Raw genomic sequence first — 144,179 nt, 5'->3', positions numbered from 1 at the left:
ATTAAATAACATTATTATAGTATCCAATATTTTCAAATTAGTAATAAAACTACGAGTTTAGTTTTATATACAAAATTACTTATGTGCACTTTTATAAATTGGGGTCTACAAAGCTATTTATCATACTTGATTCTAAAGGATGTTTTTCCATGCACGCGTACAAGGAGTAACAACAGTCAACTTTACTTATCTTCAAGCAAAGATTCATAGACATGTAAACTCTAAGGTAATCGCCGATTCAAGTTCACGTTTGATCATTCAGTTATCACAAAAGATATCAGCGCCATATTATTTATTTGTCAAACCTATGGTTAGTATACATCAAATTGTGTAAAAATATTTCCCATAGGGAAAATAAGGACTAAGTTTGTATAGACAAAAGGTCGCCCATTCGTCCACTTTTCTAATTTTTTAAATTTCGAAAAAGTCATCCCTTCTTAGTGAATACGTAAGTGCAGAGAGATACCTGCTGCTTTTTATATCCATAGTAGTTATTAGGGATTTGCATTTAGAGCCAAGTAAAGAACCGGGACTTAAAAATTAAAATCCCGCCATTTTTGGTATTTTCGGGACTAACATTTACAGTACAATATTTTTCTGTTTTCTGTTGCTTACCATGAAATATCACGCTGATTAAAGTAATATATTTTATCAATCTAATGTTGATGCTAATACTTTTTTTTATTAAATTAAAACAATGCAGACAAAATAAAACAGCGTAATTTGAAACTTTAAGGGCATAAGTGTTTCTACGATAATTTTATATGAATAATTAGTTATTTGCATACTAAATACGACCAAAAAATAAAAAGAATTTTGTAATTAATAAAATCCTTATTTTATTTCGAACACGGTATATAAAGGTCTTGTATGATAATGGCATTACAAAATTAATTCAAATATTACTGTGACATGTATTAACTAATTATAAGATAAACTGTACGTCAAATGGCGGTAAATTAAAACTTTTTTGAACACATGTCAAGCAACCGTAGTTTTTTTTTAATTCAGAGAAAAACTAGAGTCGAGAGCCGATTTCCGTATCATTCGATACAAACTAACATGCGAGATTTGTCAAAATTGTACGCAAATGACATTTAACTTAGAATAAGTCGTCGTCTCGACGAGGTCAACTCGAATTGCTTTTTTTTTCAGATATATTCGAAATTTGAATGACATTACCAAATCGATTTTGATGTAATAATAAGGCATTAAGAGTCCTTATTCCTACAGACGAGCGTATTTTGTAAAATGCTTCCTTTTTCATTCAAGATTACGACGTAACTATTAGTATTTATTCAAAAACTGGTAACGTACTTAAATAATCGTTTCCTAAACTAGCGGCTCCAACAGCTCAAATTTTCATTTTCTCTTTTAAACCTCTTTTTTAATGAGTTTTTTTGGGAGTCTTTTCCAAATTTTGCAGTGAGATGTGGCGTTTCGGTTCTCAATTTTGCTGTAAACAAGAATCATTTGGTACATGAATGACTACAATTTGATTCAACATATCTCGTACGAGGGGCTGGAATGTTTAACAATCAAAGATTCATTTGAAAAAACTGATAAAATACCTTCCGAGTTTTCTTCATTTTTTTGGCGAAAACAGGGTTATATTATATTTTTTTTCCGCAAATTGTACGCATATTTTGCTTTAAAAATAATATTATAGCAAACTGTAACTTTATGTTAACCTATAAAAAAAGAATCATAACTATGGGACCTACATTGCCGTAAATTTGTATTTTTTTAAAACACGTATAAATCACGCAGCAGAGACGCCCCGCTCTCAGTCCGCGCGGAGCGCGCTTAGAGGACGGACCTGTGCTCGATTGTCAGGCATTCGTTGCGATCGTAATCAGCTACGGAGTTCCGAGAAGTGCTATATACTGCGATTAGAAAATCTTAATAAAAGTTCATTTTTTACACTATGCTTAACAGACTCTCGCTTATTGATGGATTTTCAGTGGTCCTTTTTTTTATACTACGTCGGTGGCAAACAAGCTTACGGCCCGCCTGATGGTAAACAGTATCCGTAGCCTATGTACGCCTGCAACTCCAGAGGAGTTACATGCGCGTTGCCGACTCTAACCCCCTCCCGCCCCTCGTTGAGCTCTGGCAACCTTACTCACCGGCAGGAACACAACACTATGAGTAGGGTCTAGTGTTATTTGGCTGCGATTTTCTGAAAAACGCATTTTTACTTGAAATTACGTTAGGGTTTGCATTTGCATTATTATTTTTGACCCGGATGAAGTCCAAGTTCTCATGATGGAGTCAGGAGTTGGTCACCAGAACTCCTAATCTACTCATTATAATCCCATCGTGTTTGGGCTCAAAAGATTTGCCCTGACGAACACCATCGATCTAGATGAGGTCCAGGGTCTCATGATGGAGTCAGGAGTTGGTCACCAGGACTCTTAATCTACTTATCATAACGCCATCGTGTTTGGCCTCAATAGATTTGCCCTGACGAGCACCATCAATCTAGATGAGGTCCAGGGTCTCATGATGGAGTCAGGAGTTGGTCACCAGAACTCCTAAACTACTCATCATAACCTCATCGTGTTTGGGCTCAATAGATTTGCCCTGACGAGCATTATCAATCTAGATAAAGTCCAGGGTCTCATGATGGAGTCAGGAGTTGGTCACTAGAACTCCTAATCTACTCATTATAATTCCAACGTGTTTGGGCTCATGAGATTTGCCCTGACGAGCACCATAGATCTAGATGAGGCCCAGGGTCTCATGATGGAGTCAGGAGTAGGTCACTAGAACTCCTAATCTACTCATTATAATTCCATCGTGTTTGGGCTCAAAAGATTTGCCCTGACGAGTACCATCGATCTAGATGAAGTCCAGGGTCTCATGATGGAGTCAGGAGTTGGTCACTAGAACTCCTAATCTACTCATTATAATTCCATCGTGTTTTGGCTCAAAAGATTTGCCCTGACGAGCACCATAGATCTAGATGAGGCCCAGGGTCTCATGATGGAGTCAGGAGTTGGTCACCAGAACTCCTAATCTACTCATCATAACTCCATCGTGTTTGGGCTCAATAGATTTGCCCTGACGAACACCATCGACCTAGATGAGGTCCAGGGTCTCATGATGGAGTCAGGAGTTGGTCACCAGAACTCCTAATCTACTGATCATAACTCCATCGTGTTTGGGCTCAATAGATTTGCCCTGATGAACACCATCGATCTAGATGAGGTCCAGGGTCTCATGATGAAGTCTGGAGTTGGTCACCAGAACTCCTAAACTACTCATCATAACCTCATCGTGTTTGGGCTCAATAGATTTGCCCTGACGAGCATCATCAATCTAGATAAAGTCCAGGGTCTCATGATGGAGTCAGGAGTTGGTCACTAGAACTCCTAATCTACTCATTATAATTCCAACGTGTTTGGGCTCATGAGATTCGCCATGACGAGCACCATCGACCTAGATGAGGTCCAGGGTCTCATGATGGAGTCAGGAGTTGGTCACCAGAACTCCTAATCTACTCATCATAACTCCATCGTGTTTGGGCTCAATAGAGTTGCCCTGACGAGCACCATCAATCTAGATGAAGTCCAGGGTCTCATGATGGAGTCAGGAGTTGGTCACCAGAACTCGTAATCTATTTATCATAACTCCATCGTGTTTGGGCTCAATAGATTTACCCTGACAAGCACCATCACTGGTACTCGTCAGGGCAAATCTTTTGAGCCCAAACACGATGGAATTATAATGAGTAGATTAGGAGTTCTAGTGACCAACTCCTGACTCCATCATGAGACCCTGAACATCATCTAGATTGATGGTGCTCGTGAGGGCAAATCTATTGAGCCCAAACACGATGGAGTTATGATGAGTAGATTAGGAATTATGGTGACCAACTCCTGACTCCATCATGAGACCCTGGACTTCATCTAGATCGATGGTACTCGTCAGGGCAAATCTTTTGAGCCCAAACACGATGGAATTATAATGAGTAGATTAGGAGTTCTAGTGACCTACTCCTGACTCCATCATGAGACCCTGGACTTCATCTAGATTGATGGTGCTCATCAGGGTAAATCTATTGAGCCCAAACTCGATGGAGTTATGATGAGTAGATTAGGAGTTCTGGGGAGTTCTGGTGACCAACTCCTGACTCCGTCATGAGACCCTGGACCTCATCTAGATCGATGGTGTTCGTCAGGGCAAATCTTTTGAGCCCAAGCACGATGGAATTATAATGAGTAGATTAGGAGTTCTGGTGACCAACTCCTGACTCCATCATAAGAACCTGGATGGACTTCATTCGGGTCATAAATAATAATACAAACCCTAACGTGATTTCAAATAACACTGAAACTCTATAGCACTAATGTGCGCAAACGATTGGCATCTTGACTAGGCAGCATGGGTGCGTAGCCACCATGCCAATCGATACGACAACGAAACACTATCTGTCTCTCTCTCGTACTAATATGCACAAACGATTGGCATCTTGGCTGGGCAGCATGGGTGCGTAGCCAACATGCCAAACGTTTACGATACGACAAGGAAACACTATCTGTCTCTCTATCGCACTTATATGCGCAATCGATTGGCTTCTTGGCTAGGTATCATGGGTGCGTAGCCAACATGCCAATCGTTTACGATACGACAACGAAACACTACTGTCTCTCTATCGCACTAATATACGCAAACGATTGGTATTTTGGCTAGGCACCAAGCAAGTGTGTGGCCAACATGCCAATCGTTTACGATACGACAACGAAACACTATCTGTCTCTCTATCGCACTAATATACTTTATTTATACCTGCAGTCATTTACTAACTTCTTCATTTTCCATTGGTGTGAAAGAGACAGAATAAAGAGCAAGGGTTATAGTACACTCTGTAGTCTGTACACTTAGTAGTAGTGTACATAAAAAAAACTACTGTGCATATAAAATAAAATAAAGAGTGCCCATATGATATCATATAACACTAAAATTAATGTTGCTTGAAATTATATTGAAAACTATCAAGATTATTCTAGTCTGCATTGAAACGCGCGTCGCGTTGCCGGCGCTCGCGTACCGAGCGCCAACGCCATCTATCGAGCGTTATTTCGTGAAATCGGAGAACGCTCCAAGGATTAAGGGCTCTTAACAACATTTTCACAGATAAGAAATTTGTTACCTACAACAAAACATTTTATCTTATCTTAATTATTTACAGATTTTGAAAGCATCAGAAAGTTTATGATATGTGTGTAGATAAAGATAGTAAAGAAAACAATATTTATACATAAATAGTGTCTCTCATTTGACGATAGTACGTAATTGATGCTGAGCATGTTCCCGTAGCGAGTCAAAATGTTTTTGCAAAAAGGGGAGCAGACTATTCAAGTGGAAACCCACCAAGTTTTTAGGTCCTTTGTGGAGTTTCAGGAATGTGACTTTAGTATAAATATAATTTGGTAATGATACTCCTTCGGTCAATAGACATAGTCTGTATTGATAGAAAAGCTCCTTTGAAAATGATGTTAGAGCATAATGTCACTAATCTAATGGATGTCTCTCTAATATGAGATATTTAATATTTAGGTTTTCGTCATCCCTATCATCATAGACAAAATATGATTCGAGCTTGTAATCACTATGTTTAGTAATAATATTAAGAAATCAGTACTGTTGGACCCATTTTAATGAACATTTTAAACTACAATAATTGCTACAATACTTTCTCAATTCTTTAGACTGTTTTATAGCAGCAAAATTAACAAACCTATTTCTACTGCATTATTTCAATAAGTCTATTATGAGTATAACCTAAAATAGAGATCAGACATTTTTATTTTTGAATAAAGAAGAAACAGTAATTCTCTGCCTGCCTCGAAGTCACGACTCTGGGGTATTAGCCCGCCGCTCTACCAGGTGGGCTACCGACTTATCCGTCTGCAGCAAGTATTTTCACCACATCTTTCATACACGCCTTTGGGTTCCGTGTACTAAGATATACTGTGACATATAGTTATTTGAAATATCAAACATTGTCTGTTGTCTTTCACATGGACGTAGCTAATATTTTGCTGTTAAGTGTATATCAGAGGACACCTTCTGCATACAAACGTACCTAGTTCCTATTTTTCTCTCTGAATATGAAATAAATAAATAATATGGGACAATCTTACATAAATCAACCTAGCGCCACCGTAAGCTCAATAAGGCTTTTGTTATGGGTACTAGACTAAGACATATAGATATTGATTAATACTTAAATACAAACTAGATAACTTATGAACAAATATATATGACGAACACACAAAGCAAGGCCCTTACCAGGATTTGAACCGAGGACCTCCTGCTGTAGGCAGGGTCACTACCGACTAGGCTAGGAGATCTTGCGTTTTTTTTGCACAATCTGATGTGCCCCTCCTTTATATTTTTTTTTAATTATTGGGGCAGTGAATTAGGACTGTTAAGAGCTTTTGAAAATTTTGAGCTTTGTATTTTGCTCCTATATCTTATAATAGTTTCAGCGACATCAAACTGTGTAATAATAATTATTTTCCATAATGTCAATACCCAGATAGGAAAATGGGGACTATGTGTGTATGGATAAGCCGTTCTCCATGATCCTCTTAAATAATATGCTTCATTTTTTTGAGCCCTATTGTGTAGGCTCTTGCCAGACTTCTACGAAAATATATTTATTAAGTTCGTAAAGTAAACAAATGTACCTACCTCGTAAGAGGGAAGTACTCGTTCATGCAAAAAGAGATAATGATGTTCTACTTCTAAATATTTTCCATTCTCCATAACTTTTTAGTATGTTATTGATACAATGACAAACGAGGTTTATAGGTTTTCCTTTTTTTTAATTTATTTAGTTTTTTTTAATTAGTTTAAAAGATTTTTTTGAAGCGAAATATATAAACCTAGAATATATTATGTTGAAGCGATCGACATCCATACTCGGACTCCAATACAACTTAAATATGCATGTGTTGTGATATACCTATAAACTATTTTTTTTTTATATTATTGTTTTATATGTAGTATAAATTCTAATTGTAATTTGAATGTTGTGACGTGTAAATTTATTATTTTATAAATAAATAAACTGAACTGAACTAAACTGAAAAAAAAAATAGAAAATGTACCGTTATTTCGTTAGGATCGCAAAGCTATTCTTCCCTCTAAAGTGCCTACCTGTAATAATCTGTATTTAAATACTTAGTCCTGGACAGCAATAATTAAGAGCTGGCCTGCTACAGTTATACAAGAACTTTGAATCATTCTGCTCCAAGAAAACCACACACAAACAACAACGTAATAAGTATATATACTTAAATGTTAGTTAGGTCACACCTAATCTCCCAGTAGGTAGGTATTTCTTTCAAAACATCTGTTAGATCACACAGACAAATTTTGATTAAAAGCGGTAGGATTGAATATTGCATCGGTATGGCGGAATATGTGGGCAGTCGATGTGAGACAGGAATAGATCATGAGGTGAATCGCACTGAAGGCCGATTCTGATATACCACTTTGTTACCATTTTATTATGTTTTGATACGACGATCTTGACGACCTTGACGATCGCATCCGGTGATTGGTCCACGCGACCGCCCGTCACAGGATCTGCCCACGACTGTTCTTTCTGCCATTTCATTCATTTCCTACATGTCATCCCAGACAGATCTAACGTGTATACTACCTACTGTACTCGTACTAGACTGTATGCCGTCGCGTCTATCGGTATAGCTTTATTAGGACATTTTGTCTATGGACTGTATTTCAGTTTACATTTCATACCACATTCAAATATCAGCAAAACTCAAATAGGAACAGAAAAGCAAAATCGTGCACAAGCATTTTGAATGCGTTGAATTAATACCAAGGTACGCGCCAGCATAGTTACATGACTGGAGTGCCCCCTTGATAATATATTTATATTTATTTTTCTAAACTAAGTATCAGCTTACATAATATCTATATTATGTTCCAAATTTTGTTAAAATATATCGTTTAGTTTCCAAGTAACATGGCTGTGTCGTTTGTCCGTTTGGAAATGCCGATATTATAAGGGTTCCGTTTTTACCACTTTGGCTACGGAACCCTAAAAATGAAATGTACATGTGTATACTTATAGATAGACACGCAGCACCCAGTGATTCCATAAAATGTTCCTCTGATACCATACTTCATAGACAAAAACAGTTAAGCTTTAATTATTCTTCAAAAGCTCTCATTCAGCGGTGTGATACACGACTGATTGTGGCATAAAGCGACGCGACCATGCGAGTACGTTGCTTGGAGACGCCCGCTTCCAGCAGGAGCGGGAGCGGACGGGTGTGGACATGTGCCGAGTATACGATTACATGCACAAATGACCAGTTTTACTCCAATAATATTAATAAGCATCGACGTTAAAACATCGATATCCAACAGAAAATGCTTCTTTGTATGACAGAAATGTGTTTTAAATATCGTTTTTCGAGAGTTCATTAATCGTTAATTTTACATTGTAAAGTGTAATATTATATCATGGGGGTCAGGAGCTATATCAAAGCTCGCGCTCGCTGCCACCTATGCTACGGGCCTCGCTACAATCCGCCTCGCTCTCGCTACGCTGCCCATAACTGCTATTGTCCGCCGCTTCTTATTTCTCTCCTTTTCACGCTCCACGATAATGGGAATTTCTGAAATTGCAACAATACACATACGGACCCACTGCAATAGCTTGCGGAAATTTTGCTCTTATTCTTCCTCTCTGTAAGTAGGGACAGTCTATTTCCGAGGCGTATGAAGTTTATTTTAGTCTTTTTGATGTCCACATAAGTACTGTGTGGATATTGAAAATAATAAATTTGATAGTAAATCATGTTAGATGTTGGTTACATGTGAAATGGGATTGGGATTAAGGCTGCTTACTACATTTAGAGTTATAGTCTTAAATTGGAGTGATATGTGTGGATATTTCTGTGTATGTATTATGTAGGTACGGCAGAAATAAGTTTATGGAAGTATGTTAAGTATTTTTTTCTACTCCCGTACTTTTATTTATCATATAAAGGGTCGTCGTGCACACATCTTTAAACCCCTACCTTAGAGTTGTCAAGTCTTTAGTCTATTCCCCAAAAAATTGTGCATACACGCAGTATCTTTTCGGCTCTTTTCGATACTTCGTGTACCACTACCACTTAAAAATATTGCATGAAATACAATGTTGCCAACCTTAATTTAAATGTCATCTCTGACAAATAAGTGAACCATAGACATGTTTTTTTTTATTTCCTTCATACATTTTCCCGCCCGTACCCCCCATTCTTTGCTACTTCTTGAATGTGGTTATTGTGGTTGTCGAATAAAAACTTAAGTTTTGTGTTAATAAACAGTGTGTCTTTCAAGTTAAAATAGATTAAGACGAAAACTTAGTGTCTACGCCTGAAGAAATATCAGTGATGGCCCAAGAAGTCACTAAAAATTTGCTGCCTTCAAAATCGTGACATCTATACGAAAAATGAAATGATGACATGTAAAATTGTTGTTAAATTTACAATTTTATTTCAAAGTGCTTGGTCGTAGTAAAAGTATTGTATGCAACGTTGTTTAACTGAGTCAAAAAATAACCGTGGCGTCTTTCTTAACTACTCACGCCACTCGCCTTTTTTGACCTCTCTTAAACAACGGTTGCATAAAATAGTTAGATTGTTAAGTTTTGTGGTTATTGGCTGTGAATCAAATACTGTAATCAGCAGAATAGTAGAGTTTGGTCTCTACTGTGCCAAAATGTATTTCGTAGAATCACAAAAGGTAGATATGTACATAGACAGACGGCGGTCTCTTAACGAAAGAGTATTTTCAGGTGTCAGGTGTGATGTTTATGTAAAATAAAAATATAAACTCCCCAAGAGCATGTCAGAGCACATTCCCGTTACAATAGGTGCTTAATTGTAGATGTATGGACAGTCAAGGTCTAAAATACTCATATGAATAACGCACGCACGTCTACTTAGGGCCAATTAATGCGACGAATTTAGCAGCGATACACAGAACATTGCAACTATTGCAATAGGCCACTTGACCTTTGTTAAAAACCTCATAACGAATTTCACTCTTATATCGACATGAAGTTAGCTTCGATTTCTAAGTCGTCAATACTTGCCTTTCTAGAGTTCAAAGTTTAAAAAAAAAAACTAATTTTGAATTAAAAATATGTAGCCGTCATGCACTTTCAATACCCGAAATCTATAAATACTGGTTTCTTAAGTCAAAAACTACGGAAAATAATCAGTTCTTGTGCCAAATTTGATATAAGTAGCTGAATTTCGCTAAAATTTAACTAAATTATACTGTTATTTTTCTCCCTTATATCGCTTTATAAATAGATAACATGCATTTTGATTTGCCCTGCTCTATTTATGTATATTGATGGCGTCCCAAAGTATGATGTTTGGTTACCTAAATAATGGGGTCGTAATTAAAGTATCGTAATTCAACATTTACTTTAGGCCGCCTGTATGGGCAGCTGCTTGCTCGGTCGTAGCGGTTCGGAAGCGGAAACTTGCGCACCTGGCCCCCGTGACCTACAGCCTGCAGCCTTAAAAGTGTAAGCCTGCTTTCATATTATAGTCAGCATTTGACCGGCTTCAGAAAGCTTTGCCACTTTTACTTTGACTTCTTAGGCGTAATTTATTATGAAAATTTTATCTATGCACGCAATTAGGGTCAACCAATTCACCTGAAGCTCAAAATAATTCATACAAGTTCGTAAGATATTTTCGTTCTATTACGATACGTAATGTTGAAGTGGTTCATATTTTAGCGATTCCCTGGGTTCTCTTTGGCATCTTAATCCCACAAATTGGTGTTTACACAATATTTTACGAAAGAACTGCCTTCTAAAGTTCCAACCCAATGGGGGTACTTAATATTAACTTATTATTAACTCATTGGGGATTATTTACCAGGTAAGTTGCAGACCGAGGCGATTCAAAATATTATAAAATCCGTGAAAGTAAATTTGAAGTAAAACTTTCATATACTTATTTTTTAAATGTAGAAATATGTTGAACAATGGCCAGTTACTTACGTAATTTTAGAGATTGCGATGTCTCCATTTAAATTGCATGTCAATAACAGGCAGTCATTTATCTACCAGTACACTCACAAGCAAAAAAGCCTCACTATACAGAGTGATTCTGTCATGTTGTCTCTGTGGCGCCAACCCCGAATACGCAAAAAATGTGCTATCTCATACATTTAGGTGAATCATGACAATGTTTTCTATGAATCAACAATTCTTTTCCGTGTTTTTGGGGTTGGCTCCACATTAAGAAATGCTCAGTATGACCTACCTACATACCTCTGAGTATGGTCAGACAACAAAATCACAGTGTGCTATAATCATACTACACCTATAAAATATCGTTTTGGGGAAGTGGACTAAATAACGCATTGTACACGAATATGAAACACGAGCATCGGTTCCGAAGAGATGCGATGAATTTTTAAAATCAAATTTCGTTTATTTATACACTCAATATACTGAGGATTGGTACACTTGACGCAAATTTAACAGTAGAATTACCACAATATCAAGACTTAATAAGAAAATTCAATATACAATGAATTTCTATCAGAGGGCATATTATTACATGATTTGCCACATTCATATTTCTATCCCAATGCTTCGTTTGATTAACCTGTTGGTTGAATCAATTTTGAATATAGCCATGTTATAAACGCAAACATTTCAGAGTAGTTAATAAACTGCTTAAGTAATCGCAAATATTTCTCGTGGCTACGTATAAAATGGAAAACTAGGTACATATTCTATTCATGAGTACGTACGTGTTCTCTACGTGTTTTAATAGAAAAACTTTGTCTAGCTTCATTGCGGAGCTAGAACTGCAGAGGAAATGGTGTTGTAGGTTAGATATTTTCTGTAAACATATATAAAATAAAATAAATACGTCTTCATGATGCCTGGGCCCCATTTTATAAAATTACAAGTTACCAGTTTACAGGCGTTTACTGGCAACACTTGCTCCGTTTTTTACAATTTGCCGTTTATAAAAGTACTGTGTTACAATTTTACACAAGTGCCTGTAGCTCAACCATAGACGAAAATATGGGAGTTTAATAGTTTTAAACTCATAATCGAACAGGTGTTTTGTAAAAATATTGTAAATTACAAGTGTAGGTTGGTAAACTTTCAACAAAAACTGAGATTGATGTTAAGTCCTGTAACATGTTTGATATTGGTTTTATTGATGATTCGTATTATTTTATCTACTAGGAAACGGAAAAGGATTGGTGCCGATATTTGTCGTTAATTTATTAGCATTCGTCTCTTTATTTAAGTATAGTGCATTCAGATTATAGTTCGGGCGGCGACCGTATAATCTACTACGTTATCTGATACAAGGATAAGCCCCATGGCAACAATTCATGAAAGTAATGCTAAGTTTGGAAAAATAGTAAAAAAAAATAGAACTGGCCAAAAGCATGAAAAAAAGTACCACTTCCGGTTACAAAAAAAAAGTGAAATTTACGTCAGTTGATACAAAGATGAGACTGGTGGCAATAGATAGGAATTTATATATAGCTTCAGAAACCACTCGTCTGTCAGTTCCGAAATGGCCGTAAGTGCGACTGCCGAGCACTTAAAAGTACGAAAAAAAGGAAATTTACGTCATTTGATACAATTCCAATTCTTTAAATGCCCGGCACACACACATTTTGAAAGACACACATAAACACATATACACAGTATTTTAAAAGAATTCAAAATTCAGTGTCTATAACAAGACAGACGTTTTTTTTTTTAATAGTAATGTCCTTCACACCTGTTGATGTCACTTGTAATCGAGATTGACCGTGGTTCTTTGCAACTGTAATTATCTGTGTGTATTTATAAAACACCTGTTATAGCCGTTCACAGTGCATTACAGGTGCCTGTAGCCTTTACTCTTGTAACCTGTAACTTTATAAAACCGGGCCCTGGTGTCGAACGCAACCGAGTGTATCGCCATTCGCAGTTTTATATACTTAGTTCCGATATTGGTTAATAATTTAGCTAGACGATAACATTAATTTCGACAGCACAAGACTCATTTGTTATATAATACTCGTAATATTAATTTATTTACTTACGATGTCTTTGGTGTCATTATATTTTATAAAGGTTATATATAAATTGTTAACTATCTAAATACAAATATATACCATGTAAAGGGTATCGGAATTCAGCACGGGGGTTGCGCGTCGTCTGTACGAATAACTTCAAAAAGCGACTTTCAGTAGAACTTCTCGTCCTTGCACGTCGACTTTCCATTTTTATTTCAAATTGAATGTACTCACTCTGAAAATATACATATTTATCATGATAACATTAATAAAATAACTTTACGAGGAACAAGGTAGGTAAATAGAAGATAAATATAATTGAAAGCGACAGCTTTCGTAAATCTTAAAAAATTACATTACATAAACTTTTATGTTTGAGTAATGATCCATAAAGTATCCCTCAATAGTTAACTACGTTATGCTCAGAAATAACTTTTAAAATTGCTGCTGACCTAAAAATAGTAGTGAGATAGTATCAGTGAGCTAAAATAGTAACATCACTATTATTTTTATTACATTTAGTATAATCTGTATAAAACAGAATCCAGTGCTAATTAAAATAATGTTAAATATTTAAGTAGGTGCGTAGATATATTTTATTACCCCTCATAAACATTAATCATGCACAAATGAATATTTTCAAATTAGTGTCAAAATGTCCATAATGAAACTAAAAACCGGCCAAGTGCGAGTTGAACTCGCGTTACAAGGGTTCCGTACATCACGATTTGTCTCTCTCTGCATCTCTGCAAACTGTAAACCTCACGATGGACTGCATATTATAACTAAAAACCCAGTGCCCAGGACTTTACGTCGGCCTTCGCCCGCCTCTTTGAGCAAGAATGAGGACGCCGTAAGCGCCTGACACTGGTCTGCGCGCAGCACGTCTCATACGTCAGGCTTATCAGTCGAAGGGTCAAGGGCGCTTCAAGCGCTGCAGGCGAGGGCGCCCCAGGACAGGAGCGCTCGCAGCAGGCTTAGTTCAACTTTGTAGCATGTAGGCACCGCGACCGAGAAGTAGTTGTATATACGCCAGCGGCCCGTGGTTGGAAGACAATTTCATAATTAAAACATACTACGTATACCTCCATAACTGTAACAAAAACCATAATACTTATTTTGATTTACCAAGATCGGATTACGCGCGTAGGTATAGTATAGGAACCCGACTACGACGATTGCGGATTCGAATTCGAATGTAAATTTGAATTTTCTGTACTATTGTAATAAATAACTATAAGTTTTTCTATATTTTCATGTTTTTATTCGTTTTGCCTTAAGTTTAATATCCCTTTGTATATAGAAAAAGATCTTTCTACATCCACTGATGTGAGTGGAGTGAAATTGTACATTAAAATGCTGTCCACGTCTGTTGCTTCAGAAAGTTTTTAGGCATATTCCCTAAACAAAATCGAAGTCTTTAACAGATTGATTGCCTATCTTAATAGGTTTGATATATCATTTGACTTACCTTTTTAGTATTATATGGATATACAATATATTTATATTATCTAAGGAAGCTTGTTTTAATACTAGATGAAACTTTTTTTCTCACTTTAGCGGAAAGCTGTGCAAAATAGATTAATCCCATTCCGTAGGCTTTGATTGCGACGCGACGTAAAGTTTGTAGCAGAAAGGCAGCCAAAATAATATAATGTATAAGTTTATAATTATTAATTACACATGGGCAGTTACCATTAAAAGATAAGGTATGTCTATATTATGCAAAAAATGAAAACAGCTAACCCCCGCCGATCTCTGCTGATGAGTGATGACAGTGTCAAACATATAAAATGCCAGAAACTAACACATTAGACGTGCAACCTTAACCTTCCTGTTTAAATTCCCATTTAAATTCATATGGAGAAATACAGAAGTTTAAAAAAAAACTTGTTTTTTTCGGCTTTATTTGTTTTTTTTTAAAGTTTTGTAACTGAAATTTGCATTGTTATTTTCGAAAGAAACTTGAAAAAAACGAGCCATTTGGAAATTTTTCCATATTTATCCGGATTTTTTCAACGCTCCACGCTGGCCCAATGCGAGTTGGGGACTTCACTTACACCTTCGACTTTGTTCGTGGATGTATGCAGGTTTCCTCACGATGTTTTCCTTCACCGAAAAGCTAGTGGTAATATCTTCACTACCTTAAATAAAACACGTAAAATGAAATAGCTATTTACGATAGAAGTGCGAAAAATAGGACTTACCTATTCGCACATGTATCGTACAACGTTTTACAGTACATATAATAAATAAATAAGTATTTTAGGACATTATTACACAAATTGTCTAAGTCCCACAGTAAACTCAATAAGGTTTGTGTTGAGGGCACATATGACCCTTTAACTTTTCGACGTAGTTACATAATGTGCTAATTTACGCACTAGTGCGGAAAAGTAGCATCATATGTACTGTAAAGTACTTTTTCACCACACCAACTGGTAAAGGCCCTCTTGATTGTTCAAAATCTAATGAGAAAGTTGCATTATATCCACATGTCTTGTTGGGCTATCAATCTCAATGGAGGTCTGTTGCTTCAGGAGTCCCTCAGGGCTCTCACTTGGGTCCTTTGCTCTTTACTCTTTATGTGAATGATATAACTAATCACATCCAGAACTTTAAATTATTACTTTACACAGACGATACAAATAGTTTTAGGATAGTTAAAAATATCAGCGATTGTGAAAAGTTATAAGATGATTTAAACAACCTAGTCAGCTACTGTGAAATAAATAATTTGTTTCTTAACTTAGATAAATGCAATGTTATCACCTTTTCAAAAAAGAAAAATGCAATTAATTATTCTTACAACTTATCGGGTAAAACTTTAAATAGAGTAACCGAAATTACAGATCTTGGTGTGATTATGGATAGCAATTTTATCCCACACATTGATAAAATGCTGCCAAAATCATATAAACAGTTAGGATTCATAATGCGTGTTGGGAAACCATTTAAAAGCCGCTTGACATATAAAATTCTCTACAACAATTTTGTGCGTAGTCACCTTGAATTTTCTTGCTCAGTGTGGAAACCTTTTTACTAAGTACACATCGACAGAATTGAGCGACTTCAAAAAATATTTATTAAATCACTGTCCTTCAGGACTGGACTAGCTTATACTGCTGACTATACCGATACCTGTAAACGTTTAAATATTCAAACTCTTAGTGACCGTTGAGATTCCACTGATTCCGTTTTGCTTTTTAAGATTTTCCATTCACAATTAGAAGCCCCTATTCTTTTACATAAAATCTGTTTTAGAGTTCCGCGAAGACGTGAGCGCTGCTGTCGTAAAATAAACTATTTTTTTATTCCATTCAGCAGGACTGGTTACGGTGGGAATGTATTTATCAAACGCGCATGTAAACTTTTTAATGAGAATCAACTTAATGATTAAGACATTTCTAACTGTTCACTAACACAACTTAAGATTGCATTTAAATATTGATTATAACTGGAATTTGTTATTTGCTTAAATTTAATGTACTACGACATATATGGAACGTATTTTCTACAGACGTATCAAACTATCAAATCACTGATTTACATATTTCAAGTTTTTATATTTGTTATCATAAAATACAGATTTAAGTCTTTTTGTTTTTTGTAATAGCCACGGACCGGTTTATATTTTATTTCTACATATATTTTTTGTCTATAAGGTTTGATCAAAAATTGTGTATGACTTTTTGTTTCTAACTAAATAGAAAAAAAATGTGGGGCAAAGTAATAAGTTTTTTTTTTGTTATACTACGTCGGTGGCAAACAAGCATACGGCCCGCCTGATGGCAAGCAGTCTCCGCGGCCTATGTGCAAATTTTGAGTTGTTTCCTTACGTTAGCAGGTAGAATTGACTTTTAAATGATGATTTTGAATGATGCATATTTTATTACGTTCATTTGGATTTGATTTGGTTTGATTTTGTTGGTATTGCATTGTTAGTATTTTCCTCGCCTTAGTGTGGTGAACAATTTTATGTTTCACTCGAAGACAAAGTTTGTTTAACCCTCGTGCCTTGAAACCCTTGTAAGGCTCAAGATTCCACTTCTCGAATCACTCGCTACGCTCGTGGTTCAATTTTGGAATCTTTCGCATGCTCGGGTATGAATATTGGCACGAGCGGTTAAACAACAACTTTGCCCCTTTGTAAAACAAATAACCATTTCTCGAGCAGTATAAACAAACGCAATTCGATAGATTAGTGCACTTTTTGAGATTAATTGTTTAAGTTTTTATAATTTTAGGAGTATCCCCAATTCCTAGTGGAATTCATCATCAGATCAGGAGCAAATTCATATGGGACTGATGGGAGGTAACTGGACAAACAAAAAAAAAATTTAAATCGGAATCTGCTCACAACTTTCATCCTGCCACGAATTACTAATGACCCTGACGTACTATTCTTGTATTTTAAAGACTCTGTCCACTTCCACTACATTTCCCCACAATATCAACCCACAACCAAGGACAGATGATACGTAGTATCCATGCTAAGCGGCCAATACTGATTTAACGGACACAGTGTCTCTTAGCCTTTTGCGTGCAAATACAAAATGACCTAGTTTGTTGCAGATTTTGTCAATGTGGGCGTTCCAGTTTAGGTCATTGTCAACTGTGATATTATTATTAATTATTATGATTCATATTTAATTTTATACTATTTGCGTTATATGATGAAAATTATATTAGTTTAGTTTCAATTATGTTTATATGAAGATCATTGTTATAAATTAAATTAGTTATGGCTTGTAATGAATTATTTATGTCCCATTTTACTACAAGAGTTGTATTGTCGGCGTACATTATCATTTCTTGTGTTTTCGCTTCTCTTCAGTTGACTGTACAAAGTATCGATTAAAAGGTTTGAAGCTGTTGTAGGTAAGGCACTAATATCATCTTTGTTTTTGATTTGAAACCCCCAACATGAATATTTGTATATTTATTTTGTGGTATGGAGTTAAGTTCCGTTTTATTCGAAAAGAAAGGAAAGTCCTTATCACAGTTGGCGGAGGCGCGCATTATAGTCGTATTGTTAGCGCATCGGTGAGCGGGATGATTCGAGAGAACAATATTTTCATTTTAACGGGAGATTCCGTTTGGGATTTCTTCCAGTTGCAGACAAACGGGAAATTCGGCGCCTGCAAGCGGTCGGCCGCGTCGATTCGATTTGCTCTAACGCAATAGTCACACATTCAGCTCCCGGTGGACCGTGTAAGTGCTCCATTCACTACGTAGACCATTATTAATACATCCCCTCCCCACTCGTCCTCTCAAGGCCCTCATTGTGTTCCGTTGCGAGTTAATCCGCCGGCCAGCAAAGATCGCCGATCGAATGCGACCGACCCAGCTTTGTGAAACGTAATAGGGTCCTACGGTTAAATGCTGCGTGTAATTTTTGGTTTGCGATTGTAATTATCTATTGAATCGCTCTGCTTCGAGGGAAGAGTTCAATTATCGCGCGACGCTCCGTCGATCTGATTGATTGGTTGCGGCCCTGCTTGTATCCGTCAATTTGATAGACACAACACACGTACCAAAGCTAAATTACTGAGACGCTACGAATTTCGATAGCAATTATTAGCTTTACTTATGGATATTGGATTTACTAATGGTACTTAATAGCAGGTCTATAGTCACACTAGTTTGTAAATGTGGGTACACTTGTATGTGCGTAAAAGCCAGTGAACGCATCAGCGAATACCACAAGTCGGATACACACCTCTGTGATGGCCGAGGGGGAAGAGTAGGTACGCGAGCCAGGAATCGATCGCGGACACAGCAGGCCGTCGCGACGGACGAGTGGACGTCCCAGAGGACTCGCCGAACAAAGCTCGGGAAAGCAATTTAACCAATTTAATGTCATTCTCATCCATTGACGGCCTACCGTTCTTAATATAATAATAAGTATACGTTGTTGTAGCCCTCGCGAAAACATCATACTTATTTAGACTGCAGTAGACATAACCTACCATAGTAGTTACCTTTGAGCACGCCGCTTATTACTTTGCGCTTTTCTTAGAAAATGATTTAAATAGCCGTCAAATAGTCATAACCGACTCGACGACATACTAATAATGCTATAAACTGTCTCTATGGCCTAAAGAAGACTTTTATCGACGAACTCGAAATACCTACGGTTATTTAAAGTAGTATCTTTATGTTCATGAAAAAGTCGTTAAATATTCTTTCGTCGTAAGAACTTGGGGACGTACGGTCTTAGTCACAAGTTTATTTACTGAGTTACCTGTCTGCGACCGTTTAGTTTGTCCTGTTTGTCGGTGTTTAGGCGGGCACAATAAATTATATTACTGCGTACATGGATGTTCCTACTCGTACCTACATTCACGTTTTACATAAAATTGGCACAACTTAAATCAGTAGAGTATGATCAGGTGTGAGTATATTAAGACTTGTATTGGGTGATGGTATGGAAGTAGAAACTATGCATGTTTCGTTAACGTTAAAAGAGTGCTTCCTATTATGACAGAACGCTGTGGCTAAATCAAATGTTAATGTAAATACCTGTAAGAAATTATTTATTTAAAAGGTAGGTAATAAGAATTGAAGCCATTTGGTTTCCTGTTGCTAGTTTATAAAGTTCTGATGAAGAACATTCTAAAGACCACTTGAAATATGTGTATTTATAGACACAAGTGCTTTTCGTGAGGTTACATCAAAAGATGCTTTGGTTTTAGTCTATAAAACTTTATCTAAACAATGAAACATATTACAATGAAAGGCTAGTAACGTGAACGTTAGCATGGATTAAAAAACTTACAAATAGTGCAGGCGTGCAATTTTCCATCGATTTTGATTGCTCGAGACGCCGCGAATTTTGCTCTCATGTCAAAGAACTCTAAAACCTTTAAGAAGGTACTTTAATTTACATCTACAGCATATAACATCCAACTATATATTAAATAAAATTACAATGTCTCTTTCCTACTATGCGTTACTAAATAACCACTACCAAACATCGAGACCAAACGGATCATCATAATCCTCGAACGCCATGCCACTTTCATTATTCACATTGACCAATCCCTAAAAGGTCAGCATGAGAAAAAGGTTATTTGATCTTTAACCCTAAATAATATAGACCCTAAAATGTTAAACCTGAATAATATATGGTAAGGTGCAAGATTTATTATACGTGGAACTGAGCCACTAGGTATGTATGTATATATGTAGATATACTAAACTATTTTTGACGACCAGTTTGGCCTAGTGGGTAGTGACCCTGCCTACGAAGCCGATGGTCCCGGGTTCAAATCCTAGTAAGGGCATTTATTCGTGTGATGAGCATGGATATTTGTTCCTGAGTCATGGGTGTTTTCTATGTATTTAAGTATTTATATATTATATATATCGTTGTCTAAGTACCCTCAACACAAGCCTTATTTATTTATTTATTTATATATTTATTTATTTATTTATTTATTAGAATGCAGACATAATACGCAGTGATTCTTTAAAACGCCAAAGTCAGTTAGTTGACGTGTGTAAACCGCAGGCATTTGTCTAATCGACACTACGCGAGGGTTGGCCGCCATCTTGGATCGTGGGGTCACATTAAATAGACATATGGTTTGTGCAGGCACATTGTGTACCACACATTATGTTGTCGCCCCTAATTATAGGTCCGCAGATATGCACAGATTAGAGGGAGGCAGGTAATTAGCGTAATGTGCGCCGCGGATTTAAATTGCCCCAATTTCGCAACTTATTCCTTTCTATAAATCACGCCCACCCTATTCCTGTTACTAAATTGTCTGGTGTCCCGACATTCGTCACTGCTATTTAAAATACCATAACAAAGGCCGGCGTCAGTTTACAACTAATGAATTGCTGTAACTTTTCTTCCAATGGCGGAGAAACGGGAAGAAGTGTCACATTAATCTAAATTTAAACTTATGATAATGTGCGAGCAGAAACGGAACGACTGTTATTAAAACGCAAGCGTAGTAAATAGCAAAAGTAGACTAGCACGGGGCATTTCATAAATCTAAATTGTCACTCGGCTTCGGCGACAGCTGTCTGGATTCTATGATATCTAAGAAAGTATTCGCAACACAGCATCGAGACGCAATATCCTTCAGACCTACTCAAAAGGAAGGAAAATCGCTAGAAAGCGTTGTCGTTAAATTATCGGAGCTCATCGAAAGCTGAGGCAGACGCAGCGTCAGCGGACCAGAGAGTTTAGCATATCGTCGGGCCCGCCAAATCCACGCGGCGTAATATAGCCGTTAGCCAGGGGGTTGTGTTAAAGCCATTATCGAACCGTAATACTATTTTTAAAAATGGCTATGCTAAAACTGAACGCCTCACAAGAAAGCTGTTCGCGAACAGTCGCTTAATAGGATTGGATGAAGATGGCGGAGTAATAAAGCGTGTTCAGTAATGTATTTATAGAAGATGTGCCGGCATCGCCTCGCTCGCTGCACGGATCGCCTTCAATTTACTGTTCGAGATTACGATTAGCTCCTCGATAGGGCTCTGACTTTGTATTAAACTTGCCGCTATGTTAGCCGGCTGCTCTCGGCTCGCGACACCCGCTTATGCAGGCAACTACACCTGAGCGAGAGCGACTCCACGCCCGATAATTTTCTAACCTCCGTAAGAAACGTAATTAAATCTCATTTATTTATGGTAGCGTATTAATCACCTGGCAATACTCGTACATCGTTGTAATTTAATTTCAAACTAATAGTCGTTAAATGTCGTTTCAGAAACTTGGATTTCACAAACAACCCTTGTCACCCCTGAATGTATTTTTCACGTAAAATCATGTGGACAACGTACAATTTCCTATGCTGATGCTTGCTTCTAATTATCCAAAAAAGATGATTTCTGCGCTCCCCGGCACGCATATCCATACCTATCGCTCACGCTTATGCTCCGGGAGAGTAAGAGAACAACACGAACTCCTTAATTTGTTTATCTATTATGCGCAGCGCATAATTTAATGTTTCTTTTTAGGTTTCCGTACCCAAAACGAGACCCTATTACTCCGCTGTCCGTCTGTCTGTCTGTCTATTTGTCTGTCTGTCAGAAGGCTGTATCTCATGAACCGTGATAGCTAGACAGTCGATATGAAATACTAAAGAGTACGGAACCCTCAGTGGGCGAGTCCGACCGTGTATTTTATCTCGGACACTTTTACATCTCTAAATAATTTTAGTGTTTTTTGCTTAATTTAACATTAAAAGACTGTATACTTTTCTAATAAAGTATCTAATATTTTCATTACTTCCATATTTGTAATTGTATTTTGTTATTTTTGGTTATTATTATACTTGTAAAATATGACATGTAAATGTGCCCCCGTGGCCTATTTGCTGAATAAATGTTTGTTTTTTGATGGTAAACTTCTTAGATAAGGGGGGAATGGTTTATTTTTCATATTTTACTTTAAAAATATTTTTCAAAAAAAAAATCTTTTAGAATGTTCAATTTGACCTCAAATGATATTCCCACTTGACTTAGTAACCAGGCTTTGAAATTTTGCCCTCGCTTCATATTGGGCATTTCCATAGGTAGTTAATAAAAAATAACACTTTCAATGTGTATGGGTTAGCGTTGCTCATAACTATTCCAAATTTCAAACCGATAGCTCAAGTAGTTCTCGAGATATTTGGCAAAATATGACAGACAGACGGACGGACAGAGTCGCACCATAAGAGTTCCTTTAGTACCTTTTTGGTACGGAACCCTAAGAAAGCATATGTTTTGTAGATTTTTTTTACCACTTTGTCGAAATTACCGTAATGGTATGCAAAATATCCATGTCAAATTACATCATTCCAGTAAGGTGCTAATGGTCTCTGAGTCAAACTGCGAACAGACAGACAGTCACGGTGAAACTATAACTTCGGGTCCCTAGCTAGTCCCTATTCTAATATATACTCATATACTTTAAACACAATACTGAATTTCACCTAAGATTTTATTGAGTATAATGATATATGAGGTGGTTTGAATATACGTAGAGGGACCTAATACTTAACAATAAAAAATCGCATCTCATAACATCAAGAATTAAAATTTGAGCCCTCCAGCTTCGTAGACAGGATCAATGCTAAGCCTGTTGTGAACACACCATAAATAGATAAGTAGGTAGGTATACCTTTTGCTACAAAGCTGCACTTCCGTTCTGGATTATTTTATTCTTGGGAATTAATCTTTTTTAAACCTCCCGCTCCCGAGTCGCCGTCCATTCTTTAAAAAGGAGTCTAGTTTGGCTCACCATCTGCCGGCGGCGAGGTCTGCAACTCTGCAATGTTGCTAGCTGCGCCGGCTCTACTCATACGATTTAAATATTATTAATACCATTGTGAGGATCTCTCAGTTGGTACTTATTGAGTTGGGGTAAAATTTTTTTTTTTTTTTGAAAATGCTTAGTATTTTTTCAGTATCTCTCGTCACGTCATAGCCTTTTTAAAAGATATCCGGGTATATCGCAACGTCAAAGCCTAACAAACAGTCGTGGCGACCAGTTCTTGAGACTCCATGTATTGTGTGCTATCATTTCGTATACACAGTATTTGTTTAAAAAATAATAAGAGATGATAAGATGCGCTAAAGTGTTTTATTATTTAAAATCTTTTATCAATTATACAGCAATTCAATAGCAGAAGGAAACGAAAAATAATAAATTTAAGGGTAAATTTAAGAAGAAAGAAGTTAGATTTTAAAAGATTTAAATATGAAATTCGAAAGTAATTTCTAACTCCACATAAAGCAGCTTTCAGTAAAAATATATAGTTAAAAAACTATCCATTACTTTATATATTTTTCATTGTCATGATTAGCATTGAAATATCCCTCACAATAGTAAAAAATATATTTGGAATCAACCCTCCTAATAACAATAAACGTACAAGTAAAACAATAGTAGTTTATGTGACTGCTACATAATAAAAGGCATTAAAATACACGAGTGTTTTAATTCCTAATTATGTATAGTGACGTACACTATTTTATCTACACACATATTATAAAATTTCTATGATATATTCACTAACCCAAATTACAACCAACGTTGAGGCATCGTTGCTCTCTTGGCGAAACTCGCGGATATGTGGTGGCGTCACCGAAATATTTTTATCGCTCATTTTACACGAAACTTTTACTATAGTTACTTTGAAAGCCACAAAATATATTAATTTTATACTTAAAACTAATTAAAAAATAAACTGTACGTCAAATGGCAGTAAATGAATACTTTTTTAAGCATGTCACGCATTCGTAGTTTTTGGTTATTAGCATGTATTAAATTTGTTGTAACAAAACAGTTTATCGTAATGTTAGCCATTATTCACGGATTTTGAAGGCATAATAGAGGGTTTATGATATGTGTGTAGTTAAAGTATTAAACCTATTACATTACGCTTATTTATCGTCGAATATGTTCTGCTAAGGCTTTTAAATCACTGTAAAACATGACCGGCGTCCATAAAACACCAGCACTCAGCATCGAACGCGAAACTATCAGTAACCCGAACATCCCTATCAGTACTCCATTAGATTTGCGGATCAGCCAGTATCATTGCTTTGATACCAAAATAAACGAATAATGGACGGCGGGATCAATACAAAGTAATCGCAAGCGGATCCAATAAGCCCGGTCAAAATAGCGGGGGGTCGCAACTCGCAACGACAGAGCACCGAGCCTGCCAGTGCCAGCCGAACATGGGGAAACAATATGGCGGCATGCAAATAGCTCGGCCATTATCGCACCTGGGCAGTGCCGTGCGGGCCCTGACGAGTAAACAAGATTACGGGAATTGAATGGCTAATTAAGGGAAAAGAAGCGGCCCAGCCAGCCCGCTGACTTATCGCACCTCGTCTCTGCCATATTTCACGACGCTTACCTCTCCTTTATTGTTCGGCCGCCTCTTGTTTAGTTAAAGAGGCTTGTTGGCTTATCTCGTGGAGCCTAGGTAGTCTGCATTAAGTGCCGTCACAGCCAGCTGAGATTTACTAACGTCGCTGCAGATTCCAACTGCTAAATAATTATAGAACCACGACGTTTAAAGACAGACAAGTACTACGTACTTGTATAATGTTATCAGTTCAGGGTGCTAAGCCAACGTGCCAATCGTTAACGCTCCGTAGCGTAGTTCTCTCTCTCTCTCTATCACTCTTCCGTATTAGTGCGGCAGTGACAGGTGCGCTTGGTTCGCTACAGGGCGTTTAGAGGAAAGAGGACGGTCGATTCTCCATACAAACGTAGTCCCCATTTTCCTCTTTGGACATTGTCATTTTGGAAAATATTTATACATAATTAAATGTAAATTTACCGTAGCTATGTTCTACGTTTGACTTTTTTAGATTTTTGTACATATTATTATAATAATAAGAAAACAGATTTCATACAAAATTTTAAATGCTTATAACTCCTATAATAATTAAAAATTGGAAAAAAATCAAACGTAGGGGCATAGCTGTGGTTGATATACAACAAATTATGTCAAAATATTTTTAATAATGTTAATATCCAGAGAGAAAAATGAGGACTACGTTTGTATGAAAAGGTGATTTCGCGCGGGTCCTCCATTTTCGTCTTAATGATTGGCGCGTTGGCTACGCTACGCACCCGGCTACTGCTCTTGAACAATTCGCTTGTATTTTTCAGCTGGCATTCTGCCATTTATTTATTTTTTAAACTTTAGTGGACAACGGCAACATATTTCCGTCATAGATATCGAAAGATACGGACCCACTAAAAATCTAATACGTTTTTTTTTTCTTTTTACCCTGTGTTTATGTCATGACTCATACTTATTTATTATCTCGATAAATTAAAAATTAACGTTATCGTATGAGTCTTAAATAATAGATAGTGTTTAATTAGAGAACTTTTTTTTTTTTTTTTTTTTTTTTTTTTTTCACACCTCACGTGACTGCTTCACCATACAAACGTAGTCCCCATTTTCCTTAATTATTATAAGAATTTTTAAAATTTTGTAAGGTATTTGTTTTTCGCTCCTAACCATTATTCTGTAATAATGCAAAAAACGTTAAAGGCCGAACGAAGGGGCTATGATTCATAACATATACAATAAATTGTGTAATAATACATTACGATACAAGTGCGAAAAATAAAAAAAACCGCAACAAGTAGCGGTAAATTAAAACACGACCGAAAGGAGTGTTTTTAAATCGACAAGAGTTGCGAATTACCTGTTCGTACATGTATCGTACAACGTTTTACAGTACATAAAATTTAAAATTTCCCTTTAAATTTTCGACATAATGTGCTAATTATCGCACTAGTGCGGTTTTTTTATAATAGTACATTACGATACAAGTGCGAAAAATAGGAAATTCGAAACGAGTGGCGATAAATTAAAACACGACCGAAGGGAGTGTTTTAAATCGACACGAGTTGCGAATTACCTATTCGCACATGTATCGTACAACGTTTTACAGTACATATGGCCCTTTACATGTTCGACACAGTAACGTAATATGCTATTTTTAGCACTAGTGCGGTAAAGAAACACCATATGTACTGTAAATTATTATTTTAATACAATATAACAAAAATAATAACTTTAAAAAATATTTTTAATAACGTTAATATCAGGGAGGAAATTAAGGGCCGTGTTTGTATGGTATAGCAGTTGTCTATATCATCTTAAGCTCATCGAAAGTCAGGTTTACGCGCCAGACGCGTCGACAACCGAGTTACGCCTTATAAACCGCCGCATAAACTGCCCATTGATAGGACTCTGCCTACATCACAAGATGGCACTTAATCATTACACAATTAATTAATTAGTGACATTTATAGATAATAAAGTGAACATATTTACGAGTTGACTTCGTTTATTTTATGTTATCTGGTTAATTATGCCCGACAGCGTGCTCCGTGGTATCGCCGCTTCGGGTCGGCTTCATGAGCTTCCAATTATTTTATGATTCTAATTTTAATGTTAATTCAGCACCCGCGTGATCCAGGGAATAAAATAACGTTCTCGTAATCGTTACGATATAAATGCATCACTATAAAGTTTTGTAATTTTATTCGTAGAGAGCATTTATTTAAAGTTCTACTTTAGTATTCTAAAAATAAACTATATTCCTCATACTTATGTTAAATATATACAGGTTCTGACTTAGTATTGTTTTAAATTGATGTTGCAGCTTTTTTAAATTAATGTCTTTCCTGTCATAATGTTGTTTAGGAGGCGGGTGTAGAGCCGAAGCCAACTCGTAGAGGACCTTATGACTCTTTAATAAAATGTAAGGGGCTATTATTAATAGGATCTTAATTATTTCCTACACTTGGTGGTGGTGGTTTGACTCTAATGGTCTTTCCATTGGAGCATTAGAGTTAAAGACTATCACATCATACATAACCATATAATAGAATAGACAGAACAATTACATAAGTAGGATAAGTTAAGGGGAAGGTGCCCGCGGAAAAGGAGCGCGAGAGTAGTGCTGCTGTGCATCGTAACCGACGCAGACGGCGGGGAAGCAGACGGGCACGTTCAGCCGCCCAAATAAACCCCTAGTAGAACCAGCGGGCCGTAATATACGGCGCTGTACGCTTGGAAGAAGGTCAAGCGTCTCTGACTCTCCTTTCTATAGGCGTGGGTACTCTGGCGTAAGATAGGCGAGGGCAGCTGGAATGGGTGACGGTAGAATCTCAGGCATCCCATGGCTTCTTTAAAACGGCAAGAAGGGTGACGCTGGAGTGGCATTTAGTGTGTATCTTTTACTCCTCTCCTCCTCTCAATAGGAGGTTAGAACTGCGACCCTTATAGAACCGAACAGTACCATGCATATGTGTTAGGTTAGTTTAGATCAAGTTATTTAAATAGGTACATATAAGTTTTTAGATATATCGGAATAGTAAGTTTTTAGAGTAATTAGAGTTATAACTAACTTTACGAAATTTTAAATCATTTACGAAATAAACCTTCCCAATGTCCATCCATATGTCTATAAATATATTGTTGTCTTATGATTATGAAGATGCGTCTGATGGTCAGAAAACAACATAAACCAACCAAGTCCTTCGGAACCATGTCGCGTTGTCGGAGAGTTCAATTTCATGTCTGATAATGATTTAGAGTCGCCCCGGACGTTAAACGTAATTTAATTACGCTCGGGCCTGTCGCGGGCCCACACAGAACCTAGTTAACACAAGATTAATGTATTACACCGATTATTACTTAGTACTTTTTATGCAATTAAGTTTAATCTATTTCCAATGTTTGCGTAAGCAAGGGATACATTAATAAAATGTAATTTAAATCAGGAGCTCGTCTTGTTGAAACTATATTTATAAGTACATTGATATAATAAAACTCTCTTTAATACGTACAGCGTATACACCTTGGGCTCGAATAACCCAACAGATTTTAAAAGTGTATTCTTGACCGCATTTAAAGACTAAATATCATACAAAGTTTTCTGAAATCTGTCTCGTTTTAGAGATTATAACGATTTTTGTGAGATTTTTTTTAATTTATTAACTCAGTGAAAAACGCCTTTTTGGCTGCGACGTTGATGTGACGACCACGATGTGACTTGGGTTAACCTACTAATAGACATTAATATTTTAAAAGAAGCACGCAAAATGTATCTGTAAATTAAAAAAACTTTACTTATTCGTTCTTATGTTTTTGTTTTTCGCTAGAATGTAAAAATAAATAATTCCGAGCGAAGAAAACACACACAAATTTTATTTACCAAATTAGTATAACATTTTTTGTACCTCGGGAATGCATGGTAAAAATTTGTCGGGTTACTTGAACCCCCGGTGTATAAATGTTTAATTTGTTGACGTTTTGACAGCGTCTAACAAGAAGTTAAGGATATTATTGTTTGAAAAATTCATTCAATATCTAATTTAACGAATAATAAATTAATATAACTATTTAACCAATATTTTATGACACTCTTAATAGAAAATGTAGAAACGCCTTTATAGAAACAAACGGTTTATGGCACCCAAGTAAACATCTGATTCTGGAATTAACTTGTCATTCCCATAGACACGCCAGTATACAATTTAATAAGTCCCGACTCCCGTCTAATGAAATTTTATACTAATCACGACGTTCGTGTAATTTCAATCATTCTTGGCGCGAAATCCCTCATTAATTTGTGTAAACTTAAAAGCTTTTAGTGACCTGCGATCCCGAAAAGCCAAACACTTTGTCTAGTGGAAGCCAGAAAGTTCCATAATTTCTTTGCCGAGATAAGAGGCGAAAGTTCAGCAGGAGCAGAGATTTATGACATCACCGTCGCTCCTTTCACTAAATAATAAAAGGCCCGCTGTAAAACGCGGCGGGGGCATAAAAGTTTTACGTCCATACAACCCGTTTGTGTACGCAAACGGAGCATGTAGGGCGCAGCGTGCTAGGACAGTCTCCATGAAGAGTAATCAGAGTCGACACAATAGTCAGCTGGCTCATAAATCGTACGCCAACGCTCATTTCGCTGCCTGGCCCACGGCGCCGCGTAATGCGAGATTTGTTAAACTTTCATTACTAAATATTAATTTCCCTCATCTCACCAACTTTATTTTCCTTTATTAATCCTGAAAGCACGCTCGGCTGTCCAAGTGTACATCAATCATGCATCTTTTATTTAGAAAGTATTTACGATGCATGGGAAAAAGGCAAGGAAAACTAGAGGTGTTCGATTTTACTTACCTTTTTTTATACTACGTCGGTGGCAAACAAGCATACGGCCCGCCTGATGGTAAGCAGTATCCGTAGCCTATGTACGCCTCCAACTGACATTCGCTGTGCTGTGCCCTACCACACAAAGCAAGATGACATTCACAATGGCCATACCTCTCTTTTGGACGTAGTTTAAGAATGTACCCGGGTCCGGGTACCTACATGCTAGTTCGTGACATAGACAGTTGTGTAAATCGATTTTCCATCAAAAGCCATCATATCTTATAAACAACAAACACAAACGACAAATTCAAACATTGTAGAACTACATAATTTTTATTTATCACGAAACCCCTTAACAATTAAAAAGGGGTGGAAAAATTCAACGACTGTAACGACTTTTTAGCGGCTGTTATTCATAAACCATACTAAATTCCTGTATGGCCTTTTTGATTCATCAGAATGACAGATAGTTTTATGACCAGAATATATCCACTTCTATGTTTAATTAAAATCCATAAAATTGTAGATAAGGTGTGTTACGAGTTGATTAGGCGACATTTTTCAAATTCTCTTCATAATCTTCATGACGCAAGCATCGCATAGTTGTTAGCATTGCATTTTTTTCATAAATTGTTAAGTTACGAATTTGTAAAAAAAATATCGAAAAAGCAGGTCACAATAAAATTTTAATTTCACCCACAGTACATAGTATAATAGTCATAAAAGTAGATTTATAAAGTAGTATTATGAGCCCTTAGAAAAGATTTAAAATATTAAAACTAGATGGCGCCATTCAAAAAGAATATGCCCAAAATGATTTTATCGGCCCGATTCGAACTTCAAGATACGTCAAATATTAGGTCTACATACGATATGGATCGGATATGGCAGTGCCAAAAGTGACGTTTCTGTTTGAATAAAAAACAGAAAGAAAAAGTTGGATTTCACGTTCAGAAGTCATAAAATCAGTAGGTGAAGGGTTTTATAAGTATAACCCCTAGCCGCCATTGCAATTTTGATTTAGCTAAAATGTAAAAATAGTAAAAATGCACACGAGGAAAGCGGGGTAGTATGGAGTTGGTTTGTCTCAATTATTTACTAGTCTCTGGTTACACGTAAGTCTACAATTCGTTTCATCCACGATCACGATCCTCAAATCTAACCTTTAATAACATGACAATACAAGTCAAGGCACGTGTCTTCGTGAATGACACGATCTACACGGGGCTCACGAGGAACCCGACAGATTTTAACCACGTACTTCTGAGGCCAAAAGAAAGAAAAAATGTTATATGAGTTTCACTAAATTTCGCCAAAAAAAAATTATTATTATTTTCAAATTTTAAACGTATTTGTACATAAAAAGTTAATGTTATGTTGAAACTGGCACTGAATTTTTTTTTTACGATTTTTTTTTTTAAAACTAGTTCTTGCAAAGGTTACATGTCACTTTTTGACTACGCCCCATAATGGCATCATCGCGATCAAAAAGGCGTTTTGCGCTAAGTTACGATAAGAAGATGTTTTTAGGGTTCCGTAGCCAAATGGCAAAAACGGAACCCTTATAGATTCGTCATGTCCGTCTGTCTGTCCGATTATGTCACCGCCACTTTTTTCCGAAACTATAAGAGCTATACTGTTCAAACTTGGTAAGTAGATGTATTCTATGAACCGCATTAGGATTTTTGACACAAAAATAGAAAAAAAACAATAAATTTTGGGGGCTCCCCATACTTAGAACTGAAACTCAAAAAATCTTTTTTCATCAAACCCATACGTGTGGGGTATCTATGGATAGGTCTTTAAAAATGATATTGGGGTTTCTAATATCATTTTTTTCTAAACTGAATAGTTTGCGCGAGAGACACTTCCAAAGTGGTAAAATGTCCCCCCCCCCCCCCCCCCCTCCGTAACATCTAAAATAACAGAATGCAAACTTCCACTGAAAATTGGTTTGAATGAGATCTAGTAAGTATTTTTTTTAATACGTCAAAAATTTAAAAAAAAATTTTTTTTTCGTCAAACCCATACGTGTGGAGTATCTATGGATAGGTCTTCCAAAATTATATTTAGGTTTCTAATATCATTTTTTTCTAAGCTGAATAGTTTGCGCGAGAGACGCTTCCAAAATGAAAAAAATTGTATCCCCCCCCCCCTCTGTAACTTCTAAAATAACAGAATGAAAAATCTAAAAAAAATATATGATGTACATTACCCTGCAAACTTCCACCGAAAATTGGTTTGAACGAGATCTAGTGAGTACTTTTTTTTAATACGTCATAAAATTTTAAAAATAAATTTTTCATCAAACCCATACGTGTGGGGTATCTATGGATAGGTCTTCCAAAATGATATTGGGGTTTCTAATATCATTTTTTTCTAAACTGAATAGTTTGCGCGAGAGACACTTCCAAAGTGGTAAAATGTCCCCCCCCCCCCCCCCCCTCCGTAACATCTAAAATAACAGAATGCAAACTTCCACTGAAAATTGGTTTGAATGAGATCTAGTAAGTATTTTTTTTAATACGTCAAAAATTTAAAAAAAAATTTAAATATATGATGTACATTACCCTGCAAACTTCCACCGAAAATTGGTTTGAACGAGATCTAGTGAGTACTTTTTTTTAATACGTCATAAAATTTTAAAAATAAATTTTTCATCAAACCCATACGTGTGGGGTATCTATGGATAGGTCTTCCAAAATGATATTTAGGTTTCTAATATCATTTTTTTCTAAGCTGAATAGTTTGCGCGAGAGACGCTTCCAAATTGAAAAAATTTGTGTCCCCCCCCCCTGTAACTGCTAAAATAACAGAATGAAAAATCTAAAAAGAATATATGATATACATTACCCTGCAAACTTCCACCGAAAATTGGTTTGAACGAGATCTAGTGAGTAGTTTTTTTTAATACGTCATAAAATTTAAAAAAAAAAATTTCATCAAACCCATACGTGTGGGGTATCTATGGATAGGTCTTCAAAAATGATATGTAGGTTTCTAATATCATTTTTTTCTAAACAGAATAGTTTGCGCGAGAGACACTTCCAAAGTGGTTAAATGTGTGTCCAAAGTGGTAAAATGTTGAACAAGATCTAGCAAGTAGATTTTTTTTAATACGTCTTAAATGGTACGGAACCCTTCATGCGCGAGTCCGACTCGCACTTGGCCGCTTTTTTACATTGGTATTAACTCTGAAACTAGGCGAAATGCATAAAAGTTTATATGACATTTTAGTCTCTAAATGTGATCAGTAATACACTGTCTCTGTAAAATCTTTTGGGGTCCTCGTGAGCACCGTGTATATTCACAATTTGTTTAACAAAAAAGCATCAGCAAAATATCAAATTACAAAAGCAAAACAATCTGTCGAATTCTTTGTACTCACAAAGCTTTATTTTGATATTATCTGTTTGACATCGGATGATTTTTATATTCAAACAACTCCCGATAAAGCTACTGAAGTTAAGATCACTTATCTATCGGTTTTACATTGTAAGTTTTTGTGTGAGTCATATAATCAGATACGAGGAAACGCACAACATGCATTTCAGTGAAAAACAATTCAGTTTGAAATATATTAAAAACTGTCTTAAGTGGAACAAAACATTAGAAAACGAGCCGTTCGTAATGAATAAAAATGGCAAAAAAAAACCTGTTGATCAAAAAACTAATTTTACCCATTACAAGAAAAAAAAAAACTCGCCAAGAGCATGTCGGGCCATGCTCAGAGTAGGGTTCCGTAGTTACTCTTCCGTCACAATAAGTTAAACTGGAGCTTAAAGTATGGTAGATTGTTAACCAAGGGATGAACTGTGGGTGTACGTCTTTTTACTATGAAGGGGAAACTTTTTGCGATAACTCAAAAACAGCTAAAGTGATCATATTCACTATAGTTTTAGTTTATTGTCTTTCTTAAGTTCTACTTCTAAGATTTTTTTCATATTTTTTGGACCTATGGTTCAAAAGTTAGAGGGCCGGGGACACATTTTTTTTTTCTTTCGGAGCATTTATCTCCGAATATATTCACTTTAACAAGAAATGTTTGTTGAAGACCCCTATTAGTTTTGAAAGACCAACCAACCATATCCCACACTGTAGGGTTGAAGCAAAAAAAAATGTTTTTCCCCACTTTACGTGTAGGGGAGGTACCCTAAAAAAAATTAAATTTTTAGATTTTATTGTACGACTTTGTCGGCTTTATTGATTTATATATCCATGCCAAATTTCAGCTTTCTAGCACTAACGACCACGGAGCAAAGGCTCGGACAGACAGACAGACAGACGGACATGGCGAAACTATAAGGGTTCCTAGTTGACTACGGAACCCTAAAAAGCGAGCTTTTTCAAGAATAGGGCGTAAGTACTCCCATCTTAAGAACCGGCAACGCATGTAACCTTTCTGGTGTTGCAGGTGTCCATGGGCGACGGCAATTGCTTACCACGAGGCGATTTGTCTGATCGGTTGCCTCAAAAAATACGTTAGGCATTTTTTCTTCGAACAATATTTTTCTGCACTTTTGCTTTCAGAACAATGCATCAGGATACATTTATTTTATTTGGTCAATATGGGCAATTGTTCGATCCAATGCGCATATAATATGGCCCTACGTAAATTATTAATTTAAAAAAAAATCACGTTACGTATTTGATCGAATTTTTGTCATAGATACCATCGTCCACACTGTTAACTGCCCATCGGTGGACCTTACTACAAAAGACATAAGGTCCACCGATGGACAGTTAAGAGTGTAGCTCTTTGCACAATTAGTATGAAACAAAGTGAAAAATATCCGTACCTTTATCAATATTATGGAGACTTTACGATGAGAACAGTAGCAATGAACATAATAAAAGATGCATTCCTTATCCTGTAGTTGTGATCGTTCCGTATAGGTCATTGTCCATTTACGTATGTAATAGGAAAAAAAAAATATGGTTATTAAAGCGAAATCTTCGGATATGGAGCCCAAATAGTTAAGGAAAGTCTTGGAAGATATTTCTTGTTTAGCTATCCTTCAGACTTAGCTAGTTAAAATGCATACTATAGGTATCTGATGAAAAAACTTTATTTGTCTTATAATAAGAAGTGTTTCCATTGCCACTTAGTCTTTTTGTGCTACGTTGTTTTAGTTATATTATAAACTAAATTAGTAGTTTGGGTTTATGATGCCTGATAACAAGCATAACTTTTATACATGGTACATAATTATAATGAATCATAATATATATTTAATAAAATAAATTAATTGATATGACGAATATATCGTACTAAATCGTAGCAATTAATTTTACGTTGACCTTCATAAAGATGACATTAGGATTAATAATTACCAAGTTCAGTTTTGTGTACGACCGCCATCCCTTCTGTGGCATTATCTAGCGATCGGAGGCGCGGCTGATCGCCGGGACCGCGGCGACCGCGCGGTGACAAACAACATTCGTGCCCGACATTTATGCGATGTCATGCCCCTCAATAGAAATGCTTCGATTTACGTCCCTCCCTCACTCTTTACTCGGACGTCTTTTTTATTCAGTTTGGTTGGTGCCTTGCACAAAAGTGGTTACCTGATGGAAGCGAGCGTCGGATCAATTTTAATTGGATTCCATTTTGTTTATTGGGAAATGCGCACAGTTGAAACAACGTTTTTAATAAAGTACCTTCTTGGTTAAATGCCAATTGTAAATGAATACTCGTTCAAAGACATTGATCACGTTGCAAAATTGGTCGGAGCTTTAGTTGAGCGATATTGTTTCATTTCATCCACGAAATTTTAAACATCGATTTCACCTAAAGGTTATCTTCTAACTCTAAATGTTTACAGGGCTTCAAACAGTTCAATTAATTTTAGAATGTCATACCACCAACTATAAGACAAAGCGATTATGGGGCTTAACTAACAGCATTATGACGGAGCTTGTCTGTCAAAAACAGGAGATGTGGTTAGAATAAATTAATAGACATTGACAATAGTTGGAGTGTAGTCGGTTGTTCGAGGGCTCGCTGCAATCGGGTTGAAACGAAGACAATGCGTTCACGCTACGGTGGCAGTAGGGAGGCATTTGTATGCGTAATAGAAGATCGAATTTCGTATTTGTTCGTGGGGTCGTTAGCAGCACCTTCGCGCTTGTTTATAAAGAAAACAAAACCCTTTACCGCGACTCGCGAGGGCGCGGCGGTGAAGCCGAAGCCGTACCAAGCTTAACTACGCCACAATATGATTACATTAATATTAGTCGAGCATCACATTCGAATCTCAAATTACGCTTTTAATCACGAGCCATGCGTTCAATCAACTTTTTTTCCGATACATATAAATACTCTTGAAGTTAGTTTAACAAACATTGGTAAAGTTTTTTACTCCACGTCATCACGTTGAACACCTGATCTAACGAGGAATTTGAATGTCGGAGGATCACAATGCTTATAGATTGTCCGGGAGATAGGACAGCATAGCTAGAAGTCGATCGCGCGTGAACGAGAGTCACGCGCCAAGAGCTTGGTATCCACACGTCTGGGTTGTCGGTTTGTTCGTTTTGCTGTAAGGCGCTAAGCTTTCGAACTATAGGACGATATGGGGACGCTGGCGTCGAGATTTACAGATTACATACATATTTGTTATTATCGATGATAGATCGATGATAGCTTTGATACATTTTAAAGTTTAATTTTATCTATTGGCGATATCACAGTCGAACAAAAAAATGTGTAGTGTCCACTTCCGCTAACCAATAATTTAAAAAAAAACAGAAAGTGCGAGTTCGTTTTACTCGCGCACCAAGGGTTACGTACAAACTTTGAATAATTCTCTATCATGTAAACCGATTTCATAATTGGTCTGTTATTTGAAAAAAGATGTCTTTTTTGTAATCTCATAGAAATTTCAAATGTAATAGACACACCTAAATTTTGTTAAGTTGCAAACTGAATTCGGAAATGTTTTTTGTATATAAGTATGTACTTATCTATATATGTACTTATGTATATCGTCGCCTAATAGGACCCATAGTACAAGCTTTGCTTAGTTTGGGGCTAGATCGATTTGTGTAAGATTGTCCCCATTTTTATTTTTTATTATTTACAATGTTCTAGTACCTACATTGTGCAATAAGAGAGATACCTATGGGCAACATTGTAAACGACAATCAATGGAAACCTAATACGCTATTAAATCATTCAAATATAACATTTTATTCATAAACAAATAAATAAACGTTTGACTTATAACCTTCTTGGTTCATATGACTTACTAGTAGTGACGTAATTTTAAAATAAACTCCCTAGGGATCTTTTGCTATTAATCCCGCTAAACCTGCGTAAATCACTAGTTCGCTTTATGACTGTAATGAAAACAATGTGTGCTTATTATTATACGTCAAAAACTTACTTGTTACGTTACTGGTTAATTAATAACATAAATTAATATAAATATACCTAAATATGCCCCGTTTTTTTTTTCAGATTTGAAATTTTATAACCTCAAAAGTAGTGGTAACATTTTTATCCAAGATTAAACCCGAGTAACTATTTACTGAATTATAGTGTCGTTTACATATTATTGTACCGCAATATTAGATATCATAGGAATCCTAGCCACTTTTGAGGTTAGAAATATTTGAATTCTAATCTTTAAAAAAAACGGAGTATACTAGCCTCATGAAACTCTTCAAGCGCTTTGAGATTAAAAGTAGGTACGTCTTCGAGTTCTAACAGCCAGCAGTTCTAATTACAGTTTCTACAATACTTAACTCCTTAGATTATATTACATTGTGCATGGAACCTGATTTGAATAGTAATTACTTATGCTTAAATTACTAATTTCCTTATTCGATGTTGATGTATTGCATTGATATATTGCTATTCTTCCCTCTTAAGGGTAACCGATTTGACCCTTATGCATGTTCAGCGAAAAATTAATGGTATCTGATATATTTGAAGTCGGTGCCAAACTAAATCTTGAAACCGTCAACACACTCTCGAACCTAATGCTGGCCCTGGTGCAGTTCGATGAGCTAAAATATAAAACGGATAATATTTATTTTATACCTTTTAAAGTCGGTTTTTATAGGGTTTTTTTTCAGTTTGTAGTTTTGAGGTTTTGTTACGTGTGGCGTTGCGAGAGTTTCATGGCACGATAGTTAAACAAAGTTTGCTACATAGTGAAACACAACATTTTTCTCCACTATTAAAATACTAACTGTAAAATTGTAGACATCAAATCCAAATGACTATATTTCATATTTGTTATTCAAAATCATCACTTCAAAGTAAATTCCACCAGCCAACATGAGGAAACAACTCTAAATTTGCATTTAATTACTTTTCATCACACTTGCTCGAATAAGATCTTATTTCATGCAGGTATACTGAAGGACAAAGGCCCATATTGTTCCCGCGGGAGTTAGGGAGTGTGAAATAAAAAGCTTTAACTCCCTAGGGAGTTGTAACTTTTTTTATTCTTATGTCACTTATTCATACAAACCAAGAAGCATAAATGAGTTTTACTTTTAAAATACTGATGTTAATAATTTCGTATTTTAGTTTATGTTTAAAATTATTTAATTTGATTAATTTAAGAGCCGTTTGAAATATTTTTACACAATTTTCAATCGTGGCTGAATGCCGAATAGGTATGTGCCTCGATGCCTAACCTGTCAAGAAATTACAAAATGGCGGACGAATGTTTGATACGTCACCGTATTTAAAAATTATTTCGCTTAAAATTTAGTTTTTTCTTCGCAAGTGCGTTGAAAAACATTGTGTGTAACTCCGGGGGTAAGAATATTGCAAACTCGGGTCTTTGATTCCCTCCAGCCTCCAGGCTGTCGGGAATTACCACCCTCGTATCCAAAATTTCACTTACCCCCCTCGTTGCACAATGTACTATTGCCACTCTTGTGGAATCGGTTTTTTTAAAATAAAGTACTTAGGCCTTTACGAGCTGGTGGTTTCTGCTCAAGGTTTTGCTTTACAAGTACGTTTTTTCGCTTTTTTACTATAAATAAGCAATTCATATTTGGTTTTAATTGGATTTGTGGACAATTTCCATTCTGATATTTAACTCCCCATTTCATAAAAAAAACGATACTATTACCGAAATCGTTTATTGAAAAATAATATAAAACTTTATATTTAGTCATGTTTTTTATGTGATAAAAACGTGGGATAAATGATGGATTAAGAAATCTGTCTGCTACTAAACTCATGCGTATAACTCAATGGATAAAGTAAACAAGCATAAAGCCTTTCATAGAATAGTTTTAGGAAATTCGAAAAAGCGGGCAAAGTTGGCTAGTTTGACGGTAAGTAAAATAAATGTTTCCTGAACAGATTCTGACTAGGGCTTGCAATCCGAGATTCCGGAATCTCGGACCAATTTTCCCATATTACAATTCCGGAATTGAGACCACTGAATATCGAAAATTCCGGAATTGGATTTAAGTATTTTAATATGATTTTATTACGTTTACTACTGAAAATCGTTAAGACTGAAGTATAGCAGTATGCATAACATGCCGCATTAACCATCGATTTTTAGCATTAGAAAGAATGTGAGCGATATTGACATGTCTTTTTATTGAACAACGCGTTTGAAAAATAAGTCAATATGTAAAAATTATAAATCTTTCATAAGTTAAGAGGCTGTCAATACCTTAAGCACGCACACTGTCTATTTGTATCGGAGTAAATGAGATAGCACTGTCGCATGTTACTGATGGGCCTGGGCAAGGGAATAATAAGAAAAATATTTAAATAAAAAAAGTGGATTAGTAGTGTAATATTTTACTCAATAGCGGTTTAGATAGAAATGTTTTGAAATTGTGATTTTAATTGCAGACCCATAAGTCAAAACAATAAAGACATAGAACCGTTTAATTGTGATTTTAAGACCAATCTTTGCAATTATTTTCTATCGAGCCGATTTCGTTCAATCATGTATCGAGTACAACCACGGTCTTTGAAATATAATTAATATGAACATATATTTTTCTTACTTGACTAAAACAAATAATCTTTCTTAAAAAACTGTTTAAGTAACATCAATTTCAAGGACATTGGGTGTTGACAGCCTCTTAAAGTTACTTATTTTCAAAAAGCGTTATTCAATAAAAAGACACGTCAAGATTCGATTGTTTACCTTTATTATAATGCTAAAAACGAAGTATAAAGCAAAGCCATACATTTTTACTTGCCCAGAATCCTACCTACGCGAAACTTTAAATAAATAAATATTATAGGAGATTCTTACACAGATTGACTAAGTCCCACGGCAAGCTCAAGAAGGCTTGTGTTGTATTTAACTTTTAAATTAAAATGTATAAATATTTTATTCACAATTCAGAAAGAAGTTTCCTTAATGAAAGATTCTGAATTAGAAACTAGTAAGGAAAAAACCAAACTAGAAAAGCGTAACGTTTAAGTATGGTTTGCATTAAGTCTAAGAGCCATTACAGTTATTATTTTAAACTTCATAAAAAGCAATCAGGGTTTCTTTTTCTCGTCCGGCGGTAATGAAGCGCTACTAAAATAATTGTAATCATTTAGCCCATTGGGTTTAATCTTAATAAGGCTTGAGTTATGGACACTAGTCGGCAATGTACAAAGGTAATAGGTATGTCTAAATACTTTACATAGAACAAATAATCGTTATATATACAATAAATGCCCTTACCGAGATCGGAACCCCAGGACCTTCATCTTCGTAAACAGAGCCACTACCTATGTACAAGGCTACGCAGCCGTCATATTAAGACATTGCATAAAATTAGGCATCAAATAGTTTTCTAGCATCCGTATTCCCCAAATAAACACGCCGTATCATTGAAGTGGATAAAAGTGACTATAGTAATAATGTGCTAAAATAAGAGGTGCAAAGACGGCACTACTCAATTTATTGATATTTCTCGACTAATAAATACTTCAAATTAATTTCCATTGAATAAATAATATTTTATTTTTTAATATAGCTAACTTGATTATATTTACAATTATTTTACACATATTATGATCAATCTAAGCCTAAATTTAAATTAGCCTGAGGCATTGCTCCCAGGACGCTGGCCGCGTTCCCCTTCTGCACGGTGAGGCTGAGTTTTTGTGCAAAAAATGCGCCAGGTCTTAGGTCGCCAGACACCCAGTTTGGTAGAAATTTCTTTTACTAGTTTTTTGGTGTCTGACGACTAAGGACCGAAAGTTTCAATCGCAAGTGCGGCAAATACATAATTACTTTTCAAAAATGCATATTTGCGACACTTGGCAATTTCCATTAAAACAATATTTTCTTTAATAAACGTAAAGTATCAGAATTTCACATTTTTTTGTTGTTTTTTATTAAAAAATCTAATAAAAATATGGTGAACCCCAATTCCGGAACCAGTTCCGGAATGCCTGAATTGGGACCCAATATCGAATATCAGTTCCGGAATTGGAAACCGTCCGATATTGCAAGCCCTAATTCTGACATTTTTGTCCGAAAACATAAAGAACATCATAATAAATACATTACAACGGAATGGAGTAAAGCCAATCGTTTTCCCTATTATTTCCCCGATCTTTCGTTCGCTGCATACAGTTTAATATGCAGCGGCCTTGTAGTAGTAGTGTACTTTTAATGAGATCAGCTGTAATTCCACTTGCACCCTTGAGCGTCCCAGCGTCCCTCAACGTGCATACGTCGTGTCAAGATCACGTCGGCGTAGCGTCGCGCCGCCGCGGGTGACACGAACCTGCCCCGCCCGCCCCCGGCCCGCTGCCACCCTCAACCCTCCTACCACGCATGCTCCAATCATAATCCGTTTAGGGATGTCATTTGTCGATTAAGATTTATCTACAAAGTCAAAATTAAAGTTATTATTATTCAATTAACAACACAGGTAAGCTTTCTTGCTTCAACTGGTGAGTAATTATATCACTATAAAAAAAACGTTTTAAATACATGTGACAGTTTCTGGAATAAAACGGTGGTTAGATTTCAAGTAAATACTAGAGAAGCTTTCATACATCTGTCGGAGTAGCTGACAGAGTTGAGCTTGACGGTGGATGTAAATGGTGGATACTCTTAACTCGATAGCTCGACATGGGATAGGGCGGCATTATCCTGTCGCGTAGATTGCGCGCGCATCGGCGTCGCGCGGAGGGCATCAAACCGCCTGCGGAGGGCGCCCGGTCCGCGCGTGTTCCGTGCCGGCTCGTGCTCGCGCGGTCATTCCTCACGACGCCTCCATCGGCGAGGTGCGCTCCGTGCGCTCCGCGGTCACTGACCGATACCTTCACAGACCCGCAAATCTGACCTCCGCCCTCATAAATATAACGCGCCTTGCGATCAGAAGACTTGACGGCCCGAACGCCACACGATATCACATGCACTGGCAGGTAGCTTCGACCCCGGCCCTCGGTAGCGTGATATCCAGCAATATTTTTCTAAACGACGCAATATACCGACCCACCGCTTCTGTGTCTGACTTTAATTTGTTCTTTATTGTTTTTGGTGTTTATTGTTTCCTTAAAATGTGCTTTCATTGTAGTCAAATTACATGGGAAGTTGTGTAAACTGTGAGTTACGGGCCCGTCATATATCACGCGCGTGAGTTTTTGACGGTACAAAGTTTTGCTATCATTATTTAATGGCTGCGACCGTGAGTTGGATGCATTCGATTCCATGTTCATGTCATCACCGATTCATTATTATCTTGTGAATGGTGAGTTATCTTTATGGGACCAATTACAAGGCAATCGAGTGTTGATTGGAGGCGATGTTGTTAATTTTAGAATGAAATATAAATAATATTTCATTTATACCATTTCGACCGGATGTTTTTATTAATTGAGTATGGAATTTAAATCCATGGATGAGTTTAATTGGATCTTTTAATTGGCGACATGTAGCCGATATCTTTATTCCGCTTTATTTTAGTAGGTATATCGCAGATCATATATTGAATAGTACAGGCACCCTTCATAATCTCTTTTCTTGGCAAATTAAAAAAAGTCATGAGTTCACGTCTCTCTTGCGCCAAAAAAAATGTAAAAAGATGGTGTAAAACTATGTTTCTTGTAAGATAGATTGGCAAGAAAAGGGCTGATAACGCGTGTCGGAAAAGCGTGTCGATGATGACCCTACCTCCAATACCGGACAATTTATGAATAAGAAATGAGTTTAGGAAACTTTTAATTGTAGTGCAATAAGGCATTTTCAACTGTAGCAATAGACAGGTACCTGAAAATTATGATGGGCTCGTATGGAATGAGAGCGATTCTGAGGGTTTTTGTTTTCAGTAGGTACACTACAAATATTTACACGTGAACTACGAGCATTTGATGTATTCAATACTATGGTCTCTACTCAAATATCAGATATACTTAATGGATTCAATACAATTATACTTATATTACTTATACACATAATATCCATATAAATCATCTGGTAGTGCCAATTCCAAGGAATAATAAGAACTATAAAAAACACTTTTTCTCTTTTCTGATGGTTTGGATTGTTTTGCTCAAAACACTGTCTATCATACCATTATACTCGTAATATATCACTTTACTGGTTCTGCACAAATATGCATAGAGAAGATAATGATGGCACAGAAAAACATTACCTTCGCCGATATAAATAAAACACGATTAGCAATGCAATAAAATTAACCTGCCATGTTGACTCGAGTCCCACGATGGCGACTTTACTATACAGCGAGAACCTGTCCGCGCGATAAAGTCGCTAACGGCAACTTGAACTCGGACCCCGGACATCAATTAGGTTCGACTTGTTCTCGCAATTATGTGCTCAAACTAAATTGCTTCAAGATTCGTCGATCGCGCTAATGGCTCGCCGAGCCCCAACGACACAGCCCGCTAGTTCACACGCATGGAATCCATCATAATTTTGTTGACTCATTGTCCGTTTTACATTAGATCCCGTCTCGGAGGCTTCACCTCCGTGTCACGTGTCGCGTCACAAATGATACGCCACGCACACATTGTCGTGCCGTGTCGGGCGCCGCGTGGCCTAATGTCCTGGGCTAATGCGGCTGCGGGCCGACAAGAGGACAATTTCCGGACCCGCCCTACCTTCCCGCCATTACGCACTAGAAACAATTCCCTGCCCATTATAATCATTAATGACGCCGCGGTGCCATTACCGGCTGCTTAAACATTGATTTTCTTTTGTCGCTTTTATTTACCTTAACTCCTCGGAGTCAATAATTTAACTGGTCATGAAACTTTAAAGTACCTAAATTCATTTTCAAGAATTTGCCTTTTGCATACTTAACTCATAGCTATCTCTATCTACAGTATACATATACAAGTCGAGAGTACGGTTTTTATACACGAATGTTACAAGAGAAAAATAATATTAGGTATTTAAAAATTCGCCAAATTGGAACTTTCCTTAGAAAAAGACATTGCAATTAATTTAACGTGCGGACGACGAAACGCTCGTCGCTGACAGATGCAGGGCTAATGACAAATTAACCGTTAAAAACTCTCAGAAAGGCAGCGCGTCGGGAAAAAGTTGAAAATAAAAAAGCCACTAGCCGGCGCTTTTATCTCCGGGTGTTTCGCGAAGACAGTATTTGTTTTGAACGACTCGAAGTAGACTCGCGGCTCTCCAAACAACTCCGGCCGCGTCTGTCAGATCTAATCACCGCTTATCCTCGCTTTGATCTCTTTTCACTCCATTTTTGTTTTCAAATGCATAAATCACCAACATTGTTATCACCCTTATAACAGTTCCATAATAAATTCAATAAAGTTTTTAACAACCAATAAGCAGAGAGTTAAACAGATTGTAGAAGTCCATTGTTTTAAAGCTCAGTAAATGGGGTTTATCATACAAACCACTGCATCCAGTTAATATTTCTTTTATTACATCAATACACCGTATTAACTAAGAACAAATCGTACATAATATCGGTCGACGGCATTCCGCCAAAATCTGACAGTTCTCTATATAAAACTAAAATGACCATAAACACAACAACCAAAAAGTATAAAGCCCGGTGCATACTACACGTTATTATCAGTATAAGGCCACATACAGGATATTAACTATTGTGATGCTTACAGCTTCGGCCATCCTTTTTTTTAAAAGTGAGCCCTCTCACTAAAAGTAATTATAAACATTAATAACAACAGCAATATATCGTAACACCTTTATCGATATCAAAGATAAACATTCACAACAACAGTATTTGTAAACTTCTACACAGTACACTTCTTATGCACAGTATGGGCTCACGTGAATCAATCATAGCCAATAGTAACCTTTAAGCTTATTGAGAAATAAATCTTAACGCTTAACATGCTTGAATCTGAGATCATGTAAACAGTCATTGAATACAACCAACACCTGGTAGCATTAACAGCCTTCTTTAGATAGTCTTTCAATATATGAACTAACTTACAATCATGGTCTGCTCTAGGCAGTCTGCCAAAGTATAAACCAACCTCAACGATCACAGTCTGCCCTCAAGGCCTGATCTAAACAATTTGGCAAAGTATAATACATGATCGTAAACAATCACAGTCTGCACTCAAGGCCTGCTCTAAATAGTTTGACAAAGTATACTACATGATCATAAACAATCACAGTCTGCACTCAAGGCCTGCTCTAAACAGTTGGGCAAAGTATAATACATGATCATAAACAATCACAGTTTGCACTCAAGGCCTGCTCTAAACAGTTGGACAAAGTATAATACATGATCATAAACAATCACAGTCTGCACTCAAGGCCTGCTCTAAACAGTCTGGCAAAGTATAAATACATGATCATAAACAATCACAGTCTGCCTCAAGGCCTGCTCTAAACAGTTTGAAAAAGTATATAACATGATCAGAAGCAATCACAGTCTGCCCTTAAGGCCTGCTCTAAACAGTTTGGCAAAATATAATACATAACCACAAACAATCACAGTCTGCCCTCAAGGCCTGCTCTAAACAGTTTGGCAAAGTATAAATCAACATCAAAAATCACAGTCTGCCCTCAAGGCCTGCTCTAGGAATTTTAACAAAATATAACACATCATAAACAATCACAGTCTGCCTTCAAGGCCTGCTCTAGACATCATTCCAAAGTATAAATTGTTATAGCCTGCTCTAGACTTGACTGGTCTAGACAGTCTGCCATCACGGCCTGCTCTAAAAGACAAGCTGCTATCAAAGCCTGTTCTAGACAGTCTGCCAAAACTCACACCTAATCATTTTAATGATTTAATTTGTTAGGGCCTGCTCTAGACTAGATTAGTCTAGACAGTCTGCCACAACGGCCTGCTCTAGAAGACAGGCTGCTATCATAGCCTGTTCTAGACAGTCTGCCAAACCTCACACCTAATCATTGTAATGATTTAATTTGTTATGGCCTGCTCTAGACTAGATTCGTCTAGACAGTCTGCCATCACGGCCTGCTCTAGAAGACAGGCTGCTATCATAGCCTGTTCTAGACAGTCTGCCAAACCTCACACCTAATCATTGTACTGATTTAATTTGTTATGGCCTGCTTCAGACTAGATTAGTCTAGACAGTCTGTCATCACGGCCTGCTCTAGAAGACAGGCTGCTATCATAGCTTGTTCTAGACAGTCTGCCTTCAAGGCCTACTCTGGGCAGTTTGTCAAAGTATAAACGAATATAATGAATCAGGCAACAAGGCCAACTTCTTCAATTTCAACATTTATTCAGCAAATAGGCCACAAGGGCACTTTTACACGTCAACATGGAATTTGCATACAATTAAAAAAAACACATCAACAATTATAAAATACAACTAACCGCAAATATAAATTCAAACAAATTACAAGTATCTCATATTACAAGTACCTTAACAGCATATATACCTACTTATGGCCTCTAGACAGTCTGCCATCAGGGCCTGCTCTAGATAGTCAGCCAAAGTATAAACTAACATAATAAACAGTCTGCCATTACGGCCTGTACTAGACAGTCTGCCAAACTGACCAACCCAACCAACCCAACACTCAGAGACTCTCGCTGGTCAGATGCAGATTGCTATATCCTGGACACGGCGTGTATAGTACGCCGGTTTCTCACTCAGCGGCCCTGGCCATCGGCAGCTTGCACCCTGCCCCACTGCTGACATCACCATGTAATAGCTTAACCTTCTTTGCTTTAGTCAGCTCTTGCTGCGAGACCCTCGCTTATCATCAACTTCATTCGTCCAGCCAGGTTACCAGCGTTGAAACATAAAACAAATAAAAATGTTATAATTATTGGCAGTAGCAAAGATCGTTTTAGTCACAGTCATCATTAACAATGAACATTTTATAAGCCATAATTATCGACACAGTCGATCATTATCAACATCATCAGTCGTTACTATAATATACCTAATCATCATCTATATTCTATATCGTCATCAAAGTCGATCATCATCATTCAGTCATTATCATCTTCAACATCATCAATCGTTACTATAATATACCTAATCATCATCTATATTCTATATCGTCATCAAAATCGATCATCATCGTTCAGTCAAGCATTATCGCCGACATTGTCATCGAAATCACCCAGCTCCGTTATCATCATCGATTTGGTCAGTTATTGACCGTTATAGACATCGAGGCAAACACCGTCGCTGACACCGTCACTGTAGACGACATGTTCAGTCATATACATCATCATCGTTATCGGAACTCTGTTGCCTAAGATTTTCCTTAGGTACCTGATTTACTCATAGGTGCTGAAATCGTAATCAGATGTCACAACATTAATTAAATAAAATGACATAAATATTCAATCAATTCATCAACACTGAAAATAATTACTATTAAAACGTGTTTTTTTTTGTTCGTTGTTACATCCGGTTATTGCCTATACTAGTGATGACAACACACTTCATGGCGAAAATGCAATCACTAATTTTGTGTTTATTAAACACGGTTGTTTTGCCTAAATATTTTTAATATCACCCACTTATTTCTTGTCATCACTGTACCTTCTGTCACAAAATCATGTGTGTCTTAATCTTTGTTATCTACTTTTAACTTCATTCACATAACTCACTCTGGTGTGTATATCCTTTGTTTAGGTCAATCACACAGTTCTTCACAAAACCATACTAAAATGTCTTAGTAAATAATTGGTGTTACCTGTTGTATTCATCAATTTTACATTTTAAGTCAATTTTCAATGACAATCCTGTAAGTCTTGTCTTTTCAAAGGAACACTGATTTTGTTAGCATATTAATTTTATATAAATTGATTTTCTCAAACTTTACAATGTTTTTATATAACTAAGTAAAGTGCTTTTACCTTTGTAAGACACTTTCTGGTCGTGTCCATTACTTACACCTTTACCTACTTTTTAGTAACCTGAAATTTAATGATTGAATACCACTAACTGTTAAGTTTATTAACCTGAACCTGTCATACAATAATTATTTCAGATTCACCCTTAAAGCAAATGAAACTATAAGTCACTAATAAATTGTATTTCATAGCAACAATTCATGATTTCATTCGTGATTTGTTATTGGATTGTACAGCTGCATTATTTAAATTTTCATACCTAGTAACTTTAAGAAAAATAATACAACATTCATTGACTTATAAATTTCTTCATAAAGATGGGACTTACGGGCACCCAGTATGGTGCCAGCACAGCGGTGTCAGTGAATGCGAGCCAAGCGTGCACTCCAAAGTAACTATGCGACTGATGCAAACTCATCAACCATCAATGTGCATTGTAGCAATCGAACTAGGCACACCAAATGAGAATGTTCGGTTATATGAATGGGCATATCTTTACTTTTGAAATCTTTGACAACACTAATATTTTCAACAATATGACCATGTGTGTTGACAGCACAGAAAAGTAATCTGTTCACTCAATCCTGTTAAACTAATGCTTTTATAGGCAGAATTTGCACTATGCTATTTGCATAATGCATAAAAAACACACAAACATAGATAAATACTGCTTCTCAACTATGTAAAGGTATTAAGTATTATATATAGTATTAATAGAGCTACAAGAATTCTAAATAAAAATACTTGCATGATGTGAAATGTCAAAATCCAAAACGGGCCCGAGACATCAACATCATATTCCCTGAATGATAATAATGATGCTTTGAAATTGTAATTTATATTTTGGCACCGTAGAGGAACATGACAGCAGTAAATTGGTGCAAGTCTGTTTTACAATATAAAATGGTACTTAATATCATTAATGATATTAATTTAACTTCCTTGGTTTGTATGTGAGGTGTGAGGGTTAATACCTTCGCTGCAGCATTAAGTGTAACTAACCATACTTTGTATGGGGTCTTTCAACCACCTACCGCAGTGAAGATGTCAAGTCTGGAATAATATCCCTATAGTCCAATATGCAAAATTTCCATACTTACATCAAATGATATCTAAAATTTCCAAAAATTCAGAACATTTATTTTCATCTTTAAATTGTATAAGTACCTATGTAAATATTTCTCATATACAAAATTAGATTATTGTGATGCTACATTTAAAACAATATTATGAAAAAGACATGAAACTATCAGTATCATTTCATATTTAAAAATCATATAGTGTGTGTGATTCCATTCATTCAGTTTTGTTTCTATTTGCCTCTCTTTAAATTTCCAGATAAATAATTTTCAATATACTTAGCAATGATAGGCAAGTAAATGCTTATACCTATATCATTCAATATCTTCAATTAACTTTTTTCTTTTGAATTTTCCCATATGAGTACCTAAAACCTAAATAACTTTTATAAATAAATAATTTGTTTGTTATCAAATCATAAACGAATTCATTTGTGTATTTTATCCAAAATGATTTAAATGATTTTTATTAAGATTCTATTGAGACCAAAGTAGATAGAAGTATATTTTAATGAGTGTGCTGCTTGCTAAAGGCCTCCTTTAGCTCTTTTTCTTTAAAACTATCATGGGCCACTGTCCTACAATTCTAGCCCGCTGACAGATTAAGTTCTTCCTCTCATCTTAGTTATACCATCATTCCATCATAGCAAAAACCTCTAGGATACCAATCCAATACCTTTTTTTTGTTATCTCTTAACATATATAAGTATTATATACTCATGCATAATTAAAAAAAACCTTTCATTGCCATTAGTCCATCCAAAAATAGTAATAGTCAACATTCAACTTACAGAATGTCATTATACAACTCAGTGTTAATAACTAGATTCACTGAGCACTTGCACTGCACAATGCCATCCTTACCGCGTTGCCTTCCTTCATAACCATGTCACAGGCTCTTAAGTATGGCTCTTGTCTCACCAGAAAGTTGATGGTTGATTGCTTGCGCTTGCATTTTCGAGATCTACTCTCATTGTATTCCGTCTCATCTCACAAAACCGAAAACAAACAATGACAAGAACACGGGTTAATAAATAGGTCAATACCATAGCAAATGTATGTAACTATGTACAGTACATTGAAAATTTAAAACAAAACTTTTGATTTATGCAAACGAAACGAACTGTCAATCGTTCTCTTTAGCGAGCAAAACAAACAAGCTAATGAAATCTTGTATCATTTATATACTATCAACTCAACTGTTTCGACTATGAAACAAACATTTAAAAGACCAAGCAACTTACATTTTTATGCACCTCTATACAAGTGAAAATAAATTAAGTGCATCCAATATCTATGTGGGCATTTGAATTCATAATCCCGCTTTCTGAGATGTAGAAGTCCATTGTTTTAAAGCTCAGTAAATGGGGTTTATCATACAAACCACTGCATCCAGTTAATATTTCTTTTATTACATCAATACACCGTATTAACTAAGAACAAATCGTACATAATATCGGTCGACGGCATTCCGCCAAAATCTGACAGTTCTCTATATAAAACTAAAATGACCATAAACACAACAACCAAAAAGTATAAAGCCCGGTGCATACTACACGTTATTATCAGTATAAGGCCACATACAGGATATTAACTATTGTGATGCTTACAAGATCTACAGTTCACTGAATGGATTGAATCCCCCGCATTCCTCCCACGATAATTAATTGTCTGCACAGCACATCATACAACAAAATGAGGCATAAAATATTAGTTATAGTTGAGCTTGGGAACGAGACGTGGCGTGCGTAATTACCCGACGAGAATGTGGCAAGTCCTGCGACCGCAGCAGCCTACCGTCCCCGTCACTAAACTGGGAATAAAGTGATCGGTACCCGCAACTCGTTAATTACACTTGGAAACTCAATAACATGCTCAGTGCAAATTTCGTTGTTAAATATCAAAGTTCCACAGTCAAAAGATCCTTTATTAGTTGCGAACATTAATCGTTTTACCGCTCGGTTTTCTAAGAACGCTGATGGTTGAACAAAGAGCGTTGAAACACTCCTTTCCTCGGGGCATCTATTAAACGGACAGGAATCGTTTCCCACAGCCCGGCTCGGCTCGTCACGGAATCAATATCGTCTTTTATCTTATGAGACGTGCTCCACATGCACACATGCTCACGTGCCGACACACCATCACACCGCGCACTGTCTAGGTTTGCTAACACAAGAGATAAACGAACAAGTACATGAGCCAACATAGCGATAATTAATCCAAATTTCTTCATATCTCGCGCGTGTTTGTTCTCGACCTTAAAACTGGGAAGCTTTAATTAAAGCTTGCTCTTCAAGTGTGATATTAGTCATTCAAAATAACAAACTCGCCGACTGTCGCTATACCTACTTACATTAAGATGTCATGAGTAGCCCGCAGAAAGTTTAAATATAAATTAACCATGTGGTATTTGCAGATGTCAAATTGTGATGTGAACTGATTCATTCACGCATTTTTTGTTCGTAAAACCTCCAACTTGCGCTAATTAAAATAGTTTCGTTTTTGTGGCACAGGCGGTTGACGGATGTCGAAATATATCTAGGGACGAACCCGATGATTCCAACGAACTAGCGCCTCGGTATTTAACTAGTGTAAATATACTGGCTAAAACGTATTACAACTATTTTTTTGTCAAGCAGATACGTGTTCAAGCGATATTATTATTTTTTTCGATGCAGTTCCGAAAAGTGCGATACACCGGTGCAGTTCCAAAAAGTCACAAGGTCGAGTCTTGTCCAAAGCGGTGAATTTTTCCATGTTTTCCCCTTAATTTGAGTAGTATCGCTTGCAGAGGTATCTGCTTTATTTTTATTTTTTTTAATATGGGTTAGCATATCGTTACTGGTAAATTCTTAATATAACTTGAGACTCCGTTGACGTTAAGATAGACCATTCCTACGGCGTGTAAACAAAAGGAACGAATGGAAAAATTCGCACACTTCTGGTAAAACCTCGGTAACTCCGTTGGTTAAGAGCGATTGAACCTGTGTTTCAAAAGATCGCAAGTTCGAGTTTGGCCCGAACGTAAAAATTATCAATTTTTACTTTAATTTAAAAAATTGTGAAACGTGTTTATTTAATCTACAACTACTTTCTTAAACTGGATAACAATTATCTTCATAATTCATATTAAAAGAAACGCTGCGTATTAACGCTGGTAATTATACCAGCGTTGCAATTCAACGTGTACGTTATCTTGATATTCTGCATGCAGCTTTAACAGAGCTAATCTGACGAATAACCAATCCATTGTATTGCCACTACTGGATTCAATATATTACCTACATATGCAGTTAGGCGAACTGCGTGCTATTGAACAGCAATGCGGTATGTTATTTACTCCGAGTCGGGCGTAACTAATACAAGTTCAAGTACAAGGACTAGCCTCACCATACATCAATCCTCTCAGGAATACATCACTCAGCCTGTGCGCCATGGGAAAACGTTCGGTCGCGATGCGCGAGCTTCCTACTTGCCTTATATGCACCGATAGCTATTGCACAAGCCCAGCAACGGCAAAAGTTTATTATTGTGTAAGATTGACTCTACAATAAATCAAACGTGTCAATTGAAATCAGAAAATAACTTGTGTCCTCAGGCTTCTCCCAGATGTCTATTACTGAATGTACAAAATTATGAAATCGTTATAATATTATAGCCTATTATACGACACCATACATAATGTTTTTAAAGTGAATTCAAGTTCTAAAACGCATTCTCCGACCCTGGTTAAAGCCCCGCTGATCCTTCCCCGTTCGCAATAGTTCTACACTCGCGGGAATATGCAATACGTACGGAGATATTTTACAGTTCCATTCAATTTTATTAGAATGATTAATGTCCTCTGCTTTTAAAGTTTCCAGTGTAAATCGCCCACTTAGCAATTTATAGCAAAATTTACAATACCTAGCAAGTGCTCGTAATATTAAATATACTATACTAACGATACAAGCTTGTAAAATATTATAACTGCTAGTTTTATTTCGAATCTGGCAGTCAGTTCCTGCAGTCTATCTAACTTATTCTATTAGGTAAATTCCAAAATCCCAAGTCAGTTTATCTTTTTTTATCTACGTCCTTGAATAAAGCTTACAAACTTAATTTGGTAGTAAGTTCAGCAACATTCACTTCATGCCCGTCAATAGGCATCCGCCGGAGCGGAAAGGCTCGAAACAAAGTTTTGTCACCGGGGCTTTAAATTCCCCAATGTTTGTCAAAACACACTTAAAGCTGTCAGGAGCGCTTAAATCAATTTATTATACAGTACTCGGAGACTCTTCGGCAGTTGGCATGTTTACCTACATGTATGTATGTATGTATGTAAATCTCGCGTTCGTTGCTTCTTCAAAAAGCCTCAAGGAAAACTCTAAGCCTCTTTTATATTCTTATTTCTATCCTTGCGGGATAATTCAGGCCCACAGGACAGGTTTTTACATAATTTTACCGCGGTCCTTTCTATCCGCGGTACTTTTCAAGAATCAGTTTTTGTGTGGTCACGCGCCAAACTCACACGGGAACTGGTGCCGCTAATTTACTAAACATAGTATAAATCATGCGTAATGCATTTAAGAGGGTTATAAATAAAGTTATAGCTGGGGTTAAAAAGTTTATAAAACAAACAATTTTAGAGAACAAAAACGCTAAAGGGTGCACGCCTCGATGCGGTGCGAGGGCAATTGTTTGACATGCAAAGCGCTGAGATCAACCAGCCGCCCGCCGTAGGGGACGCTGCACACTGACGCTGCAGGCACGGCATTTAGAACCACGAGCACATATTGTGTGACGTCATTTGAGATGCTCTGGCCTTTGTTACGACGATACAGAAAAGGTACAAAGCACTATTACAGCTATAGCATCTACTTAGCAGAAATTTCAGAAACGTGCACAGCAAACTTATTTTATGCTTAAATTTTGTGAAAGGGATGCGATAATATTATCCATCTTTCTGGTAGACATAAAACCTAACCTACACGAAACATAAAAATAAAAGCGTGCTGAAAATAATCCATCGCCCTATATTTGTCACTTAGTAAAGTATTATAGACCGGAAGTTATTAGTCTCGTAGAAGCGCGGGTTGTATCACGGGGATAAGTACTCGTAAATAGATAAATTCATTGGGTATTAATTATTCAGACGAGCTCACCCTCGCGGTCGCTGCCATTTTATTATTGACTGTAATTCAGTCGAACGAACCCTAGCCCGGCTCGACCGATAATAGGGACTATCGATTCGAATGGTACATTTCCTTTCCCTAATCCAACCTCTCAATCGATTTGTGTTGTGCAATTATTGACTTACAAAATTGGCAATATAAACTTGCACTGTCATTGTTTCACACAAATTTGCGTGAATTGGACCACTGAGTTGATGATATGTATTTGTTTTATACATATAGGTATTGTATATTTTACCTATCGCGCAACATAAAATAGTTATGTATAAGTATTGTTGTCTTTTATAAAGAACGGTAAAAAATAATCTGCAAATGTTGAGACGAGAGGCTCTTTAGAGACAGAACAGAATAGCGTGGAACAGATTTCTATTGTACCTATGATATAATTTATATTACGTTAAGTGTAAATTTTATAATAGGTATCTATTTTTATGGAACGCGGCCACACTCAAAGAGCACCCTTGTGTGCAATAGAAAAAGCTGATTTTATTCACACTCGACACAATGGACAAATCTCCGAAATTAAAATGAAAAATTTAACCGCATCATGTTGAACATGGGCGGATCGGATTTAGTTTTATTCAGTTACGTTACGTCAGGTCCGTTGCACCGAGATCCCTCGTCTTTCGTATGGCACTTTTTTTGTAGTCTATTAACATGGTAAGCTTTTTCTATGGCACCTCGACGCGGGCGCAAAAAACGACAAAAGCTTGAGTGTGAGTCGAGACAAGGGTCGCGGGCCGCAGTCAGCCGTATGCGCCCGGCAAACGAGGTCGCTTCGACCGCTTCTCGCCCTTAACTAGTCCGATAAACTAATAACAAACCCGGTGTTTATAGGATCTGCCAGGAAACAACAAATAAATAGTGCTAATTAAAATGTTTCGACGTTCAGTGATTTAGTTTTCCGATGTTGCCGAACGATTTGACATCAGTGTTAATAGCGATGTAAGTGATTAAAAGCGGACGTTTTACAAGTGAGATGGAAATTATGAGATTGTGAAGTGGAAAGACGCATTCGAAAGGTCAAGATGACGATGAAATCGCTGAAGTACAGCGAGAGGGACGATATGATGGAGGGTTTCAGCCCGGTGCCGCCGCCGCTGCCGCGCCGGCAGCCCGTGCGCAACATCTACGCGGAGCCCTTCGTAGACCCGAGGTAAGTCACCGCCACTGACCCTTGCCCAACAACTGCATTGTTTGCTATGGATTTATCTTCATACTCACATACACCGGTAAAATAATCCTGTATTGATACTTGCATGTCATTGAGCATTCAAAATGCTCGAAAGCGTCGAAAAAAAATCGAATCATACGTTTAGACTGATAACAGTCCCACCATCTTCTTCTGTCCAATTAGTTTAAAGGTACCTAATAACGGGCGCCGGCGGTACTTAGAACATCTTTATCTGCAGGTCATTTTTCCAGCCGCAGCTTGATTGGCCCTCTGCTACGCAAACCAAGATCGCTGTATGAATACAAGTGATCAAATCCGTTAAACCTTGGCATTGAAGGTCAAAGATCAAATTCAAGTTTTGACATGTTTTAAATCCCCATCTTTCAATGGTTAACAAACAAAACTCACTAAGTACAAACAAATAAATAAGACATCTCCTTGTAAGGTAACATACTCTTATCGCTCCACAGTATCGTTTTACTACTGAGTTACGTTTTCATGAAACCAGTGGCTGATTATTCAGTGAATTTTGTTTTTAACTGACGATTTATTATTATTAAAGCCACTTCTTTCTTATGACTCATTTCATTAGCCACTTACCTACATGTTGGAATCCTGTGGTGTTGTTGAGTAGCGTAACCTGTCATGAGCCCTCGACTAACAACTATCTGGTAAGTAAGCTCCATGATTAACTAACGTCTGCTCATCCTAGCTTCTTCCTACGCATGTTGGCTTTCCCAGATACTCCATTACCAACGTTTACTTGTATATCCAACTGCAACACTAATTAAATAGGCGACTGCCAACTTCAGTACAATGTTCAATTTCAGCATTCTTTGTCATCTAACATAACCTAACCTAACAAAACGATTTTAGATAAATTATGAATGACATGTTTTAAACACAACAATAGAATGCAAACTACCGAAAAGAAATAGTTTAATGAGAATTATTGACTTTCACGATTATTACTCTTTATTTTTAATTACGGCGGGACTTAATCGCTTAAAAGTTTAAGTTTCAAATTTATCTCCTACATTTTGAGGATGGCGTTGCACGTTGTCCCCGTGGTCCAAGAAACCGTTTCCGTGACGGCGGAGGTAAATTTAAAACTTAATTTTACGCGATTAAGTCCCGTCGTAGTGAAACGTAATTATTGACAATATATTGCCATGGTTATAATAATAATAATTCAGCCTATATACGTCCCACTGCTGGGCTCAGGCCTCCTCTCATGTGCGAGAGGGCCATGTTTATACATAAAGAAACTATGGAGTCTAATTAGAATAATGATACCTATTTCTTGTAAAGGAATCATAGAACTTTTAACATAAACCATACATTGCTAGAAGAAAATACTGCAATAAAACGGAAGTCGTTAAATGTAATGGGGGAAAATATTCAATATAATAGACCAGCTATACTTGAATCAGTTGACGGCACTTGTTTACCTTGTCCGCCCCAGTAGCACCGCCCCAGGTTCGTTCCCTCTTCAAAGTAATGATAAAGAGCCTGAAGTCAGAAAACATCTAATTTATATTATACCTCACTACACATCACTGTGTGTGTATATGGTGTAAAATTACAAGATAGAACTAGGAACAGTGTGATAAGGGAAAAGTGTGGACTGAACGAAGATGTAGTGACAAAAATTGAGAAAGGTATGTTGAGATGGTTTGGACACTTTGGACACGTGGAAATAATGAGTGAAAAAAGGTTAACAAAAAGAGTGTATAAGGGAGAAGTAGAAGAGGGAACTGGAAGGGGTAGACCTCGGCGGACTTTCTCTGATCAAATCGGAGAAATTCTGAAGAAAGGCCAGGTCAAGAGCACCCTAAACCGACGAGCGTATATGAGAAATGTTATGAAAGTGAAGGAAGCGAAAGAGGTATGTCAGGTCAGGATCAAAGCAAACAGGATAAAGGCAAGTAGAAATCCGTGGTCTCTCCCTACCCCTCCGGGAAATAGGCGTGATTATATGTATGTATGTATGTACCTCACTACAAAATAAACATGGAAAGAACTCCCAGAAACCTCTGAAGACCACATTATTAAAGTACGGTACTACACAAAACTAATTCCGCGGCTCTTACGCGGGGTATTCTTTGGGGGTTTAAATCGAAGTTCTCACAGTAAGCAATCTCGTACCGAATATATTTCATTCTGAGGATTAGGGATACAATATGCAGGATATTACACGTGCTAATGGTTTGCGGTTGCCTAAAATCTAGAAATCACGGTGAGCACAAGATCGTTTATAGATTTAAGGAATGATAATCTTGCGGCACTAATCTCATCTACATCTATTACTAGGTACCTTCATAAATCATAATTTTTCCACGTAAATGCCATACGTTCGGAGCGCAGTTACTGCCATCTGCGACACCCCAATTGCTATCCTGCTTAATTTCGACAGATCCAAGGGTGAATCCCAACTATTAATATTGCAACATGTTAACATAATGTTCATATCGTTACGGTAAGCCAAAAAATAAGAATTTTTGCTCATTGATATTAACCTACAATGGTCTTTTACGACGCTCAGTTGATGCAGCTCAACGAGAAAAGAAGAAGAAAGAAAATTGGATATTTTTATACAGCATTTTTCATAAGGATTCAGTGGACTGAAATTTTACTTTTTCAAGTACATAATCACTTCTTATTTCTTCTTGTTACCGTAGCGCATCTGATATTATAGAGGGTAAATACCGTAACGTATCAAAGACCTTGCCGTTAACGCATGAGAACACTATAATTATTTGATAATCGTAATCATCAAACCCACAACAAATATTAACACAAGCAGCATTTCGACATGGTAGAACGATAATCGATAACCGAAATACTTTCAACGCCACGGTTGAGGTAAGTTAGATACGGAATGTAATATTCTTTACAATGTGTTAACAAGGCTAGAATACAACGACGAAGCAAGGCAAAGCTATATGACGGTTAAGTGCACGCAACAATGGCGGACAGATAACATCGCCGGGCGCCCCTCGCGCTCCGCGTTCATTTCACCCACACTCCACCAGGTACGAGTAGGAGAGAGTACTGTCCAAAAGTTTAGCTTACCCTTTCTATACTGAACTACGGCATCTATAACAACCAGCGTCTTCATAATTACCCAACCGTAGAAACAGATACTACCGACGTTGTTGTGAAGCTTTCGATAGGTCAACTAAAACCGGAACTGTATTAATTCGCAGAACAAAAATGGCAGCCGACGTCAAAGGATACAAAATAATTATGAACTTGTTCAAGTTGTAATCTTGCAGTCCCTTTGTCCATACGCCCGGCACAACTTTTCAATCTCAATCGTGAGCCTCTCAGACAGGTATTGTTTTGTTTGTTGTTTAATCCAGCGGTCATGCTCCGCAGTGAAAGGACCCCTCTGTTTTAATACTATACAGATTACACTCTCGCAAAATAACGGAGAGCTGCTTATTATACTTTTGCGCTAAAATATTCAGAACAAAACACGTAATTATAATTAACTTTATGTAAATTAAGCTGGCGACGTAATTAATTAAAGGTCTTAAATAACATGAATTAAATATTCATGGTTTGAATAGAACCATAAAATAACTAATAGGTGGAATGACATATAATATTGTATTTTACGAGTATTTACGTTGCAAAATTAACATAGCATGGGAAATATCCGTTATAAGTACCTAATAGTAAAGTAAATAGGAAAGTTAAAGACTTAATTACAGTAAATCTTAAAATGAGGAGTAAATATGTGATATGTCTGCAGAGACACGTTCCGCGCCGCTCAAGAGTTCGGGCGGTAAATACGGTAAATATTTGCTCGCGTGTGGAGCCAGCAAGTTCCGCTAAGTAAGAAAATGATTTCCATACAGCCCGGGCAGTGCAAACACACACCCATCAAACTCCAACACAAACCTGCAACTTAGTTAATAGCGCTTAGTTAGAAGATCGCTCCGAGCGCAAACCGCTCCGTTCCCTTCATACGGGTCTGCTTTGTATCAACATCCACTAAAACTTCATCAGTGTGATAACGATCCGAATTGAAGCAGTATCAAATATATAAGATTAGCTCATTTTAAAATGGTGATAACATTCAACGTGTTTTTAACTCAAAATAAGTATCATACTTTTATTTATTGCGAACTTTCTTACCAATGTGACATTAATAAACAAGGTTAACGTAGGAGCCTATGTTGGTTCTCAATGAATAATACTCCATCAGTCATGCTGGCAGACCTGTAACAGTGGAAAGCTGCAATCTGCAGAATGAAATAGTTATTATGAGGTATTTTCTCATTTTAGGTTATAGCTGCGTCTAATTAGGCTAATATTTAAATACAAATTATAATCTGGGTATTTACCTACCATGTATATTTTTTTGAGTTACCGTCATTTCGTATTCATTTTGAGGAATTGAAACTGTTAAAACTCATATCACTTCAGTTACTGCCCTATATTATACTTACTCCAGTCGCGGCGGGAGCCATGTACCTATGCCGGAGGCCCGCACACGCCGGTATTTAGTTAGCTGGCACAAACAGAAGTGTTATTTGCTAGGATATAAGTTGCCAGCGTGGAGGATATTAGCAATAGCAACTCTCTGCTGTTATTACTGAGATTGCTGAGAGCGGTGCGTGGCGGCGCACATAGATAATTAGATATGGATTAAGACTAAATTTATTCATATCTTATTATAAAGATTTGTTACAAATAATTATGTAAACTCTGAATAAACTACAAGTACTGTCAAAATAAAATGTGTTTGTGCACGTATAGTGGAGCCGTTAACCACGTATAGTACGATGAATTTTATCGACAATTCACCCCTCATACTTATACTGTTTTTACCTCATACTGTTTTTTCTCAACCATTTTAAAAATGCACCCCTTCAAAGTTTTGTGGCGCCAAACACGACTGCACTTGGTTAATGTATCATTATCTGTCCATTTACCTATCACACATTTTAAAAATAATAATCATACGATATCTAAAATTTGGTTTGAACGAGATCTAGTAAGTAGTTTTTTTTTAATACGTCATAAATGGTACGGAACCCTTCATGAGCGAGTCCGACTCGCACTTGGCCGCTTTTTTTTTATAATATGTATTGTATATATTTACCCATATTGTATTTATTTTGATTTTACTAAAAAGGGCACAAATGCACATAATTTAGATAATAAACGGTTAAACCACCTGTTTATATAGCCATCTACCTATTTGATTACTTTTTTAAGTTGCTCAAGTCTGGAAAATTTAAATCTTGAAGTTTAATTATTTTCTAATCCAAATTCAACCCTTCGTCGTAAAACTTTGGTCCGTCTTTAAAGTTTAACAAAGTCATTATTATTGAGGATAGTGATCGATTGTTGTGCGGCCCGGAGCATTTTATTAATAGGTCGTATAATTAGAGGAAACACCCCATCGAGTAGATAGATATCGCATGGCCGCGTGCGCGCAGGAGATGTGGGGCGCGGAGCATCGCTCTTTGAACCAATCGGATCTTTGCCCGCTGCAGGAAGTTCAATTATCTTCCTTTAACTTCAATGTACAATCCTAATACAATTGTTTCATTAAGGATAACTCTACTGCACTCGAGTTCGATGAGTGAGATCAAACGGACCAATTATAACGTCAAAGTCACTTTGATGGATGATGCATACATATTGCACAAGAGCTTAGTTGAGCAGTGATCCTAGATATCGTTTTCTCTGTGTCAACTACTAATATATGCACACCAATATTTGAATCTCAAACGGTTCATTCTACGGTTCACTTAACAAAGTCATCAGCTGAATAAGCGGTTTAGCGGAAGAGTTAACAGACAGACAGAGTTACTTTCGCATTTATAGTATTAATATATTAGCAGGAATTAGTGGGGATAGATAACAGCCAAAGCACATTTTAGGATTCGATATATAAATAAATACAATGATCGAAGAACTGAGCTATGTTTAGGATATCCATCAATCGACCCAAAACAAAGCTTATTAACAATGTATGATATTGTATTCGGGACAAAGGATAATCCTAGGAACGTCCACAGTGATTCCACTGTCACAAAGTTGGGCATAAATCTTTCACGCTGACTTGTATCGACAGACGATATGGCCGTGTTGATAAAGTCGTATGTGAAGTTCTAACTCTCATGCACACACGACCATTCGTCGCAGCCCGACTGAGATCGTTCCCGATCCCGAGCTCTCGACGTGCACGCACACATTCACGAACCTAATCTCCTGTCACCGACTATCCCTAATATAATCTTCTAACGTTTGTAAACAAACTACTTTTCGTTTGAATAATATTCTCTTTGAGGTGAGGCCTCTGAATACAATGGCATGGCAGTAATAGTTTCCGTTTTGAATAAGAGATGTCTATTGTCTCCGCACAATATTGATTGAGTTTGTCTATTATGATTACCAAACATGTAGTGACGAAATTGTATTCGGAAGTTCAGAGCCGAGTAATTTTACGTTATGCGATAGAAAGGATTATCTTAGTTATAGTGTTAGAAAGTTCATTGAGAGTATATATTTGAATGTCAAATCTTGATGAAAAAGTTATTTTAGAAAATAGTCTCGCATTATGCTCTTGACAGGCTAGAAACTGGTCCAGTGACAGTGACATCGTGTGTATTGAGCTAATCAGCGTCGGTATGGACTATTTTGGAGCGGGGTCGCTCTGCTACGACACGACCATTGAAAAGACTCGTCGGCGTTCGAACTTACGTAAAACGTAAGTGACGTAAAATGTGTTCTTGAATACAGGGATAAGTTCGCCTTTGTGGTATTTAATTTACTCTGTAACTGTGTTTCTCGTGTTTTTATTTCCATGTACAGTAAAGTATCTATATACATACATACTTGAACACTAATGTAAAGTATTTCCGAGATCACGGAGCCTCAACTAGGGTGTCCAGACGGGCGAGGCGAGAGCTGGCCAAACAACGGACCACACAGGGTGGATTCATAGTCCATTTGTCCCGACTCTCATATTCCGAGATAACAAACGCGCACCGCTCTCCGTTGCACTTATCTAAACACTTAACCCGCGCCATACACAAACAAAGAACGCCTTAACTTACTTTTTACCACGAAACGCCCTTTTCTACCCTTTAGAACTTCATGGTACTGCATGCTTTGCGTGACGAGTGCCTTTGTATTTTGCCCGGAAATTCATGCATTTTGCCGCAATGTGCAGTTTAAAGAAGACACACATGTTTTAAAAGGAATGTCTTTTGGAAAATTTTACTGCTTCGAATAAAAGGAGCCATCACATAAGCTTGCCCTATTTAACCTAACCCCGCTTTTTCTTGAATAAACATCAAAAACCGAGCAACACATTAACGGCTTTCATAACTTGAGTATAAAAAACCTTTTAAGACAAGTACCGAAAAAAAGGTCTCGACGAAATCTTTCTAATAACAGTTTTGGTCTTGTCCAAGGTACACGTCATCGGGCGTGACTAACGAATGGCTCGCCCTACAGACCCTAAATTCTGAGTCGTAAGTATCAGTGACACGACGGCGGCCGCTATCTACGAAGGCTGCCGAACATTACCATAACTCTAACCGAATCGTGAACGTAATTAGAGGAACCAATAACACCCGACACACATTAATCCCTTCTGATTCAGTAAGGTTAACGACCCGTACTTCAAACATTACTGCGACCCGTGAGATCCCGAAACACTTTTACGTGAACATCTGTAAAGTATTGGTGGTTAATTTACAAAGTTGCTGTTGGTTTGCTTGCTCTTATAAAATTTTATACTAGATAATTAGCGTGGGCGATTCAGAATGAAGATCGTTGGAAAAACAAGTTAATTTCTCAATTTAAAACGGACCGTATACCGTTAACGTCGTTTTGGTGTTGTTCTTAAATTACGATTAGGTAGGTGTGATAATAGTTTGTGTATGAAGTGGAAGACAAAATAATTTCATGGCATACTTCCCGACTCAAGTAGTTCACATTCGACTTTTTAGAGTTCCGTAGTCAACTAGGACAAAAAACCTCTTTAGTAAATTTATTTTATCAACGCGTTATACCTTTTCTCTTTTTATAGGAATGTCCGTTTAATTACAAATAGCTGTTAAACTTCATTGAAACAAAGCTACATGATTGTGTTCATGAAATGTTCATTTATTATGTAAATTGCGTCGGCGTGGTAATTGAGCCCGTCAAGAATTTTACCTTTAAACTATCAACTCTTAAGCGTGGTTACTAGTTATTTTTTATCTTCAAAAACAACAAAATATTAATGATAATCTAACGCCGCAGTAACCATATATATACACGTAGTCCTGCAGTGGCAGCATGGTTCCATTTTTATCGCTTCTCACTATGCCCGTCACTTTCGCACTTACATACTTGTTAGAATGTGACAGGCATGGTGACAAATGATATAGAGCCGACTATCTTAGCCCTACTGTATGCTACACATACCTACAGAGTTAACACTCCCTACATTGAATATTACTAGCTAGACCATTCCACTAATTGACATTATTCAGATATATGTATATGTATTTTTTTTTGTATTTTTTTTCTCCTCTGAAGACTAGTAAATAGATTTTAAGTATGGCTCATGATTTCATTTTCTTTATGCTGTTAGTATGTATGTTAACATTATGTACTTAATAATGAACCTCCAGGTCTATGATTCTTAAGTATGTTAAGTACTCTACATTGTACTTCAAATTCATTTGTATATGTGACTGTTTGTGTTCTAAATAAATAAATTAAAAAAAATATCATTCTGCAATAATAGTGCTAGGCTTAAGCTATCAAGTCTGTAGTTATCGAATATGATATGAAAATACTATTCGTATAGCTATGAAAAGAAACTCGACGTGCGCTGTAAACATGGAGCAAAAGCGCGGGGTCCACCTGCTCTATGAATATAAAATAATATTATGTGGGCAGATTTTGAGCGAATCAAGAAAAATACTTGTACTTTTCATGAAATAAAACATACATGCACATAAAAAATATCTTACTTGGTGTGACTCGCTTGGTTCCTAACACAACATAACATAATTTTTTTTTAAATTCCGCTACCTTAAAGTTGTCTGGAAGAGTTCGCTTTTTAGCGATAAGACCGCCTGTTGTTTACCTCTTCTTTATGTGTTGTATTATTTGTACTGTTTCTGTATTGAGGTGTGCAATAAAGAGTATTTGTATTGTATTGTATTGTTCCTGTTTTTCATATCGTATGGATAATTTTTATACAATGACTATTTTCGCGTCGCTGGCTTATTGATTTTTAGGTAATTTGTGTGATAAGTTCCTATATAATTTTTTTTTTTTTTTTTTTAATTTATTTAGAAAACAAACAGCCTTTTACAAATATGTCTAAAGTAAATGAACTAAAAATAGGCCTAAAGTTTCCTACATTACTAAGAAAACTATTACATGGAAATGTAAATTACGCAATTATAAATTACCGGTTTAGTTGTGTGCTACATGCAAGTAAGTTAAGAAAACATACAAAAGTATGAAAAATATGACTGGAACCAAATTGATCAATTTCTAGAAAACAAAATTTGCCGAACTTTGTTCTTGAACACGGACAAACTATGAACAAAAATATCTATATCGTTAAGAGATTCATTATACAAATAACAAGTGCGCCTAAAGAAAGAGTTTTTAGCATACTGTGTGCCACAGGAGGAAATAGAAAATGTGGGTTTAGAACGTGAGTGGAAACGAGAGATTTTGAAGGAAACGCTATCTAATAAAAGGTTAGAATCTATGTGATTTCTAATAATTTTAAATAAAAATAAAACATCTAGATATGCTCTTCTTTTCTCCAATGGAGGGAGACTATGTTTAGCTGCTGACGAAAAATAATCACAGTTATAGCGGCCGGTTCTGTAATCAAGGGACTTACAAAAAATTTTCTGAATCCTTTCAAGTCGTGACTTATGAATGCCAAAATGTGGGCTCCAAACAACACTGCCAAACTCCAAAATACTACGGACGAAAGAGTAATACAAAACTTTTAACGTGAATGTACTTTTGAATGGTTTACTTAAACGCAAAATCATTCCTAATTTTTTATATGCTCTCGCCACAATATTATCTATGTGTTCAACAAAGGAGAGTTTAGCATCCAGAGTAATCCCTAAATCTCGGATCGACGACACCCGTGAGACACTGCCACCAGCTAACTTATAATCGAAAGTTATAGGATTATGTTTACGGGAAAATGTGATAGTGTAGCATTTCTCAGCGTTTAGAATTAAGTGATTTCGCTGACAATAGTCCTCAAATTGTGACAAATCGGATTGTAACGCAACACAATCATCATAATTCCTAATAGTCTTATATATTTTTGTGTCGTCTGCATAAAGTATGTGGGATGAAGACTGAAAGATAGTATCAATATCATTTACATATAGGACAAATAGAAAAGGCCCCAGGTGAGAGCCCTGGGGAACCCCTGAGGGAACGGGTAGAAACTTCGACCTATGACCCTTGAGTGCAACCGCCTGACTTCTATTACTAATGTAAGACTTTAACCACCTAAAGAGGTCACCGTGTATGCCGATCCTGAAAAGCTTCTGAAGTAAAATTGAATGATCTATTTTATCGAAGCATTTAGAGAAATCGGTATACACGGCGTCCACTTGATAACCGGCATCCAAAGCATTAATAATATGGTCGGTATAGGTGACTAGGTTAGTGTCGACGCTTCTACCTTTGAAAAAACCATGTTGATGCACAGAAATGTGTCGAGAGACCACAGCAGTCATTTCATTCGTTACAATTTTTTCGAAAACCTTAGCGAATACGCAAAGTTTCGAAATTGGTCGATAAAGCTTAATATTATGTTTATCACCGCCTTTGTGCACCGGTGTAATGATAGCCTGCTTCCAGATGCTAGGGACAATACCTTCACTGAGAGACTTTCTGAAAAGTTTAGCCAAGGGAGCCGCCAGCTCAACGTAAAGTTTAGAAACTAATAATGGATGAATGTTATCAAAACCTGCACCCTTATTAACACATAAGTTTTTTAAATGCTTGTATACTAAATCATCAGTAATATTAATACTAGAAATATCTACAGAAGGGGACGAAGGCTGAGGAGAAGGAAGTCGTGATTGATTACAACCAGAGACAAAAACAGAACTGAAATAATTGTTAAAGAGATCACAAATAACATTGCCTTCGGAGGAGGATTTATCATTAAAATACATGTTAGAAGGTATTTCATTTGCAGAAAATTTTGACTTAATAAAACTCCAAAAATATTTAGGTGAAGAAGTAATTTTCTTTTCACTGAGGGCAATGTATTTAGTATAGCAATCTTTACTAAGTTTCTTTTCCCTTTTTCTTAGTAATTTAAACTCAGCATAATCAATAACGTTATTATATTTTTTCCACCTAGCATGAGCATTCAATTTGTTTTTAATAATTTTAATTAAAGGTCTGTTATACCAGGGAGGATATCTAGAAGTTGAGCAAACCTTACGCTTTGGAACGAAATCATTAACCAAAGTGTTAAGAATAGAGTAAAAGTAACTTGTGGCACTTTCCGTGTCCATATCGTCGATCACAGACCAGTCCACATCGGAGATACCTTGCCGTATACTATCATAGTTGGCTAAATGATAAAGATATTTATAATGCGCTATGGAATTTAAAGACTTCATTAATGACAAAGGAAAAGAAATAACTAACGATTTATGATGTACATCTTCTTGTGTAAGAGGAGATAAACAGGCTGATACCTCACAACCAACATTACTCATGACAAGGTCTAAGATACGATCATGAGCATTGACACAACCATTGTACTGTTGTAATCCAGAGAGAGAGAGAAAATCAGAAAGTGCAATAGCTAAGGGATTGTTATTGTGATTAAGTGTTAGTATTGAAAAATTATCTATGTTCCAAATTGCGTGAGAAATATTAAAATCACCTAACAGCAGATAAGTATCACTAGGGTGACGGCATATTAGGTCATTGACATTATTAAAAAATAATTGCAACGAATCAGCATGATTACGATTATGGGGGAAATAAACACAGGCTATGCGTAAAAAGTACGCTCGCTCTGACACGGCAGAAGACGACCCCGTTGCAGCTAAGGGCAGAGACAGCCATAATTCCTCAGAGTACGTCGCACTACAAAGGTCGTCAGTGCGGAGCGCACGTAGGCCGCACCGCACCGCCACCAGCACGCCGCCACCGCGCGCCGCCGCCGACGACGGTCGATCCCGACGATAAGCAACATAATTATGATAGAAAAATTCCTCATCGCTAAAATCCTCCGTGAGCCAAGTTTCGGTTAAACATATAATATCATAATCAGCCGAGAGTACGTTTGCGAGAAAAGAATGCGATTTAGTTCTGAGTCCTCTCACGTTCTGATAATAAATGCTTAACTTATTAAGACTGAACATTAATAGGTACAGTAGAAAATAAGGATATGAAGTAGTAGCATGGCTCAAAGTATGCCAAAAATTTAATATAATGTTCATTAAATATAAGCACGTTTACTACCAAGAGCGTATTATAAATATATGTTTTTATTATAATTACATAAAGGGCGCGACAAAATATGTAAACCGAGGGATTAAAGCACAGTACAATAATAATACAGTACAAATACCAAGTAACTTTAAATATACACCACTGGGCATTAATGTAGTACAAAGGTTGGCACAATTTAGTTAAACATAAAAGTCATTTAAGTTTTAACAGGTCGGATTCGGAGACGATACGTATAACCCTCGAAGTGTCATTTTTACGCAAAAAAATCTTGCATTCTTTCACCCACACATAAGCATAGTTCAGCTCAGATTTTACTTCGCGTGCACGCTTTAACAACAACTTATTAGCGGGCGTCAGGTGCTCGTTCAAGTAAACGTTGATCGATGGACCGTCCAAGCCGGCGTCAGCCGTGGTGATGCCACGGCGGGCGCGGGCCGCCGCCAGCAACTCGTCCCTGCGCGCCCGCCGGGTAAAGCGGACGATAATCGAGGGTGGACGAAGATTTTGCTGCTTTGCTTCCGTAGAGAAAACTCTAATCCGATGAATACAATCGATGTCCGATTGGTCAAGGGCAAAGCCGACCTTGGTACATATATTGTGAAATATGGTACGCAGATTTTCCCCTGAACGTAACGGAACACCGGTGATCTCCACGTTATTTAGCCTTCCAAACTGATCACGATCATTATTTTCCTTTTTGAGGCATGTAACGTGTTCCTGTAACTCTTTAATTTGCGGCGGCAAAGTCGAAAGGGTCTCTATTTTATCCTCTGTATTCGAAATTCTCTCCTCCATACTAGCCAGGCGCGACTCCAAGCTGCTCCACTTGTTGTTCAAATCAGTGACTTGCAGCTGAACATTATCTATTTTGGCCTCAATTGAAGCTCTCGAAATTTTTACTTCGGCAAACAAGTCAGCTAACGAGGCCTCCTGAGAAATTTGGGGCGATTGCGGGGCCACTCGGCACGCGGGGCATCGCCAGGATGCTTTTTTCTCATTGGTCATACGCCTAAAGGTTGTTTCCGCTAACCCAGCACATCCAAAATGTAAGTGTTTATTACATGTGTTACATAAAACACCATCACTTACTATTTCACTACACTTGCCACACTCCATAATAAAATAGTTAAAGTAATACGCCGGTATTTAAAAGAATAAAAGATGCGACGATGGTTGTAAACACCTTATCAAAAACCAGGCGCGCGAGTCACTGACAGTAAAGCTAAATGACCAAGGGCGAGGGGTCAAACTCACTGGTTATCTTTTATTAACGCATAAGGACACAACTAATCCCAATGACGGTGAGAACCGGACTGACCGGACTGAAATAAATGTCATATACTAAGAAAAAGTGACCAAGGTCGCAAGTGCCGAGGCTGGAATCGAACCAGCGTCCTCTGCTATCGCGGCAGGTGCCTTACTACTACTACTACTACTACTGCTGCTACTACTACTACTACTACTGCTACTACTACTACTACTACTACTACTGCTACTACTGGAGGCCTTGGTCACTTTTTCTTAGTATATGACATTTATTTCAGTTTAAAATTGATTCTATATTGTAGTGTTTCTACTTGAAATAAAAACAAATAAAAATATTTTCTGAAAATAATAATTTAATTTGTTCTAATACTTCTAGTAGTCCTATATTTTTTAATTTACTTTACGTATTATCTCTTCGCCTTACAACTTGAATAAGAAGTGGATTTGAGTTTTTGAAGCCCATAGAATTTCACACTAACATTGTTGCGCAAGTAAAAAGCTCCACACACCCCAAATCAACCTGTTTGACTTCTCACAGTAGCTAAATGCCAGATGATACGTTGAGGCCGACGTTACAGTCATTAGACATGTAAATATTCAATGACCATGTATGACCTGCTTTGCAATTCAATCGACCGGTGCTAGAAAGTTACCCATTACCCTCCCTCATTATTTCGAGGGGATGGCCAGGCGTGCAATCAGTGTGAGGGTGAAACCGCTGAGCTTCTTTACTCACATTTATTATTTTTACAACAGCTCATTTTAGAACATAAAAATGTAGCGTGCTAACAAATTGCGGGCTGTTCAAACGGTACAATTCCTGAATCGAAAACGGCCGTGTCTAATTGATAAATTATTACTCAAAATGTGCCGTACTGCCTTTATATATTATAGTCGCATAAAGTGGATTAAAGAAATATTTCAACGGGTTTGCTTTGGTTGGAATAGGGGTCTCACAAATTTGGGGGTTCAATGTAGTGCAACGGATGACTCGTGATATTCGCGCCCCTGTGGACATGTGGTTGTTACACTACAGTTCCAAAGTCTCGCATTACACTTTAGGTTGAAAATTGAACCAGTTTATACATTGTATAATGTGAAAACTTCAATCAGCTCTCCCTTTTCGGTGGCACTGCACGCCATTTTGTCAACCTCTTAATATTTATAGCGTTCTTACCGCTTATACTAGCTTTTACTTTTACTGCGTTTTTATTATAATTCCTCTAAGCTTTTCTTTTGAATGTCACTATAATTATATATGGACTATAAAGTTTTATGACTTTGTACCGTATCATTGTTTTATTTATTATTATTAGTTGCTTCCTAAGACTTTTCAATTTAAATGAGTATTGATTTACCCTAGTCTTCCCGACTCTCAAACTGAACTGTAGGAGGATTTATAAACAAACACGATCGCTATTTCTCGGCTCGTTACTAGGTGATTAATCGGTCAGTTTCGCGTTGATCAGATTAATACAGCCGCCCTTATTGATGCTTAGAGCTCCGAGTTATTTGTCTTTCATTAGTCCCAGATCGCCGAAATCCAGTAATGGATCCTCATTCGTATCTTCGGCTGTCTAAATATTGGCGTAAGTGAGAGACGGGTCCGGCGCCCAGGACAAACATAATTAGAGCTGTATTGTAGTGGCGAGTGTTCACGACAACGGGCTCGGGACGCCGACCCATGCATCACCGTCCAAAACCACAACGGACAAAATTAGTCAATCATTACACAAAGTACATAATGTGATACTTTCTCACACTAATGAAGTGTAAGTGATAGCTATTTACATGTAAATTGATGACAATGTTGTTCGCCTGTTAATTAACGTGTTAATAGTTATGCATTGTTAGTTAGAATATATATAATAATTTGAATATTTATCGAAAAAACATAAGGGAAAAATGTAACCCTCATAAAAAATATATCACTTGACACTTGCAATACTGAAGAAAGACCAATGAGCCACATACAACTATTTTTAAAGGCACAAAGGTTAAATAAGATACTCGCACTCAACTTTATTTTTCCAGGAACAAACGAAATCTTTTCTTAACTCATCTTATTTCTCGGTTTGTGTGCACTTTTAACTTTTGTTTAATAAAGACTTCAAAGAACAACTCGTTAGTCAAGGAAGTGTTTTGAAATTTTCGTTTAATATTCATGATGAAATATTTCCAATGCTCTTCCATGCCACCCGACTATAAAATAATACCATAATACATCAAAAGTTTTCCGGCCCGGACGGCGAGAGCCGGTCCGAGCGGCTATGTCGGAAACTTGTTTATGAAAAGGCGTATGAGAGCACCCACCGAGCATTCAGCGCTCACTTTTCCAATGCGTTGGGAGAATATACAATATTAATGCAAATAATAAAACAAGCAATGTTTCATACACAATACAAAATTACAGGCTTTAAGTCGGCATTAACTTGAAGAGATCACTGGAGATCTGGTCAATCGTCCGCCAACTACCTTTAAACTTGTATTACTCGTATAACAGAGAAGTATTGATGACGTTAATCGAGTAGTATGTCCGAAATCACAACACCGTGCACCGCCTCGCTCGAATTTCTGTAATAAGTCCGGTATGTGTAGACTTGGAGAGCCGGCATACCTTCTGTCACCCTTATCAGATGTGCGCCTAAAAGCGAACACAATCCATTATCGAAAGAAGTGGGGGTGGAATGCGATAAAATTTTTCAATCAGGCAACCGCCGAAAAATATTTACAGTGTAACCCGAGGCATCGAGCGGGAGGACAATATTGCGGAGCGATACGCCCGCGGCGGGCCTTCCTACTCTTTGTGCCCCGACTGTCGAAATAATATTGAACTCGGGTGAAATACGAGCGGCCGCGGAGGGACGCGCTCCTGCAAAACTGTTTTTTCGTTCCACCGAACAATGGCAAGCGTTTAGTTTAGAGCGCGGATTCAGGTCATGTTTGCGGATAAAAACAAATGTCCTTCGGCTACAGATTTCCCTGCTAAGTAGTTATTTAATATCGAGTATATTTTAGACCTAGCGGGATATTTTCTGAGGGTCTTCAGGAACTTGGGTGGAAGACAGGTACTACAGAAATGGTAATAAGTTGTTTGTTCATCCGCACTAAGACTAAGGCGATTTCTTAACTAGCAGGGCCATCTAAACGTCTCGTATTTAGTAGAAATTCTCCGGTAACAGCCTTTATTAGCAAGCTTACTATTTTGAATAAATGTAAATTTAAATGCTCCTTACAGTGTCGTAAACGCTGTGAATAGAATAAGAACATTTCATTTATTAGATTTCACGTGAACGCTATTTTGCAAATCAATTAATAAATCATAAGATTAGGAGAATATTTCCTGAACTGCTACGATATCTTACCTGGCACAAGGCAACGCTGGCCTTATGGCTCTGGGTGCGTAGCCAACGTGCCAATCGTTAATGCTCCAGAGCGAACGAAACGCAACTGTCGCACTAATATGGAAGAGTGATAGAGAGAGATGACTACGCTACGCTACAGAGAATTAACGCGCGTTGGCTAAGCACCCTGTTTATATTATACACTCGATAGCTCGATAGCAATCAACACTTCGTATAAACTGAATCAGAGGAAGTAACCTGTTCCCATTGCTTATAATTGTAATGTATATTAAAGTAAGACTTTATTACAGCAATACTACCATACTTATATTAATAAATTGATAATCATAGCAAATATATATGTCGGTAACAATATTTATGCTAAGTTTTTTAAAAGCCAAATAGCTATTTATAACAAAACTGAACTCATATATATTTTTTCTACTCGTCGACTGTGGTTGAATTAAGGTTTCGTATACCAAACTATAATTGCGTACTTTTCATGTATGATCATTTTCATTTTTAATGAAACGCTTCTTTATCTACTCATAATCCTAGTGCTTATCTATTGCTCAGTTCAGACTATTTATTGCAGTAAATTTACATTCTACGGTATTTACATAATTATATCCTCAGAGACAAACTCCGGTAATAAAAGGCTATCGCACACTCTCCGTTAGGCGTCGGGTATGGAAATTGGAAATGAGCGGGAACCGTTGCCGGCTTGCTAATGGGAAATTGTTTATTACTATCACCGCAGTAAACTAACCATTGGCAGTAGGTGCTTGACGAACTTTCTTATCCACGGTTATTGTATCTACTAGCGACAATAATACTTACTAAACCACTTATCTCTGAGACAATACTAAACTTAAAATATACTATTAGATTTGGAAAAAAATCTATGACAAAGTACATGAAAGGTTAATTAATTCTATTTGTAAAACCATTACTTAAAGAGAAGCGGAAAAGTTTATTAAAAGTGCCTTCGGATAATTAGTGATGTGTTTTTCTATATTGATGCCTTTGAAATAGAAGTTATCTGCTGACCAATTTAGAAACGTATTATTTTAGCTATTTACATAATGTTTAATTGAAATACTGCCTACTGAAGCAAAAGTCAGACTCAGTAACATTCATGAAATGGTATTTTTAAATTATAAATTGGTTTTGTTAAGGTCAAATAACTTTAAAGGTTTTAATTATCTGACTTTGGCTGTGACAGTATTTTCATTGAGTGAATACTAGTATTAGGTACATACATATAAACACAGTTTTATAGTTTTAACATGTGTGTCTGAGCCGTTTTCGACTTCATTATTTGACAGATTTCACAAAGAAGCTCGCTGCGTCATTGCAGTTGCGTTATCGAAGTTATGTTTATGCTCACGAGCAGATTATTTACGCTCGAATCCTCGGAGTCGGCGGGCAGTAATTGGCCGCTCGCCGCTATCACTTCCATTCATTTCTCGCGATAAACCTGCTCCCGACACATTTGCGGCCCGAGCGCATTCAAGGCAATGCATGCGATTAGTTGTTCCTTAGTTCAAGGTGCTTCCACTAACTAACCTATCTGTATTACCGAGCTGCATTCTGAGCATTAGCAAGGATACTTAATTAAATGAGTTGCTTCTACTGGACGCTGTTGGCATCCTTTCAAATTACACGAACAGTTCTTTAGTGCAAAAATTTATCATTCATAAAATCCTCAATAACACTCCGCTTAATTAGATGCAGCTCTGCTTGTGAAATTCAAATGTTTCGAGCTTCCGTCGTTTGATATATTCTAAGAAAATAGGTTTGCTAAATATAGCCAGCTTGCAATAGTTAGCTACTCGCCCATTCATGAATCAACATTACCTAACCGCGGAGCGTAAAACAACCATTGCGTTAAGAGTTATTAATATGAGTGGAGAGTTCAACGAATCCAGGAGTATTTAAATCGCTGTATCATTCGCGCTCGTGCTGCTGTCTGGATTTATAGTATTCGCATTTTTTTTGTTTATTATCCTGCTTTTAACACTGAAACAACTATAAGTAATTCAAAGTATAGCTTCTCAAATGCTGTTTGTAAACCTATATCCATATTATCGATCTATTTTATCTTGTAAACAATATTGCAAAAACATTAGTAACAATAACTAAATATACCTCTACTTAAACTAACTTGTAACGAAAAATGAAATTTTTAGACATAAGAATCTAATGAACCTTTATTTCATATTATTTAGGCACTTCTTAAGCAGTTTAAACACAATTACACCACGAAAATAGACGGTTCAAAATATAAATTCTCTCACCTGGATTTCACCTGTATGGCTATGATATTTATTTGATAAGTATACAGTTATGTACTTCATCATCTTAATCTATTAATTTATACGACTGTTTATCTTCTACATAGAGCATATTGATTTCGCACACTATAAAAGAAACATCTCGTCTTATGAAGTGTTTGGAACATGGCCTCAGATGCCGACGCGCTAACCTCCGACCTTAACGGGCCCGCCAGCCGTGGCGCTTAAATTAAATTCCTTTGTTATTTTACTTTGAAAATATTAGCTAGAATGTTTATATCTTTAAAAATAGGTACTTCTTACATAGCTTGTCATTATGTAACTTTTAAAAAATTTAAACAAGATCGAGAAAAAGCTAATGTTAACTCTGAACCTTAGAATCCAGAACACGTGTAAGACAATTCTAAAAAATGTTTTGTATCTTTAAGGATATGCTTGTATAATATTTGACATGTTTATATTAAAATAAATTGTTTTTATCCTTGTATCTGTAGATAAAAAAGAAGCTTTACAATCATTTGTAATCACATACCTTAGGTATTAATCGGCCGTCATAAATTACTTAGTATAACGAATAACTTGTAATTAATAAAGCAATAGATTAACAACTTAGCTCTCATCAAATAAGAACAAGATGCCTTTTTAAAAGCCCATTTTAACAAATATTTTTTAATTAAATCCGATGAGGTTGGTCGGTCTCGAACAACGCTTATCAAGAGAAGGGATTCAGGTGTCTCTCTAAGCAACTTCGTTTAATGGAAACACATGAACTACGCCCCATATTAAAATCTATTTTAATTATATGTACGTACTCTTAAATTCTTGGTTCACGTCAAATTAGATACTTTATACTCACATTCTTCAAAACTTCTTTAGGAATGGATGGCATTGTCATTTAGATGATAATTTTATTCCGTTGCTTTATACTGAACCGTTCGTCGGGGGAGGAAATTGGCATAGCAGGGAGAACGCCATTGTTACACATTCCGCTTTAAATTGGGGGCTTTCTTGAATTTACACCCATGACTTGCGACCGGGGAGGACCATTCATAGCCTTGGTTTGCACTACAACTTGTAAATCGATAGAGTCAGACCAAGATAAGTTGGCAGCGATATTGATAGCCCACAGACGGTGCAAGTGTCAAGTAAACGTCATATTTTTTTTTTTATTTAGAACACAAACAGTCACATATACAAATGGATTTGAATGGATTTCATAGAAGTTTCACGTTTAAAATAACCCGTGCACCGTCTGGGCTATTAAAATCGCTGTCAACTTATCTTGGTTTGACTCTAGTGTCCACCAAATTACCCGCACTCTATAAGTAATTTCGACACAGAATGATAAACCTTTCAGGTAAGAATTTTTCTCAATATTTAAATACAATCCCTTCGAATTCCGGCATTCTTTATTCGCAGAGGTATACCATTACCGTTTTTAATGTGTGTTCAATACATGAATCATGCGAAACAATCATCATTGTATGTTTGGAAGACTCGCTCGATTTTACAGTCGGTAATTTCATGTTATCTCTTTGTTCTCCATTCAGCCCACGGAGCAATTAGTTGGAAGATATCCGAATATAAACTTAAACGATAGCATTATAACAAAATATGATTAAAGCCGATAATATCTCTGAACCGCTTCTCGACAGACCCTCGCATACAACGTGGCTAAGGGGCGTTTTAGAGCCTTCAATAAAAAGAAATCGAATGGATCGAGGCGGTGCCTTAGGTACACGAGACTTTTTTGTATTCATCGGTACCTATTCAATATACTGAACCTTTCGTTGATCGGCTAGATTTACATGTACCTATTAACGTTGCATCGGTAATATCTTAGCGTATTTGGTTCAAGATTTTAAACCCATCGGCTGGCCTATGCAGCAATGGACTACGAAGACGGACGCCCTGTAGGTACCTAGATGTACGCAATGTAACTACTACTAATAGCTTGAAACCATTTCTTTCTCTGAGTAAGATGAGAATGCGGTCTAACCTAATACGTCAAAAGTTAAAGGAGCATCTTTTTATCAGTAAAACTGCATTTATAGAGGTATAATAAAATTAATTTGCTAAAATGTACGTTTTCGCAAATAGCTTGCAAGATGTCCCCGACGACCGGTCACACTACACCTGTGCCTGAATAAAAAGTTATTCAAACGAGGCAGGCGTGAACTTTGGACTGCACATAACGAACCCCACCTGGCGTCTTCTTTTTAATAATTAACCGTAGGTACGTGATGACGTAATTGTAAACGTTATACAAACGTTGTGCTTGAACAGTTTAACCTCGAGAGAGACAAATCAAAAAAACGGTCACAAAAACTCACCCCCCAAACAAAGCTACATTTTGTCATAATACATTTATTACTTATATTTATTTTACACCAATTTTTTGTTCAAACAGCCACGGAGATCGACAAACTGATAACAACTTCAAATGCTGTTAGTAGCCTATTGGTGCCACTATAAAAGAGAATAATAGTATTACGTGGTATTTTCAAATATTTTTCAATGATAGTCATTCAATAAATAGGACGTGGGGATGTTTTTATGGTTCTTTATGCGCCAGTCGTGTGCTAAAAATAAATGTCGTCTGTTTTTTTATATGGATTTTTTTTTTGCTACTTTCTTTTTCCGCTGGGTACAAATTCAATTTATGTAATATATTCTTATAATTTAATGACAATTGTTTCAGAGTGAACAATTAAAAAACCGGCCAAAAGGGATGTTGACATGAAACGCGAATGTATCAAATGTTATGTTTTTACCATAGCAGGGAATATTCGAATGCTGAAAATCATATTTTGTAATTGTAAATATTGCATAATAAGTATCACGTGACTGCAAACGCCAATCGGAGCGCGTTATGTCACAGTGCGAAAAGCACCCACATGCTGGCACTTCACATGGCTTCAAATATTTGTATTGCGTCTCTTTCCTTTCACATACAAAACAAAAGGGATGCAACACGAATATTTGACAAATTATAAAGCCAAGCTTTTTTGGGCTTATCTGCTTAAAGTGTAAAATTTGTTTGAATTATTACGAATATTACGACGGAGCCTGGATTTATCACAGGAAATACCTAGTTCAAATTTACCAAAGTAGATTATTTAATGGTGACAAGTTTCTTTAGTAAAAACAAGGACTTTTGCGCAGCAGAGTTTAGGTACGTGAAAACATCTTTATAAGTAACATTTTTAAAATTATAACATAACATGTAAACCTTTTAAAATATATCATATTATTCCATAGATGCAGTTGATATATTAAACTTGTTATTCATTATTTTAGCGTATATACTTAATAGAATAAAATAGAAGCGTTTATTTGCCAGAATACGTAGGTACAAGGTGTTACATTAAATATTGTCACAGTATTCAGCCGAAACAGCATGCTAATGTTAAAATATATTTATTTATTTATTTTATTTAATCTTTATTGCACATAAGAAAACACACTGTACAATAGGCGAACTTAATGCCGTAAGGCATTCTCTACCAGTCAACCTGTAGGCAAAGCAGATAAGTTGTAGGCGGTGCAAAAACATAGGTATAGGTGATACAATTGATACATGTACGAACACAATACATTCATAAAAAATACACATACATAAACATACATATATATTAATAATATTGATACAAATACATATACTTACAATCAATCAATCAATCAATTATTACTTATATAATCTTAGAAATTATGCCTTTGATCAATGCCTATGACTGACAGTTTGACAGCAGTTTGTTTATTTATTTTACAGTACATATGGTGCTACTTTTCAGCACTAGTGCGTAAATTAGCATATTACGTTACTGTGTCGAACATTTAAAGGGTCATATGTACTGTAAAACGTTGTACGATACATGTGCGAAATGCGAATAGGTAATTCGACACTCGTGTCGATTTAAAACACTCCCTTTGGTCGTGTTTTAATTTATCGCCACTCGTTTTCGCCAAATTTGTCAACATCCCTATTGGAAGTCGGACCACGCATAATCGAGGGTTACATAACTTCAAATATAAAACGCCATACATTAATTAGAAGATAATAAGTTTTTATGATAAAACTCATTAATGGCTAAAATTTTCGTGAAATTTCACGCCCGGTATAAAAGTTTGAGAGGGCACACAGTATTTTTCACTTTCGGAGCGATTACTTCCATATAATAGTATTCACTCAATCAAAGAACGCTCTTAGCAACCTTAATGTTATCAAATGATTTTACTTCATTTTTTTCTCTTTTATTTCCATGTATGGAGTGCCCACCCCCCGACTGAACATATACTTTTCAAATTTTTACTTCAAAACTAAGTAGCTCACACAATCCACCTACGACGCAAATTTCATTAAAATAAATTTTATAGTTTCCGAGTAAACGTTGGCCTGTGGCATACGAACATGGCGAAACTGTAAGGGTTCCGTATTTGCTATTTTAGATACGGAACCATAAAAATGCAATCCTACCTTAATATAAAGAGTGATCAATCCAAAACTGTCAGTATTTTGTTTTATTAAATTAAAAATCGAAGCCATTTTTCATAAGAACAGATGTGGCTATCTCTCATAGTTTCTTACTTCTCCATACTGACCGTTTTGGATTGATCACCCTGTATATCATGTCACTGACCCCGGAATTACAATAGTAAAAGACAAGAAAGATCCTAACGAAATTACATGAACTTTTATTTCAATATTTGTGTCATTCTAACTCACTCACTCTCTTGGTGTTATGGTTGTGGCTCGGTACGCGTTTCTCTTTATAAAACGATTGGAAAACAAAATGCTAATCATTACGCGTTACATATGCCTTCGACTCTAGTAAACCAGTTCATCAGGTCCATTATTTTAGGGCTAAGATCTCGGCTTGCCTCCGCAAGCCTATATTTAGGGGCGCGATGTAATAAAAGCACATCGCTGTCCGGTCCATTCCCGCACGACTGTGCAAGATAAATGGTCGGCACGGAGCGGCCGCGGCGAAGGAGACGCGTTCTCACGGCCCGTGCCTGCGTTTTTTTCTTTTTGTTTCATCTGGTTTCTGAGTTAGAGGTCGGCACAGCTCGTTTTGAGACTAGAACTGACCGCTGCACGCGCGCGTGTAATAAAAACCGTGCGACGACGCCTAACGAGTCCCAGCTACCTGGCGCGCCATGCCATTCCGATCCCGACGTTTTGCTGCGTCCCCATGGCTGATTAGAATGCCCAATTATATTACTGTTGTCCTCACAACATGTTGACATGCCGTTTGTAATAATAACTTCGAAGCCAGAGTGTGTCGGTTCGTGTGTGTAAACTGGTCGTGGGCACTCTCGCGTTAATTAGACACGGCTCTCGCGTAGCGCAACACCTCTCCTCATTATTTACCGCTTCATTAAGAGCTCACGACGAGCGGCTGTCAAAATCCCGCCGAACACCCGTCCACCGGCCGCGGTGCTTGAAATATCGCAGTATTGTCCTACAATAACACTGTCGTCGGCTTCGTTAATTGTCTTAGCCATCTCTCTCCGTCACAGGGTGTGCTTTATTCGAGAGCTCGTCTTTTGTGTTAGTAAAATAGACTGCTCGTTTCCGTTCCAAAACTGAACTAGCATATAAATATTATGACGCGTTGTGGTTATTGTGCAACATTTCATTTCTCTGCCACAAAATTTCCTTTACACAAAAACAAAAGATTACTTTTCTGATTTCGGTAACGCGCGGAAATGATGTACCTGCTCGGGTCAGTCAGTAATAGCACTGGATGAATGTTATAAACAATGCAATCGTAATGATGATGGGCTTAAAAAATCAATTTCGTGTACAGTTATGAAATAGTGCGGACATGGGTAATGATGATCGACAATCACTACGTAGTTGCTACTTACTACGAGTCCAAAGCTCGGTCGTAGCTTTTTTGTGGCATGAATATTTTATATTCCATTATCCGATTTTCTTTTATTGTCTAATTTACACTGCGATGAATGTTTTAAATACAATTGAAAGGTGGAGACTGCTGCACACCCAAGCATCGCGATTTCTGTACACGTTTTAATGAATTCGTCCTTCCTCCGACCGTTTCTCGACCGCTATTCAGAAGAAAATTACAGTCAAGAGCCCGAGCCTCCTCGGCACAAACCCTTTCGAAGTCACGCTTCAGTCTCGCTAAACTTTGTCCAATTATTTTTGTTCCTTTTTTTGCTTCAGCAATATTTTTTATGTGATGGGTATTATATACCGCGTCAGTTGGCAAACGTTGGACAGGCCACGACACCATATGGTCCCCCACCTTCGGCTGTTAAATTTAACCATGACAGAGAAGTTCGGATAATTGATTAATGGCCGGCGGGCGGAAATTTTAAACGCCTCGATGATCTTTTTTGTCGGGATTCCTGATAATGATACGTTTTGATTGTCTAGGAGGGACCGCATTCAAAATCTACCATATGGTGCGGCAGAGATTCTCTGCACCAGTTGGCGGCGGGTATACATGAAATTGTTTTATAATTATTACAGTTCCTTTTAAATTTACTAATAAACTCTCTTTAAGTATTGGCAAACATGACATAGGTTAAGGTTTCTGGAAATAATGTTAAAATAAATTAACTAATTGCCATAAAACTAAATTATTAATACGATTGTACAATGAAGTCCCATTAGGTCTTATGGTTCATTATTGTAAGTTCCAACATACTGAGTATATTTCACAGGACAACACTGGTCATAGAACAACGGGTCACCGTTTGACGCCGACCACTTATAAGCCCTATTTCTAAACGTGTGATTTCTGTCTGTTTCCTACAATAAATTAACATACTTCATTGTTTGTCAACAGATTGGGCGGTTCGGCCATGTCGGGTAACTTGGGCGGCGGCACACTCGGCGGTGGGCACTGCCAGCTGGCCAACCAGCCGCTGGTGATGCCGGTGTTCCCACTACGCGCCAGCCAGCCCAGCCCTGTGCCGGTCTACTCCCCTTCGCGCTTCCACATAGACAAACGGTGCCAGCATCGTTGCACGTGGAAGTGTCTCGCTATCGCCATGATATGCCTCTGTGTCATCCTAGCGGCAATGCTCGCCTATTTTATAGGTAAGTTATACCTATTTTTATTTACTACGTGTTCGCCTAAATCTGCTTTTCCAACCAATATATTAAAATAACTGATTTTTAATCGATTGATAAGATGTTGTTTGCCAAAAAAATTTAACACCACTCCAATCTTATTGATCTGACCTCGGAGTGAATGTTACGTACATCGGTGAATGAGTCTTATCAGAGGCGTCATTGAACCAGATCATATCCCTCTATTCTTAGTTTAGCCTGGATGATAAATTGTCAATACCTAAAAGACGGGTTAAGTTAAAAGTTGTATACAAATGCTAAACATGTATGTATTTGCAACATCGTTATCATTTGTGAAGTTCGATGGCAATAGTTCAAGTAGAAAGTTCTAAATCTTTCATTTATCGGAACTATTAACATTAGGTACATCAGTACCCCTAGTGTAAATTTAGTCGATAGCGAAACGTGACGTACGCGTTTGCGTTAAGTCTCATTTTGTATGGGTTTTTGAACAGCGCGCCAAGCGGGACGTTTTGGAAAGTCAAAAATCTCATACAAAATGACACTTAACGCAAGCGCGTAACGTCACGTTTCGCTGTCGAAAATATTTACACTAGGGGTACTGAAAACTTGTAGTTGATCTGTGTAAAACCCGACTAACTTTTTATTTTATTTAAGTTTCGTGAAATAATTTCATTTTGCATGCTTCATCCATTAAGTAAAAAGTTGATTTCGTTCTCAAGTACAGCAACTTACAACTGCTGGAATTAAGTTTCATCTGTAAAGTTCTATGCAGTTCTTATCTTCGTAATATTGCAGATCAGAGTTTACGGACAGATCAGAGTCCCTTATAACAAGTGCAGTTAGCTTAACTATCTTACTATCTTAATACCTACATCACGTACGAATAATGCTTATAATTTATCGTCTTTCCACGTGCAATTTCAGTCCGTATTCCTATTATGATTTCGATCAATACAGTGTACATCAATTGGACTAATGGCAGCGGTGCTAGGAAGCTGCGTAGGTAGCTTATTACAATCAGGCCGTGTATCGCCTGCAGCATTCAATGCACAAGCATGAATCGCGAACGGGCTCCTGATTGTCGATAGGATAAATCTTTCATATAATTTTGTACGTATATTTTGCCTCATCTATGATTTTAATCTATTTTTGGTGGTGATATATAGTTAACAACTTAGCAAGGTGTTTTTTTTTATACTACGTCGGAGGCAAACAAGCATACGGCCCGCCTGATGGTAAGCAGTCTCCGTAGCCTATGTACGCCTGCAACTCAGGCGTTACATGCGCGTTGCTGACCCTAAACCCCTCGTTGAGCTCTGGCAACCTTACTCACCGGCAGGAACACAACACTATGAGTAGGGTCTAGTGTTATTTGGCTGGTGTTTTCTGTATGGTGGAGGTACTTCCCCAGTTGGGCTCTGCTATAGGTGCAATTAAAATATATTTTCATGTTTTTTTAAACATTGCTGTCTTAGATAGTTACCGAATAAGTTACACACGTGAAATATGTAGTTGCACGCAGAAGTTCTTTCATTACTTATTTGATGTGAGATAGTAATCGTCTTTGACATTGTCCAGTAATGTTAGGTTAGGAACTCTTAGAACCCGAAACATGAGACAAATATTTTTCTTTAATGACACTTGGTGACCTCTAGCTGATAGTTATAAACAATCAACTGCGCCAACAGGTCTTTATTAATAAAATGCCAGCGGGGGCACATGGATGCATCGTTAAGGCAGTATTTTTATTAACTCGAACGGAATGCCGATTTAAAATATTCATAACTTTATTCTTACTCAATCCATTAGGATTTGATTCCATTTACTGGCCGCGTATGACAAACGTGGGCTTTTATATTATTAAACTAAAAGCAAGCGGTATATGAATTGCATTCGATAAATTAAAAAAATATTGAATACCTATACATTTCAGTGTTATAAAACATTTCGTTAAATTTAATGAAAGTGTTCTATATACGATCAAGTGTTGTATATACTATGTTGAAAAGGTTATAACAATAACTATTTCGTTATGTATTTATTACATCCAATGTATGTTGTTATCATACCCATGTTGACTCGGCTTCTTTACCTATTTTGAGAGAATTGAGCACTACATCTTCATAGAAGGAAAAGCAAGCTAAATCAAAACGGACAACACACACATAATATACCTACACTCTACACTAGGTAGTTACCAACTCAATTGCGTGTAAGTACTTATTTAGGTAAATATCTACATTTACTATAATCTTTACGATAATTGCGTTATTATATAAAATACTCATAACTATAGACAATTCATAACTGATGTTCCCGTGCTAAGCCGAAGTTTGTTAAAAATCGCAAAGCCCCCGCATCGATGCGCTGCCGGCGATGGTTCTCTCCAATTAAGGCGCTCTTCTTATTTCGTCCTATTCGTCGGAACTATCGACACGCCGCGCACGGCCCCGGGCTACACTTTAATACGAAACAGTAGCAACAATCACTGAAATGTAATAATCCCTCCCCCGGCTGCTATAGCTTTTGTTTCCAACCGATAATTATTTTCCCCCTTTCAACCATGTAAACGCCCACCACAACAGTAAAAGCTGCAACGCCAACCATAAAGCACTTTATTTGTAGATAATTTACATAGATTCATCATGTTAAAAATATTTTCCGTCGTCACATCAAAATTCACTTACAAAAGGTGATAAATTTAAATATCCACTTCGAGCATTCAAATGAGTTGATTAAACATCGATGTTGCAACGAAAACCGACATCGGCCATTAGTCTTTCATCATTCTTTGTTTAATCTCGCAACGCAACCGGCATCTACAGAGGGTATAGTAAAAAATTAAACAAACATCAGAACAATATAAATGATGCGCCTAACCTAAGGCAACGCGGGCTGCGTGCCTCGGGCCCGCGCGCCCGTGTTAGCGCTCTAATAAATTATCTTACACTTCTACGTCCTATGTTATTTCACGACGCGCATATCAGACAATCTCCTTTCCTGCCTATCCAAAGAACGACCAATCATAATTTATATTCGCCTACCTAAAGATTTACGAATTTAGTACTTATATTTTCTTTTCTTGTCCATTTGGCAACAATGGGTAATACTAATAAAAACGAGTAGGTCCTGAGACGAATACAAGTAATAAGCAACCCCATTTATGAACAACAACTTTCATTAAAATAGCAAATTATATTTTGTTCTATCACAATAGGTACCACGATCTAGAAACATTGTGTAGATAATGTCTGAGCTATGTTCTTCGGCGAAGCATTCGCGACTAACTGCAGTATGTCACGGATCTCCATAAACACTGCACCTGATTCACGGACTTACATTTTCACTGTGACAACAGATAACGAACAGCTATTGCGACCACGGCAGCGACCCAGTGATGGAAGCTTACACAGTATAGCTTACACGTACAGCCAACGAATAATAAAAATAAGACCAATCAAATAAACAATTAACTTTACACCCAGGCTTGTAAATTTGTGTATATAATTTCCCTATTTTTTACTTTAATGGTTTAAACATCTAAGAAGAAGCTCTAATCGAGCCATAATCGCGTCTAGTCATTTTGTACACCAGTACAGTCGACTTTTAAACTAAGAACTCGTAACGTTGAAGCTGCAAACCGTAGACATGCAAGAAATCACAAAAATAGTATCAGTGGCGACCCGGGGCACTGCTCGGCCGGAGTGCTGGGGCTGCCCTACATTCGACCCGTGCATTTACCCTGCATAGCCTCCGCTGTCAACTATAAACACTCGAAACAATAACATAAGAAAATAATACAAAACCATGTTATATCGTGGTCATTTATGCCTTACTACATATATTGATTGTGGTTACCTACAGAAAAGACGCCAATTTTTTTTTCACTGGAACATTGATCAGTAAACCAGTCGGACATTCAAATGTTGTTTTCATAACTTAAAACGTGCTTAAAGTGTGGTTAAAAATAAAAATTAAATGTTGACATAAGCAATCGCTACACCCATTATTTTTAGTAAAATAAGCAAACAGAAATGATAACAAAGAAAATGTATGGCAGTAAGGCTAGTAAGAAGTTGGGCCATTCCTTTACGACTCTGTAACACGAGCACGGCTCGGCTCGACAAGGCAGCTGTCACACGAGAGCCGTGTCTGCCTTTCCATAACTAACGTGTTGATTAGCCGTAATACTTATGTACGTTGCAAGCTAAAGTGCTCCTCCGGGCCCTGCCTTCGGACACTCTTCGTACACGACCACTCTTAACATACAATTGCATTTACTTCAACAGTAAACGTTTTTTACATACACTTAATTATACTAGACTTGTTTCATTCAATGTTTTACTACATTCTTGCTATCGGCACGATAGTTACGGTAACAAGAAAATTTACTAATGCCTATGTAAGTTGTAACGTACTCTACGATAAAATCTTGCAGACACATCAAACTCGGCAAGGACTATCATTTTTCCTCACACCGCACATACCCGCTACCTTTCACTGCCAATTTACCTCAAAACTTCTGCATAACAGTGCGCTATCATCATATATTACTTAGAAAGGTGTTTCGTCGAAACCGAGGACTCCCTGAAGCCGTTTGCCATTTAACTTTGTAGTAAATTTTGCAGAGCTCTCGCCGTCTTAGTTCCACCTCGTAGTTCTTACATGTTCCGGTAGGTAAAACGATTATAAAGCCGTTTGCCTCCTTTGCCTTGCTTCACTACCGCTTTAATTTAAGTTAACCCACGGCCACACTAAACAGTTTCTACAAACACTGAATAATGTGCTTTCAACACGCTACGTGCATACCTCTATCAAGTTTTCCAATTTTAAATTCAGCAATTTAAACTATCTTTAAGCCACTACTTTGGCAATTACTTCATGAAATTATTACGAATGCCCATCAATTTCGGTTTCGAGTAGACAATAATGACGTTCGGTAGAAAGTCCAAGATTAAATTTGTACTAAACGTCTAATAAAATAAATCACTTAAATTTCAACGCTTTTTCAAGTAATGTAATCAACCGATTCAATGTAGGGAGTTTAAGTCAATGAAGCTTATCGTATCGGATCTCACTTTATTTAGATAGCCATTAAATTAATGCTGACGGTAGATAAGAGCGTTTGTCGAATACTGATGCCGATGCCGCTCAGGCACGGGGAGATTTTTCTCTGTCGGTTAAACTATTAAATACTCTCACCTCTGTATCACTTTTGAATTAGCATAGGTACATGTCACACACTTACTTTCTAGGACCAACACTTGGGTTTTAATACTACGTAAAACAATTAGTATGTAAACTACTACATAATTTTCCAAGCAATAAATCATGAATGTCGATTATAAATTCCCATCTCATTAAATCTCTCTCCAGTCCTTTAATCATGGGGTTTCAGAAACACAATAAAATATTTGTCGAACACGCCTCCTGGCGTTCCGGATATGTACCGAATAAAAAGCCGTTCTGTAGTTTAATCCGACATAAATCTCCTGTTCTGTTGCCGGTAGTACTATTGTAATGAAAAAATGTGGACCATCTGTTGCACCCTTCATTACGTGCACCATGCATGGTGCAGTAGATGAATGGGCCAAATAGCAACGTCAACTTTTTAATGTAATTGAAATTGTGAGGACCCCAAATATTTTATTAAAGCCCAGCGCTTAGCACTGAACATTAACGAAACTGTTGTTGAAGTGGAACAAATTGTGTCAAACATTCTTATTTTGAAATGAATGTATGTGCAAGCTGTGAACGTTAGTTGTGTTTTTGTGCATTAAGATTGTTTTTAGTTGCTTACCTAAAGTGGTTTTCTGAATTAGGGTAATAACACTGAGACCGACAAAAGTTTTGCTATTCAGAAAATATACTGTCGACAAACACATGACCAATGTTGTCAAATATCATTAATCTGTCAAATAACACCGTCGAAAGCAGATCTTGCAGATCCCTGGAAATGTATTTTGATTTTATACCTATATACCGATATGCATCCATTATACCTATTTTATACCTATACCTATGCAAATATGCGTTCCTTATATTTAATATAACATAAATCCTTGGGGAAGCTTCAAAGCTTTGCAAATCGAATTTTAGGTGCCAAGGGTGTGTAGGTAGCCTATTGCTGTGATTTCACAGACACGGGATTCCCCTGGCCTGGCACGTAACTTTTTATTCTTTTTATTCTATTCCGTTAATTTTTGTCATGCAATGTCTTGCAAATTATATCTTAAATCGCTATGCCGTACCTAGTTAATTTTTCAATCATCCATTGAATTTAATTTCACTCTATAATACTTAAATACATTTGTTGTCCACGCTTCTTATAAAATAGGGCAAAGAGGCCTCGACCCTCCTACGAATGATTTTAGTACTAGTGCTAGACAAGGACGGTGATATAAGATATCGTAAATAATGAAAGGAGATAGGCCGACGCGCACGCGGAGATTTATCACGTGACTAATACCAAGTCAGTGCGACGGCGCGTCTGTCCCCCGGGACTCCATCAAACGAGTTTCGCTCCCCCACTGCACGATGCAATCTATGCTGAATCGTATTACAATAAATTGTATTAACTCGAAAAATAGTAGAGATAGCAAACATCGTCCATCTGCACACAATCGTCCGCGCATCGGTACGAGCAGTCGTCAACAACAGTACCCTCCATTTCCTACTCGCCGCTATTCAATGGCGATAATTTATAGATTTTACGAGGGATCATCGGAAAAGTCGCGACTTACCACATTGCCATATTTTATTTTCGTGGGCGGAAATTGCATCGTTTGAGCACATTTTATCTACTAACGTTCACATTTTGAATGCTATATCGCCGTATTTAATAATAAGAGGTTGCAATATTTTTTCATTAAGTCAGCATCAAGAGTAGCGGGTCAGACTTTTCGTCAAAAGTATCTACACATTCTCTAACAGCTTAACAGAAAGAGATGTGTCTATATGTAGAACAATTAGAATATAACAGATACTTTTTAATGCAAACTGTAAAGATTTATCTCTATGTAATGTGTAATTGGAAACGTATTTCATGGTGGCATCCTTTGGGCGCGTTGTTTAATCCGCTAATATTGATGCTGTGTGTGTAGGTACTATATAGGCATATAGTACCTATTATTTACTACTTTAACATTATTTAAAAAGATATTGGTAAGTATTTAGAACGTTTAGTACCTGGAAAACATTTTCATTGCCTGCTAGACCTGCTGAGAAAATATCTGTGCCATTTACCTGCGCTCCGTCTCGAGAAACTTTCCAATCCACTTCAACCATTTAATAGATGAATATAAATCACCTACTTATCCTTAAATTGCTGATCTGATAAAGGTTATTGTCATTAAACTATCGGCGACGTGGTTAATGTAAATTGTTCAATTCGGAGCGCGGCGCGAGCGGCCAAATAGCATCAACGCGTTGTGACGCTTATCTGGAAGAGAATCTTGGGGACAGATCGCCGCCTGTCGGTGTCGGGGGAGACGATAACTTAATTGCTCCGACACCGCCTGGGGTTATCCGCAGGAATTATGAAAAACACTGCGGGCGCCCCTTCGACAAAAAACGCCAAGTTACTTTACACCGTTAACTCCATTCTGACAGTGATAGGGTGTTTCTCAGATGCTTAAAAGTCACTCAATTGCTGTGACCCAAGGATCTTTAACCATCGCTGACAGTAAGAGCTTCATAAACAGGAGTTACTTTGTGGAAATCCATATTAATTTAAACAAAAATATTACTTTGATTATCCGCGAAATAATAACGTGCTAGTAAATTAGTGGTTACGCGTTATTTGCGTATTTTTTAATTAATGTTCCCTCCTTCCAACAGCGAAAATAAATACGCGAATAAGTATAACAAACAACCACCAGAACTACAAAACTTTGACACGTGTTCCGCCTCTCTTCCAGGCATCATCTGGAGATCCTTGCTAGTAAGATTATTCTTGATTAGGTACTTGTATACCAGATAGTACTTCGATAGATCGACAGTCATTCTTTCAACAAATTAGAAAGTGATTCCGTAAATTTAATTAGTGATGGCGGTATGGAGTGACACATGGCCGCGCGCATGCATGTCTATTAGGCGCACATCCTGCGCACGCTCCGAAACAAATAAACATCGCATCCCCGCCGAGGCACAAATCCCGGCCGCTTGCGCGTCTTACAAAACTAATAAAATGTACACAATAAATTCTCTTTGCATTACAATACCAGCGTCATCGTTTATTTTGCACCCCAACATCGCACTCTTTGCAAGCTTTATATTTCAGTTCTACACATATTTCTACTGCTGATTTTACTAGCTGACGCGCTTTGAGGAATCTTTGTAGCTGTATTTGAACATTTTAAGCTATTTTATGCTTCGCTTGTTTCTCACAAAAAGTAAATCGTGTCATCAAAGGAACTCGCTACTGTTATTCGAGCCCGTGCTGTAGGTACTTAGTGCCGTGAAAAATTATCCAATTAGACTACATTGCGTGACTGTCTATGATCGATTCGATAGCTAGCGACTGAAATACAATGAATAGATAACGACATTCCCTCGAGCAAGAAATGGTTGGGTGTCGCCGAACCACCTACGTGCTCGGCGGGCTGCCGAGGCCGGCCTGCGGCAGCGGAACCAATTGCTTCGTCACACTGCCACAAAATGCGCCTCGGCCGAGCTTCGCTTAATTAAAACTTGACGCGACTTCACGTCATTTACCCCCACCCCTCACACACCTACCGACATCACCGCTCGGAGCGACACCTCTCATTGTGTCGCATTTTGTAATCTATTGCGACAACCGTGTGAATAAACTACAAAGTGGAATTACACTTCGGCTACTGGGCATTATCGATGGCCCGCCACTGATAAGACTCAAACTTATTGGAAATTTAATTGGAAGACCAGATTAAACGAGAGATTCTACTGGCTTAACACCGTCGTAGCTTAACTGAAAAAAACTTAACCAACCAGTCTTTATTGTTTGGCCATTCGTAATTCGTTACTAACAAATAACATTTTATTTGTTTCAGCGTTATCGTCAATTAAAAATAATTATAATATAGACAATTCAAATTGCATGGTTATGGTTCAAGACGTAAAAGCAGTTACACACGCACAAGGAATTAGGGACGCTTTATCAACATCTTCGCCGTCGGATGGTATGTAAACACTTTGAAATTTATTATCCTTTGTAAGTGTAATTGAATGAATTTTGGATACAAGATTTTCGATTGCGTCAGCACAACGTATGTAAATGAAATACTGTTTGTAGAATCTATATCAACATCGTCGCTGGGCGGCTGGTCGACGACGGCGGAGGCGGCGATAGAGTCGGCAGTGATACCACAGCAAGCCCAGCAAGCTGCACTGCCACCCTGGTCACCAGCTCTAGAAGTTAGAGAATTCGACGAATTACACAGTGCAACGATACCTGCATACCAGTTCTGGAGTTCTGAATTTCGCAACAAACAGCCTGCCTACGTTAGCCTTAATTTCACCGTACCCTGGGGAGCCAATTTTGCCGTATACGGAAGAAGGAATGTTGCTCCTAGCGTCACACAATACGACTTCGTAGAATTCATTCGAGGTGGCAGGGTCGACCATAGGCTAAGGCGGAGACGGAGTCCGCATAGACACGACATGCGCGAACACGACGGCTTTGAAACATTGCTGAGCACGATTAGCCCATTTCAGAGATGGAACCATACGATAAGCAAGAGATCGACTGATATGCGAGTAAATGTCAGTATACTACAGTATCTCGACACAGGAAGATGGTTTATTTCGATGTACAATGATGAATTACAGCCACATAAAGTCGAGATGATCGTTTCCGAAGCCGAAGGAGTTACGAATTCTTGCCCCGATGACTGTTCTGGCCACGGTTCTTGCTATTTAGGAAAATGCGAATGTATGGACGGATACGAGGGACACGACTGCTCTAAGAGTAAGTTCTCTTCCATATTTTACTTAGTAACGCTTCGTCCCAAATTTCCGTGGAACGCTTTGTATTAAAAAAAAAACAACCCAATTATTAAGTTTTGGAGAGCCTCCGTTTTCAACCACTTTAGTTTAAGTTCGATCGCCCGGTTATTGTCTACTTTTAGTTCAATTAAGAAAATTAGGAGACTAAATTCTAGTTTATTATCATATCTATTTTTCTTACCAGGTGTATGTCCCGTACTATGCTCCGGGCACGGCGCATACGCCGGGGGAGTGTGCCACTGCGCCGAGGGCTGGAAGGGCGCCGAGTGCGACGTCCCGGCTCACGACTGCGAGCCCGCCGACTGTTCCGGCAAGGGCCAGTGCGTCGCGGGCCACTGCCGTTGCAAGGCTGGATGGAAAGGACCTAAATGTGATGAAGGTAAGTCTATGTCTAATATATAAAAGGAAACAATATTATCAATCTAGGGGATAACGGTGACAGGCAGACAACGACGTAATTGACTTATATATTCAAAGCCCCATAATAGTGCCTAAAGACTGTACAATAACCTTTGAATTCAAATGTGTGAAGGAAAGAGGTTCGTAACTGCATTACGATTTTAAAGAACAGTTTAATATAAAAAGTAATATGGACTAAAAGAGCCCCCATCTGGGAGTATGACAGTGCCCTGTCAAGTCGAGGCCCGCTGGCTGCGGGGAGGTCGCCTCGCTAGGCGCAAGGGCACTACCTACCTTTACTCGAAGCGCTTTGTTGTAATAACCATTATAACTTGGGTTTGGATTAGACCAGATAAACTAGAAAGATAGATTCGTCACTGACTCATTCACTTACGCACTGATGATCATCAAAATCACCCTTTAAATAAGGGGATACAAGATTCTCATAAGCAACTTACAAAAGATGTGGTATTCCCACCAAAAACATTTTCATGTAAAATGCCCTAACAACACTAACTCTACACCTTAATGAAAATATGTGGCTTAGCCGTTTCGTAGCGAAAGGCACAGGCACACGGGCGTAAAGTGAGAAAAAAATTACCTGTTTATTACTTTATCTTATACATATAATACATAGTTCTTGTAGTAGCGAAACCAGTTTGTGAAGTTAAGCATCATTGAGTTAGAAGCTGGGCTCTATAAGAGATCTAAAAACTTTTTGACAGTACGAAATTATGGTCTCGTCTCGGCAACATTTTACATGAAAATGTTTTTAGTGGGAATTCCATGAAGTCTTAAAATGGTTTTACTTCGAACACGAGGTCCGAAGAAGTGAAATGTCAGCTCTCTTGCCTTCCATCCCCCACGTGCCTACCGCTTCTTCTTCTTATATCTCATGAATATGTTTTTGACTGTTTTCGTAAGATACTTATAAGATATACCTAGTTGTAGAACAAAACAAAATAGAATCGTGCCATCACCTAGTGTTACTTATTACATTTTTCCTGACGCATTCTGGCAACCTGAAAACTATAGCTATACAAAAAAGTGAAAGAACAAAATTAATATCAGTAACGTACAGGTATCACTCCGTTACCGGGGGAAAAAACTCAAACCTGAATTAGAAATTAGCACAAGCATCATACATGCCTGTTGAAATAATCAACCACTAAACATAATTAAGCGGGGTGCATACATGAATCCGGAGCGCAGGCCTTATTGAATCTGCAGGAGTTTCATTTTACTGTAAGCTTACTCTAGTTAGCTTTTTAATTAATAAATAATATAAATCTTCGAAAATCTTGCGAAGGTAAAAGAAATATACAAGTTAAAGAGTGAAATTTTAACGTAAAAATATAAAAGGTAATCGTGATGATGTAGTCGGAAGGTGGGCAAAGGAGCTAAGTACTCGTAATACCTAATAAAGGAGCTTCTCAACTACAAAAGGCAAACATATATCCCCTTATTCATAAACGTGTACTAAAGTTACGTTGCCGCTAATAATCGTTTGTTCCTTTCCGACGTATTGGTATGATGGAAAGGGACAAATGATAATTAGCGGCATCGTAACTTTAGTACACGTTTATGAATAAGGGGGATAGAGTTTGGGCGTATTAGAAAGGTCGCGAGGAAAAATTTATAGACGTGCAATATTTTGAACAGTAATTTGTTTGTTCGGCCCGATTCGAACTTTTACAGACGTGATGTTTCTTCAAACAAAAACATCACTTTTGACACTGATATATCCGATCCATATCGTATCTGGACCTAATATTTGCCGTATCTTAAAGTTCGAATCGGGCTGTTTATTGTTTTGTCTACCCAGAACATATCTTAAAGAGATTGCTCTTTGTCGTTTGTTTTCTACAAAACATTGTAAATGTTTATTTTTTCATGTATACATGTTTTAACCTTTTGAATGCTAGAACGCCTAAAGTGGTCGTGAGTACCTACACCCACAGCACTTATAACTGTTATGGTGTACGCTGTTAATGTAACCGGTCGAGTATGTAAGATTTATAATATATTGGCTCGCTTGTGCCCATGATCTTGGCGTATGAATGACGTGAATATAGTTAATATTATAGTTTAGCATGATTCACGTGTCACTAGACCATAAGCAGAAAGATTCATCAGTATGATTTACACTAATATTATCACCCCAGGAAAGCGATGCGTATAGTTTTTTTATTATTATTCTGGAGCTACTGACAAAATATATGTTGTTTTTTTAACAGAGGACTGTCTGGACCCAACGTGCGGCGGGCACGGGTCGTGCGTGCGCGGGCGCTGCGTGTGCCGCGCGGGCTGGCGCGGCGCGGCGTGCAGCGAGCGCGACGCGCGCGTGCAGCGCTGCCTGCCCGCGTGCTCGCAGCGCGGCGTCTACGACCTCGACGCTGGGAAGTGCGTCTGCGACCCGCTATACACTGGGGACGATTGCGCTAAAGGTACATTGGATTTCATAATCACCTTGGTTGTAGCGCCCATTCTGATGCGACATCAAATCCAAGTCCCATGAATTTAAAGCATACTTTAGTACAAGATTCATGTGGATATAGCGACTTCCGGTGTAACGCCGAATTCGATTGTAGCAACGGTTTGTAATTAACCATTTGTAACAAATTCCTAGAAATCCCATGCAGATATTGCAACCGGAGTTGGTCTTCAAAGGATAAAGAGCTTTACTTTCTTATCTTTTGTTTACATCCACAGATGTTTAGCTAGGTAAATTAATTGGTGCCGACACTTATCAACTGCCGTCTGACGTTTAAAACCTGAAGATTAACGAATTTCCGTAATCCTTGCTTGAATCAGCTAAGGATCTTAAGGATCTCATATCACGCAGTAATTTTCGTGACCTTAATTGGTTCGAACCAGAGTTCGAAACCATAGCTTTTGAATATAAAAATGTGGGATTTATAGCTCTGTATGTTCGAGGTGTGTACAATAATAAGTTTGCTTAGTGTTTGTTGATTTCGTTATGAAAGTAGTACAGTCAAGATATTCAATGTCGACACGGACTAAATGCGAAAAGTATGTACATACTCCATTATTGCGTGGGCAATAAGGGCGTGTATACATATTTTTGTCACTTTGTCTGTGTCGATATTTAATCAGTCATAAAATATATTTACAACAATCTCATTTATTTATTTGCATTAGTTTATTGTTGCTATAACATTTCAATTCATTATTTTTAACTTTATTTAATACAAATATATCATACGTACGGTAAGTAATACACGGCCCTATTCGAAGAATGATACGATAACGATAAGTTCTGGTTTAGATAAGTTCTCATTTAGATATCGTTTATATGTCGAATAATTGACAGAAGCAGCTCGATTCAGGCAACCAATGTCACTTTGACGTTAGAAATGTCGTAGATAGATGGCATGTCGTGTCGTTTAGTTATCGATCTTTTAAAGATCTTTCCAAGATCTTAAACGTGTCGTAATCATTCTTAGAATCGGACCGACAAATATAATACATTAACCGGTGTTACTAATCTAGGGCTTTTAAACTTTTTGGACAACAAAAAAATCTGTATACATCTTTAGACGAAAGTGGAGGACCCGCGCGAAATCGCCTTTTCATACAAACGTAGTCCTCATTTTCCTCTCTGGATATTAACATTATTAAAAATATTTTGACACAGTTTGTTGTATATCTACCACAGCTAAGTTTGCTTTTTTTCGAATTTTTAATTATTATAAGAGTTCATTTAACATTATGTATAAAAACTGTTTTTCGCTCCAAATTTTTACAATAATCAAAAAATCTAAAAAAGTAAAACGTAAGAGCATGGCTACTGTTAATTTACATAAAATTATGTAATAATATTTTCCATAATGTCAATATTCAGAGAGGAAAATGAGGACTACGTTTGAATGGTGAAGCGGCCGTCCCCTTTCTTCTTTAATAGTGTGAATTGAGACAGTTGCATTAACCTTATTAGCGGATCCGCGTCATTCAGCAGTGAACTATGAAACGCTTTAATGGTACCGACACTTGCTCTGTTAAATCATTCCTTCTCTTTTAAAGATGAAGCACAGACAATTTTTTTTTTTTTGGAAATACAACCAGAGTCCTAACTGATATATAAGTATCTTGATCCCAGAGATATACATGGCGCCCCACGAATTTGCCACATGGAGGGGAAGTACTTTAAATACTGTAGATAGGAAATTTTACTGAAAGAAGACCTCATTTTTGTAAAACAATACGAACTGCATTTAAGGAATTTTAAATAATCGCCTGTTTGAACCAGGAATCGAGCCCGCTTAATGTGATAACAATTGCTCGAAACCCTCAATAGTAAGAATGTATGTCTTCTACATAACGTAGCATCTTCAATAACAATACATATATACTTCCCCTCTATATGGCAAAGACGTGTGACACTCTGTATATAAAGAAGAAGATAATCTCACTAACGGTTCAAGAATGTTTAATTCTCAACATTCAATATTGAAAGTTTTTGGTTCAAGGTCTATTTTTATCCGTGATGACTTACAATAACACCTTGGGATATAAATAAATCTGAAAGAAGTATTGCAAATAAACGGATTGTTTCTGTGTGGGCGAATTCCGCAGGTACTTAGGATTAAGGACCAAGATTTGTTACTTTTAAGAATAAGAATAAGAATTGTTTATTTAAAAGAAAGCAATCTTATTAACATTTAAAAGATATCCTGCGACCCCACAAGGCTATGCCTGTCACGTGGCAGCCAGATTCAGTTTGAAAAAAAGTAGTTACTTAAAAAAGCTAGTTACTCCGGTAACATACAGCCAAAGATATGGTTACTTAATTAAGAACTAGGTAACAGTAAGACAAAAGTATGTCTAATATGTAATCTAATATTAAAAAAATACACAAAAAAGTTTGTCAGTGTGTGTGTGTGTGTGTGTGTGTGTGTGTGTGTGTGTGTGTGTGTGTGTGTGTGTGTGTGTGTGTGTGTGTGTGTGTGTGTGTGTGTGTGTGTGTGTGTGTGTGTGTGTGTGTGTGTGTGTGTGTGTGGGCATAAAGTCTACAGAGATTGTAGCATGTAAGCGATTAGGTGATAACCTTCAGCAGCATCTCGGTTTTACTGTACTTAAGACCTTTCAACCAGTTCTGAATTATGAATTTTGCTTCACGAGGAGACTTTTTAGAAATGCTGCAGGCCTTTACCACTATATTGTAAATATACGGATGTAGAAAGTTAGGAAAACGCCTTGCGAAAGCGGTTTTTGTGATGAGAATGGGAGTAGGGATTTTAAATATTCGATTAGGGATTAAGGCTGGATATTCTTCCGAATTTGTATTTTCTTGATGAACGTGAGTTGCAGCTTGGAGGATAAATAATTGCCTCACATTGTGCACTTTTATAAAGGGTGACCGTCGGGAACCACCGGGACTTCCCAAGCATGACCTTGAGCACAAACATTTGGGCCCTTTCGAGAGGCAGTGCAGAGCTAGTAGAGCCACCCCACACGCCAATACAGTCTGATAGAATCTATAAATCTAAAATTTCGCGTAAATCTAATCTGATACTATCAGAAAAGTATTAAGCCCTTTTAGAGTGCCGTAGACAAAATGGCAAAAATTTAACCTTTAATAGTCTGTCGGACGTCTAACGGAAACTATAAGATGTATTTTAATAATTTATTTTAATATGTATTTTAAAAAACATACACAGTTTTTAATTTTCAACGTATGTGTGTTTTGTGAGCCGCTACTTCCTTTCTGTAATTTATTAACTACGTTTTATAGAGGGCCCTCTATACATGAAGAGATTAAAAGGTAATTCTACTAGAATGTGTACACATTCTAGTAGAATTAGCGTGTGGCACACCATTCGATAAAAATAAAATAGGTCTAAAAAACTCATAAGGTTGCTAAAAGCTAAATTATAAAAGTTTCTCATGAGTGTTCCTTGTGTGTAAGTAAATATGTAAACAATTATATGTATACTGTAAATGTATGTACACCTGAAAAGGTAAAGATTCGGTGTAACAAAATATGAAATTGTATGTTCGACCTACAATGTAACCTGATTCGTACATACAATAAAAACTTAGAACTATGGGCGTTTCTTGATTAAGTGTATAGTATACTTTTGGAAATAATCGCTTCGAAAGTCAAACAAACATATTGTATCTCCCCCTTTAACTTTTGTACCGTGTGAGGTAAAAAAATCTGAAAATAAAGCTTAATAAAATATTTGCCACGAAAAGTATTTTGAATTTGATAGTTTTAGTTTGTTATTAGCTATGGACTTTTTTCAGAAATCTTTCACTGTTAATAGGTAGTTTATTACTTAGTCGTTTTATGGGTACTTTTTTGGTTCTTGTAGATAATAGATTCACGTGATCACGTGAATGTTACTTAAGAATGTTTTGCTGGCACATATTTTATTCCTAACCTGGTTACTTCATTCATGACCCCAATCCTAAATACCGATTATTAAAAGTACTTGCGTAGAGTACCTACCTAATCTTATCACTAATCAGTTTATATATACAATCTGAGTAACTTTTTTGAATAGTACCTAATGGTCAGTTGATCTCATACATTTTACTTTAACGACATTGAATTAACGTATCTACTTAACTCTGCCAAAACAACAAGTATGTCTGTTCCAGAAATAGCGTATCCTCGTCACGGCATTGGTAACTGATTGGTTTTATTATATTCTGTACAATTGAAGGTTAAGTAAAATATGTAGTAGATGGTACTCAAGAAACATAACAAGAACCTTAAAAATATTCAACGCGCCCTTAGACTATCACACGATTATCTAAATCTCATTTAATCCTTACATGCTTAAAGGCATTAATATCTAGAGACTAGAGACACTAATATCATGCCACAAGGGCTGATAACGTCTAATATATTATGTGTTGATCTAATAATTGTCATGAAAAAGAAATGACGGGTGGCGGGTAGTAAATAACTAATAATAACTTGTAATTACGCCAGCTAAATAAATGGGCTATGCTGGAGATCTTTTTTTTTCAATTCCGTCGTATATACTCGTAAACATAATCATTTTTATTTGTAAAACCAATTTATACGTCAACATTATGGATAAATTTATAATACATATACATAGATACATTACTCAAAATTAATATTATTTTAATTAAGTAATTTGATTATTTGTGAGCCCAGAACTCTTGGTAGGTGTAGAATGGGCGCTCGACAAGCCAGTTTTTTAATCGGCGCTTAGAGCTAATTAAATTGGGAGCTTCGACGATGTTTCTGGGTAGTTTATTGTAAACTGTGGGCCCCATTATATGGGTAAGCTTATTTGATTTTATAAGGTAACATATATTTGTAGTGGTTTGCTCATTGGACTGCGGGCCGCACGGCGTGTGCGCCGAGGGCGTGTGCCGCTGCGACGATGGCTGGACGGGCTCGCGTTGCGACCAGCGGCCGTGCGACCAGCGCTGCCACGACCACGGCCAGTGCAAGAACGGGACCTGCGTCTGCACGCAGGGCTGGAACGGACGACATTGCACGTTGCGTGAGTTGAGCTTTGACGTTGAGTCTTAAATTGCGGCCGAGATAAGTATTAGTCAGAGACAACAGTAGGTGGTAAACTGTGTTGTGTACAAACAATAGATATTTTTGCATTGGAGGCATACCATTTTTTATAACTAGGAAACAAATCAACTTGTTATATTAAAATATTTTGTTTGACAGCCGTAACTCAGGTGGCCTAATGGCGTCTGCCGCGAATGTATGTAGAAGACGCTGGTTCGATCCCAGTCCTGGAGCACTGGAGCCCTTTTTCTTCCATATATGACATCTGTTTCAGTATATAAACCATTTATTAACACATTTACTGCCAACTTTGTGACTAGCTCCCGCGGTTCACGGTACGTAGTAGGCGCTTTTCGTTACAAAGCGGACATAAGCGAACGTAGCACGTAGCTCGCACTGGCGGTGAATGCAACAATAATAAAAAATTGTTTAATCAACACACGTTGGTAAAATAAGATTAAATTTACCTTTACTTATTTTTTAGACTACAGATAATTTATTTACCTAAGTTAGAAACAGTCATTGCCGTCACACTCTCCTTTGGACCTTACGAATTGCAAAGCTTCAATTGTAAATATGCAAGATTTCCTCACTATATAAAATATTCAATTGTGCACATTATTTTAACCGCATTGATTTTCTATTTATTCAAGAACCTATTACGGTTATACAATTCAATCTCCTTATTCACGTTGACGTTCTGATCAGCCGGCTGCCCTAATGCCTGCTCGCGGCACGGCCAGTGTCTCCTGGAGGACGGCGTGTACCGCTGCTCCTGCGCCGACGGCTGGGCCGGCACTGATTGCTCCATCGCACTGGAATTGTCTTGTACCGATAACGAAGATAACGACGAAGGTAGGAATTGCATTCAGAGAGCAATTTACACGCTTAGTTTTACAAAGTTAATTTTACACAATCTACCTACTAATATTTTTTTATTGTTCGTAACCCACATTTATAAAGTGAACAAATAGACCGACCTTATAAATGGCAAATGGTTTTGAAGATGGCATGACCGACTGCTCGGACTCTGAGTGCTGCACGCGGCCCGAGTGCGCCGATCACATCATGTGCCTCGCCTCCAACGATCCCGTCGAGGTTCTGCTGAGGAAACAGCCGCCCTCCGTCACCGCTTCTTTCTATCAACGTGTTAAATTCCTCATCGAGGAAAACTCCGTCCAGAGCTACGCACACATGGACGAGTACTCGGAAAGGTGAGTGCACTAATTAAGCCAAATGAAAAAATATTAAACAAACACCAAATCACTTCATGCACGTAAAAGATATCGTACCAGCAAGTAATTAAAGCGATGACCATTTATATCGCTTGGATGCAACGGTATCTTTTGCAAGTCGACATAGGATTGGCCTAGCGATATTTTGCACCGTTCATGATTAATATATTTGCACTTTACAATGATTTTAGATCCGTGATCATCGACGGATAGGTAATATAAATACGAGAGAAGAAGAACAAAATTCATAATTACATAGCGTAATTAAGATCTAGCACCCAAACCATTTGTGATCCCAGTCATATTCCTTAACCTCTCCGAGGATTTGGTGTGGTTATTTTGATTTGACCGATAATGATACTTTTGTGATTTTCAATTTATTTTATCATCTGGTGGAAGTGTTTTTGATTTTCCTGTTTTCTCGGTGTAAAATATTGATTTATCATTTGCGATCCTAGCATGGTTAAGTTTCATCACTGACCATGATTTCATCGTATTATCAGTTTTTGTATTTATTATTTTTCACACCAGATCCGATGTGTTGTGTATTGTCTAATGTTGATCCCTTGTGTGTGTCTAACCCAACCTGTTTGTCTGAACAAAAAAGCGTCTGATAATAACTAGAAGAAAATATTTTAATTAAATAAATTTAGCGTTCAAAGGTTTTAGAACAGTTTCCATGTATATTCCAGTTAAACAAGCTCTTTTACAACACTCGAATCATGACAGACATTAGTGCCGAACTTTGCTGGAATATCTATAATAATAACCTGCTCGACGTAAAACTACTTAGCATTGTTAAATTAAGTATATGAACCGCTTCATTTTTATTATTTTGACATTTTATTTATGTGAACGTCTTTCATGATCTGAGTTACCTATGAGAAGTATTCAAAAAGTTTTAGTTGCCTTGACAAAACAAAGTACAAATAGAAACTATCTAAGAAAGATCTAATCTGATCTTGATAGTAAAACGAGACATCGCAAACTGAATAAAATCGTAGTCAACCCACCTCGCTTTATATGCAAAGCGCCTGTAAGTTTGTTTGCATTAAAACACCAGCCGCTTGACTATTTTGTTTAAGTTGAATCAAAAGTCTAGAGTGGTTATATTGCGTTCTGGCATTTGTTTCTTATACCCGAGTAAACTTCACGAAGTATCGTCGTGCATTCACCATCCAGCATGTCTGTTTACTCCGCAACATTATCTTGGTGCAACCTGCAGCTGTGTTATACTAGTTTGTTATTCCAAATTTTGCCTCAGTTTGAATATTGATAGTGGTGGTGTTGTTCTAATGCAAACGGGCTTCGTCTCTGTGAGACAGTGCGCACCTAAATAATTCGATTAATAAAGCAAGTGTTAAACGCAAGGTAACCAATGTAGACAGGCAATCGGCCGGTGCGATTGCGAGCCGGGGTGGGGTTGCACTGAGGGATGTAGGTATCTGTGTAGTAATCTGTCCTGTCTTTCTGTGTCCCTGTGCCGCCGTGTGTCCGCCACTCCTAGCGAGTTCTGGAATTCCTTTACACCATGGTAAGTGTCAGTCAGCCCGCCCTCGCCCCTCAGTGTTCAGTATCTGTTGACCTCTTCCCTTATGTTGCAACTCCTGCATATGTGTGTGATGCCGGCGCCCGCCGCCTGCCGCCCGGTACGCGAACGGCGCCGCCGACGCTTTTTCAGTTTTCGTTCAATCCTTTGTCTGTATTCGTTTCATTCTCTATGTGTATGTAACATCTGTATGTTTGTCTTGAATGTTCCGTGTGGCTGCGCCAACTCCTCCGTAAATCACGCGAGCGTCCGCGCCCGCAGTATCTCGTTTTCCCAATATGATTTGCCGCAGCCACAATCGTATTTCTTTGTAATATTTATTTGTCTCGTCTTCTGTGCTTATATAATAGTTTACATATTTATATACTATGGTATACTTTTGTTATACTGTATGAAACTTAGGAAAATCATTTACGCTTTCACGCAAAACGTTCAAAACACTATTCGTTAGGCGTAGGTATTGTAAAATATACGATCGAGACGCGAATTGTATATTGTCAACTGAGCAAAATTCCAGGCGAACACGCAAATTGAGCTTCAAATAAACTTACCCTTTTATGTGTTCCTTACCCTTTGTCTGCGTCTTTCATCTGTTAACCAACCCCCTACCCTTCGCCCAAGCTCTTTATGTGTTTAGATCCTCACCCCTGTGACTAACCAAAACACAACTTATTTGAATGTACTACGAACTACTTCACGGCGAGATCGCACTCGTTGACATTGTAAATTACAACCATTGCTTTCATCATCCGGTCATCGATGTAATTAACACTTGATGAAATTGGTGCAACGAAAGTTCCGAACTGTCGACGGCATTACTATACCTTGCAGAATTTAAGAAGTGGATTGTTACTAACATTTGAATCTTGTGCATTTGGAGCGAGCGATGAACTTCTTAAATTCTTTCAATTTCAGATTTAATATGTATTTTTTACGTGACTTTATATACTACGTAGCTCACCTTTCAGAAATGTTTTAACTATACAAAATTTGAGTAAGGTGAAAATAAACTGCACTTCCATAGGTAGGTTATGTAAATAATATTTTTATTTGAAGGTTTCTTAATGAAATCCCGATGTGTTAAAGTACTGTAGGTAAGGTTGTTAAAAATTATCAGAAAGTAAAGTCAATCAGGCATCAAACATATTTTAGATGGATCATTACTCGACTTCAAAGTTATTGTAGTTTACTTTCAGTGTTTGACTAGTAACATTCATTATTTTATTATGTTTGCAACACAAACGTTTTATATATGCTCCAAAATTCTTCGCTTTAATGACCTATTTTTATTAATTTTTATTTCCTTTGATTTCACGGGCCTACAAATCCCGGTATTATGATAGGCTCGCGTGGGGATATAGATCCAACACGTAGAGGCCCCTTCGAGAGGTTTAATGTCATGTAGAACGCCTGCTGGAACCCGTGCACAGGCGCAACAATGTACCGGTCGCAGAAGGCATTGGGACTATTGTAGAAAAAGTGAACAGTAAAACGGTCTATGAATTAAAGTTTGGATGGATAATGAGACTGGGTTATTGCAAAGACGTCCGGACACCTGCCAATCCATGTTTTCACTAATTATCGAGGCAGGCGGTGACTCGCCGCCCACTAGATGGGCCCCTGAAACTGCCGTCGTGAAGATGACCAGGAGCAACACCGGTGTGTTGTATTTTTATTATTATTATGTAAAGTTTTATCCACGAGCAATGTTTTTTAGGGTTCCGTAGCCAAATGGCAAAAAACAGAACCCTTATGGATTCGTCATGTCTGTCTGTCTGTCCGTCCGTATGTCACAGCCACTTTTTTCCGAAACTATAAGAACTATATTGTTGAAACTTGGTAAGTAGATGTATTCTGTGAACCGCATTGAGATTTTCACACAAAAAAAAGACGATAAATTTTGGGGGTTCTTCATACTTAGAACTGAAACTTAAATATATTTTTTTTTCATCAAACCCATACGTGTGGGGTATCAATGGATAGGTCTTCAAATATGATATTGAGGTTTCTAATATCATTTTTTTCTAAACTGAATAGTTTGCGCGAGAGACACTTCCAAATTGGTAAAATGTGTCCCCCCCCCCCCTGTAAGAATGATAAAACTAAAAAAAAATTATGATGTACATTACCATGCAAACTTCCACCAAAAATTAGTTTGATCGAGATCCAGTAAGTAGTTTAAAAAAAAAACAATAAACTTTGGGGGTTCCCCATACTTGGACCCGGGTACGTCCTTAAACTACGTCCAAAAGAGAGGTATGGGCATTGTGAATGTCATCTGGCTTTGTGTGGTAGGGCACAGCCAGTGTATGTCATTCCAGATCTAGAGCAAAGCCCAACTGGGGAAGTACCTCCACCTTACAGAAAACAGCAGCCAAATAACACTAGACCCTACTCATAGTGTTGTGTTCCTGCCGGTGAGTAAGGTTGCCAGAGCTCATCGAGGGGGGCGGGTTTAGGGTCGGCAACGCGCATGTAACTCCTCTGGAGTTGCAGGCGTACATAGGCTACGGAGACTGCTTACCATCAGGCGGGCCGTATGCTTGTTTGCCACCGGCGTAGTATAAAAAAATAAAAAGAACTGAAACTCATTTTTTTTTTCATCAAACCCATACGTGTGGGGATAGATACCCCACACTGGGGATAGGTCTCCAAAAATGATATTGAGGTTTCTAATATAATTTTTTTTCTTAACTGAATAGTTTGCGCGAGAGACACTTCCAAAGTGATAAAATGTGTATCCTCCCCCCCTGTAACTTCTAAAATAACAGAATGATAAAACTAAAAAAATAAGTGATGTACATTACCATGCAAACTTCCACCGAAAATTGGTTTGAACGAGATCTAGTAAGTAGTTTTTTTAATACGTCATAAATGGTACGGAACCCTTCATGGGCGAGTCCGACTCGGACTTGGCCGCTTTTTTATATTGTATAGGTTTACACGCATAACAACTTCATAAACTGTCTCAAGAAGTAAAGCTTGGTGGTATCAAATAATTCAATGGATTCCGATTATACTAACAATAATGTTTTTTTTTTATTTTTTTTCGTTTTTTTTTTTTGTTATAACTAATTATACTGTTCCAAATGTTTTTTTTGCAATTTTCAGAATAAAACGTTTTTGTAGGCAATCCACGAGTACAAAAGGGTTTACTTTTACTTTTTACACCACTTGAAAATAATCGCTACCTAATTATGCTGTATAGTTATTATGTACGAATAATTTTATTGCACTTGAACATTTTCATCATTTATAATATGTTCCGTTCTTACACCAAACCGGAATATTCACGAGCTGGAATATATAAATCCCTTAAAAACAACCGGGTTTGATTATCAGTCATGCGCCTATTGTGAATAAGATGATAAACATGGTGGATACATTTATACAGGTTGTTTTTGTTATCACTCATGTTATGTAGGTCATATTAAACAACTTTGACTCTATGGCCAACCCCGAAATCGCGAAAAAGTCAGCTGTTCTATAGAAGATATTTCTGATTCACCGAAATATATGAGACGGCAGTTTTTTTTTTACAGATTTCGGGGTTGTAAAAGTTGTTGAGTATGACCTGCGAATTCACTCCTCAGTTTGGCCAGTGATAACAAAAGCATCCTGCATATAGGTATATGTTTCAGTTTAATGTTCGTAGGTACGTAATAAAACATTCATTATGAAAATGTACAACCGCAACACACTTTTAAGGTCTCATATTACTGTTAAATTGATTTAATATGTTTGTGGTGTTTGTTCTCTGTACTCGTATTTTACATTTACAGGTTTTAATTTAGACCATAAATTGTAGGCGTTTCTTAATGAAGGCAGCATTTAGAAGATAACGGGATGTGGTAACTTCTTATATTATAACTCTTATTTTTCTTCAACTTAAGCTTGGTTAATGAGTTAATTTTTAAGCTGAATTCGAATTTTAAAAAATGTAGTTTTAATTTGTTAGGTAGCCGCGTAGTTAATATTTAGTCAAAAACTTGCTAAGTACAATTATTAATGTATTAATTCAAATTAGGAAGCCTCGCTAGTTTCGCGTTTCATGACTTTCTTGCACCAGTTTCAATGATGATGATGATAAAAACATACAAATTACAGTTTACATGCCAGGATTGTATTACTATGGTATATGTGGCAGTTGTTACATGCATTACACACCCTTCTAGGTGGATTTCCGTTTACAGAACAACTTTGCATCTACTTAATAGGTTACATTTTTATTTTTATTTAAGTTATTTACTTTGCAATTGGCAATTAGTAAACAGAAATTGTACCTAGATCTTTAGCTGATCCTGATAAGAGAATGTGCCATGCTGAAGACTTCTTATTTTATTTTCAATTTATTGATTTACTAAATTTTACTTCACCTACAGCATTTATATTTAAATATGGCCGTAAAGCACAAAGCATGTGAACTTTGGTTTGAATTGACCAAGATTACTTACTGGGCGATACCCTCCATCTAGCAATCTAGAAATCGATTAACTTGTACCTGCAAAACCTTTATTATGAATACACAGCCACAAATTAAAATCCCAAATTTAATTACCTAATAACATTATGAACTAAATTATTTTCATTAAAGGGTAATCTACTCAAATATTCTCTCTAAAACGGTAAACATGAGCCTATTTCAATCATAATTTACTGTACGTTAAATCTTTTATCATGTGGCTTTATAATAGGCTATCAAACCTGCTTGATTAGGTGTTCAATTAATATTTGAATCAACTTTCAACTATTTCAGCTCAAAATTTACATTTTAATTATTCACGTGATAGGTATCGCCCGGCAGCCTAACTATAGGAATCATCCAGATGTGCTCTATGCATCCAGATTACTGATTTCCATAGAAGCGTCAGTGATATTTCATGCAATTTTATAATGGATACACATCTCGGTGGGCCTTCTAGTTGGGTCACGTGCATTGTGTTAGGCACTATGGCTTGGTTTGATATGGGGTGGTTTGTGCAGTCGCGTGTCCGTGATGCGCGGACAGGTGGTGTCGCCGCAGGGGCTGGGCATCATCGGCGTCAGGGTCTCAGTAGACCGCGAGGCCCGCTTCGGCTTCACGCTCACCAGGCAGGGAGGATGGTGAGTACATTTTGGAACACTTAACAAACAGCGATTGGCGTGGATGAATGAGAGGAATATTGACAGTCATTCTCCTGACCATGCCTTTTATTACCTTTGGCTTTTAAGTAGTTGTCAAAAACTTCTATATCACTAAAACATTTTCATGTGTTGCCAAGACGAAACTAGAAGGCTCGCACTGTGAAAAATTTATCAGATCTCTTATAGAGCCAAGCTTCTAACTCTACAAGACCTAACTTCACAAACTCTACTCCTTAGACAAAATATATGTGGCTTGGCCGTTTTGCTACCGTCACATAGACGCAAGGTGAAAAATTTATTCACTATTCATTATTTTTTATTATTATACAATACTTAGTTACTATACATTTTTTTACAATTTATCTTTTTTTTCGAAAACGAGATGTCGCGCTGCAATACTGCGGCAGTAGTGCAGCTGCGGTCGGGAATGTCGGTACGGTCGGTACCTTGCTGTAGGTTTTTTATGCGTTGCGCTTTCTCGGGTTCAAAGTTTTAATAATATTATCCTAGAGTATTTTAATTTAGATCGCCTCGCTAAAATTAAGACTATGAAACCCCTTCTATTGCGACTCGTGGAGGATTTTTTTCGTATACTGACATCAGAACGAACGAATGATACTGACATCAGAACGAACGAATGTGATATGAATCATTTTATTTAGTTATCGTGCGTCTCGCTTGCGCCAATATAGTATGGAGTACGAGCGAAATGCACGATAATTGAATGATATAATTTAGATGTTAATGACATCACTGTACTTTCGAATTGGCCTGTTAGGCAATGATTTGATTTTTTATTCAAGTAACCACAAAATGTAACAATACAGGGCTAGCCTTGTTTCCTATAGGCAAACATTGTTTCGTATGTCCATCTGTTCTACTCTAGAGGTCACATTTTTTAAACCGTTTTCCGTGAATTTTGTGGGTAGGTTCTATAATTAATTATGTTTTTTTTTTGGCAATTTAGTTATTTTAATATCTTCTAAACAGCGGAGCCATACATTTATTCAGTTTCAAGGTATGCTCGCGAGGTCTACAGCTCACAGAGCTACTATTTATTTTTAATCTAAAGCTTTTGCATGACAATTTACATCAATCACGTTCAAGAAATTTAAACAGGAACTGAATCCGTCTATGTCTAAAAACAAGTAATCGAACGTGACGTGATCTATGATCTCCATTTTCTTCGGTTCTTAAACACGGAACAATTCAATTGCGTGACAAATAGCAAAATATATAAGAATTAAGCACAATCAATAAGAATGTTTGTAGTAATGTCCGTGCGACCATCATTAATTTTTCATCCACGGTCGTTATAAATTACTCGCGCGTCCATACAGCCGAGTGTAAAATCGAATCGCCGACGCCGGAACGAAACATGACTCATGCGAACGAAAATACAACGTAATGTCACGGATAATCCAGATTACCAGTCTGTTAATATTTATTTTGAAATTACGAATACGAAGATATGATTACCTAACAAGTAAATCAAACGGCAAACATGGTTAAGGATTACTTTATGAAGACTCATGCACGATCGAACATTAAGTTGTCTCACATCGGTGTTGTTAAATACGACAGCAAAGACATGCCAGTCATCGAGATGTTCCGAGATTATAATTTACGAGCGGTCGTGACCCGGCTCCGTGCGAGACTTCTTTCCACTACTATTTCAAAGCTTTCAAACGTCTCGAATCCCTCGGATTTTGTGCTCTTTTTAAACTCATTAATGTTTACTCTTTTAACGTGCTGCGATAATCTACGAGACTCATAAATTGGGCGATCACAATCTGTGGAGTTTTTATTACAAACGAGAAAGTGTTCTCGACAAATCTTAATGACGCCACTTCACACAAAAATGAAATACTTACGAGAAAATTTGAGACGAGAAATTCTTTATCGTAGCAAAGAGTAGTAAACGCGTGCCTCCTCATTGTTAAAGGGGACTTGCCTGACTGCTGTTACGGGCACAAAAGTATACATATAATGGTGCTTTCGACTTTTAACTTTCTCAGAGAACCCATTATAAAATTTTAGGTAAATAAATATGTAGGTATGTTATGATCGAAAAAATAATAAATAATTATAATTAATGAATTCGTTTTTCATCGAAATTGATTTCGAAATAATTTACGAAATAGAGGGTGATAGGTAGGAAAAAATAAAGTGTATATAAGGTGCTTACTCGTTTATTCGTACTGAAATTATTTTGTAAATATTACGTATTTTAAGTGCCGCCGATACTTAACAGGAGTAGAAAAAAAGTGAAATAGTGACGAAAGGGTCTAGCAGGCTAAGGAAGGAGAAGTGGCCCCTGTGACGAATATCGGATTTTTATAATGTCATTTGTTGGCTATCTTATAATATAGAAACACCTTAACTTTCAGCCCCCTATCTTGAACCGTCACCGAGATAATGTCAAAAACGTCATTTTATGGACACATTTTTCAAAGTCGTTTTTCTCCTGAACTATATAAGATGAGCAATCAAACCAAATCATAGCTACAAAGAATAAGTAGGAGTATAACTCAGATTTAAAAAAATATTTAATTCCCTGGAAAAATAATTATGAAAATATCAGAGATTTTTTTAACAGCTCTTTTCAACAAGTATTTGTAAAGGTACACCTATGGAAAAAAACTCATTAAAGGCAAATTGTATTAGCTACTACCATGCGAAAAATCAATTCAATTATAATTGGTTCAACACACTTAAAAACAATTAAATGTCAACGAAAGCGTTTAACTAACAAATGAGTTTTGCTACCTATTTTGACAGCCATGCGTCAAGTTTTAAATAAACACTCTCTGTTGCTAGGCAACGAAATGAAACCTCATTTAAACAAAATCTCCTTCAGAATGAAAGACGCCTTTGATAGCTAAACGCTTCCATTGTCATTTAATTTTTTTAAAGTATGTTGCACCAATTATATTACAAAGTAAGTGAACGAAAAAAATACATCTTATAGATAATACTTGCTGAACCCAGATTTAGCGCTTATTTTCTTTCAGGGGATATTTTCTTAATAAGAAAGATAAGATATCATTTATTGCATAATTATAGGTGTACATGTTATAATAGACATTTTGGTAGTGTCGCTATAATTTGCCTGTCAGGCGTACAATGTAATTTTACTTAAATCTAGATGAACTATATTTGCAATGTTTGTATTTGCCATATTTTTCCTTTTCAGCTATGTTTTACATAAAAAGGAAACATAAGGCAAGCGCTTCTCATATTACTAAGCTGTAGAGAAATCTATATCGAAAAAGTCATTTACATTGTAAGGCATTTTCTTTTTCAGTACTTGTATTAAAGATTTTTTAAACGCCTTTACATCCTGATCTTTAATTGAGTCAGGCAATTTATTAAATAATTTAGCAGCCATTACATATAAGCTTTTATTATAATAGGCGGTTTTTACAGGAATTTTTGGGAGTATCTCATACTTATTTTGATTATTTCGGGGCAAGTTTTTTTCTATTTTTCTAAAGAGATTTAAATTTTCTTTTACAAATATGCACGCTTCCAATATAAACATAGAGGGGAGTGTTAGGATACCAAGTTTATTGAATAAAGGCTTGCAACTATCAGTATATCTTGCTCTTGCAATTGATCGAACACATTTCTTTTGTAGAATAAATACATCATTTTTATTACATGAATTTCCCCAGTGCAGTAAACCATATCTCAAGAAACTTGTAGGAATATGAATTTCACTTTTAACTACACTTTTTGCAGGATCTACCCCAATATCAACATTTTACCCGACTGCGATAACCAGAAAGTAGGGTTATGGGTTTAAGTACTGATGATTCAGTACACCTGGTAGCTTAGGATACTGGACGGATTTTTTTAAATGACGTATCGGTGGATTCCTCTTACCCTTCATAACCTGTTTACACTTTTTTTATTAAATAAATATTAAACCAACCGGCTTTAGAGGACTCCAAATATTAAATCATATTTGTTTCTTCTAGCGCCCAAACTTTTAAGGATTTTGGTCAGCAAGATTTAAGAATTGGTTGGTAGAAAAAACATATGTTTAAGCAGTTTCATTGAAAGGTATGCATATTAAAAGAAAGGTAATCTAATATAATAGGTGGGTTACGTTTGATTTGAAAAATCGGCAGAGTTGCAGTCCACGTGACACGAACAGCCAATCGTGTACTTGCATTTCAATCCATGATTATTTGATTGACACCAACTGGTACTATAAAAGCGCGTTAGGTTAGAACTGCAACCTTTACAAAAACCAACTGCTACTAGAAAATTCGGTTAGGTTAGGTTAGAACTGCGACCTTTACAGAAACTAACTGTAGAAAAGTGAGTTTTTTTTTATACTACGACGGTGGCAAGCAAGCATACGGCCCGCCTGATGGTAAGCAGTCACCGTAGCCTATGGACACCTACAACTCCAGAGGTGTTACATGCGCATTGCCGACCCTTTAAAAATCTGTACACTCCTTTTTTGAAGAACCTCATACTGTAGACCCTCGGGAAAACCTCTTAAGTTAGGTTAGAACTGCGACATTCACAGAAACCAACTTCTACTAGAAAAGTGAGTTAGGTTAGGTTAGAACTGCGACCTTTACAGAAACCAACTTCTACTTAAAAAGTGGATTAAGTTAGGTTAGAAAAAAAACAGGCAGTAAGTTTTTTGAAGGACAAAATGAAAGGTGGGGCAATGAAATGATAGTAAATATTTTTTTTTCTTTAAAAAATCAGTTCATCAGCAAATGGTACGTTAGGTGTTGGTTATACATTTGCTGATTAACTGATTTTTCAGCTAACAAATTTTTGCAAATCAGTTAAAATGAAATCTAAAATGAAATAATCAGCTCAGTATGACATTAATTACGAACTGGTTTAGAAATACTTGCTAACTTTATGTTGCTAAGCAAGTATCAATTTTGGCTGACCAAATACATATTTTTGTTAATCAAAATAGGAATATTTTGCAAATGATTAAATGACAACCGTATTCAATTCGTCGAGATACTTGGGATGTTTTCGTCGATTTTACGAAGGCTTCGCCATTTTGAACAATGTTGAAAAACTAAATCGACAAAAATAATCTAAATGCTCGCAAAATTACACAACAATCACAATCGGTTGAGAAGTGCGAGCCTGTAAATGAGAATACCGTACGTACGAAAGCATTTTTGCCCACGTTGAAATGGATATCTTCGCTTCGCTCGGTCGATAGATAAATGTTAGACAATCTTAGAAAAATCGGATTCGAAGGATTGGAATACAAGCCTTATTGAGATTACTATGGGTGTACCCGTCTAGTGACGACGATATAACCTCGTATATAATATATACCTAGATTAAATTCGTAAAATAGGAAGTAATTGTTTACATTTTGATCTAGATATCCAGAAACTAAGTGACAATTGTCCCGTTTTCGCCAGTAATTTGTTTACATAAAAGTGCAGCGGTTGAAACGCTCCGCAGCCTTAACCTTGACCATTGTGTTTGTCTTTGGCGATCAATGATTTTTTTTTACCAGGGGACAAAGTTGATGTTTAACCGCTTGTGCAAAAAATTCCAGAATCTTGAGAGTTGTGTGGGTTTCAAGGCACTAGGGTTAAACAAACTTTGCCTATGAGTGAAACACAACATTTTTGACCACACCAACGCGAGGAACCAAATCAAATCCAAATGACGTAATAAAAAATATCCTACAGTCATTATTTAAAAGTTAGTTCTACCAGCTAACATAAGGAAACAACTCAAGATTTGCCCCAAATGTGGATAAAACGCAACTTTCTCATTAGTTTTTGAACAATTAAGAGGGCCTTTACCAGCTGGTGTGGTGAAAACAAATACATATTAAATAAAATATGTCCCAAAAGAAAATGGAGTTTCCTTCTTTAAGAGGATAAAGACGGTCGCTTCCCAAAACAAACGTAGTCCCCATGGATATTTATATTTTGGAAAATATACGTAGGTGTATACCCATTATTTGCATTAGGTGCATTTATTGTATAATAATCATATATTTATGCCCAAGGCCCGTACATTTCATGCCGTTGACGCAAAAATTACATAATTTAACATACAGGGAGTTTTATTACAACATTAAAAAAATTGATAGCTTAATGACGCGTAAGAAAATAAATACTTTTACGCCTCACATTTACGCCTCACGCCAAAAATCTGACGGGTCCCGTGCTGCCTCCTATAGTTCATGCACGCTCCCTATATCAGTTAACTGAAGAGGTTGACAAATAATTGATTATTACAAATATACTAATTGGAATCATACTCTATGTAGCGTGACGTCATTTTTCCGTCAACGGCATGACATGTACGGGCCATGTAATATGCCACTTCATTTGACTTTTAAGGTGGTTCGATTTCCATACAAAAAACGATTGCGTTTTATGAAGTCATTACACACTATTACTACACAAGAATGTGCGCATCTATCTACTTTCGACGATTAGTTTGCGCTAAATTGATAGAAAAACTATGTTTCATACATATAAAAAACGCCCATGACTCAGGAACAAATATTTAAGTCTTTTGCGTGATAATGCAAATCTAAATAAATAACATCATTCCATTCCCACATCCCGAACGACAATGCAATTAATAAAAAAATCTGTTTGGCATGGTTAAATTGGTTAGGCAATGTTGAAGCAGTTAACGGTAGCACTTATTCAGCAACTGTACTAAAAATAACATTTTTTTACTTACGTGTGTCAATATTTCCTAAAAATCTTTACACACCTTTGTTACCATAAAAAAAAGGATCTTTTCCGAACAAGGACCGGAATCATTTACCAATAAAGGGGGTTTGGGTTCGGTATTTGACAGAATTCATTTTACAAACCGAATTAGTTCGGAAACCATATCATTAACTTACCCGAATGACAGGGTAAATAAATCAATAGAGCGAAAACGCTTACCATATCAAAAACCCTTAATAGGCAAACCCTCTCAAGTTGTTTTTAGAACGTGATTAAGTAATTTTTAAACTGAGATATTGCGCGAAAAAGAGACGAAAAAATAACCATATAAGTTTCGATATTGATAGGCTATGATAGATTAAAACTGCATCATCTGGGCATCGGTAGGGTTACCCTAAAACAAATAAAGGGTTTTCCGGTCCTTGGTTCCGATATATTTGGCTACTTTAGCCGTCACTACCTATATGATGCTGACTATATGTACTCGTAAATAAAATAAATAATGGTGTTGTGTAATAAATAGTGCGTGTGTGTGTATTCCTTTGCGATTTTTTTCGAATTGTAAGTATGAAGTACCATTCACATCACAAAATATCCTTGAGAACTTTATAATTTTTCGAGAACTATGTTAAATCAGTTAAACTCTTCACTAAATTCGTTGGTTGGGATAATAATTGTATACCTATAGGTACTTAATTTAACCAAATTATTTGAGGCAACTATTTTATGAGTGTAATTATTAAAGTTCGAAAATAGACTACTCCACTTAGAGTTCAGCGAATCGTTATTAAATCACTAATAATAACAAGTAATAGCTGAAATATACCTATATATATATTATATCATGTTTCATTAACTTGTTTATTAATCTGTACCCTCTCGTCCCTCTCCTTTACTCGTATGAATTTAATTAACATTCTCGAGTTAGTAAAAATATATAATGTTGTGAGCTTTTTTAAGACTAGATAAATTGGTCTTCGACATTATTTTAGCTTGATGAAAACATTAACAGCCCTCGGTTACTTCGAATTTCCCTAGACTTGCAAGTCTTTTTCGACACAGAGATTTAGTATTTAGTCCACCCAGAATGAGGAGCTCTTCAAACTAACTAAATTTTATCAAAACTTAACGGAAAAATAAAAACTCGACTCAGCCTTGAGGCTGCGCCCATTTGAGTATTATTATCTCTAATGTACAGTTAAGTCTGAAAACATCGACACGATCGAAATGCCAAAAATAAGTATACACGACTGTATGGCCCATATATTAGGGTAGTGTATACATATTTTTGGCACTTTGTCCGAATCGATACTTTCAGACGTGACCGTACCTGTGTCATCATTCATTTTATACGAGTACGAGTAAGTCCCTTTATAATTTGCGAGACAAAAGAGACAAAACTTTATATTGAAAGAACAATGTAATTGATGTAGGTAAGAGTTGTATGTAGAGAATCCATACAAATCCATGTTTGACTAATAAACATTTATTTTTTTATCTAATGTAGGTAACTTATGTTACATATCTTATCTTTACGGTGCTATTTTTAAAGTTGACGGTAAATTATGCTTTGGTTTTAATATACAAGTAACCAAACGTAAGGCAAAGAAATGTACTACATAATTGTTGGAGGATAAATATGATAACAGTACCTGACTTATGGAAATCCAGTAACTTTTACCGTGGATTAAAAAACACAGTTTAATCATTTTGTATACTAACCATCTTAATTATATAAATATATATTATATTATATTATTTTATGATATCAATGACAAGACAGTTACAAATCGAAACGACACTATCATTTGAAATGTAAAGGGTTTGCTAAAAACGACGCTTGATTTATTCAATTTCTTCATGAGTTCTTGACTCTCGTTTAAAAAGGAATTTTTTTACCCACCTTCAAAAGAAAAAATCAAGTGATGTGAATGAGCGAATGGGGGGCTAAAATATCTCTGCAATTCTGCTAATCCACTGACTTTCTAACATAATATGACGTATATCACGCACTTGAACAGCGATGTGAGGCGGCACTATCATGCTGGTACTAGGTCGGGACGTTGGTGAGCCTGCGATAAATTCGCAGTAAAAATTAAGCGTCGTAGTAAAAAGTTGTTTAATTAGTGACACTCAATTTCAAATACAGGTTTAAAATTGACTAAACTAATTAAGTTATGGGCTTTATTTAAGCTCTTTACAAACATACCAAAAAGTCTTATTATCCATTTAGTTGTGCTGATTACAATGACAAATTCTAAATTTCATAGGTAGACGTTTATTATTATCACGAAATAACCAAGTAAAATGTATTATTTGCAAATAAGTATAGGTATTTGTAGTTCGTGTCATCCACGATGACGCGCACATTTGTCCAATCTAACCTTTAACCCTTAAATGCATGATTTTTTTCTTTTTGCCTGAAATTAATTTATGTGTTACATAATTGTTTACTGATTCCGGGGAATAATAATAAAAAAAATCGATTTTCACTGCTAAATCAGTGTTAGAATTTACATAGGCCAAATCATATTTATGTAAATATATAATTTTCAGTAAGAGATATATGAAAAATCTTGCTACTATCAGAAAGGTACACTATTTGTGATATACCTCTGATAATTACTTTAAATATAAAATAATTGCAAACCCCGAAAAAAACCGCCTAAATCGCATACTAAAAATCACCAACTTTTCCAGGTTTTCTAGTATAGAGTAAAACTAATGTATTTTTTTTAACTAAATACTGCGCGGATTGGAATAAAACATCTGACAGTGAATTAATTTATCATCAAAATAATAATACAGGACTAAAAATTATGATTAAATTTAAAGTTGATTTTATAATCTGTGAGCTGTCGAATGCTTTGTAGACATTTTGCAACACTATGCATTTAAGGGTTAATAACATAACATTACGAGTTAAAACAGTATCAATACTTATATAATGTCACGCCTTTTAACGTGTGTAGCTTGACTGTAAGTGTTAATTTAAGGAATAAAATAAATTAAAAATTAAAAACTCAAAACACGCATCGTCGTGAATGACACGATCTATAGGGGCGTAGAATTACACGCGGTGATGCTTTAAAATGGAAACGAAGTTAACCCATCACACGTGCAATGCGATAATTTGTGTGTTGTGATGATTTGTTTTATTGTTTATGTTCACGAATCACGATAAGAAGATCCAGTGAAGGTGAACGTTCAAACGTCATCTTCTTATCGTGATTCGTGAACATAAACAATAAAACAACCACATCCAGTGAAGGTGAACGTTCAAACGTCATGTTACGAAATAATTTTAACTGATTGCAAATAGCAAGTACTAAACTAATATTTAAATTAATTAAATTTTAAAACTTCTGCAAAGGTCATACAAACCATGCCATTATACTATACTCCATTTACTCGTTAACCAGTTTAAAGCTTTATTTCAAGATCAGATACATATGGATACAAAACTGTCGCTGCAAACACATCCGTGTTGCTATATAGGGCAATCATATTTAAAATATGTCAACTGTAAATTTGCATACCGTAAAACGGTCCTACTTTGCACCAAAATTTGCTCCAAATTTTTGTAATTTCTTTTTTTTCTAAAAATTAATATAGTATGTAATGTCTTTATATACTTCATTTGAAAGTAGATCATCCCTACTATCGTAACAGAATGCTCATATAACGCCTAAATCACGTTTCGTATATATATAAAAACTTTAATTTAGGAGCAATGTTACCCATTGTTTGGGTAACTTTGCCTCTGAATTTAACTTGTCCCAAAATTAATACTTTAAAGCGTTTGGTGCAGTTTTACACCATCATCAATAAAACAATACACAATTTACAATCATACGTGCACATTTTTAAGTAAATTTTAGGAAAAACAAAAATCCAAAAAAATATAGGTACAAAAAAAAACTGAAATTTAGTTGAAGTGTTTTATTTTTATTATAATTACGATATTGTTCAGGCTTAGTGTTATTTCACTTAGACAATAATCAACAAGAAACAAAAACAGTCTTCTAAAATACAGAACTAGGATAAGTTTGAAGCAATCAATAAGAGAATCAGTCTCAAAACTCTCAATAGGTAGGTATCATTTTCCTTACTTATTAATCAACAATGCGTAAAAAACCTTCTCAAAAACGTAATTAAATATTATGTAATAAGAGATCAAGCGTTTTTTTTAATAAATTGGGTAGGTAGGGTACCTAGATATCAGATACCTATCCCCAAATTTCGTTCAGTTCCGGAATGGAATAAATCTCCCTTCGTCCATTTTTTTTTGGTGGATTTATGCATCCCAATACATCTTTCCAATCATAATGGATTTCATCCTTCGGTTTTGGCCACTTCCAGCTTTACTACCATGCGTAAATCAAAGTTTGTCAGTGGAAAACCATGCTCACTTAGTTTTATAACGCAATCCACAAATGACTTTTCTTCTTCTTCTGAAAATGTAGATGGAGCACCAGGTGGTCGACATGGCCTTCTGGTTCGCAGGAGTTTCAAATGATTTATTATAGTTCTACGTGGAATATCATATTTCTCACTGGCCTTTCTTTGGGTAAGTTCACCGATCACTATAGTTCTCAGACATTCTTGCAATGTGTCCTCCGAATAATTTTTATAATATCGAGCTCCCACCTTTTTTCTATAAGCCCGTGGCATGATTTGCTGTAAACAAAAATACTATTTAATTCAAAATGCCATAATATTGTAGGATTTATAAACATAATTCACTTCATGAGGTAACTATGCTCCAGGATCAAAGTTACCCCAACACGTGGTGCAAAGTAGGTACTTGAAAAATAATTTGAGGTTAAGCGTCGAAAAAATTTGAAACGGCTAGAAATATTGCAAGAAATGGGTAGCTTATTATATATATGAATACATCAAAACATACTTACCGCGAATCGATGATAACTTTTTCAGATGGAAGTCACTTTTCCTCATAATATTTTTTAAACGAATTCTCGTAGCGGCACTCGGTGACATCTGACAGAAAGAGAAAATGGCGGAACGAAATTTTGACATTCAGTGTTGCCAACTAGATAGTCCAGTGTAACAAATGCGTTCGGAAATTTTGCTGTATGAACCATAGACATCGACTTATAAGGGACATAAACTTAATACAAAATTGGAGCACATTTACCTGGTGGGGAGCAAAGTAGGACCGTTTTACGGTAATGCTGCTTATTCAAGCTACTTATTTCTAAAATATATACGTCATAATACATAAATTGTGTCATATTGCAACACCATAATGTTTAATAAAATAACTGTATTTGTTCCCGAGTTGTATTGAGTAAGTCACTGACATAAATGTACTAGACAGGCTATCAAGAACAAATTTTGTCCGCCATTTTCAGCGTTTGACGTTTGTCACTAAGCAAAAGAATAAGCGTACCTAGCCAGAGGCGAAAATGATATGACAGCTGTTCATTTTATGCCTACATACCTACGCACTGTGAAGAACACTGAAAAAAATAGATAGCCGAACTGGTTTTGTAACTTTACTAAATAACTAAACTACGGTTATAAGAAAATAAACTTTGCATAAATTTACAAACTTATTTTGTAGTGTATAACCAGTACCTGAACACTGATAGCCAAACACGGTTTTGTAACATATAACACATAGTTCGCAAGTCCAAATTTTTGTGTAAACAGTAACCAAAATTTTGTTACAGTTATGCAAACAATTTCTTTCAGTGAATCTAGATAAAATGTCTTTATTTCTCTACAAGTGTATTGAAATTGTTTTACATATGTGACACTGACTGTATTTAAAATTTATGAAAATAGTCATACAACTTTCTATTTGACTCTCTTACTCGTAGTAATTTTGATGCTATTAATGATTATATTATGCGCGTATAGCATAATATACTCTATAAATATAAGAATAACACTACAAAAAATTACGAAATAAAGAGTAATATATATATATATCATTATCGTGTATATATTCTGCAAACAATAAGGTAGGTAATCGTTAGTACCTACGTGTTACATCTGCGAAATGTTATCTATGCGACGAAGAAAATGGCGTACCACCGCGAGTGTTTAAATTGACGTTTCAAAATAATCTAAATGAGCTTAAAACAAGAGTTTTTTTCGCAGTGGATTGTTAATATATTGCTTTTATTATGTTTCTTGATGTTATTACAATACATTTTCATAAAGCACAGTGGCATTTTTAATATTTTTTAAAATTTTTATGTTTTGTCACATGCGTGGCATTTCTGACGTAGTCGGAGACGTACTAAACGCGGTGAAGTGCCGGCACTTCATCGAGGTGCGGAAACATTTTGTTAGAGATGCCGACTAGTATACCTCGATGGTGTAAGTACCCACTTTAAGCTTAAGTACTTGATTTGATATGTTTTCATCTCAGTCTCGTTTCAGTAACCAGAATAAATAAATTCTTCGTTTCGAAAAACATAGACAACATAAACATTTACATTGGGCTAATAATAAACGCCGCATTCGCAAAGATAAATAAAAATTAGAAGCAGTGTACGATTCAATAGGACTCCACTTGCACTGGTGTAGTTGTTCTCTTTTTTAGGGTTCCGTAGTAAACTAGGAACCCATATAGTTTCGCTGTGTCCGTCTGTCTGTATGCCTATCTGCCCGTCCGAGGCTTCGCTCCGTGATCGTTAGTGCTAGAAAGCTCCAATTTAAAGTGAACATTTTCGGAAATAATCGCCCCAAAAGAAAGAAAACTTTCGATCAATGGTCACTGAATAGCTAAGGAACCCTAAATTGAGCGCTGCTGCCCGGGTTGCTCTTGGCCGGGTTTTATGTATGTTTCCGTCCATAAACTTTGTCACAATTACCTACCTTGCCAAACATAGCCTTGCTTTAGATATAAACAGCTATTTGGTAGAAAGTAACTGTTTTCCAAGCCAGGCAAATTTGACTTGATTGGCAATGTTGAGCAAGTTTAAGTAGGTATATTTTAAAAATCCAGATTCCTCGACGGTGACATACCTTGATATTTATTATTTAGAACACGATTAGTAGGATTTTAAGATAAATCATTTGGCATTATTTTTCCCCGAATCATCTGAATTAAAATACACTAGTGGCTCCGCCATTTTGAAAAAATCCAATTGATGAATCGATAAAAAAAATTGAGTAATCAAACCTACTCATAAAGGACAAAAAAACATAAGCTTGCCGGCTCAATAAAATAAAATAAAAACATTCAGGAATCATTTCATTGTGTACTCGTAAGATTTTATGACAAACAACATAACTAAATCGTCTTGTCTATTTATAAATGTTCCCGCTGAGCTACGGTCCTAGCGCTTCATCGTAACCGAGAATATGGATTCCCGGTATGTAGCGGAAATGCTTCGTAGAAGCAAAACCTTAGATAAAAATATAAAAACCTTAGATATAAGAATACTAACGTAGATAATAAGATAATGAGCTATTATGTTACTAACCATGTATTATGAATCCTTGTTATTTGAAATAAATGATTAATAAATAAATAAATAAAAAAAAACGACAACGTGTCGTGATTAGCGGTGAATTTTCTAAAGTACACAAAACTACATGAATGATTAAACACCATGGGACAGTGTCTCCGCCAAGACGAGTAAAGCGAAGGGCAAGGGCACTACCTACCTTTTCTCGAAGCGCTTCGTCGTTTTTTTTTTAACTTTGGGATTATACCAGATAAGCAAAAATCTCGGGATATAATGTCAATAGTGGTCTTATTAAGCATAAAAAAATTCAATCGGGTAGCTCTTATACTTGAGATTTTATTCATATCTAAAAAAACGATTTCTAGCTGTTATACTTTAGATTTTATTCATATCCAAAAACCTCCGTTTCTGTCACTGACTTACTCAGTCAGATACTGATGATCAACAAAACCCTTAGGATACTTCCTAAGGTCCTAGGAATCTGAAATTGGGTATGCAGGATAATATTATTAGATATAACCACTGAACCAAATTAGTTGAAATTTGGTATGTAGATAGTTTATGTTATAAGGAAGAATATATGTAGAAAACTACTCCTAATCCCAAAATCACCCCGTAAGGGTGTGAAAACGGGGAGGAAATGGGCGTTAGGGGGAAAAAGGGGTTGAAGTTTGTATGGGGAATCAGTAAAAAAGCAGATTGTATAAAAAATGCGCCAAGATACTTATTTCAGCATTTTTAATAATAAATTACCCCGAATCCTTTAAATTAGGGGATGGAAGATAAGGAACAAGGAGTGAAATCCCATCAAAAACATTTTCATGTAAAATATTGCCAAGACGAAACTGGTATAAGGCTCGCACTGTCAAAATGTTATCAGATCTCTTGTAGAGGCAAGCTTCTAACTCTACAAGCCCACACTTCACAAACACACCTTAGTCAAAATATGTGCCTTGGCCGTTTTTTGAATACAAGAAGTATTGTATAATTAAAAATAATGAATAGTGAATAAATTTTTCACCTTACGCCCATGTGACGATATTGACTAAGGTGTAGAGTTTGTAAAATTAGGGCTTGTAGAGTTAGAAGCTTGGTTCTACAAGAGATCCGATGACTTTTTGACAGTGCGAGCCTTATATGTAGTTTTGTCTAATAATATATTTCCGTTAATTTTAAGGGTACTACATGAGCATAAATTATGTAACGTTCTCAAAAACACCGGTAATGTAATTAACTCCATTTAATAATTTAATAATCAATAATTTATTTTTATCTGATGGGACTCCTGCGAGCGGGTAGACTTGCCAAAGGGCCCGTTTGCATATAGATTAGTGTTTAGTACGAGTTTATACATTTGCTACTACGAGTAAACGTAAGTACTATCTCGGACGATCGATGTTCGAAATGATATTGATATGTCACACATGTGTTTTCAATTGTTTGGTTGAGTTAAATGTAATAGCAGCAATAACAGTAATGGCCGTGTTACAAAAACACTATATAAATAAATAAATAAATAAATAAGTAATTACTTTTATGAATAAAAAAGAACATTATTAACTATGCCATTTAGTTTCCTTAAACGTAACCCATACCCCGAAGTTAACGGAATTAAAAAAAACGGTTTATTATTTGTAATACTACCTATTCAAAACTACTTGTAGCTAGCCTAGGGAATGCAATAACCGGGCGTTTTTCATTACCGGTAATTTACCGACTCGAGGTCCCACTAACCGGTTAACCGGTAAATTACCGGTTATTCGTTTATGAAATAAAAAACCTTGATTTTGCATTATTATTGATAGTGTCCTTATTTTCGTCAGTAACCTTTAAAAGTAATCAACAGCACGTTATAGAAACATCGACAAAACAAAATAATGAAAATAAACTATAAACATTAAACAAGATATATTTCCTAATCATATTAAATAAAAAAATCAAACATGTATCATTTCAAAGCGAAATGAACTTGTACATTAAATAAGCAACATCAAACTTTTTTAATTCTTTAAAAATCGCAGTAATCAAAGGGTAACAAAAATTATAACTAAAGAGTGACAGTCGTCATTTAAATGTCATACAAGTTTGCATTTACACATCTATCAATATAATATTGTTATTAAAGTAACTAAAATCGTAATTAACATTCATTAAAATCTAGTAAATATAAGAAAAAAAAAATTTAACAGCAAGATTAGTTTCATATCATTTTAACACTAGTTACTTTAAAATTGCACTTTAAGAGGCCGTTATCGATTTTAGTCGCAAAAATGTCAAATTGATAGATTAAGCGCATGAAATTGTACACCTTTTGTTAACTATTAAAAATAACAAGTACTCGTTTCTTTTAGCACGTCTTGTTATCTTTCATTATAATCAATATTTTTTTTTTAAAAACAGACTCACTTAATTAGTAATGATTTTTTTTTGATGGACGTTTAGGTAAACGCGCGAAAAGCAGTGATTTTGTCGATCTTATTTGTAAATTTCGTTAAGTTTGGACTGCTAAAAATGGTAATTTTGTATTACACATATCCTGTACTTCAACTTTAATAAACTACATTTTTGTTACTATAAATTTGAAGTAGTGTAAATGAAAGTTAGACGAAATCAATTTTCTTCAGAAATTACTTCAAAACAAGTGACAATTACTCTGAAAATTGACTTAATTTCAACGTAATTTTGATACTTAAACAATCTACAACATTTGCTGAAACTGTTCTTATACATCATTTTGTATACTACCATAATTTATATGAATTTTTAAAAACTATCCCTTCTCGTCACCTATTACCGGGGACGCACGCTTGCGACCTCATTATTAAAAGGCAAGATGAAAAAACGTGCTAATAGAAACCAATACTTGTTATTTAGATATTACGTAACAAAAGGTGTACAATTCCAACGACTAAATCTATCAATTTAAATTTTTTGCTCTAAAATCGTTACCGGGCTCTTAAGATAGGAGTTGGAATCAGGAACTTGTCATCATCAGATAATTCTGTTAATTATATATAAAATAATTGCGTTTGTTAAATATCTAGGCGATTAATTAGAACGTTGCTTAGACATTCGTGAACGATATCTTGAACACAAGTAACCAGCGGTAGAAAATGTTCTTTCGCATTCCACACTTGTTGGACACTACAGACTAAAACAAAGGACACTGAACATAGTAAGGCGGGTCGGGTAGGGGTGGCGAGAAGGGAAAGGGCGAGGGATTAGCGACCACTCATTTGTCACAAAACATTGCTTCCTAGTTCCTACTCCGACGAGATCATAAGATGCAGAAAAGTATGTATTTTAAGTGTCTCTTCGTAATCGTAAACCGTAGTAATTGTTTTTTTTTGTAAGTACGAAGACATAGATAGGCTAATTCAACAGGTTGTTACATTTTTATTTGCCTATACAACGTTCGGTAAATTCCCGGTTACGGCTGGAAATTACCGGTATTTTACCGACTGTAATATTGGTCAAATTACCGGGTAACCGGTTAACCGGTTAACCGGTTAGCATTCCCTAAGCTAGCCCTATTTGAATAAAGAATAACCCCCTTGTTCATAAACGTCTCCTAAAGTTAACAAGCCGCTGATACTTGTTTGTCCCTTTTCATCATACCAATACGCCGGAACGAAATATCACGAGAATCGATTTCTCAAAATGCGACATGTAGAAGAAGAACAGCCCGAAACACGAAAGCATTTTTGCCCAAGCTAAAACGAAGACCTACACTGTCGCTCAATCAAAAAGCCTATGTCTATCAATGTATCTCCTCTGGACATAAGACTGCTCTTATTATATCGAGCCTTACTTCAGGTTCGACGTACTGGTGAACGGTGGTGGAGCCGTGACCCTGCAGTTCCAGCGCTCACCGTTCAAACCACTGCGGAAGACTGTCTTCGTGCCCTGGAACCAGATCGTAGTACTGCCGCCTGTTCAGATGGAACTCAGCGATGACAGCGTCAAAGTGCCAACACCGAGGTAATTAGATAGATACCTAGATAGAATTTAACTCAATGTTTTCCTTTAAACGCAGAAAGAAAGTACTACTAATCCTAGCCTTTAATAATACAAACACATAAGTTAATCTTAGAATCTTAATTGGCTTAGTACGAGTTACTGTAAGTTTTTCTGGTAAAAAATACACAAACCGATCCGTTGCGCCTAATTAAGGTTTCCAATTTTAGGTCTCAAAACTCGCTCTCTACTCTAAACATTTCTAATAGAATAACAGTATTGACCAAGTAATTTAATTTTAACAAGTTTTAGCTCATAATTAAACTTCTCACGCCATTTCACCTGTCAAATGTAGCGACAGCGGCGTAATTAGGTACTGCTAAATTCAGGCATTCGGATTGCGAATCGTTTTATATTCTTGAAGTTCAACAAAGTTTTATTTTGGTACTAGGTATGACGTAATTATCTTGAGCTAATTTGTTTTAAAAGATATCGCGATAGGAATTAGGTACCTACCAATGTTTTGTTACGAATACCTTAAACAATAATTAAAAGAAAAATTACTAGCATCTATTATTATGCCGGTAAATATACTTTAGAAAGCAAATATTAGATTTTTTAACATCTAGATTGACGACGTGTCCACTTAAACTCTATATGCTAATGCACAAAGGCTAAGTGATATCATATTTTTTTTACAAAACATTATGGTTGTCATCACACAAGCAGTCATTTGAAATCTCGATCTATGAGGTTTTAAAATTTGCGATTGCTTACAACAAAGGCTGCTAAGTGAAAGCAACTTCAATTAAGTTTTAACTAACGGAACCGATGTGTGAATGTAAGCATTGGCAACATGGCATTTCTGAATTTCTTTCATCAACTCCAGAGCTCCGCCGCACCTGGACTGGACGCCGTCTCCACAGTGGTGGGAGGTGCAGGCCCCGCCGTGCGCGGCGCACGACCACGAGCGGCTCCGGCCCGAGGTCGTGGCCGTGCCGCCGCTGGCCGCGCCCGCTGCCTCGTCCGCTACCACGCCCACCGTCATCTATCCCGAGGCTCAGGTACTAACCCACTACAAAATTTTGTACCCCCTGTATACAATTTTTTATACATATTCCACAATCAAATTTGATTTGATAGTTAGCATGTTTGTTTTACAAGGGGGCAAAGTTGTTGTTTAATCGCTCGTACTAATGGTGATACCCCAGCTACCGAGTAGTTAGAAAAGTGGAACCTTGAGTGTTGCGACGGTTTCAAGGTACGAGGATTTAACAAATTTTGCTAGCTAGTGAAACACAAAAAAATTCACCACACCCACGCGAGGATAATATTAACAGTAAAACATTCAAACCAAATTAATTCCAAATGAACATTATTAAATATTAATCATTCAAAATCATCAATTACAAATCAATTCTACCAGCCACCAACACAAAGGTAACTACTCAAAATTTTGTATTAAATTACTTTTCAATAAAAAGATAAAATGCAACTCTCATCAGTTTTTGAATAATCAAGAGTCTTTACGATACTAATTTGATAAAAAAAATCGTTAACAACACCTTCCAAAACCCAACTTATTATTTACAGATTGTAAGCGAAACCATCGGGATCCCCGGTTCTGCAGTGAAACTAACATACCGCTCGTCTCAAGCCGCTGGTTATCTTTCCTGTGTGCACATCCAACTCACTCGAAAGGTCGTGCCCGCTGCGCTGGCCCGAGTCCATGTGAGGGTTGAGATTGAAGGATCCCTGCACACACATACGTATGAAGCTGATCCTGATTTGACACATGTGTTCGCATGGAACAAAAGAAACGTTTACAAACAGAAGGTAACGAATGACTCTCATTTCTATCCACACTCGCAATAAGTAGGTGTTGAATTAAACAGTGGCTTACGGAAGTTTTTACTTATAGGTGTATGGTCAAGCTCAAGCTAAGATCTCAATTGGATACGAGTACTCGTCATGTTCGTCGATTGTATGGGAGACACAAACTGCTACCTTGGCTGGCTTTGATGTGGATATATCCGACATTGGAGGGTGGGGCTTGGACATTCATCATCACTACAATTTCCATGAAGGAATCCTACAGAAAGGCGATGGTGCGCTGCTTCATTTGAAGCAATATCCTAGGACCGTGCAGGTTTGTAATTACTAAGTTTTAATTTATTTACCACCATATATCTGCTACCTATCTGTGCTATCAAAGTCTCTGCAGAGTCAGCTATTCATTATTATTTTACTGCGATTGAATTGTATTCATTTTTTTTTTCTTTTCAGGTTGTGATGGGAACTGGCCTGCAGCGGCCGTTAAATTGTCCTGATCACTGCAATGGAAAGGCAGCGGACGCTCGTCTCTTGACACCAACCGCTTTAACTGCTGGACCTGATGGATCTCTTTATGTTGGAGATTTCAATCTTGTGCGCCGAATTACTACGGAAGGAGTCGTAACTACTGTTCTTCGACTAGAGTAAGTTACCAAAATTGGAGAAACCAAAATTAGAATAAAAAAACTGTTCTGAAGCAAATGTGATAACCTCACTTCTTTTTTCTTTCTAGGACCACACAAGTTGCATATCAATACTACATGTGTATATCACCAGCAGATGGAAATCTTTACATATCAGACTCCGAAAGGCATCAAGTTCGGAAAGTAATCGCTTTAGATAAAGTGCGTGACCCATCCTTAAATTCTGAACCAGTGGTAGGCAACGGAGATCGTTGCGTACCCGGCGACGAATCAAACTGCGGTGACGAAGGTCCAGCTGATAAGGCTAAACTGTCTCATCCCAAAGGACTTGCTATTGCGGCAGATAGAACGATGTATATCGCAGATGGAACAAATATAAGAGCCGTCGATCCAAATGGAATCATTCATACGTTAGTAGGTCATCATGGCCATCACAACCACTGGTCACCAGTTCCCTGTCGGGGTGCCATTGCTCCTTATGAAGCACAGCTTCAATGGCCTACTGGAGTAGCTCTCTCGCCTTTAGACGGTTCTCTTTACTTCATCGATGACAGGATTATACTCAAATTGACTGTCGATATGAAAATTAAGGTTGTCGCTGGTCAGCCTTCACACTGCCGATTGAGCAGTGATGGAAAACCGACCACCAAAGCGGCAAATAAAACTGACACTGAATTCAGAGAAGACTCCAGTCTAGGAACGATTCAAGCACTAGCATTCGCACCAAGTGGAATTTTATATGTCGCAGAGTCCGATTCTAAGAAAATGAATGCGATTAAATCTGTCGATCCTTCTGGTAAGATTATGCATTTCGCTGGAAAAGTACAAGAAAACTTGAAAGAGTTGAGTTGTGAGTGCAACTCGTCAGTGCCTGTGACAGCTGTGCCGGCAAACGCTCGCGACGAAGGCGCGGGTTGCCCGTGCCGCCTGAGCGTGGCGGCGGGAGACGAACCTCCGACCAGTACAGAAACCTTGTTATCCTCCAATGCTAAGTTCCAAACAATATCTGCTCTTGCCGTTACCCCGGACGGTGTGCTCAATGTTGTCGATCAAGGTAAAATAATACATAGCACAAATAGCTTGTATGGTTTACAATTTTTTTATTTAATACTCATGACTTATTCTCTTAACAGGATCCCTGCATATTTTGGCATTGAAACATTACCTACCAACACATGATGATAACGGAGAATTCAGAATCCCTAATCCACCAACATCGGAGATCTATGTGTTCAATCGCTACGGACAACACATCACTACAAAAGATTTAACTTCAGGAAAGACAAGATATTCATTCTTATATTCGAAGAACACCAGCTTTGGAAAACTATCTGCAGTTACTGACGCGTCGGGCAATAAAATACAGCTACTTAGAGATTACAGTAATGTGGTTAGTTCCATTGAAAATACTCAGGATCACAAACTTGAATTGAAAGTCTCGGGTATTGGTTACCTAACGAAAATAACAGAAAAGGGTACAACTGAAATCGAATTAGATTACGATGCCAACACAGGATTACTGAACAGCCGTTCGAGGGTGTGTATTACATAATATTAATATTGTCCTGCATATTAGCCATGCTGTATAAACAATACATGTTTTCATATGTTCTTTTGTTTGTTTCAGGCTGGAGATACCGTCATCTACAACTATGATGAACTCGGACGAGTCACCAAAATAATAATGCCTTCTGGAGAACCAGTCCACATAACTTCGGGCCTTGCTAAGAACTATGGCTTAGCGGTTACCGTATCCAATCCGTCTAGCAGCATACCTGTTGGAGTAGCTAAGAAATGCGAATACGTACTTCATGGCCAGTCATTTAAACAGATCACAATTAATAACGGCAAACAAGTCACAGAGGGACGTATCTATTCTAACAACACTTTGCTGCTTGAAACTCCATGGACAGGCAAGTTTGAGAGCATCGCGGCTGCCAAACATCCGCTATTAGAAGCAGCTTTACCCATCGAGGCCGAGATGCTTCATATGTGGTCTCATCAAACTACCACGTTCGGTGACAATCTCATCAACAACATGTATTCTCTGTATACACTTGTAGGTGACGTTAGGAATCCCCAGCAAACTCTTAATAGAGAAATATGGGTGAATGACTCAAGAGTGCTGATTATTGAATTTGATCAATTTAAGAGTCGCGAGACCTTCTTTAACGCTGACAGAAATCCCTTGTTCACAATAGCATACGATGCAGGAGGATTACCGTTGTCATTTATACCTCATGGCGCTGGAGTACCGCTCAACATTTCTTACGACAGGTTCTTCAGGATAAACGGTTGGAAGTGGGGTGTCACCGAGGAAACGTATAACTACGATTCACATGGCATGCTATCCGAAATAACCAGTCCTCAAGACGGCACAAAGAACATCTATTACAATGATGGAAATCTAGTATCCAAGATAACATTAGCTAGTCAAAGAAGCTTTAAGTACCTTTATGATGACGACGGTGGTTTAACCCACGTCATCTTGCCTTCCGGGACCAATCACTCATTCAGCGTCCAACCTTCTATTGGATTCTTAAGAATGACATATGCACCTCCTGGTTCTACAAAAAAATATTTGCAACATTATTCTCATACTGGAGAGCTTCTTCAGACTGTGTTCCCCGGTGATGGCGCCAGAGTGGTTTACCGTTATTTCACCACCAATAAAGTATCGGAAGTTATTCACGGCGACGGTCAAACACAGATACATTATTCTGAAAGCAGCGGACTGCCGTCAGAAATCTTGCACGTGGACCGCGATGTCGACTATCGCTGGGAGTCTACTTACGCTGGAGGTCTGCTAATGGAGGAGAGGCTTGATTACGGCGCCAAAACCGGTCTTAGTAATGCGAAAATAATCTATGAATATGACAACAATTACAGAACAACTGCTGTACAGGGCCGTATCGGCGGTCAGACACTCATTCCTCACCATATAGTGTACAACCCCAAAACCGGAGCTCCGGAAATATTAGGCCAGTTTACGGTCTCTAAGCAGAAATGGAATGAAACTTCGGTCTATGATGGAATAGCGATGTTCTCTCGAGTCTTAAACAACCAATTCCTTGAGAAAGAAGTTACTGTTAACATCCACAGAATGGAAGTATTCAGAATGGAGTTTGCATATGACAGACACGGAAGGATTTCACAGACGCGAACCCACACCAGAAATGTGGGAGTCAATACCTACACTAATGTCAAAAATTACACTTGGGACTGCGATGGCCAGCTTACTGGGGTTGAAGCTCAAGAACCATGGGGATTCCGATACGATGACAATGGGAATATGCTTTCATTAACTTATAGAGGGAACACTATTCCTATGGAATATAATGACATGGACCGAATTATCAAGTTCGGAGAAGGGCAATACAGATATGACAGTCGAGGTCTGGTGTCCCAGAACGCTAGAGAAGAACGGTTCCAGTACAACTCGAAAGGATTACTCATTAGGGCAACAAAGCGAGGCAGATTTGATGTCCGATACTACTATGATCATCTTGATAGGTATGTTGGAGACTTTTAAGACATCTTACCTCAATTATTGTTAATACAGTAGTTCATCTATTAAAGGTTTATCTGTTTTTTCAGGCTGTCAACTCGTAAAGATAATTTCGGAAATGTAACTCAATTCTTCTACACAAACAAGGATAAACCTCACGAAGTCAGCCATATTTATTCTCCGCGTGAAAATAGGTTTATGACATTGGTTTATGACGACCGAGGACATCTTATTTATACACAGGTAAATATTAACCTTCGTCATAATTTCAGTTAGGTATACAACATTAAATAGTGCAAAAAATACCCCATATAAATATAAGAGCTGTAACAAAACTAATAGACGCTCTCAAGCACGCCCAAACACAAAAATGGAGGTGGGCTGGACATGTTGCCAGGATGTCTGACTCGCGCTGGACCTTGAAAGCTACCACCTGGAAGGGGTCTGCAGGCAAACGACGCTCCGGCAAACCTAATAGCCGTTGGACTGATGACATAAATAAAACAGTCGGTCCAAACTGGAAATATATAGCTACAAATAGAGATAGATGGAACTCCTTGGAGGCGGCCTTCAACCGATGAGGGGTTCTTGTCCATCAAATATAAATAATATTTTGCTGCATAAAAATATATTACATAACGTTTAAAATTGACTTAACAAATAACAAAAATAAAACAAATTGACATACTTAAAAATGTTACTTATAATTAAATGTAAAAACTCGCTTATGTTATAATGTACTCTAATGAATTGGACTGGAAATAAAAGGCTTTTTTATTATTATGTAACATAACAGTCTAAATAATGAACTTATGTCATGTTTTGTTTCGTAGGTCGCGCGACATAAGTATTACATTGCAACTGACCAATGCGGCACACCCGTCATGGTTTTCAATCAATACGGAGAAGGCATTCGAGAAATAATGAGATCTCCATACGGCCACATAGTCTATGACTCTAATCCCTACTTGTATCTACCTGTGGATTTCTGCGGTGGGCTTCTCGATCAAGTCACGTCGTTGGTCCACATGGCTAATGGCAAAGTCTATGACCCCCTGATTGGACAATGGATGTCACCAATTTGGGAGGATCTCATAGAAAGAGTTCATAACCCTACTCAACTACATCTCTATAGATTCAACGGAAATGATCCGATCAATGTCAGACCACAAAATAAGAAGCCAACGGGTAAGTCACGTAACCATTTATTAACCCATACGTACCTGTGTCGAGTTGTCGACACAAGATTTCTTCTCAATTCCAAATGTAATGGAATGTCGAGCCCTCACTAATTGTTAGGTTCGGTTCAAAGAGTTATTGATTGTACAAAAAGTTAAAACGAAAGGGCGTCCCGTCGATTTTTGCTTAAACTTTAAGAGGAAACGGGATGATCGATTTTCCATACAAACGTATTTTTCATTTTCCTCTCTGGATATTAACATTATTGAGATACTTTTACTCAATTTGATGTGTTTTAATCATAGCTATGCCCGACCGTTTGAGTTTTTTCTATTTTCCCAATATTATAAATTAGGAGCATTTATAAATTTGTATGAAACCTGTGTTTCGCTCCAATATTTTATAATAATTAATAAAACGAAAAAACAAACGGTCGGGCATAGCTATGACTAAAATATATAATTTTCTTTTTTTATTTTTTTTTATTAAGAAACAAACAGTCTTACAAAACAGATAAGTATATAAAGTAACATCTTTCTAGTTATAGACCTATAGTTTCCTATATGTAAACAAATATTAATAAAAACTTATCACTATAAGTATAAATTACATGCATATGTATGTGTGACAGAATATGTAATGAGATCTTAATTTAGCTATTCAGGTATTTTTATTTTAATGAAAAGTAAACTAATTTCTTTAACAATCTTAACGAGCTGCTAGATATGTCTACGTTGTGGCACTTTCCATTGTACAACCTACATGTGCGTTTAATGTATGAATAATTCTAATATCAATATATAATATCAATATCAAGGGAGGAAAATGAGAACTACGTTTGTATGGAAAATCGATTATCCCGTTAATTTCCTCTTAAAGTTTAAGCAAAAATCGTGCCCCAACTTGACTGCCGAAGTAGATAACGCTATACGTAATTTTATATGTGTATATGGATGTTCTTCTTTTTTGATACGAGAGATTTAAAAGATAATTTATTTGTAAAAGATATGACTGAGTGTACATACACGTATTAGTAATCTTAGATTTTCATATTTATCTTTCTGTTAACTTCAGATCACTTGGCATGGCTGAATTTACTCGGATACGACACAAAGAGCCTGGCGCCGCAGCTGTACCCCGACGAGCTGCCGGGCGGCGCGGTGCTGCCCGCCGCGCCGCGCGGCCGGCCCGCGCCCGCGCCCGGCCTGCGCGCCGCCGCGGCGCTCCTGCCCAGCGTCGCCATCGAGTCGGGCTTCCTCTCGCACATGTCAAACAAGAGGATAGCGGACTTCAGAAGTCTGTCCATCCCCGCCATGTCCGAGCTCAAGACGGACGCGCTCGACCTGGCCCCGAAGAGGATCGGATCCGACTCGGAGCCGCCGTTCGGACGCGGCATCCTCGTGTCGCGGAACTCGCGCGGACGCGCCGTGGTCACCACCGTGCCGTCCGCGAACGCCATATACCGCGACGTGTACACGTCGGTGTTCAACCGATCTCACCTGCTGCCGTTCTCGCTGGTCGTGCACGGAGATCAGCAGGACGTATTTTACTTCGTGAAAGAGGAGACGTGGCGCGCCGCCGACGACAAGCAGCAGCTGAAGCGCATGCAGGGCAAGCTGAACGTGACGTTCCACGACGTGACCGAGGGCGGGCGCTCGTACGCGGACGTGAAGATCCACGGGAAGACGAGCGTGGTGAACCTGCGGTACGGCACGAGCGCCGAGCGCGAGCGCACGCGGCTGCTGCACCACGCGCGCGCCGCGGCGGTGCGCAAGGCGTGGCACCGCGAGCGCGAGGCGCTGCGCGGCGGGCTGGGCGGCTCGCTGGACTGGGCGGCGGCCGAGCTGGACGAGATCCAGAAGGCGGGCTCGGCGGCCGGCTACGACGGCGAGTACGTGCACGACGTGGCGCGCTACCCCGAGCTGGCCGAGGACCCGTACAACGTGCGCTTCGTGAAGAAGCGCGCCGACCGCGCCGAGCGCCGCCGCCGGAAGCGCGAGTGCGCCGCGCCCTGGTGGCTCCGCGACGACCTATGCTAGTGACGTGCCGCCATCCATATGCCAAATCGTGTGAATGCGACCGGGGAGCGAGTGAGGATGGATGACTGCGCGAGTGAATGTCGATAAATATATTTTGTAAATAGTCTCTATTAATTGTTAATTGTTGATGTATGTATGTACGTATGGTAGACGCGAATCCCTATCGCTGTGTAAATAGTAAATTTTAATTTGCAGGGAGAGAATGGACCTTTTGAGAGGACTGATATTATAAATGTAATGTATGTATAAATAAGACGATTTATGTGAATATGAAATTATTTATACTTATTTATCGGTAAAAAGCTTCGATTGTGTCCAATGTTCTTATAAAATTTAGATGAAAACTATTTGAAGGAATAAAAGGCATACTTTTTTAACCAAAATCAATTGAAGTTTTAATTTAATGCGTACAGTATCTACAACAAAATAAATAAATATTATTTAAGGTGAAGCGGTATTTCACGCCGAATCAGCTTTTCTCCCTATACCAAGCACGTGCATGGAATACTGCTGCCACCTATGGGACGGTTCCGCCAAATATCAACTGGCAGCTCTGGACTCGATAGAGCGTCGGGCTCACACTCTTTGGCGATGACCTATCTATCAAGTCAAAGTTACAGAGCCTTGGGCATCGCCGTCGAGTCGCTAGCCTATCGGTGTTCTATCGGATACATTTCGGGGAGTGCGCACTGGAACTGCACGACCTCATCTCCTTTCCATCATCAGACATCCAGAAGTGGGGAACGAATGCACGCGTGATAAACTTTCCATTTGTTCGCACGAAACGTTTTGCCTCCTCTTTTCTGGTACGGACGGCTAAGGAATGGAATGCGCTCCCGCCATCTGTATTCCCTGATAAATATGACCTCGGTCTCTTTAAAGCAAGGGTAATAGGCTACTACTGAACCGGTGAGCTCCGTCATAGGCCCTGTCTTCACTTTCCATCAGGTGTGACTAGAGCCAATCGCTAATCAGTTTTTAATAAAATAATAAAAATATGGGGCAGTCTCACACAAATCACTAGTTCTTAATTACAAAACTCGTATCCATATATTAGATAAGAGTTTGAGTAAGTATAGCGACGATTTGTTTCTTCGGTGTTTTTATCAATATACGAGTACGTCTGCATATCGTCGCCTAGTACCCATACCCATTATACAAGCTTTGTTCAGTTTGGGGCTAGGTCGATTTTTGGACAATCATTCACAAATTTTTTTTTTTATATCTATGCTCAAGCAATTTTTTTCGCCAACAAACTGCAATCACAGTTTGGCCAGGCATACCTATACTTGTAGCACGATTGTTATGCAGGTTATGGTAGGACGATTTTTTTTTAAAGGCTTGTGTTGTGGGTACTAGGCAACGATTATACACTGTGGGTCAAATTCGGCACACGATACGTTAACACATTCGCTGCGTTAGGGGAAACATTGGGCCGTAAGGTAGAAGTACTAGTGCTCAACGCTGCACTAGTCACGACAAGGGCACTTTATCTCATGGAAATATAGGTTAAATTTGAACAACGAAGATTTTTCTGTATTCGAACTTAATCCTTGACACTTTGACATAAAGTGCCCATGTCGAGTACTAGTGCAGCGTCAAGCACTAGTACTTCTACCTTAATTGACTTTCCGCCGGTGCGGCAGCTATCTGCGCTTAACTTACCCCGGTGCGGCGGTGGTTTTTTTATGTTCCCTGTGAGTACGACAAAGATGACTATACTCCCGATATTCTTATTTCATAAAAGACTAAGATCTACATTGAAAATTACTTACACTAACAGTGCGGCCCCTGTTTATAATCATATGAAAATGAATAATATTTGTTGTGATTACTTACAGACACGATGACGTTAACAAATATTTTGTCGATTACAAAAGTCGTTATCGATTCTTTAGTATCCCATCACTAGTGTTATATATGGCCTGTGCGGCAAGAGAAGTATATTCCCGTAAAATTAAGGATTTTGAAAAATGCCTATATCTTTTGGAATTTGATACAGATCTGCGGGCGACGGCACCTGTATATACACGAGGATATAGTCTATTGATCAGAATGATTTTTATTTCAAATTGATTATATTCCAGGTCTATAGGACATGGTACGAGAAAATGTAGGTCTTGCCGCAAATCTGGCTTTATCTATACGGGAAGTATATGACTCGTAAAGCACTGGCAGTAAGTTTAGGTTTACCGCTGCCGCACCAAATGTGTAAGTGTATGTGTGTGTATGTGTGTGTGTGTGTGTGTGTGTGTGTTTATTTTTGTCTTGGCGAAAAAAAAACATTACAGCGAACAAGTAGTTTTTTTACAGATAAAAATTGCTAGTTGCCTTTATAACTTTAAGGTCTGTCAATAGGCATGTCTAAACCAATCCACAAATTGCAAAAAAGGTATGCAGTAGAGAAGGTATATGTGTAAGAAAATATCGAAATCGTGTATCGAATTTGAGAGCTGCAAACTCTGGTAGTCAAAAAACTACGTTGAACAATTAATAGGGGGCATGACTGCAATGTTCTCGTAAACCATAGCGTAACTGATACATACTGAGCCTTAAACAGTTTTTGACAAGTTTTGTTTACAAGACAAGGCGGTTTGTTGATGTGAACTATCGCTCGAATGTGTAAGAGTGATAGAGAGGCAGATAACGAAATTTCGATTTTGGTGTTTCGCTATTGCCCTCTTTTTGTGCTAGTGGCGCTCCCTATGCAGAGTTTTGCGTAATATTACCAAAAATCATTGCAATGTTACCGTTAAACCCGTTTTTAATTAAAACGCGTTTTGCTAGTTAAAACTAGTTTTAGCAAAGTGCCTTAGCGACAATTAGTTTAACTAGGATTTTTTTGGCAGAACTAGTTTTCGCAAAGTGACTCGGTGAAAACTAGTTTTCACTCATTATTCAAAATTAATTTCAGTTTAAATTAGTTTTCACTAGGGAAAACGCGTTTTCACTAGTTTTGGCGGTTTTCTGCCAGAGTCACAAAACCTATCGGCGTTGGACCTACGGTACGGATATGTGCGCGATTGGCGCGATAAAGGTTAACTAGGGAAAACGCGTTTTCACCAAAAACGAGGTTTTACGGTAACAGCGACATCTAGTTGAGCTGTCAATATCGCGGCCACGAAATTTTCATAGGCTTTACTGTTTTACACCTCTTTTAAAATCAATAACTCAATGATTGAAAATAAGAAGAAAACAAGACAATTATGTAAAAGTTATTTATGTTCGGAACGTTAATCTCTGAACAACGTACTTAAGTTAATTTTTACAATATCATTTCGATACACAAATCCTTGTCAACGTAACCATATATATTTTATGATACACCGCTAAGATCAGAATGCATATCACATTACATTAAAAATAATATTTACAATAGAGTAGGTACGTCAATGGTAAATTACATACACAGTTGACACTGGTTACTCACGCAGCCTAAATAAAATTAGATAATGTATAAAAATCTTCATTAAAAAATATATACAGTTTTATTATCTCTTAAAATATACATTTACATATTGTTTCGGATAAAGTTCTCACTTTATGTTACTAAATAACATCGTATGTACAAATTGAGCTACATGTCCGAGAACAAATGAGATCAACAATTCATACTCTTACATATAAAAGTACCTACTTATATCACAGAGCAAGCATTGCTACAGAAAAATACACTTCAGATTAAGATTATATTTTAAATATTAGTTCCGTCAACCTATAGTATTTCTAAAGAGATGCCTGACCGATTGATGGAATATCTGTTCGATTTCTATAGAGCGAACTTATTAATAATCTTGAACTATTGACACCGAATAAGTAATATGTAGTATATACTCCTACGGCTCGCGGTCCTACCTATACTTACTAAGTTCGATGAAATTTTAATCAAGTTCCAATGGAGCAGATAGCCACTTGTTTTGATTCTATTAAAACAAAACAAAATCAACTCTATTTCCTACATTAAAGGATTAAATTTCAACTAGCAAATTTTGGAAATAGATTTACCTCAACCCGCGACACTAGACGGGCAGTCTATTACATTATATGATAGCAGCGCGATGACGTGAACTTCTAAATGCCGCTGTATTGCGCCAAGTAAGAAAAAGACGTAATTTTAAGTAAATAACATGTTTTATTGTAAAGCGTTGCCACGGTTACGTCAAAAATCGGAAGTTCGCACTAAGGACTTAACTCTCGGACACTAAGGACTCGATAAGCGCCACTTGTACCATTTGAATAATCCAGGATTAACTGGTTAAAACTGGAGTTACCATGGTAATCTATACATTTTGACAATGGGTTACCGGTTTAACCGCTTAACCCCGGGTTAGTGAGATGGTGCAAGGGACAAGACTGAGACTATTGTGAGTTCGCTGTGGTTTTACCCCCTTATTCATAAACGTGTACTAAAACGATGCTGCTGATCATCGTTTGTCCCTTTCCATCATACCAATACGTCGGAACTTTAGTACACGTTTATGAATAAGGGGGTTAGTGTTTTGTTTATTAAGCTTATCGCGAGGTCTACAGCTTACAGAGCCACTAGATGCCCCGACCTACATAAATTTCGCCCGATAGTAAACGAGAATGCCACAAATCGGTCGAGTCATATCTCATATATCATATACAAACGTGCTCTAAGCTAGTCTTTACATTAATTGGTTATAGATAGACAATGAGTTGCAAACCAGTAACCGACTGGTTCAATGATGAGGTCTCAGTGTTGTATTAAAAATGAATAACAAGTTATCACAACCATGTATCGTTGGACTTATCACTTAAAGACGCACTAATTATTGCTTCAATAACACTGTTGAATGGAGTCTCGTAAACTTTACAATCGATAATTGACGAAATATATCGAATGGTTTTATCTCAAGTTGTAAAATCGTGTTTATTAATGCGTTTTACTTCCACTCGCTGAACCCTTTTCCAGGCATAGTACGGTACGATGTATCGACCACATCCGCGCCAATAGAATCTCAACTTTAGTATTCCGATTTAAGGTTCAAATTAGATTGCACTTTCAGGAAATGTGACTATGACTTGTCTTCGAATAAGTCATCAAAGCTGGATTAATTGTATATATTGTATTTTTTGGGAAAACCTTGTAGATTTGTGCGGCCTGGAAAAGGATTAAGGAAAATAGCACAAGTTTCTTTTCGATTTAAGAACACCAGAAAAAACTTTATAACCTTACTTAGTTCGGGTTTTAACAACCAGACAAATAGTTTTTTTATTCCAGTAGCAATGCCAGCTCTGTACCTACGTATTAAGGTCATAATTTGCGGCACCAGCTGTAAAGTAGCTTTCACACGATCTAACATAAGCCTGACGACATCTAAGAAAAAAATAAAAGGCATGTCATAGAATGCCTTCACGAACACATTAAGGCATCCATATTTAGTAAATACAATACTATTATATAGATATAATGATCCGTTCACACATCTCGTCGCTAATAATTCATTTTTGGATAAAACCATGAAATAAATTAATAACTTGTGCGTGTAATCCTGGGTTTCTACCTAGTGTCAAGATAGGATGTTCGACTAGAATATAACTATTTTACATTATGAAAACGATTTGAATCGAGTAAAATGAATGTGACATACCGAAAGACAGACAGACGGACGCACGTGCCCGTAGGAGAGCCACAAGATAAAATTGAGTAGTTGAGTAGTTTATGATTTTACACACAAATCACTATTTCTCGCACAAGCCCGCATAAAAAATCAACTTAGGTGTAGATATGTCCAAGATTATTAAGCGAATAAAATGGTAGTCAACATCCTTGAATATACAAATTAAAGTTTCATCTCTCTAACACGACATACTAGTACAATAATATGCGTTAGGAATTCACTGCAGTGATCGTTGGCGTTTGAACTCTGCGGTACTTAAGGCTTATAATAAATATTGCTAAAATTGCATTGTTGCGTCACGCGAACACAACAGTTCAGAGGACAGTTCATTGATCCCGTAAAGTTAATAGGAATTTATTAATTTGCCGCAGTAATAACATCGAGTAAGCGTAGTTTAGCTACACAGATAAAGTAGTAGCTGAGAGAATACGGAAGGTGGAGATAAGGAATGGAATCTCCATATACCAAAAAGTGTCATCAAAAAACCTTAAATAGGTGGCGCTACAATACCTAGAATACTTGAAAAAAAAAACAAATCGTAGACAGCGCACTTCACTCCGTCAATAACGCCTCGGTTCTTAGCTACTCTAGCGCTACTCTGGAGAGATTTGGAACTATTATTTATAGCTGACCACTGGACACTTTTGCATAAGTTCTGCCTATGGAGATTGCGTTCCTTAACTCTACCTTCCATATGAGAGAATATTCCTTAATCACGGCGAAAAACAACTCTTTCAAACCTACCTGTTCCACTCTACGACCATGTGATGCTACACGAACTTACTACCCACATACAATACACCCTATTCAAAAAGTATCAAATCAATGCAAGTCTTACAAATGTATTGTTATTTCGTAACAAAATAGGTTATATTAATACTGATTAAGCAAAACATAAATTATACAGAAAACGGTTAGAATCAGATTCAGATATTCCATATTCAGATAATCCATGCGAGCAGCTTGTTTAAAGTGAACTCTGTTTCCATCATCCTAGGGCGCTAATTTGACTGACGTAAACGATTTAATAAAGCATTTAGTAATCTTAACTACGGTTATTTTGCGACCCAAAGCCATTTTGAAGACGAACGCGTTCTAAACCAACTTAACAAAACATATTTACACCGACCGTTAACAAGCCCAACAACAAATAAATTTTTCACTTATAATATTTTAAAATTGGATTCATAATTTTTTTTATTTAATTATCAAGTATAACACTTAAATTTAGTCACAATAGATGTCATGATCATTTATTTATGTATTGATGTCATTTAAAATCGAAATGCCGTTCCGATATATATTTCATATCGTAATTTTGTGACTTGCTTTTAAAACACATGATTGCTAAATTCACACTATAAAGAGACAAAATAAAATGTGTGACATACATGATTAAAAGCTGAACTAAATTCATTGGAATAAAAAAAATATATGAAATTAAAAATAAAAATGAAAAATAGGGTCTATTGGAGACATTTTCGTAATAAATTATGATTGAACAATGAATGAGATTAAAATAAAAATAATGGTTATTATTATTTGTTGATTTGGGTGTTGCTTATTTCGTGGAAGTAGACATTTTCTATTTCTCAACCACTTAATATAGACTCTGCCGTTAAAAAACTAATGTGTTTTTTATTTTCGGTTACTTTTAGAGGTACCAAACTTTGGAAATGTAGACCCTTCATTAAAACGTATTTTTTCTCTCGTTTTTTTTGTGGGACAACGAATCATTGTGTATTACTGTGCAGTTAAAAATAAAATAAGACCATTTTTCTTTAAAGCATAATATTCGTGTTTTAGGCGTTCAAAATATTGATATAGCGGTGCCTACTCCTAAAACAGGAATACAAAATATCTAAAAATTCAACTGAAATATACTTAATATCAAATACTACATTTAATCGTTTTGACCTTGACTCACTGTATCACTAACAAAAAAAAACGAAAAGATATTTAAAAAAAAGGATGAAAGGTCTAAATTTTCAGTGTGGTCGCGACCTCTAATATGTAACTTAAAATTCTGAAAAAAAAAATACATTTAGTTTTTAAGGGGCTCCCCGCGGTTTGCATCAATTTTCGACAAGTTTTGAGTCATTACTCCTACATTTGCACTAAAGATAGAATTATAAAAGAAACAACTATCGGTTCTTCAATCTTTTATCTCCATTCTGGTCTGCCGGATTTTAGAAATGAACATTTATTTTTTAATATTTTTTTTAAACATTGTCTAAACAAACACTTTTTTCTTTACTCGATTGTTGTGAAGGATTTTACATGTACGAAATCTACACATTTGGGTTCGTCTTTGACTTCTCTAAAAACTGATCATAAATTTTAATTTTAAACCAATTAACACAAAAGTTATGATCAGAAAACCGGTTTTTTGGCCTAAAATTGTTCAACTTTGATGCCAAATATCTTAAAGACAGTGAATTTTGAAGTAAATATTGCTGTTAATATGATAAGCTACAAAAAACATTAGAAAACTAAGGGATTCAGATGGAAGGTCATTCCCAACTAGCACAACTAGTTGCTTAAGGGCTTTGGAGCTAATCCGATTATTCCGAAAGGTGCCAAGCTTAAGCGCCAGAGCGTGCACTGCAGACCTTATGCAGGCGTTTTGCAGCCAAAGGGGCACAAGTTTTTGCAACCTACCGTTCAATTAGAACTTCATAATAGTGGCATAATAGCGCTACAGGTGCTGCAACTAAATAATATTATATCACATACCTACACGATATTGAAGCTACATACTTGACTACATTTGTATTTAGTAAGTTGCTGGTACTATATTTAGTTATATTTTACTACAAATTGTGATATTTGTGATAAAAACCTATAAATTTCTCAAGTAATGATAAATAATTGTCTTGTAAACATGGCGTCTATGAGAAGTAGCTTTAACTTGCAACTTCAACCGTAATACTTCCACTCTGCGCGTCAAAGCGTTAAGTTTCACTCTTCTAAAGATCCAAGTAATACCTGTACCACTAATGCAGTTCAAGTCTTTACAATCACTTTTATTTCATACTTACTGCAGGTTCGATACCACACTAATAGTTATTTGTTTAGAGATCCGTAGAACTCGTTCAAAACCCTAAAATACGATGATCGTTTGTAGCTGCTTCTATATTTTTCGCTATTTCAATTCTTTAACACTTACTATGTTTTACCATGTTTTCAGAATGCCTTTCAAAATAATTTAAACTTATAATGAACAACAAGATAAACAAGAACTGTGCATCTGTCCATCTAAGTGGGAATAACATGGAGTATTACATTGGCCGGAATTTTTTTTTAATGTAAAATAGAAGATTCAACTTCACAGCCAAACTGGAAAATAATTGGGAAAACAAAATCTACGGGACCCTCGCTTGTGTTTGTAACTCGAACTTGGCGCATTATTTTTTGGTTTCCAATGAATCCCTTAAAGAATAAATTAAATTAATAGAGTATTATAAATGAAA

General features: G+C 37.0%; 1 protein-coding gene and 1 long non-coding RNA gene across 6 annotated transcripts; one reads left to right on the top strand and one right to left on the bottom strand.

The window, feature by feature from the left end:
• Positions 1-41,782: 41,782 nt before the first annotated feature.
• Positions 41,783-135,444, top strand: LOC133516860 (teneurin-a). Of its 5 annotated transcripts, none has more exons than XM_061849867.1 (23): positions 41,783-42,123; positions 55,169-55,432; positions 81,677-81,930; positions 90,957-91,085; positions 91,199-91,873; positions 92,096-92,290; positions 94,548-94,757; positions 99,636-99,821; positions 100,550-100,696; positions 100,848-101,055; positions 102,584-102,610; positions 107,609-107,728; positions 125,718-125,882; positions 126,748-126,922; positions 127,452-127,694; positions 127,780-128,007; positions 128,145-128,335; positions 128,425-129,389; positions 129,469-129,872; positions 129,963-131,848; positions 131,933-132,086; positions 132,677-133,031; positions 134,097-135,444. In XM_061849867.1, the coding sequence occupies exons 2-23, from the start codon at positions 55,305-55,307 to the stop codon at positions 135,059-135,061; spliced, it is 8,010 nt and encodes a 2,669-aa protein (XP_061705851.1). In that variant the 5' UTR covers positions 41,783-42,123; positions 55,169-55,304; the 3' UTR covers positions 135,062-135,444. The 5 variants fall into 5 exon arrangements, with proteins under 5 accessions (XP_061705851.1, XP_061705850.1, XP_061705849.1 ...); XM_061849866.1 differs by having other exon boundaries at positions 55,114-55,432; XM_061849865.1 differs by having other exon boundaries at positions 41,783-42,145; positions 55,114-55,432.
• On the bottom strand, positions 44,600-50,716 carry LOC133516861 (uncharacterized). The gene is made up of 2 exons (XR_009799292.1): positions 49,967-50,716; positions 44,600-46,919 (listed from the first exon to the last, which is right to left on the bottom strand). It is a non-coding gene; the product is annotated as an uncharacterized LOC133516861 (long non-coding RNA).
• Positions 135,445-144,179: the final 8,735 nt, after the last annotated feature.

The sequence above is a fragment of the Cydia pomonella genome, chromosome 4 (assembly GCF_033807575.1).
Source record: "Cydia pomonella isolate Wapato2018A chromosome 4, ilCydPomo1, whole genome shotgun sequence".
Classification (NCBI taxonomy): Eukaryota; Metazoa; Arthropoda; class Insecta; order Lepidoptera; family Tortricidae; genus Cydia; species Cydia pomonella.
The sequence above is the reverse complement of the archived record's forward strand: the minus strand, read 5'-3'. Positions and strand labels throughout refer to the sequence as shown.

Excerpts from the sequence above, each read along its gene's own strand:
- LOC133516860 (XM_061849867.1), top strand. The coding sequence starts at position 55,305 with ATGACGATGAAATCGCTGAAGTACAGCGAGAGGGACGATATGATGGAG. Across the intron at positions 101,056-102,583 it reads ATGGACGAGTACTCGGAAAG|CGAGTTCTGGAATTCCTTTA; the intron begins GTGAGTGCACTA and ends CGCCACTCCTAG. Across the intron at positions 131,849-131,932 it reads TACTATGATCATCTTGATAG|GCTGTCAACTCGTAAAGATA; the intron begins GTATGTTGGAGA and ends CTGTTTTTTCAG.